The sequence below is a fragment of the Ursus americanus genome, chromosome X (assembly GCF_024610735.1).
Source record: "Ursus americanus isolate L20-20 chromosome X, mUrsAme1.1.p, whole genome shotgun sequence".
Taxonomy (NCBI): domain Eukaryota; kingdom Metazoa; phylum Chordata; class Mammalia; order Carnivora; family Ursidae; genus Ursus; species Ursus americanus.
This window is the reverse complement of record NC_142164.1, coordinates 3948416-4085788: the sequence shown is the minus strand read 5'-3', so window position 1 is coordinate 4085788 and position 137373 is coordinate 3948416. Positions and strand designations below refer to the sequence as shown.

General features: G+C 45.4%; 1 protein-coding gene and 1 non-coding gene across 4 annotated transcripts; one reads left to right on the top strand and one right to left on the bottom strand.

Moving 5' to 3' along the window:
- The first annotated feature begins 41068 nt into the window (after positions 1-41068).
- Positions 41069-135790, top strand: MTM1 (myotubularin 1). 3 transcript variants are annotated; one of them, XM_045805103.2, is made up of 15 exons: positions 41069-41125; positions 64207-64279; positions 66504-66576; positions 68309-68403; positions 81284-81394; positions 85210-85311; positions 105460-105543; positions 107660-107809; positions 111769-111957; positions 115746-115931; positions 121980-122186; positions 123184-123276; positions 123850-123963; positions 127769-127945; positions 134328-135790. In XM_045805103.2, the coding sequence occupies exons 2-15, from the start codon at positions 64217-64219 to the stop codon at positions 134490-134492; spliced, it is 1809 nt and encodes a 602-aa protein (XP_045661059.1). In that variant the 5' UTR covers positions 41069-41125; positions 64207-64216; the 3' UTR covers positions 134493-135790. The 3 variants fall into 3 exon arrangements, with proteins under 3 accessions (XP_045661059.1, XP_045661058.1, XP_087716031.1); XM_045805102.2 differs by having other exon boundaries at positions 134325-135790; XM_087859905.1 differs by lacking the exon at positions 85210-85311 and having other exon boundaries at positions 134325-135790.
- On the bottom strand, positions 49317-49419 carry LOC123797316 (U6 spliceosomal RNA). The gene has a single exon (XR_006780925.1). It is a non-coding gene; the product is annotated as a U6 spliceosomal RNA (small nuclear RNA).
- Positions 135791-137373: the final 1583 nt, after the last annotated feature.

Below are 137373 nucleotides of genomic sequence, written 5' to 3'. Positions count from 1 at the left end.
TGTTGCCTTGCAAAGAGGCTTTCTGGGAGTTGAAAACAAGGGGATATGGACAGGTAGCAACAAGATGCAGAATTATGCTAAAGACTCGTGATCATTAGCATAATCCAACATTTCTTTGGCACTTTGCATGTGCCTGTGTGTCTTTGGCTTCTAAGGTCGATGACAAGACGCAACCCAGTATTAAGGGTATGAAAGCAAAAGGTTCTTGGGGCAAAGAGATGTGGAAATAAACACTGGTGGTTTTACATTGTGTTTTTTTGGCAAAACACAATTGCAATAGGTAAGTTTTTCTCTGTTCCATACCAATTTTCTCAATTTTCAGTGCCAAATAAATGTGTTTAAAAGACACTACCATTAAGGAGCGCCTGGGTGGCTCAGTCGTTAAGCATCTGCCTTTGGCTCAGGGCGTGATCCCAGCATTCTGGGATCGAGCCCCGCTTCAGGCTCCTCTGCTGGGAGCCTACTTCTTCCTCCCCCCCCCCCCCGCCCCCGCTTGTGTTCCCTCTCTTGCTGGCTGTCTCTCTCTCTGTCAAATAAATAAATAAAATCTTTAAATAAAAAAAAAAAAGACACTACCATTAAAATTCGGGTTTTGCTTTAAAAAGGTGTGCAGGAGACCCCCCCCCCCCATGCCCGATGCCCAGGGCAGTACAAGATCTCTCCCCTGCACCTCTGCCCATTCTGCCCGCCCCCCACCTTGCACAGGCTCCTCAATTTGCTTTTCTCTTTCTCTCTCTCTTTTTTTTTTAAGTAAACTCTACGCCCATCATGGGGCTCAATTTCATGACCCTAAGACCAAGACTCATGTGCTCCACGAAATGAGCCATCCAGGGCTCCGTTGCTTTTCAAATGATGGGAAGGAAAGTGGGCTTCACAGGACCTGGCCTCTAGCCTCCCTGAAATGGGGGGTGCCTGAAAAAGCCAGGCCAGGATCCCTGCTTGAAATTGGGGGAAGGAGGATTGTAAGGAGAACACACACACACACACACACACACACACACACACACGCACATGCACTGTGATATTTTCAAGGGAGTTCTTGCCACCTGCCACAATCTGGTCTACCCATCAGGAGGAAGACACCCAAAGGTGTTACCAGAGGTTGTCCCCGGGGCAGGGAGAACAGAGAATCCTGCTTTTTGCTGCTGTGGCTTCTGATATGAGGGAGCTCTGCCCCTAGCAGGTTAAGTTTGTCCCTGAGTCACCTAGCCCACACTTGAAAGGGGTTCAGCCTGAGACAGCACCGGGGCTGGAGATCCAGGCGCAGGTCTTTCCAAATCCCAGATTGCAGAAGGCTTTTCCTCCGGTCTCTCTGCCTATTTGGGCTCTAGCCCCCAGACCACCTCCATGTGCACAGGCCAGCTCCGTTTCTTTCCTTCCAACTGGATTTTCCTCCTTCTCTTTCCAGCCCCCTCCCCCAGTGTGGCCACAGGTGGAGGCTACTCCTTTGGAAGATCTGGAGCCTCATCATGGCCACCAAAGCATCTGCTGGTTGTCCATAAACGGAATTCTTCTGGTCATTAAATATGCAAGGTGTGGGGCATGGAGCCTTCATGAAAACGCAGCATCCTCATTCCTGTTCTCTGGATCGCTTTGCCTTTGGATTTGATAAATCAATCTCCTTGCAGTCAATAACATGGCCCACAGTAGCAAAAATGAGGAAATGTGTGGGCCTTTCACAGCGCCGCCCAGAACCTGGCCTCCTTCTGAGTGGCCGTGGCTGCAAAGCTCCTCTGGGGACAAAGGGAACAGGTTCGGCCTGCGAGCTGAAGTGGGAGGACTTGGCAAGAGTTCACGCCGGCCACAGTCAGAGACCTGGCTGCCCCAGGGCCTCATGGGACTTGGACATGGTCTGTGAGCCAAGGGGCAGCAAAGGGCAGCCATCAGCACTGGAACTCTGGCGCCAGGGCCCCTGGGTTCAAATCACGGCTCTACCACTTGTTAGTTGTGTGGCCTTGGGCAGTTCAGCAGACCACTTAGCCACTCTGTGCCTCAGTTTTCCCATCTGCCACATGAAGATAATAAAAGTACCTATACCCCCATAGGGCTGTTGTGCAGAGTAAAAGAACCAATAAGTCTCTCAAAGATTAAACATAGAGTTACCACGTGAGTGGTTGCCAGGGGCTGGTGTACATGGGGGATGATAGCTAAAGGTATGGGGTTTCTCTTCATGGTGATGAGAATACCCTGGAACTAACCGTGGAGATGGTGTGTGGATCTGTGACGAGACTAAAAGACTTTAAGTGAGTGAAATGTATGTTATATGAATTGTACCTCAACAAAACGTATTTTTAAGATTTTATTTATTTACTTGAGAGAGAGAGTATGAGCAGGGGGAGGGGCAGAGGGAGAGGGAGAGGGAGAAGCAGGCTCCCCGCTGAGCAGGGAGCCCAACACAGGGCTCTATCGCAGGACCCTGAGATCATGACCTGAGACGAAGGCAGACGCTTCACCGACTGAGCCACCTAGGCGTCCCTCAACAAAACTGTTTTTTAAAACACCAAAAATGTTACTTAAACTATTAATCAAAATAAAATAAACTGTCCTTTCCCACTGAATTATATTGAAAGATGTAGCATCAGCATCTGTGAAGCCTGGAGAACGGTGGTCAGGACCCCAGCTGCCCACCTCCCCACTGTCCTCGCTGCCTCCCAGGAGGGGCTTTGCATGCAGCCCAAGCACCTCACCACCCCCCACCCCCACCACTCCCAGGCACGGCCTGGCACTGGCTGGGCTGGGAGGATCAAGAGAGGAGAAGGTAGTGTGGGTCCAGGGTTGGGAAAACCTTTGGTACCTTTTCCAGAATCAAAAGCAAATTTACTGGGCACAGATCTACCTTGAACTCATTGCCTCTAGCAGCTAATAATATGAGCCCTGCTCCTAAGGCAATAGGCCCATCCTTTCTGGGTTCACCAAGTACCAAGCACTGCTGAAAATACCCCCTGCCTCCCATCTCCTCAGCTTTGGCCTTCCTGGTGCTTTTCCAACAGTCTGTGCCCACCATGCCCTGGGACAAGCCCCACCACCTGCCCTGTTCATGCTTTTTTCAAATGGAAGCTTGCTGGTTTCATTAGTTGCTTCTTTTTCTTCTCCAATGAGATGATCTGTGGCTGTAAAGACAAAATGTCCTTCCTTGGGCAAAATGTCACATAAAAAATTTATTCATGTGTTTTTCTCATTCACATTTCCTGTGGCTGATATTCTACCCACAATATTCCAATCACAGGAAGAACATAACAAGAAATATAACAAGAAAGATAGTTAGCTTTTGATATCCAAAATAGGATTTTTGTGCCCACGACTAGACAACGGTCTTGAAAGCCAGACTTTATCTACAAAGAAAAGATGTTTCTTCTAAATTCCTTTAGTTCCTCTGATGGTTGGTTTCCTCTGTCACCTTGGCTAAGCTGTAGTCCCCAGTTATTTCATCAAATGCTTATTTGGGTGTTGCTGTGAAGGTATTTGTTGCTGTAGTTAATACCTGCCATCAGTTGACTTGAAGTCAACGGGATTAGCCTCAATAACCAGGGTGGGCTTCAGCTGAAAGGCCTGAAGAGCCATGGCTAAGGGTTCCCTGAGGAAGCAGGAAGTCTGCCTCAAGGCTGCAGCAACAGCTACGGTTGACTTTCCAGCCTGCCAGCTTACCCTGCAAAGTTTGGACTTGCCTAGCCAGCCCCCCATCACATAAACCCATTCTTTATAATACACACACACAAACACACACACATCTTATATCCTATTGATTGTTTCTCTGGTTGGAGCCCCGACTAACGAGAGTGCCCATTATCATCATATCAAGAACCAAGCCCATATTATTACATGCTAGAGGGAGCAGAAACTCAGGCTGAGATGAAAAAGAGGTGAGAAGGGGCTTTGGGGGGCTCAGTCGGTTGGGCATCTGACTCTTGGTTTCTGCTCAGGTCATGATCTTGGGGTTGTGGGATCGAGCCCCGCGTTAAGCTCTGTGCTCAGCAAGGAGTCTGCTTGGGATTCTCTCTCTCCCTCTCCCTTTGCCTTTCCCCCCACCCCTGCTCTCTGCCTAAAATAAAAAAATAAATCTTGAAAAAAAGAAAGAAAGAAAGAAAAAAGAGGTGGAAAGTGCTCCCCTTACCCAGTCACTGCAGGCCAAAGGGATGGCAGGGAAACGAAAGCCAAGGGAGATGTAGGCATGCGGGTCTCATCTCTCTCCTCGGGACTAGCATACTACGAGGGTTTTATGTGCACTAGGAGCACGCTGGAAGGCGGCTCCTGGAAGCTGAAAGCAAAAGCCCAGCCCCACTCACTCTCTCTGAGAGCTTGGGAGGAGCCCACAGTAGTAAAGGTGCAAAAACCCAGAGGTAGTGAAGGTGGAGGGGGTGATACCTGGGCCTGCCTGAGATGCCATCTTGGAAAGCAGTGCAGGGAAGGGATACAGGATGCAGTTCCTGGGAAGGGCCCCCTCCCTGACCTGCAGATGGCCACCATCTTGCTGTGTCTTCATATGATGGAGAGAACTCTGGTGTCTCTTCCTCTCCTTATTAAGGCACCAGCCCTATCATATTAGGGTCCCACCCTTAAAACCTCATTTAACCTCTATCTATCTCTATCTCCATATACAGTCACATTGGGGGTTAGGGCTTCAACATATGAATTTGGGGGAACACAAACATTCAGTTCATAACAGCTCTTCCGTAATATCTGCCTACCATTGGGATAGTCCCAGCTTGTCAGCGTTCCTGTGGGAGGCTGCCCAGGTAGGACACAAAAACATGGTGTGGGGCCAGGGGGTGGGGGCGCCAAGTCCCAGCAGCCCAACTTGACCCGTTCTGTCAGATGCCTTTGCTCAAGGACACTGTTGTTGCACGGAAACAAAGCCTGTGTGCATGGCCAGGTTGATGTCTATTGGACTCGTGTTCTAACCCTAGCAGACAAATCCGACAGTGCCCCACACGCACGTACATGGTCACAATGCAGTGCGGGGAACACGCTCAGGAATGTCCGCCGAACACAAATGTCATCACCTCCCAAATCGTTCCTCAATGAAGCAAATCCTTCTTTCACCCGTGAAGTCAACCAGACCCCTCTGTGACACTTTCGGTGGCCAAATACTCCCATCCACCAAAAAGACTCATGTGCTAAGAAGCTATGACGAGGACAAGGGTCTGGGGCACTTGATGATGTGTTTCTGATTTGATTTCAAGGCCAACATTTTTTTTTTAAATGGAAGATCTCACCCAAAAATTCTGTGAGAGATTTTGTCTTTGGCCCAGAATACTTTTGCCTCTCAAGTTCCTTTTAATACCAAGCCTACTGGCTTGTTATGTTTTCTCGGTGAGCGTCTGGCAGCAGGCCGAGCATTTTTAATGGGTGCCTGGTGGGGTGGGACTAGAAAGCCTTGCCCCTCTGCCAGTGTCTTCAAGATCCTCAGAGCAGTTTGTTGTTGTTGTTGCTGCGGCGGCTGCTGTTCAATCATGGGAGGGTCCCAGTCCTGGCTCCTCTTAGTTCTGGGAAAGTGAGGGAAGGATCCCACAGAGCCTGACAAAGGCTGCCTCTCTTCAAACCTCTTGATGCACAGAGCTGAGCTGGAGTGAGCTAGGCTCCAGGTCCCAAGAGAGGGGCTCGTAGGTGCCAGGGACAAGCTGCCATGGGTTGGGGAGAGGAGAGAGGTAAAGCCTGGGAACCTGTCAGGGGCAGCTCACGGAACATTCCATAGTCTCTCAAACCCAGGCTGGAATAACCAGAAATGAGCAGGCGGCAAACTTCAGGGCCCCCCACCCCAATCATATGTTCCCAAACAATATCTTAACAGCAAAAGCGTTTTGGCTATTTCTTGATGTTTTGCATTTTTGTCAGGTGAACAGAGGCCACATCACACAGGAAGAAGGCTGGAGGCTCTGGGTTCGAACCACAGCTCCATCAGTTTTTGGCTGTGTGATCCTGGGCAACTTTAGTGACTCAAAGTTCCCCGGCTAGGAAGGGCCAATCCAAGAAACAAATGTTCAGAGTCAGTGCTCTTACCCATAACACTGCTTGTCAAGCAGTGATGTCTAGACATGCAATTATCTAAGTAGGCTTCACTGTAATAGTAACACTACATACCAGGCGAGCACACGGCACTGTCCAGTAACGTACTACATTCCCCGAGTACAGGTGTTTTTCTACTTCCCTAAACAACAATTTCACACTTTTTCCTCCCTCCCATCCGAAAGCAGAAACAATACCATACCTACCGAGGCCTCACATCTGTACCCACTCCCTGCCTCCCCTGATGTCAACACAGAAGGCATGGATGTCCCTGTGTCCTTCTGCATCTGTCCTGGCTCCCACAGCAGTCCCCTTTCACCGCCCTGGCATCCATGACTCCCTTCTCTGGAGCAACCTTTTTTTTTTTTTTAAGATTTTTAAATGTATTTTAGGGAGAGAGAGAGCACAAGTGGGCGGAGGGGCAGAGGGAGAAAGAGAAAGAATCTTCAGCAGATGCCCCACTGAGCATGGAGCCTGACGTGAGGCTTGATCTCATGAACCCTGAAATTGTGACCTGAGCCAAAACCAAGAGTCAGACGCTTAACCGATTGGACCACTCAGGTACCCCATTCTCTGGATCATTCTTGAGGTATCCCCCAACCCCAACTCGTTATCTCCCTGGAGCTATCCACCTCACTTCTTCACTTCCTTTCACAGCAAAACTCTTGAAAGAGTTATCTACACAGGCTATTACCATGTTTTATTCCCATCGCTTCCCCAGTTCGTGCCGGTGGGGTTTTCATCCTCATCGTGCCTCTATAACAGTTCTCATAAAAGTCACCAATGACCTACATCCAGTCCTCATCTTCTTTGATCTGTCAACAGCATTTGACCCTTTGCTGACTCCTCACCAACTCACTCTTTAATCATTTGATGCACCGGGGCTCAGCCCTCAGACTTCTCTTTCCTGTCCGCATCCCCCCACTAGATAGCATCAGCCAGTCGCACGACTATCCAAACATATCAACTCCAAACTCTCAAAATTCAGCAACCAAAAAAGCAAACAGCCCTATTCAAAAATGGGCAAAGTACTTAAACAGACATTCCTCCAAAGATATTCAAATGACCACTAAACACATGAAAACATGTTCAACAGAACTGATCATCAGGGAAACACAAATCAAAACTGCAATGAGGGGCGCCTGGGTGGCACAGTCGTTAAGCGTCTGCCTTCGGCTCAGGGCGTGATCCCAGAGTCCTGGAATCGAGCCCCACATCAGGCTCCTCCGCTGGGAGCCTGCTTCTTCCTCTCCCACTCCTCCTGCTTGTGTTCCCTCTCTCGCTGGCTGTCTGTCAAATAAATAAATAAAATCTTTTAAAAAAAACTGCAATGAAATACCACCTCACACCCATTCGAATGGCTACTATTTTTTAAATTTTTTTAAAAGATTTTATTTATTTATTCGACAGAGATAGAGACAGCCAGCGAGAGAGGGAACACAAGCAGGGGGAGTGGGAGAGGAAGAAGCAGGCTCCCAGTGGAGGAGCCTGATGTGGGGCTCGATCCCATAACGCCGGGATCACGCCCTGAGCCGAAGGCAGACGCTTAACCGCTGTGCCACCCAGGCGCTCCTACTATTTTTTTTAAAAGACAGAAAATAACAAGTGTTGGTGAGGATGTGGAGAAATCAGGATCTTGGGCGCTGTTGAGAAGGTAAATTGGTGCAGCTGCTGTGGAAAACGGAGTGGAGGGACCTCAAATAATTAAAAATAGAATTATGATGACTCAACAATTCAACTTCCATATATATATATATATATATCCCAAAGAATTGAAAGCGAAGTTCAAAAGACATTTGTATACACATGTTCAAAGCAGTATTCCTCACATTCGCTAAGACATGAAGGCAACCCAAGCGTCCATCCATGGCTGAAAGGACGAGCAACGGTCTTTCCAGATGATGCAATATGATGCAGCCTCAACAAGGAAGGAGATGCTGACACACGCCACCACACAGGTGGACCCTGAGGGCTTTCAGTGAAACAAGTCAATCATACAAAGACATGGTAGTGACGGTCGCACCACATTTTGAATGTATTTATGCCGCAGGACTCTACACTTACAAGTGGAGACGACGGTTCATTTTTTATCATATGTATTTTACCACAATAAAAAAAATTTTGGAAAAAATACCCATATCATCTCTACACTGACAACTCCTTAAATCTATGCATCCTCATCAAGGTCCCCTCCTGACTTTCATACCCGAATATCTGGCCATCACCTCAACCTCGCCTGCACGTCGAACAGGCACTTCAAAGCGAATCTGGCCAAACACATTGCCGATGGGCTGCTCCCAAGGCTTCGCCCCACCCCCAGTCTTCCTCAAGTCAATACCTGGCACTGCTCTTCTTCCCGTTACTCAAGGAGAAAATCCAGAGTCACCTAGGACGGCCCGGTAGTGTGGGGTGCCCACTAGAGATCTGTAGCGAGGAATCTCCTTCCTTTCCCTCATGCCCCACAATCCATTCATCAGCAAGTCCCTTATCAGTTCAATCTTTAAATCTCTCCCAAGCCTGTCCACCCCTGTCCGGCTCCGTGACTACCACCCTGGTCCAAACCACCATCACCTCCCCGGATTCTTGCAATAACCTTTGTAGGAGTTTCCTAGGGCTGCTATAAGAAATTACCACGAACTGGGCTTCCTGGGTGGCTCAGTCTGTTAAGTGTCTGCCTTGGGCTCAGGTCATGATCCCAGGGTCCTGGGATCGAGCCCTGTGTCAGGCTCCCTGCTCAGTGGAGAGCCTGCTTCCCCCTTTCCTCCAGTCTCACATATCTCTCGATATCTCTGTCTCTGTCTCTCTCAAATAAATAAATAAAATATTTTTTAAAAAAAGAAAAAAAGAAATTACCATAAACTGGGTAACTTGAAACAACGCAAATTTCTTCTCTCACAGTTTGAAGACCAAAAGTTCGAAATCAAGGTGTCTGCAGGGCTGCACTCCCTCCGAAGGCTCTAGGAGAGAATCCTTCTTTGCCTCTTCATACTTCTGGTGTCTCCAAAGTGTTCTTTGGCTTGTGGCCCCATGACTCCAGTCCCTGCCTCCCCCCACCCCATCTGCATGTGTCTTCTCAGCTTCTCTTGGCTCGTCAAGACACTTGTCTTCGGATTTAGGTCCACCAGGTAATCCAGGGTGGTCTTCATTTTAAGGGCCTCGGCTTAGTTACATCTGCAAGGATTCTTTTTTCCAATAAGGTCACATTCACAGGGACCGGGTGGACATATTGGGGGGGGGAATCACTACTTAACCCAGTACAACATCCAGACTGGTCTCCCTGCTTCGACTGCTGCCCACTCTCAGCCCCTTCTCCACAGTAATCGACGCGACCCTTCCTCGCCGCCACACTGCCCCGTGTTCATCATGCTGCAGCCGTGTGGCCTTCCTGTCTGTTCCTCAACTCACCAAGCTCCTCTCCACACGGGGTCTTGCAGCTGCTGGTCCCTCTGCCTAGAACGCTTCTCTATAGCCTCCCGTGGCTAGAATGTTCTCAGCATTCGGAACTCAGTTCACGTGTCCCCTTGTCGAAGCCATTCCTGTCGCGATCTGCTTCTCTGCCGCATCACAGCAAGCCGGTTCTCCATTCGGGATCCTATTTCCCCCCCCAGTTTATCCTTGTCCCCCTACTAGCATGTAAACTCCATGAGGGTGGAGGTTTGTGTCTGTGTCGCTCACTGGTGCCTCCCTTGGCACATAGAACAGTGTCTGGCACATACTAGGCGTGTAACCAATATTTGAAGGGGTGAATATATACGCAAGACCTTCATTCCTGAGTACGCCCAGCATTGACTTTCTGAGGTTGTCTCACTTTCGAAGAAACCGGGACACTTGAGGGCTGATTCACAAGATTTGGGACGGCTTAGAGTGCAGGCAGCTATGAGGGCAGTGGCCTCTCCTTTCCATCTCTGAGGGGCTCGCCTCATCCCCCCACTGTGGTGACTGGTGAAATCACACTAGCCTGTGTCTCCAACGTGCTCTGTGAACTTGGGCAGGTTCCTTTCCATCCCTGGGCATCAGTTTCCCCCCTACAGATGAAGAGGTTGAATCAAATCCTCGAATGCTTTCTAGGCCAACAGTCAGCTCAGCAGAGCGAATCTACTCTGGAGCCAGACCACATGGCTTCGAATCTAGCCACCGCCACTTACTAACTACGTTCTCTCAAAGCTGCTTCCTCTTCTGAGCCCTAGTGTACTTATCAGGAAAATGGACGTAATGAGAAGACCTGCCCTGGAGGGTGGCCGTGAGAAGTAGCTGGCCCGGTGCCTGACACGTGGTCGCTGCTCCCTGAGTATTCGCTACTAGCATCTTAGTATCACGAACCCCGGATTGTCCTTAAGTGCACAACGGGATCACTAAGAACACGGACAAACTTAAAACCTGCAGCCGCTGTGCTGGAGCGGCCGCCTCCCTCACCAAATCCTTCGAGAAGGGCCCGATCAGAATTGATTTCCTTTCTCCCCGCCAGGCCCGGGGACTGGCGAGCCCACCATGCACACCTGTCCTGAGGTCCAGGGGAATGTGGCTGCGAAGACAGGACTCTCCTTCTCAGCATCTGGGCACCTGGCAGGAGCCTGCATTCCCGGGGACGCTGTGCCTTGATACAGAATTGATTATTCTAATCATGGCACTTGGGTGTTCACACTGTGAGATGGAAACAGGTTTGAGCAGTGTGAAAGTGTGGCTGAAGGGCATTAAATAGGAGCGTGCTTTCCTGAGATGAGCGTAAACTTAATGTACGGCCAGCATGCAGAAATGGCAATCAGAGAAGCCCCGGGCTCCGGCTGACAGCCCGCGGCAAGCGAGGAGCCACTTTCCAGGGAAGGGCTCCACCTGGTCCCCCAAGTAATTGCTCTTCAAGATGCAATCTGGAGGCCTCCAGCAACCCCAGAAGCCTGGGCCGGAGCAACATCTCTCCCAGCCTAGAGAATGCTGGAAATTTCACGTAGGACGGGGAAAAGCGGTGAAGGTGCCGGTGGAAGACTAACTGGGAGCCACTAGGGACGGCCTGGGGCTCTGGGCCATGGACCAATGGGAATCCTCCCTGCATGGGAACTCCCAGGCCTCCCGTCTGGAAGGAAGGCTGGAATACCAAGATTAGGAGTCCAGAACAAATTGGGGGTTTAAATCGACCCTGGACTTGCTTGTGGTGGCAGTGGGCATGAGAAGCTTCCAGGCATCGGGAGACCAAGGCAGGCCCTGAGCCAAGATATCCTGGGAGGGCAGCACAGGGGTGATCACTCAAATCCCTCTCCTCATTTCCTCCGGAGGATGCCGAGAGAGACACTGCATCTCGTTCTCCTCAGCTGTTAGGGAGAATCGGGGGCAAAACGTGAGAAGCACCAGCATGTTGAGATAAAAGTTGGCCTTTGGCACCAGATGAACCTGAATTTCCATTTCACTTTTGTTACAGGTTGAATTCTGTCCCCCCCCCGAAATTTATATGTTGAAGTCCTGATCCCCAATTCCTCAGAATGTGACCTTACTTGGAAATGGGGCCGTCGTAAATGGAATTAGGTAAGCGAGGCTGAGGTCATCCTGGAGTGGGGTGGGCCCCTAATCCAATACGACCAGGTCCTTATAAGAAGGGGGCATTTGGACACAGACATGCACACGGGGAGAAAACCACGTGAAGACAAAGGTGCAGACGGAGGGATGCTTCTCTATAAGCCGAGGAATGCTGAAGATTGCCAGTGAAACACCAGACGTGGGGGCGCCTGGGGGGCTCAGTCGGTGAAGCATCTGCCTTCAGCTCAGGTCATGATCCCAGGGTCCTGGGATGGGGCCCCACGTCAGGTTCCTTGCTCAGCGGGGAGCCTGCTTCTCCCTCTCCCTCTGCTGCTCCCCCTGCGCCTGCACTCTCACACTCTCTGTGTGAAATAAATAAATAAAATCATAAAAAACAAACAAACACCAGATGTTAGGGCAGAGCCATTGAACTGCCGTACTGACCCCTCGATTTCCGACTTCTAGTCTGCAGAACTATGAGACAGTACATTCCTGTTCTTTACATTTGTGATATTTTGTCACCTCCTTCCCTAGCCAGACATCATCAACGAGGAGACCACTGGGACCTTGAGCAGGTGATGCGAATACTTGGGGACTAGGAACCCAGGCCCTGCTCAGACCCCTGTGTGGCCCAGGAACTGATGATCTCCCCAGACGGAGACCCGGCAGTGGGCCAAGGGAGCAGAGTGAGCTGTCAGGCTGAGTCAGTCTACCCCTTGGGGTCAAGGAGAGGCCAGAGAAGCTGAGGTAGGTGCTTCTCCAAGGGCGGGGGCAGTGAATCAGCACTCGGTGTGCAAGCTAGAGCCTTCCCTGGCCCTCAAGCGCCTGTCTCCTCTCCTCCCCAAAGCCACAGAGGCCCCTGTCTTCTCATGTAGCTGGCAGGAAGATGGCAGAAATTGTGGGGCTGAGTTGCCCAGCCCAGTGCCTGACCGAACAGACCCAACAGAGGCTCAGGAACACCCATGCCCCCACCCACCAGCAAGAGCAGCCGGCACCTCCAATCCACCCCCATCTCAGCAGTCGTCGGGTTCATGGCCCTGGGGAAGGGGTCTGAGCAGGGCCTGCTTCCCCACCTTAGTCTCTGGTCCTCATGCCAATCTCTAAGGCAGGCGTCACCATCCCCAAATATTAGAATTGCCTGCTCAAGGTCCCAGCAATCTTATCAACAGGGAAGTTCAGCTATGGAGGGAAGTGGGATGGGAATTCAAGTCCATCTAATGCCAAAGACCACTGCTTCCCCACTCCCCAATATGTTGGGTTTCTTGAGTTTTCCCACTGGGTCTTCCTAACCACTAAAAGAAATGATATGCAGCCCCTGAGGGTGGTCTGGGGGCACAGCCCAGGTACCTTAATGTTATAGGTATCAAAAATCCATAGGAAGGTTGCATTCAAGGGCATACTACACCCATGTTTGTTTAAATATGATAAAATGATATTTACATTGCTTACCAGTTAAAGGCATTATTAGCCCCCAATTTGAGGGTAAAATGGACTGGAGGGATCCCAGCCCTCCTGGAGCTGGTACCTATTCCTCCAGCCAGTCCCCTGCTGCCCCTGACCAGCCCTGTGTATGATCTCTGCCCCTGGGAGGGCTCAAGGCCTTGCATACCTCGGCCGGCAACAGCCCAGGTTCCTACGTGGCCCCAGTGCCTGGTGACAAGCTCTGCCTGCCACCACTTGAGATGCCGGGGTTGAGCCTAGGGGATCAGAGGCATTTGGTGGGATTTATATGGCTCATCTCTCCTGTCCTTGAAGATATTCTTGATAGAAGATTGCTAACTCACTCATCCTCGGGAGCATTCACTGTATGTCGGCTACTTGGCCAGGAGCTGGGGTGTAAGTGACAACAGGATATGGTCACAGGGCCTTGGGGGGAAAGGGCATGAGAGTACTGGATGGTAAGGATTTGGCCAAAGGAAGTTCAGGGGGCCAGTGAAACCGCAAGGGAGGAGGCCAAGCCTGGCCGGGGCAGGGGTGCAGGGGGAGACGTGACTCTTGGAGGAAGTGAGGCCTACGCCGAGGCATGAAAGACCCTGCCAGGAATCTGGGGAAGGAAGAGCATGCCAGGTGAAGCCGATGGCAGGTGCTCCCGCCGGTGCGCTGACCTTCTGACAATCAGAGAACCCACTGCCCTTTTCAGCCAAGGATCTCCAGTACCTCCGTGAGTGTTCTGGTGCTCCCAAGGCTGTCAGGCCTGGCGTCCTGGGATTAGCACCTGTGAGCACGTCAGCCCAGCTCTGCACCCATCCAGCTGCCCAGCTCGTCACAGCAGGGCCCCACTGGTCCGGGGGGGGGGGGATTCTGTGCGAAGAAGAGAGGGTGTGGCTGTCTCACTGGAGAGCAGTGTTCCCCCTAACTCCCCGCACCCATGCCCCTGGCAGGGGTAGGTGGCCATTATGGACCGACTGTTCCTGTCCTCCCCTGAAGGGTATGAGGAAGCAAGGCCTTTGGGAAGTGATTAGGATTAGGGGAGGTCATGAGGATGGAGCCTCATGAGTGGGATTAGTGCCCTTACAAGAGTCAGGAGAGAGCCCGCTTCCCCTCTGTCCTCCTCTGCGTAAGGATACCGTCTCCAGGCTGAAGAGGGTCCTCCCCAGAACTTGACCATGCTGCCACCCGGATCCTGGACTTACAGCTTCCAGAACTATAAGAAATAAGTTTCTGGGGTTTATAAGCCACCCAGCCTGGGGTATTTGTTACAGCAGCCCAGAAAGTCACTTGAGGCTAGAGGACATACATACGTGGGATTTTGCAGATCACATGCTCTCTTCCCCTCAGCCACCGTGACTGTGATTCCAAAGGATTTTAGGTTCATACTGGAGGGAGGGCTTCTGTGGCTGCCTGAACCAAGCCCCAAAGGGTTTACCCAGAGTGGCCCCAAGAGGGCCTCCCGGGCTTAGGACTGTCCAGCACAAGTGCCCACTCCATGACCACTTTGCTGAACGCACCAGCCTGGCAAAGGGGGGGGCGGTGACAGGAGACAGGCCCCATTTGCCCTCTCCCAGCAGTATCAGAGGTACCCCTGCAGAAAGCCTGGGAGTCGTGGGGCTGGGCCCCAGTCCTCTGTTGCACAGGAGTCTGGGGAGATGGGAATGCATGTGTCCCATGGCCCTCGGGCGGGGCGCTTCCCTAATCCAGCTCTCCTGACTTTGAATGATTGCAACTGCTCCGTGAGGGCGGCCTTCAGAGCCCAGCTCGGTGCTCAGTACACAGTAGGCGCCCGACAGATATTTGTCACATGACTAAACGGATTGCTGGCTGCATGGATGGGGGCAATCTGAGTGATAAAGAGTAGGTTGCACTCTGCCGCGCTCCTTGGGTGTAGGGAAGAGTACCTGGGCAGAGCACGGAGTGATCACCGGCTGCCAGACCGGGGCTGAGTACTTCCAGTGTGTGGGCTCATTCACTTTGCAGCAAATCGTGCAATGCTCGAAACAATCCTTTGAGACGAGGACTCTCCCTGCTCTCCCCCTCCTCGCTACAGACAAGACACTGGAGGCTTAGAGAGGCGACTCGCTCAGGGCACCAAGCTTCTGAGTGGCAGAGCTGAGATTTGAACCCAGGCTGGGTCTTGGAGTCTGCTGAGCAGGAGATGGGGAGCTGAGGAGGCAGGGCTCCTGCCCCCAATGCCCAGCCAGAGCGGTTCCATGATGATCCATCTTTCTACAGGGACCCTCCTGGGGTTTCCCTTGAGAGAGGCAGCCGCTGCGTTCGCCCCATACTGCACACCGACGCAGGCCTGGGCTAGCGAGCCTTCAGGCAGCACCCCAGGCCTGGAGCCATCTGGGGATCAGCGTGGTGATTCCTAGGTCACCGCGTGGCGGGTTGGAGATCAGTGCCTGGCGCTGAGAAACTGCAGGAATGGGCACAGTTAGTATGACCCTTGAATATTATTAATAAGCAGACAGAGGGCACCAGTGTGTGTGTCACATCCAGAGGGTGAGACAAGGACAGGCAGGAGAAAGAGGGGTGAAGTCAGTGGCTAGGAAAGGCCAGGGTGGGGGAGGCAGGATGGGCCAGACCTGGTGTTGGCCCAGCTACTTCAAGGAGCCGCAGACGGCCAGGCTCTGGTCAGCCAGGGCTCCCTGTGGCTGCAGCTCCTGGCTCCTGGGGGGAGGAGGGCGCTCAGCCTCGGGCACACCCTGCTTTGACTTCGGCCCACACAGCGGCACGTGCCCGTGGACAGCCTTCCCTCTCCTCTGCTCCAAGACTCCGAGTCCCACGCACGCCCCGCTCGGACACGGCCCACGTTCACTCACTCTTTCTCGTCTTCATTCAACAGATGGTGCAAAGCAGCGCCTGGGGCCACGGAGCACCCAAGACAAGCCTCTGCACCCCATCCTCCCAGAGCTGACGGTAAAAACACCTCAGTGACCACACAGTGACAGCAGTGCCGTGACAAAGGAGGCACAGGGCTGGGGTATCCCTGGATGGGGGGGGGCGGCTGGTGACATGTGCCGCTCCACGGCTCAGGGTGACAGTGAAGAGAGGCAGAAAAAATTGGCATGCTTGATGATATCACGAGGCCTGTCCCACCTTTGCACTTCCTGTTATGAGTTAATAACTTTCCTTATTGTTTCAAAATTTTTAAGTGGGTGTAAGGACATTGTAAGCTGAGGGGATGGACGAAGGCCAGGAAGCTGTGGTTGGAAGGCTCCACAGGGCTGAGTTGTTAGCAGTGTGACAGGGCCTGGGTGGCAAAAGCCAGGAGGCATCTTGCAGTCCACCGGGGGCAGCTCAAGGCAGACCGGGAACACACCCGCTCTGGCTTCGGTGATCCAGCCCGTTGTCCTCGGCTCCAGGCTATGTTTCCGTGTGACCAGCAAGCTCTCCCAGAGGCCAAGTCCCTCCCCGGCTCCTCTGGACTCCAGCACCTCCGGCTCACTGGAGGCCCCTCCGGGTGCCCTCCACTCCAGGCGCGTCGGCTCTGTCTGGAGCACTATCAAGCTTGAGTCTGGAAAAGAGGAGTGGGGGAAGAGTGTCCGGCCAGAGGTAGGGGAAGGGGCTAGAGCCCAGTTGAACCTGGGAATGACAGATGTTCCAAAATGCAGGCTAGGAAGCTTGCATTTGATCCAGAAGGCAATGGGGAGGCCCAGGAGAGTTTTAAGCAAGAGCTAAACTGTTCAGATCTGTACTTTACAAAGATCTCTCTGGCATCAGGAGGTATGATTGAAGGCTACGTTAATCAGTGTCTAAACTAGTCCCTTTGTGCTTCCAAACTAGATTCGCAGCAGTGTTCTAGATTCAGAGCAGACCTGGGCTGAGAGGGGCCGAACAGGTGGGCAGCTGCAACCCAGCCTTGGGACATCCCCGCTCGCGGCTGACCTGAAGACTGCGCTGGGCTCTGGCTTCTAATGAAGGCGACCTTGTGAGGTCTGCAGCGGCCTGTATACCCTGGGACCTGCCCTGGGAAGGGAAGGCAGCTCCTGAAAGCCTTATTGTTCTTCCTGAGGCTTTCTACAGGCTCCCTGCGCTTTGGGAAGCATTAGGGAGAAGCAGGGCCTGGCACAGCAGCGGCGCTCCTCTGAATACTTGCCCACTAGTCAAGACCATGCTTCTAGATAATTCCGCATGCTGTGGGCCCGGAGCAGAGATTGTTCTCGAAGTGACTTTGTTCACCCCGTAGCAGAGGCTGCCTTTTGCTATTCTCTTCTGTCAAATTGAGCATGGACCTTCCTACACCTTGTGTGCCACTCCCAGCAGTCCCTGGGGGTTACCCAGGTGTGAAAAGCCATAGGAGTCCCTAATCTCATATTTTCTGGACCCTGGCCCACAAGGGGTGCAAACAATACGAATTGATTTAGTTACCCTTCTCAAGAGTGAGAATATCAAGGGGAAGTTGGGGGAGCAGAACAGTGGGCTCACATGTGAAACTAAACTCTGAGGAGGACGTGCAGTCCTGAGACCTAAAGGGACATTAGGCAGAGAAGGCAGCTTTTTGTTTTTAAAAGAGAGGCGAAGTTTGCATGACACCAAATTAACCATTTAAGTGAACGATTCAGTGACATGGGGTACATTCAACAGTGCTGTACAACTAACATCTCTACCTATTTCCAGAACATTTCCACCACTCCAAAAGGAAACCCTCTACCCGTCAAGCCATTAGTGCCCCAACCCCTGGCAGCCTGTAATCTGCTTTCTGTCTCTGTGGGTTTGCCTATTCTTAATATTTCATATAAATGGAATCGTACAATACGTGGCTTTTGTATCTCATTCCTTTCACGTAGCATAATGCTTTCAAGGTTCATCGGCATTGGAGTACATATTAGTACTTCATTTTCTTTTTTATTTAGATACAACTGGCATATGGTGTCGTATTAGTTTTGGTCTACAATACAATGATTTGATACTTCATTCCTTTTTATAGTCGAATAATATCCCATTTTACAACAATGCCACATTCTATGCATCCATGCATTGATGGACATTTGGGTCGTTTCCCTCTTTTGGCTACTGTGAGAAATGGTGCTGTGAGCATTCAAACATCTGTTTTTAATTCTTTGGGGTAAAGACCCAGGAGTGGAATTGCTGGGTCACATGGTAACTCTGTGTGCTTAACGTTTGGAGAAACAGCTAGTGTTTTGCAAGGACTGCCTTTGGAAAAGCCCACTGAATGCCTATGCTTGTTGCTGTGCCCGGGAAGCAGAGCCTCCGCATCTGTGGGCAGTGTGGGACCAAGTGACCCAGGATCAGCTGCCTCTAGGCTCCAACTGTGCCCCCTCCTGGAGCATGGGAGAGTTGGGCCGGGCAAGTTAGAAGAAGCCCCAGCCCCACCAGCCCCTCCTTTCTATGCCATCTCCCTCCCCCAGCAGGTAGTACGAGGAGCGCCCGCCCACCCCCGTGGTGGCTCCTGGAGGAGAGTTACCAGGAGCTGCATCTGAAGAGGTTCGGTCCCCAGGCCTTTAACCCAGAGCCTGGTCTCCAAATCCCAAAGGGACAGCATGAAATGGGGAAGCCAGACTGGAAGGAGCTTCCCAAGGGGCTGCGGTGGGAGGAACTACAAAGGGGAGTGGCAGAGGGGCTGTCGGTCTGTGAGCCAGCGCTCCTGGCGCATGCCTTGGCCTTGCTTGCTCACCTCCCTCTAAGTTCCCACCTGAAGCAAGCGTCCTTGTCGTAAGCTGAGACCCTGTTTTGTTAGTCTAGATCCTATGGGGGCAGGACTACTGCTCTGAGCCCCAACCATGTAGCTGGGGTCCTTCCCTTTGCATGGTCCTGAGAGCCTCTTGCCCTCAGGGGCCAGGCCACATCCCAGGGCCATTGGGTCAGGACATATAACACACAGCTACTCCAGATCTTCTCCGTGCCAGGCCCTGGGCTATGAGCCAAGGATGCAGCAAGGACAAATTCACTCATGCATTGACTCGACCTCCAAGTATTGAGAACCTACCATGTGCCAAGGGTAAGTGCTCGATATAGCTAAGAACAGGCCAGACATGATCCCCTGGCCTCCTGGAGCCCACATTCAGGAAGGAAGGACAAGAAGAAATAAAAACAAATACCACAATGAGATACCACTCCACACCCACTAGGATGGCTATAATCACGATGACAAATGATGACGATCGTTGGGAAGGATGTGGAAAATAGCCCTTGCGCACTGCTGGTGGGAGCGTGAAAGGGTGTGGCCGCTATAGAAAATGGTCTGGCTATTTTTCAAAAAGGTAAACATAAGTCATTGTTTGATCCAGCAGTTGCCCTCCTAGGTATATAACCAAGAGAAATGAAAACATATGTTCACACAAAAACTTGAACATGCGTGTTTACAGCAGCATTATTCATAATAAAAAAAAAGGAAAACAACCCCAAAGTCCATCACCCAACGAATGAACAAATAAAATGTGGTCTGGCCACACAATGGAATCTCGTTCAGCCACAGAAAATGTTGAAACACGGACACCGTGCCACCGCACTGAGGAACGTCGACAACACGATGTGGAGTACAAGAAGCCACACACAGAAGGCCACGGATTGTAGGATTCCATTTGTCATGTCCGAAAGAGGCAAATCCAGAGAGATGGAAAGCTGACTAGTGGGTGCCAGGGGTTCAGGGGGTAACTGCTAATGGCTATGGGGTTTCCTCTTGGGCTGACGATAATATTTAGGAACCAGACAGAGATGATGGTCGTACAGCATTGTGAATGTACTAAATGCCACTGCACTGTACACTTTGAATTTCATCTCAATGAAAAACAAAGACATGATATGATTTCTGCAGTGATTAGTGCTGTGTAGACATCAAAAGAGAATAACCCGGTGGGGGTGGGTGTTAGCCAGGGAGGTCAATAAAGGCCTCTCTGAGGAGGTGACATTTAAGCTGAGACTTGAAAGTAATGAGCCTGTCGCACAAGAGCTGGGAGAAGACCACTCCAGGTGACAAGATGAAAAGGACTCGGACTCCTTCTTCACAGCCCAGTGGGGAAGACAGAGGCCGAGAGAGTGCCAGGCGCCGGGTGTCGTGGAACGCACAGGAGGGCACTGACCCTCTGTGTGAGCAGCCAAGGACGGGAGGAAAAGGTGGAAGCTATAAACACGGGAGCTATGATGCCACCCCACTCGGAAAGAGCATCACCTCCAGGTCCTCAATCACTGAGTGGCTGCTCCGCAGGTTGTCGATGGCGTCCATGGGGGGTCTTGGCCACTTGCTGGATCGCCGCAGGTCTGGGAGGGGAGAGCAGAGCAAGCCTTTTCAGGCCTGCCTTTTCCTCTGTTCTCCTGATGGCTGTGGGAGTGTCAGGTCCCGATGCAGAGGCCGGGCCTGAGTTTCATAACTTACAAGTATGGCACATGTATTTTTGTCAAGTAGCTAATCCGAACGCCCCATTCCTGCTCAGGCCTGGAGACGAAGAGCTCCATGCAGTAGTCCTTGGCCTGCACAGAAAGCGCTGTAAGCCCCTGACCTTCAGTGCATCCATACAGCCACCAGGCCCATGCCACGGAGAACAGGGAGCCCACACGTTGCCGGCCAAGCTTCGTAATTTGAATGTTGGTCAGCCTTTTGCTTTGAGGCAAAGAATATCCTCAGAAGTCTCTTTGCTTGCAACAAGCACACGCATGAAAACAGTGAGTCAATTCATCCTTTTGGTGATCTCTATCAAAAGAGACTCACCGAGGAGCACCTGGCTGGCTCAGTCAGTAGAGCATGCCACTCTGGATCTCGGGTTCATGAGTTTGAGCCCCAAGTTGGGAGTAGAATTTATTTAATTAAAAAAATATATATATAATATATTATGTTATTATATATATTATATTATATATTATTATATTAATGTATATTATATTATATTATTATATATTATATATATATATATTTTTTTTAAAGAGAATCACTGGGAAAGATCTCAAGGATCACCTCATCTATCGCCTTCCCCCCTAATTTAATGAATGAGGAAACTGAGGCCTGGAGCAGGGATTGAGCAAGCTGGTGGGCACAAGGGTCACACAGCAGGACGAAAGGGATGCGTTTAGGCAAGGGATTCAGAGAGAAGAGAGGCTGAACCATGGCCTCACCGCTCACCTGCTGTATGACCCCACACAAATCGTTTTCTCTGTCTGGGCCTCAGTTTAGCCTTCTGTAAAGTGGGAATAACATGGCCTCGCAGAGTTGTGAGGATTCAAGGTTGTGTCATGTAAAGGGCCCAAGGCTTCAGAGGTGTTCGGGAAATTGAACAACCCTTCCTTTTTTATATGTGTTCCTTACTCTACAGCTCAGACCACTCGATTAAGTGGCCTTTGTGCTTGGAGCTTCAGAAAAGCCCAGCAGAATAGGGACCTCTGGAGAGGCAAATGGCCACTGCATATCCCATCCCGAGTGTATGCCAAACGGGCCACAGGGGAGTGGGCACCAACCCCTGGAAGGAGCATTGCAGAGATAAATGAAAGGACCACTTGTCTACCAGTCAATATCCCTTTCAGAGTCCAGGCATGTTCCGGGTCAACATCAATAGAGCAAGGCAGAGAGCTGAAATTCACCGTTCTGTTTTCTTTTGAGTGACATGGAATGCTCTTTTTCTATGCAAAGAAAAACAGAACAACCCATGCCATTGTTCTGACATCAATTCAAAGTGCCTTCGGTGGGAGCTGTCCCCTCCCACTCCAACCCCCCCCCCCCAAGGCTGAGTCCCTTCCAAGCCCCAGCGGCTGGACAAACTCCAGCTAGGTTTGCCAGGGAAAATGCAGGGAGTCCAGTTACATGGGATTTTCAGATAAACAACAAATAATTTCCTAGTGTAAGTATGTCCTAAAGATTGTGCAGAACATACTTATACTACTACAAAACTATTTGTTGTTTATCTGACATTTAAGTTTAACTGGGCATCCTGTATTTTTATTTGCTAAAACTGGAAACCCTAGCGCCAGCCAAACCAGGCAAGAGTTTAGACCGGCGCCTGGCCACAAATCTAGGTCACTAGGCAAATTGCAGCAGGGGATGAAGCCTGCCTGAGCTCCAGCCCTGGCTGCCCAGACCTCCAGAAGCAGCCATCTTGTGGACGGCACTGAACTAGGGACACAGCCACACATGCTGGTTCCTGTCTGTGCCGGCTATGGAGGCCGCGGAAGGGAGTTCAGCTCCCAGGAAGGGAGTTCTCCGCACCCAGTTCAAAAAGCACTTGGTCTTAGAGGTGGGTACTTTTGGGGCCACTATGCCAGACTGGCCAGCCTCCCTCTCCCAGCCCCGGCAGCAGGATGCAAACTTGGCCCTGCCGGGTTTCGGAACCAGTCCTGGTCAGGCAAGGCATTGCGACAACAGATTTTCCTGGAGTGCCTACTCACACGAGGCTGTCTAGGAGGCTTCAGAGCTAGAGAGAGTGGGGAGCAAAGAGAATACAGTCCCTACCTCCAGGAGCCTGAAGACTGCCATATTCGGAGGACCACTTCGGCACTAGACACTTTATAGGAGACATTGCGTTCGGGCCCTGGAATAATCCTAGTGTTATTATGGTCATCCTATTTTATGGATACAGGTAAAGAGGCTCAAAGAAAAGCTAGGAAGTGGGGTGCCAGGATTTCGGCCCAGGTTTCTCAGACTCCAGGATACAGGACTGTGCCCAGAGGGTGGAACCACAATACAGTGTTCAGGGGACATCCTGGGGAGGGAGGGGTCCGTGGCCCCCCGTAGTAGAAGGCAGGGGGCTTCTAAATGAGGAGGCCCTTGATGCTGGCCTTGCAGAACTAGAGGACCTTGATGATGTGGTGGTCCATGGAAGTAGGGACCCAAGGCACACTCCCAGAGCAGAGAGTGTGAGGGCTCTGTGGGAAGACAGTGATGCTGGAAGGAGTGGACATTGAGATATGTTTTATCACGTTGCTCAGGCTTATGATGTCCTCCTAAAGTGATTATTTGGCTCAAGCTCACCCTCCCTTGGCAGGAGAGAACACAGCTTCCTCTTCCACCGCCCTGTTTTAAAAAGCCACACCGCACTGGAGAAAGGTCACAGGCCCTCAGATGGGGACCCCCAGGTGGGGAGGCATCCCCTGAGCGGCCAGTCCTCAGCCTCAGCAACCATGGCCAAGCTGCCTTCCCTCCTTCATCCTTCATTTGTTTCCTCAGCAACAAACACTGCCAAAGCACCCAGGAGGCGTGAGGTGTTCCGTGTGCGGTGAGAGGCGCAGCCCTCGCTGCGTTGGCAGTGAACCACGGCGGGGCGCCCTCACTAACCGTCCTATAGGGTTTGGGTACCTCTCCCTTGGGCCGTGCTTTCAGGGCCCCGCTAGGGGAGGCAGGTGAGGGGCCTGCAGCGGCTGCCCCCTGGCGCTCCCCCGATGGGCGGGGGCAGCAGGAGAGCAGGCCTGCTCCGCAGAGTCCCCCAGGCAGGCCGGCGTCTGAGGGGCCGCCTCCCGCCCCCGCCGCCCGGGGAGTGTCCTGTTCCCTCCGGCCTTGGCTCAAGGGGGAGTCCCCGCCGGCTTCCTGGCAGTCGCTACCGTGCCCGACCCACCCACGCAGCGGCGTCCCGGGCTGGGGCTCGTGCCAGGCGGGCAGGCCCGGGCGCTCGGCTGCGGCCCCCCACGCCCCTTCCCCGGCTCTGAGGGCTGGCAGCCGCCCCCGAGGCCCCGGGTCCCCGGGCCCCGCCGCCTCGCGATTGGCCCGGCGGGTCACGTGTTCGGCCGCCCCAGGGTCCCACCGCAGGCGCGGGGGCGCGAAGCCGCTTTTCACGCCCCGGCCCTCTCGGGGACGGGGACGGGTCGGGGCCCAGGGACGGGGCAGCTTCCCCAGCGCCGGGCCTTTCCCGCGGCACACGGCCCGGAACCCTCCCCCGAGCTCAGCCACTGCTCACTTCCCTCCTTTCCCCCAGCCGGCGCCCACAACCCTGCCGGGCTTCCTGCCGTGTGCACTCCTCTCCCTCTGAGCCCTTAGAAGCGGTCACTGGCACCCCAGCTCACTCCGTCCGTGGGAGACCAGGCCAGGCATCTGGGAAATGGTTGGGGAGGTGGGGCTCAGTCGCCGGGAACACAACTGCTGATTCAGGCAACAAGGGTTTAATGAGCACCTGCTGGGTGTTGGGCACCCATGCCAAGCCCTGAAGACAGAGTGGGGAGTGAAACAGGTAAGCTCTTGCCCTTAGGGACCAGCCGTTCTAGTGGATAAATCGAGACACACCAGGCCGTTTCTTGTCGCAAGTCTCCCGATGGTGATCAGAGGCATTTATCCAGGCGGGTGTTCCACCCTTAAGCCATTACTGACCTCACGCTGCCCTGAGGCCGGAATTCTGCTGGGCACCATAAGGAAGGGGAGAGAGTGGAGGAGCAAGAGCAAGATTAACCAGTCCTCAAGAAGCTCCAAGCCCAGGCGAGAATAACACGTGAAAACCCATAATTATACTGAAAGCCAGTAAGTGCTGTGCGGGAGGCCTGACTCTGTGCGCACAGAGGTCAAGGCAGTGGGAGCGGGCCAGCTTTCTGCAGAGAGCGAGAGCAGAGCCACTTACTGAGAAGGGTGGGAAAGCTCATACTTGCTCACTAATACCTGGGTCATCTCATTGCCCAGAGCAGGCCAGAGCCCGATTGGTGGCCCTGTGCTACCCCCATGGGGTGAGGGTCAGTGGGCTGCAGGGTGAGGGTAGGGGGATGGTAGGTTCAATAGGACGTCAGGTCACAGTTGAATTATGAGTAAGCAAACAAAATTATCATCTTTGGTATAAGTATGTTCCAAGGATTGCATGGGATATGCTTATTATACTCAAAATAATCATTGTGTACATGAAATTCAAATGTAACTAGGTGACCTGTATTTTTATTTTCTAAATCTGGGAACTTTGGGGAATGAGGTGTGGGATAGGCCCAAAGGGACCTTGTCTGGGAATGGGGGAGTTGATTAGAGTCCCCAGTCTGGTGCTCCCCTCAGTTGAATGTCTCCCCAGGGCCTTGGGGCACCGGAGCAAGTGTTGATGGGTGTCCAGCCTGTGGTTTGCTCCACCCTGCGTGATAAAGGAGAGGCAGCCTCCAGCAGGGGAAGGAAGGAATAGAGGAAGTAAGATGAGTACCACCCAAGGAATAAAGGCCTGAGGGTTAGATGCTTTCAGGACGAGTTCCAAAAGGGGCTCCAGACTCCCACGCCGGGCACCGTGCCCTGAGAACTCCAAGTGTGGAATTCATGATTCTCCCTGCGTGGGAAGGCACTGGCTGCCTGTCTGCTTCCCCCTGGGGGTGAATGATGAAGAAGGGAGGAAGCTGAAGGGTAGCGCTAGAGGGGGTAGGCTCTGGGTCCAGGGGGGAAGGAGACTGTGAACTGGTTTGAACTGGTTCTGCCCTGACAAGGAGCCGCAGCAGCATCTGAGGAAGCTGTCCCTCTTGACATCCTAAGCCCCTGCCCTTGGCTCATACTCTTGATTCCTGTGCCTCTTCTGGTCCCCTCTCCAAGGTTACCTTCGGAAGACCTGGCATGCTTCTCCTGGGAGCTCTCCCCTGGCCGGTTGCAGGGCAAACTAAACCCCTAAAAGACAGGTGCCAGGGCTTTTTCCCATATTGGGGCTCCTTGACTGAGGATCTACCAACTACATCTGATGAAGCATAGCTGTGACCACCACATACCCAGCCCGGCAGCTATCTAAGCCCAGAGAATCGCGGGAAATGGAGAAAGGGGATACGGGGTTAGTGGACACCGATGTTCTCTGGACACAGGTTATACAAGGCCCGACACACAAATATACATAGTCCACGTAATTTGGCCTAAAATAAAAATGCTAACCACAGTGCACAGGAAGAAATGGCAGACTAGCAGGGATTTTGTTTGCTTTTTCACAAATTCGAGGCATTCGGGGGGAAATTATTGGAAAGGTCCAGATCTCTCCTGAAGCAGGCACACCCCCAAGAATGGTTGAAGCAATCAGTGCCTTCTTTCTAGGTCCCATAAATTCACTACCGAAATTGGAGGCCTTGAGAAGCAGCCCATCAGTCTTAAAGGTGAACGTTAAAAAGACCAGGACCAGGGGCACCTGGGTGGCTCAGTCGGTTAAGCTCTGACTCTTGATTTCGGATCAGGTCATGATTTCAGGGCTCTGTGATCGACCCCAGGTAGGGCTCCCTGTTCGGTAGAGAGTCTACTTGTCTCCCTCTGCCCTTCCCTCTTCTCTCTCTCTCTCTTAAGTATTATTTATTTATTATCTTTTTTATAAAAGATTCTATTTATCTACCTGAGAGAGAGAGAGACAGAGAGGCAGGGAGAGAGAGAAAACACAAGCAGGGAGGAGGGGCAGAGGAGAGGGAGCAGACCCCCGCCCCAGCCGCTGAACAGGGAGCCTGACACACCCTGGGATCATGACCCAAGCTGAAGGCAGTCGCCCAACCGACCGAGCCACCCAGGTACCCCTTAAATAAATAAATCTTTTTTAAAAACCGTCAAGACCAAACAAGGCAGCCACTGAGTGCAGGTCGGTGGTGTGGCGGCTGCTGGAGCTTGTCCTCTGCAAAGCACATCTAGAAGTAAGATTGCAGCAGGGCAAAAGGTGGGTGCATGGGCGCCAGAGGTGATCAGCCCTGGGTTCAAATTGCTGTGTGCCCCTCATAGAGCCATGTGACCTTAGGAAGGTCCCCCAAACCTCTGTGAACTTCTGTTTCCTCATCTTTAAAATGGTTATAGTAATCATCCTAACCTTGCAGGGCAGTGGTGAAAATTTAGTATGATGACAGATGGGGAGATCGGTTCAGGGCTCAAGAAATGGACACTCTTGTCAGAATCAGAGCGAATAAATGACCCTCAGAGGGGAAGCAGTGGGAGTCGGGCTAGAGGCATTTTGCTCACACGGTTACCGCTCTTCACTCCTCGCACGTTGCTGAGGCAGATTTCTCAAAAGGAGTTTCCCAACAGTGGCTCCCCAGTTAGAACCACCCAGACCCATTTCCCATTGGCCTGTCGGCCGCCTTGAGGTAGAGGGTGCAGAAGGGATGGCGGGAATGGGGCTGCTTTGGCTCGTGTTCATCCACCAAGGTCGTGCTGGGCTGCTGGGCTGCTGGGCCGGGGTGTACAGAAGGCCGGAGATGCTGCTGAAATCACTGCGTGTGAGACATGTTTGCCTTGAGAGAGGAGGGGAGGGGGCAGAAACCATCCAGACTTGTCCCTCTACTCTTGTGGACACTTCTCCCCGTGGTGTTCTAGAGCTGCGGGACTCCAGCACTCGCGGCCAGCCCTTGCTGAGAAACCCAGGAAAAAGGACGAGGAAGTGAGAAAGCAGCCAGTTTCTCTGCTCAGGCAGGGCTGGTGCTAGAGTTTGTCCTGAGGTGTGTGGAAACTGCTGTGGTCTGTCCCTACTGTTCAGAGAGAAGGCTAAATAAAGGGTCTAGAAAGCCTTGATAGAAAGCCTTTCTAGAGCTGCCAGAAACTTCATGTCTCAATTCTAGAGGCTAGAAGTCCAAAATCAAAGTGATAGCAGGGTCATAGTGGCCCTGAGGGTTCCAGAGGAGGGTCCTCCCTCACCTCTTCTAGCTTCCAGTGGCCTCAGGCGCTCCCTGGCTTGTGGCCCCATCGCTCCGATCTCCGCCTCCATCTTCACATGGTCTTCCCTGTGTGTCTCTGGGTCCTCTCTGTTTCTTCTACAAATACCAGTCATTGTATGTAGGGCCCACCCTAAACCCAGGGGGATTGCATCTTAAGATCCTCAACTAATCACATCGGCCAAAACTCCATTTCCAAATAAGGTGACATTCTAAGCTTCTGGCTGGACGTGAATTTTGGGGAGACGTTATTCAACCCACTACACACTCCTAACTGAATTCTGCACCAATGTAGACATTTCAGAAATGATCTTTATTAGATATTATTTAGGAGGATGTTGTTCATTGAGCAAAATGTGCTTCAAAGTAGCTTCCAGGGGCGCCTGGGTGGCTCAGTCGGTTGAGCGTCTGCCTTCGGCTCAGGTCACGATCTTGGGGGTCCTGGGATCAAGCCCCACCTTGGGCTCCCTGCTCAGCGGGGAGTCTGCTTCTCCCTCTGCCTCTCCCTCTGCTCGTGCTCTCTTTCTCTCTCTCTCAAATGAATAAATAAAATATATTTTTTTAAAGTAGCTTCCATTGTCACCAAATTCCCCTCTGAAGGGATCACCACAGAAACACACCCTGTTCGCTGCTCTTGCCAGTCTCCAGAAAAGTCCCAGGTACAGAGTAGGTGCTGAATAAATATTTGCTGGATGAATGAATAGAATGAAATTCATTTAGTGGCCGAATGGACTTACCCTTTGGCTGAGAGAAGCTCGCTGTGGGCACAAAGTCGTAGGCTTTCCCAATTTCTTACAAAAAGAGTACGAAGCATTTTTCAGACAAATCTGACAAGTATAGAAACAGTCGGAGCTAAGACCCTCTGATCTGCCCTGCCCACCCTCTGCCAGTCCCCAGGGTACATCCTGGAGCAACAGGAGCCATGTGGAAACCCATATCGTAGGTCATAATCAGAGGCAAATGAAATTTTTCAGGGCCGGTGATAGATCATACATAGCACCGAGGCATTGACAACCACCCCTAAAGTTCACTCCGGAAAATTAAACAGCTTTTTATTCCACCCCACAAGCATTTACTGAGAGTCAGCCTACACTGTGTGTTCTAATAGAGAGTGCAATTGTTGTCTTGCAAGCCGGGTGGTGAAAATGGTTTGAGAGTGAGGAAATACCCTTTCTATTAAAGGGACCCCATTGTTTTCGGGATGCATATTTTGTTTTCTTTGATTTCCAAAAGGGAAGTGCAATACTAAAAAAGGTATTTTTGTAACTGCAAGGAGGAAAAAAAAGAGCCCAAAAAGCATTGTCCATGTCTAATTGGACTAAATTGAAGGGCTGGGCTGCCAGGGTTACTGTTTTGAAACAGATCATGCTGCGTGCCAGCTTACCAACTGGTAGTAATTCCCCATGACCTTCAGGATAGTCTAGACCCTCTAACGTGGCATTCTTTGGCAGCTGTCACCATCTTCTGCCTCACTGTGTAGGGCTGAATTGTGGCCTTCCAAAAGATGCTGAGGTCCTAAACCCCTGTGAATGTAACCTTATTGGAAATAGGGTCTTTTGAGATGATCGAGTTAAGACGAGGTCATTAGGGTGGACCCTAATCCCATATGACTGGTGTCCTCATTAAAAAAGGGACATTTAAACGCAGAGACAGGAACATAGGGAGAACAGCATGTGAAGATCCCAGTTCTGCTGTCACAAGCGACGGAACTATCAGAAGCTAGTAGGGGGGCCCAGAACAGTTCACTCCCTAGGACCTTGAGAGGGAGCATGGGACTGCCAACAACCTGATCTCAGACTTCTGGTCTCCCAAACTGTGAGAGGAGAAATTTCTGTTGCTTAAGCAATTCAGCGTGTTGTACTTTGTAACGAGGAGCCCGGCAGCCAGAGGGAAGGAATGCACTCACCTTCCATCCTGATCCCTCCCGCCACCCCCATCCCACACTCCAATGGCTCTGTTCCCTAAATGCTCCCTGCACGCTGGGCGTCCTGTGCTTTGGCTAGGGGGAGTCCTGCGTCTGGCTTTACCAGGCACAGTCCAGCTTCTGCTTGCTGTCCCAGCGTAACAATGAATAGCGCCCCCTTTCACAGGTATCCTGGTGTGGACCGTGCATTCCGTGGTCACCCTAGCATCTGTCTGTGCTAACTCCAGCCTCGAGTGATCCTCCTCACCTTTTCTACCCGGTAAACTTCTACTTCTTGATCAAAGCCCAGCCCAAACATCCCTGCCTCTGTGAAACATACCCCACCTCCGCCAAGATTTCATCACTTCGTCCCCTGGGTTCCCAAGGGAGTTTATACATTTCCGGACCACAGTACTCGTTACTACATCATGGCAGCTCAGATGTGATCTTCTCAGGGATGCCTCCCCGACACCCTGACTGACCCAGTGCCCCAGTCACTGCTGTCGGTGTCCTGGACGCTCCTGCCTTCATGGCTTGTAGTCTGGATTGTGATGAGCTATTTGGGGGAGTTCATACCCATTACAGTAACCTATTACTTGCTCCTAACCTGTGACGCAGGAACCATGTCTGTGTCCTGGCACACAATTTGAATGAAAACACACGTTCCTTTAAGTGCTTGTCGTCTTGTAAAGCTATCAATTCTTGCCTCTCTCGACTGTATGCTCATCTTCTCTGTCGCCCCTTAGCACCTCACATTGTGTTTAGAACATCAGAGGTGCTCAATGCCTGTTTATTGAGAGAGTGTTTAATTTAATTTAGGAACATAACTCAGTGGCTGCACAATACTATGAGTCAAAAAAGTATTCTTGAATACTATTTGCTTCCCTCCTTGAAGGGATACCACATGATACTAGGGTCTTTCTGGACAACAAACGCAACTGGGATGACGACCCGTCTTAGAGTGACTGTTCCACTGGGAAAGAGAAATGATATTGCTACAGCATACTGTTCAGCATAGCTGCAATGTGACAGAAGATGTGGGAAATGGCCCATTTCAATCTCTGATCCAGATGATTTCAGGGGAGAGCTGTTGTAGAAATGCACAACAAATAAGTACTCACGTGTATTCAGTCATTGAGAATTTAGAAAAAGTTTTTCTTTATATGAGCTATACCAACACCTTTATGAACTAGCTAGGGCAGGGAAAGAAGCTCTGGAAGCTGCCTTTATTTAAAAGGGTCAAATAGCATGTCTTCAAAGTCACACCAGTGACTGTCCAGGAGGGAGCTCTGTAGTTGGAAACTGAGATTGTGTGTTCATCTCTGCCACCTACCAGTGCAGTGACCTTGAGCTCCCCACAGCCTCCCTGAGCCTCGGTTTTCTCATCTGTAAATGAGGGAGGATCACTTTATTCATTTGTCTTCAAAGGTCGTTATGTAGACCAGGTAACAACAGGAATGGTTGGAGAACTTGAAAGCACTGGATATACTAGGGGCCTTCCAAGATGGGTCTTCCCAATAAACCCAGAGAAAAGAGAAAGAAAGAAGGATGGTACTAGCATTAAGATAGACATGTGAATCAATGGAATAGAATTGAAAGCCCAGAAATAAACACACACATATGGTCATTGGTTTTCAACAAGTGGGTGGGAAAAGAACAGTCCTTTCAACAAATAGTACTGCAACAACTGGATACCCGCAAGCAAAAGTATGAAGTTGAACCCCTATCTCACACCATACACAAAAATTACCTCAAAGTGGACTACAGACCTCCATGCAAGAGCTAAAACTATAAAACTCTTGGAAGAAAACAGTGGTAAATCTTCATGGCCTTGGATTTGACAACTGTTTCTTCAATATGGCACCAAGAGCACAAGTAACAAAAGAAAAAAATAGATAAATTAGATTTCATTAAAGTGAAAAACATTTGTGTTTCAACAGAAACCATCTGAAAAGTGAAAATACAATCCACAGAACGGGAGAAAATTTTTGCAAATCATATCTCTATAGTGGGCTCAAATCCAAAATACATAAAGAATTCTTACAACTCGTCAATAGAAAGACACATAACTCAGTTTTCAAAAATGAGCAAAAGATCCAAATAGACATTTCTCCAAAGACAATATGCAAATGGCCAGTGAGCTAATGAAAATATGGTCACTGGCATTAGTCATCAGGAAGTACAAATCAAAGCGATCAAATGAGGTACCACTTCGTAACCACTAGGATGGAGAGAATAAAAAGGACGATTAACAACTGTTGGTGAAGGTGTGGAGCCATTGGAAGCCTCACACACTGCTGGTGGGAACGTAAAATGGTGTGGCCACTTTGGGAAACGGTCTGGCAGTTCTTCCAAATGCCAAACATAGGGTTACCATATGATCCAGCAACTCTACTGGTATATAGCCAAGAAAAATGAAAACATGAGTCCACACAAAAACTTGTACATGAGTGGGGCACCTGGGTGGCACAGTGGTTAAGCATCTGCCTTCGGCTCAGGGCATGATCCTGGCGTTATGGGATCGAGCCCCACATCAGGCTCCTCCCCAGGAGCCTGCTTCTTCCTCTCCCACTCCTCCTGCTTGTGTTCCCTCTCTCGCTGGCTGTCTCTATCTCTGTCGAATAAATGAATAAAATCTTTTAAAAAAAAAACTTGTACACGAGTGTTCATAGAAACATTTTTCATTCTTATAATGAAGTACTGATTCATGGTATAACATGGATGAACCTTGAAACATGATGTTAGGTGGAAGAAGCCAGACACAAAATGCCACATATCGTAGGATTTCACTTAGATGAATGTCCAGAATAGGCAAATCTATAGAGAAAGAAAGTGTATTGGTAGTTGCCCTGGGATTGTCAGGAGGTAGAAATGGGGAATGGCTGCTCGTGGGTATGGGGTTTCTCTGGGGAGTGGTGAAATATTCTGGATTTAGATAGTGGTGGTGGTTGTACAGCTCTGTGAATATGCTTAAAAAACCAACATTGACTTGTACACTTTACATGGGTGAATTTTATTATGTACACACTATCTCAAAAAAGCTGTTAGAGAGAGAGAGCACAGGCAATATTCGTGTTGGGGGGGCAGCGGTGAAGGGGGTGAAGGGGGAGAAGGTCCAGGATTGGGGAGGAGGAGCTTAGCCTAAGCGGGCTTCCCCATGCAGCGCTGAGACCAGGGCTTTCCTGGAGCTCCATTAGCAGTCTGAAAAGCTGCCAACCCTGTCGCTCCCAGGCACTTCGGCTTTGTTCCCATGAGCCCCACGGAGGAGGAAGGGCAGGTGAGGGGTCTGCAGCTGTCACTAGAAACACTGCCCCTAGAAACATCAAGTATTTTACTCCCTCGGGGCCTGACAGAGGCAGGGGTTAGGGGTTGGAGAAGTGGCTGAGGCTCCATCCGGAAGACTCAGAAGATGAACAGGCCTCTTTGGGTGGGTGTACACGCCTTCTATCGGAGGATGACTTCTTTGAAGTGATCCCTGGAAGCTATAACTGGAAAGGGAGCACCTTCCTTCGACTCTTCCTGGGGCACATTTGGAAAGAGCTCCCCCCAACTCCCCACCTTGGATGGATGTGATCCTTAGGAGGTGGTTCCTTTTTTTTTTTTTAAAGCTTTTTTATTTATTTATTTGAGAGAGAGCATGAGCAGGGGGGAGGAGCAGAAGGACAAGGAGAAGCAGACTCCCCACTGAGCAGGGAGCCTGACACGGGGCTCACTCCCAGGACCCCAAGATCATGACCTGAGCCAAAGGCAGATGCATTACCGACTGAACCCCCCACGTACCCCTAGGAGGCAGTTTCTGGGGCAATTCCATTGCATCCTGCTCCCCTGCACACCCCAGCCCTTTCCCTGATGTTTTCTTCTGAGTGGAGAGGAGGGGTTTGGGAAGGCACTCTGGGAAAGGGCCCTCCGCAACAACTCCCATGAGTTTTTGGCAGTGGTACAAAGAAGAGGTGGTAGTGGTTACCGTGGAAAGGACCCATGTTGCTTCCCTCATTTTTCTGGGACTTGGGCGATTGCTTACTTCTGGCTCCCCGGGGGAGGCTTTGTTTCCAGAGTGGGACACAAGACCTTCTGTCCTAGGTGGAGGCTGACTCCTTGCAGGGTACAATCACATCTGAGATGAAATATGGAGTCTAGGTTTTTGGTCCTCTTAATTTAGACTGTTGTAGAGGCTTAATTAATCTTTTTAAACAATTGTGATAAAATACACATAACCAAATTTACCATCTTAACCAGTTTTGAGTTCACTAGTGTTAAGTACATTGACATTGTTGTATGACTAATCTCCAAAATTCTTTTCATCTTGAAAAACTGAAACTCTGTCCCCATTAAACAAGTTCCCATCCCATTCCCTCCAGCCTGTGGCAACCGCCATTCTTCTGTCTCCATGAATTTGACTAGTCTAGGTGCCTCGTATAAGTGGAATCATACAATACTTGTCCTTTTGTGGCTGGTTTCTTTCACTGAGCATAATGTCCTCCAGATTCACCCATGTGGTAGCATGTGTCAAAATTTCCTTCCTTTATAAGGCTGAATAACATTCCATTGTATGGATAGACCACACTTGGTTTAGCCATTCACCCATTGATCGACACTGGAGTAGCTTCCATCTTTTGGCTACTGTGAACGATGCTGCTATGAACATGTGTGTGCGAATACCTCTTTGCAACTCTGTTTTCAATTCCTTTGGGTACATACCCAGAAGTGGACTTGCTGGATCATATAGTCATTCTATGTTTATTTTTTGAGGAACCACCATACTGTTTTCCACAGTGGCTGTCTACTGTATTTATTTATTTATTTTAGAGAGAGAGTGAGCGGGAGGGGCAGAGGGAGAGGGAGAGAATCTCCAGCAGACTCCATGCTGAGCAAGGAGCCGGATGCAGGGCTCAATGCGGAGCTCAATCTTAGAGCCCTGAGATCACGACCCTTAGATCACAACCTGAGCAGAAACCGGGAGTGGAGCACTTAAACGAACTGTGCCACTGAGACGCCCCCTTTGGTAGTTTTTTAAATTGGGTTATTTGATTTTTTGTTACTGAGTTGTGGGAGTTCTTTATACATTCTGGATATTAATCCCTCATCAGATATGTGATTTGCAAATATTCTCTCCCATTCCACAGGTTGCCTTTTCACTTTGTTGGTTGTGTCCCTTGGTGCACGGAAGTTTTTAATTTGGATGTAGTCTAATTATCTCTTTTTACATTTGTTACCTGAGCTTTTGGTGTCATAACCAGTAAATCATTGCTAAATCTGATGTCAAGAAGCTTTTCCCCAGTGTTTTCCTAAGAGTTTCACAGTTTTGGGGCGCCTGGGTGGCACAGTGGTTAAGCATCTGCCTTCAGCTCAGGGCGTGATCCCGGCGATCTGGGATCGAGTCCCACATCAGGCTCCTCCGCTGGCTGGGAGCCTGCTTCTTCCTCTCCCGCTCCCCCTGCTTGTGTTCCCTCTCTCGCTGGCTGTCTCTGTCAAATAAATAAATAAAATCTTTAAAAAAAAAAAAGAGTTTCACAGTTTTAGCACTTACATTTAGGTCTTTAGTCCATTTTGAGTTAATTGTTTGTATATGATGTCAGGTAAGCATCCACCTTTACCCCTTTGCATGCGGATATCCAGTTTTCCCAATACCATTTATTGAAAAGACTGTCCTATCTCTTTCTCTATTGAATGGTCTTGGTGTCCTTATCAAAAGTCATTTGACCATATATGTAAGGGTTTATTCCTGGGGTCTCTATTTTGAACCATTGACCTATATGTTCTCTTTATACCAGTACCACACAGTTTTGCTTACTATGGCTATGTAATATGTTTTGAAATCAGGAACTGTGACACCTCCAGCGTTTTTCTTCTTTTCAAGATTGTTTTAGCTATTTGAGGTCCCTAGAGATGCCATATACCTTTTAGGATGGATTTTTCTATTTCTGCAATACAAACACCATTGGGGTTTTGATAGAGATTGTAACAAATCTTTGGATCTCTTTGGGTAGTATTGATATTTTAACAATATTACATCTTTGAGTCAATGAACATGGGATGTCTTTTGATCTATTTGTGTCTTCAGTTGTTTTCAGCAATGTTTTGTAGTTTTCAGTGTACAAATCTTTCATCTCCTTGGTTAAGTTTAATCCTAAGTACTTTATTCTTTTTGATTAATTAATCTAAATAACAAAATGTCATTCATGCTCAACAAATATTTGCTGACATTCCGGTTTTTTCCTCTTTCATTTCACCCTTTCTCATATATTCTCTTTCAATTTTAATGTTGGGCCTTCAAATCGTTCAGAGTTTGCATAGTAGCATACTACTCACCTCAACATGAATCAGGCAGCCCCCTCAAAGTCAAAGATAAAGCTCTTTTTAAAAATCTATTTTGAGTAAAACACACTCGAACGTATCATGAAACAGTTCCTCATAGGGCTTCCTTCCTCAAAAATTTTTTTAGTGTAAGAAACTGAGATTTAAAAAAACCCCTCATAATTGGAGAGAGAGGGTGGGCATCTGGTGAGCTGGTCTCGCTTCTGAGTTGCTTTGGTTTGATTTGTGATATGACCGGAATCTGGGGCAATTTTCTCACCAGGCTGCTTGTAGAGTAGACCTCAAAGCCATCCCTAAACACCCTACATTTATCTAGTAATGAGGGAGACAAACAAGACTGGCCCTTGGAAACACTGTGATGTCATAACAATAATCTCCGCATGTCTGGTCCCTGTGTCCAAGAGGCCCTGGGACCAAAAACAAAACAAAACAAAACAAAAAAAACCCTGTGTTTCTCTCTGTGTGTGTTTTCATGTCCCGCTACTTGGCTGGAACTTCCCCCCCAGCACCTGGGAAAATAGACCCTGCTGACCAGCGGGACCTCTCCAAGGAGGCCCCAAACTCAACACGGAGCTCTATGAGAAAGTAGAAGGCAAACACCAGCAAGAAGCAATAGCGCTCTCATCTGCACGTGAACAGAGTCCGGCTTGACCCCTTGGTGTTCTGGAGCCCCTCCGTGTTTGTGCTTATAGGTCACTGGCAGTTCCCAGAGAGAAGATGGCGGAAACTTCTGGTTTCTAGAGTCTACAAGTGTCACGCTCCCTCTGTCCAGACTCGGCTCCCAGGTAAGCACTCCCTGTCTCACCCCCATGGGGCTTGGCCACCATCTTCTCCTGGTGGAGCTTTTCCCTAGCCCCAGCCTTGTAGCACACCCTTGGTATGTAGAGGGCAAGCTTCACCACCTTCTCCCCTTCAAAACCCTGGGCCTCTTAAAAACAACCAACCAGGGGCGCCTGGGTTTAAGCATCTGCCTTCGGCTCAGGTCATGATTCCAGGGTCCTGGGATCGAGCCCCACATCAGGCTCCCTGCTCAGTGGGAAGCCTGCTTCTCCCTCTCCCACTCCCCTGCTTGTGTTCCCTCTCTCGCTGTGTCTCTCTGTCAAATCAATAAAAAAATCTTAAAAGAAAAAAACCCAACCAACCAACCACACACAAACAAATTGACAATTCTGGGCAGTCTCCAGAAACTTACCTGAGGCTACTCACTCTCCTGCCCACACCCCTCTAAACCTCAGCTTTATCGAAGTATAACCTATCCACAGTGAAATTCACTCATTTCATGTTAAGAATTTAATGAGTTTGAGCAGTTGTATACAGTCACGTAATCACCATCACAAAGTATAGAACATTCCCCTCACCCCTAACACTTCCCTCTTGCCCCTTTGCGGTCAATCCCCTTCCCACATCTCTGGTTCTAGCCAACCACAAATCTGCTTTCTATCACTATAGTTTTGCCTTTTTCCAAATGTAATATAAATGGAATCATAGGGTATGTAGTATTTTGTGTATTTTTATTTCATTCAACATAAGATTTTAGGGGTTTATTCATGTTGTAGCATGTATCAATAGTTCTTCCTTTGTATTGCTCAGTAGTATTCCATTGTATGCACCTATCATTGTTTAACTGTTCATCAGTTGATGGGAATTTGAATTGTTTATCTTTTTTACTACTATTTTAAAATGCTGCTATCAATATTTGCATACAAGTCTTTTCATGAACATATGTTGCCATGACTCTTGGATAAATAGCTAGGCATGGTATTTCTGGGTCCTGTGTACTTTTAACTTTATAAGTCACTGCCAAACTGTTTTCCAAAGTGGCTGCATCACTCTGCTCAGGCTACTTTTTAAATAAAGAGTGGGGGAAGAAGAGGGAAAGAAAGAAAGAAAGAAAGAAAGAAAGAAAGAAAGAAAGAAAGAAAGGGAAAGAGAAAGAAAAAGAAAAAAAAAGAAAAAGAAAAAAAAGAAAAAGAAAAAGAGTGGGGATGAGGAGGAGGGAGGTGGAACCACCTACAATAATCTTATAAAGTAAATACTAATATCCCCATTTCCCAGATAAGGAAATTGAGGTTTAGAGAGATGTACTTTCCCAAAGTCACACACCTAACAAGCAAATAGAAGAGCAGGGATGCCCAGGGGTTAGCTCTGCCCTCTCCCACGTCTCTTCCCATCAGCCAACCTGGCAGGTGAGGAACACTGTTGCCTTGATATTCTAGACACCACCTTCACCTCGGTCCTTACTATGCTAGGACACAGCGACTGTGAGAAGTGGCATTTGACTTCTTTTTTCAGAGGCAGCAGCTAATGATTAGCAGTAACTTTCCCAAGGCCAACAGCATCCTCCTTATAAGGATGTCCCTTCCCCTCCTCCACCCTGGGCTCAGTGTAATGAACCTGGTAGAACAAGGTGGTTGCAGTCCCCAGCCTGCAACAGGAGTGGGGACTGGGAGGGTAGAGCACCAGCACTGGGCCCATGTGTGAGGACGCTAAGGGAGAGAAGCAGGAAACAGAACTTTGCCTTTCTCAGGCCTGCTTCTCACCCAGGAGGCTGGGAGGGGGGGCAAGGGTACACCTGGCCAGGCCATGGATGTAGATCCCTTCTGGTCCTGCCTGCTCCACTTGCCCGAACTTGGGAGAACAGGATGGAGCCCCAGGGGACAGGAGGCACCTCCAGCCTGTGCCTTAGTCAAAGCTGGAGGACCTCGGGGGAGGGAAATGGGTGCAGAATGTCCCACCCAGAAAGGTTATCGAAGAGGCAGCATTATGTCACAGCTATTGCTGCTCCCTCCCTATTGTCCTGGAGCCAGCCATCTCCCCACAGGTCCCCTTGCATCTGGTGTGTGTGTGTGTGTGTACGTGCCCGTGTGTGTGTGCATGCCCGTGTGTGTGTGTGTGTGTGTGTGTGTGTGTGTGTGTAAAATGCAGGGAAGCCTGAAGAACCCCCCAACACACATACACAGACACTCACACACGTACTTGGAACTATGAGATGCAGCTCCACCCTGAGAGAGGGCAGGACTTGGTGCAGAATACAGCTAGCTGAGCGGTGCAGTCGGTCAAGATGGGTAGTAAGGAGGGCACGTATTGCATGGTGCACTGGGTGTTATATGCAACTAACGAATCATCGAACTTTACATCGGAAACTGGGGATGTACTGTATGGTGACTAACATAATATAATAAAAAAACATCTAAAAAAAAAGTGGCTGAATCTTGATTTCAGCTCAGGTCACGAGGATCTCAGGGTCCTAGGATCAGTCCTCGCATTGGGCTGTGCACTCAGTGCAGAGTCTGCTGGAGATTCTCTTTCCCTCTCCCTCTGCCTCTCCTGCTTGTGTTCTCTCTCTCAAATAAATAAATATTTTTTTCAAAAGTGGGGATAAGCGCCTGGGTGGCTCAGTCAGTTAAGCGTCCAACTCTTGATTTCAACTCAGGTCATGGTCTCAGGGTTGTGGGATTGAGCCCCACTTCGGGTTCTGCGCTCTGCAGGAAGTATACTTGAGAGTCTCTCTCTCCCCCTGCCCCTCCCCCTGCTTGCATGTGCACACGCTCCTTCTCTCTAAAAAAAAAAAAAACAGCAACCTCACGCACGGCAAGGTGGTCACTCCCTCATAGTGCTCAATGTTTACGGTTTTCAAAGTGCTTTCAGCTCTTCCTTCATTTGATTCTTGCGCCTACACTGTGAGGCAGGGGTCACTGCCTGCGTTCCACAGGCCAGAGACTGGTCTTCTCTACCAGGCCTTTCTGCCTGAGCTGTGCCCTTCAGAGCTGGACCTGGGCTAACCTCCTTGGGATGAGGAGTGTCCCTGCTCTGTAACCCCCATCCCCTGGTTGAGCAGAGAGCTTCAGCCTCATCCTTGAATACAGTGCCTACTGTATGCAAGGTCTCCCCCACAAATTGCTACCCTCTCTCAGTCCACACTTTCCCCTCTCCTTCTGCTTCAAGAGTCACAGGTTATTCAGTAGCCCACCAGGGAGCCGCTCTGGCTCGCAATGCATGCAATCAAGAAGCATTTACTGAGCACTTTCTGCAATTCAGTACAAATGCGAATGTAATTCAAAGGAGTTCAGTCTGGGGAGGGGAGTTGGCAGGCTGACATGTAAGCAAATGACAACATCAGTGCGATGAGATGGGCTCTGCGAGGGCTAATTCTTCCTGGCCCAGGAACAAGTTCTATTCTGCTGCCCTTCCAGGAGTTTGGCCAATCCAGGAGAAAGAAACAGCGAGTGCAAAAGGCTGGAAAGAACATGGTGCATCCAGAGAATAGAAAGAAGTTCTCTGTGATTAGACCAGAATTTGGGGCAAGGAGAGAGAAGAGGTATATTGGGAGAGTAGGTGGGTTGGAGTCTGAAGGGCCTTGTTACTCATCTAAGAAGTCTGGACTCTGCAGTAGGTTTAGTGTGTGTGTGTATGTGTGTGTGTAGTGTGTATACATATAGTGATATATGATTGTGTATAAATACATATGAATACACACACTGATATCAGGTAAAACAATGGTTTTTAGATGCTGGAGTACTAACAAATATAAGAGAAAAAAAGATGTTAAAGTGCTCCTATTTACCATCACTTTCTTGAACTGCTTATATATATTTTTTACATATATATATATATAATTATTAGGCAGCACAAGGAATATTACACCTATTCTTCTATGTGTCACATTAAGCTTGTTTTATTTGATTACACATGGAATTCTCTTCCTGAAGTTGTCTTCCTTGTGTTTTTTTTTTCCTTTTCCTTTCTTTTTACTGTTAATGGTTGCCTGTCCCAAACCTCAAAAAAGCAGAAGGAACTTCGTCCTGAAATGTTTCCTTTCACTGAGTCTCAAGAGAGTTCTTGGAAAGATGCTGGCACAGCATGAAGTACACCTCAGCTCTTCATTCGGTTTGTGAATTGTAGATTCTGTGCCAGAGTCAGTGAAATTTCCTTTTTTTCTCCCTTATAGTATCTCAACTTCGCGCAGCCCGCTCTATGTACGCAATAACAGCTCCATTTAGTGACATCCGGTAAAATTTTATCTAGAGAAGTTTTCCCTCTGGATTTCCCCTTTATTGGAGAAAAACAGTGGGACACCGAGGAGTCCTGGGACTACGCTTCCCAGCGGCCTCTGTCCGGCTCCTACTCCAACTTCCCTCACAGGGGCGGCTCCTAGCATCTGGGCCCTGCCCACTGGCATCGTAATTTAGAACTACAACTTCCAGATGCCTCCACGCGCCGGACCTTTCAAAGAGGGCTTCCCAGCAGCCTCCCGGGTGAGGAACCCCGCCCCTCGGGGCGGCAGCCGAGGCTTTCCCGGCGCCTTCCGCCCGCCTCACCCATGTCACGTGACGCACTCTCGCCAATCGGCGCGCGGAGGAGGGCGGCAGGCGGTGGCCAGAGGCGGGGAGCCCGCAGGGGGCGGGCCCTGCAGGGGGCGGAGCGGGGCCCGGGAGCCGAGCAGCCTGGCAACGGCGGTGGCGCCGGGAGCCCGAGGTGGGTGAGAGCTCGCCGCTGGCCTGGCTCTGAGCCGGGCGCTGTGGGGATCTGTGGTGGGGGGGCCGGGAGGAGGAAGTTGGGACTCCCCGGGCCGACGGGTCTGGCGGGTCCTCGCAGCACCCGCGGGTGTAGTGGGGGGGGGGGGTTCGCCCGAGCGCCTCGCTGTCCCTGCCGGCCAGGGCTGAGTGAGGCCGGGGAGCCGCAGGCAGGTGCCTCCGGCTTCCTCATGTTCTCCCCGCCCAAGGTCCCGGGCCGGCTACGGGCGAAGGTCGGGACGGGGATCGGGGCCGAGGGGGCAACTCTGGGGGCGTCGCGGCCGCTTCCCGGACTTTGCTTCCCAGTCCTGGGGCGGCGGGCAGGCTGGGCAGCCGTCCTGCCTCCCCGGCGACGCGCCGCGGCTGGTCCTCGTCTTGGCCCTCCACTTGGGGTGGGTGCCCACCGCATCCCCTGTGGGTCCTGCGGAGCGGCCGCAGCCTGGCTCTGGCCAGGAAGCCCCATGGGGTCTCTCTAACAGAGTTTCGGTGTCACGCACGGGAGGTTTATCTGCTTTTGCAACAGTTGAGAGGAGATCTGAGAGGGAACGGTTAGTTCCCTGATACGCAGTCGGAAGTGTGCACAGGCACGAGCAAGCGCCCTTTGCCGGGTTGCCTCCCTTAACTGTCTTTTGCTGCGCTCAGGAAGTGAAAACTAATTTTAGTTTTTGCCTAAGCAAATATGAGATGAATCTGCTGCAAAGATTATATTATGGGCTTTATAGACACATACTAAGTATAAGGTGGAATGAATTATGACTGGTTTTTAAATAGACATAAAGACATTCACGATGAAATAATGGCATATTAGAATTGACTGGGACCTTGAAGTTCATAGTAGGTCGTTTCCAGGATGGGGAAACTGAGGCCCAGAGAGTGTAACACTGTATAATATTATAATAATATGACCCAGGACTTGGGGCAACCTAATGGCAAAGCTAATCATCACAACTCTGGTCTCTCGGGGAGTATCTTGGCCTCTGTCTAACTCGGGTACTTTTTTTTTTTTTTTTATCACAGCTTAGTTTTGTTCCTTGTAAAGTATCCACCATAAAGCCTTGAGATTGAGCCAGTGATTTTGCTATAGTTCAAACCATTTTGAATTTCCTTCAAAACCAGTTTACCAGCCAAATAAGACAATTAGGCGTGTTAATTTTTAGACACATTTTGCTTTCATCCAACAAATAATTTGGGCATGATCACTTATTACTTCCCATATTTGACTCAATGACTTTTTGTTGTTTCACAAAACCAAATCTATCCTTGAGAGATTCTACACCACGGAGTAGATTCAAACCAGTGAAAGTAGAGAAGATCCACTGGGGCTTTTAGATTCTAGTTATTAAGCGCTGTTAAACAATTGGGTCTCCTTACCTTAAAGTTCTGAATTATATTTATCAAGTTGTCAGTGGCTTCTTTTACCCATTAAACCCAGAATAGGGTGTGTGCGATGTCCCAAGCACCGAGAAGACAGCAGACAGCATCACAGACTAAGTCCCTGCCTTACAGAACTTATGTGTGGGGAAGCAGACAAAAAAATAAGCAATGATATATTTTCTAGTGGAGATGAGTACTATGTAGAAAAATAGAGCTCTGAAATTCTATGATGTCAGTAAAACAGGCTGGCATGTTTGAGAGTGACTTGGGAATTAACATTGAATTGTTAGTTTTAGAGTGTCAGCTGCTGCTCCATTAAAGCAAATAACAAAATCCAAAAGTAAATCTGTCTAAATCAAAGAGATTCTATGGAGCTGTCATTTCTCTGGCGATTGCCTCTTGGATCATAAATTCATCCCAGCCTCATTATTACTTGCATTTTTTTCTCTTACATGCAAACAGTAAGTGCTTTCAAACACCTAGGGAGGTGGTCTTCCAGCCGCTCCCTGTCTCAGTAGTTCCCTTGCTCTAGCTACAGAAGGCTCTGCTGAGGTCAGTATTCCTTGTTGATTTCATGCCAGTGTCTGCCTGCCTCAGGCTACCTTACACAGGGATTTCTCTTCCTGGACTCTGGTTTGTACTGAGAACCTACCATCTGAAACCATCATCAATCTTTGGGTTGTGTGGTTTGTAAAGAAACGAGTTCATTTTGATGTTAGCTGTAGCTTAAAGAAGCATTCAACTTCTTAAAAACTAAAGTGCTAGTAAAATCGTATGCATGATGGCTTACTATACAAGTTCATCTGTTTAGTACCTTTTCGGTTCTCTCATATTCTGTATGTTCAATGGCCTCAAAGCAAATTTTTTTCATTTTTACAGGTTCTGAAAAATGACTAAAGTTACTAAAAAAAACTCAAATATTCTTTGTTCCAAAATGAAAGGAGGATTAACAAAATGTAGTTACTTTAAAAACCACTGAAAGAACATGTGGTTCTTGCTCTTATTGAGGGCTCCAAAATCAAGAGAAAAGCAGAGGCTCTTCAAGGCTTAGTAGGCGACATTTTGAACTGGTCGCCAAAGGATTTCAAAGGCCAGAGTTTCTTGTTATTTCTAAAGTTTTTTTAATTTTATAGAAGAATAAGAGGTTGCTTTCATTATTCTTTAGTAATTTCCCTTCCCTGCATCTGACCTCTTTGAAGTTCTGCTTTCTTTATTTTCTAGTTTCTCAGTTCATTATTCTTTTTTGGCAGATGGGGGAGGGACAGGGGCTGCCATTTGCCTGTAAGGTATTGACTCTGGACTTGAATCCTGGCTCTAATATTACCTGTGTGACTTCGGGTGAGTTACTTACCCCTGTGCCTCAGTATCCTTACCTGTAAAATGAAAATAATAATACGAATAGTACCCACCTCAAAGGGTTGTTGGCCAGACTGAATGATAATCTATGTCAAGTGCTTGGAATAGTATCTTGCACATAGTAGGCACTCAAGAAAAGTTAGCTGTTACTGACTCGAACTACATGGAACTCCCTTGTTTGCTTTTAAAGATTATTTGAGAGAGAGCCACGCGAGCGTGCAAATGAGGGGAGGGGCAGAGGGAGAGAGGGAATCCTGGGCAGACTCCCTGCTGAGCATGGAGCCTGACAAGGGGCTGATCCCAGGACCCTGAAATCGTGACCTGAGCTAAAATCAAGAGTCTGACGCTTCGCCAACTGAGTCACCCGGGGGACCCCTTTGTTTGCTTTTAAAGAAAAAGAAATGATTCTAGACATGTCCTAATACACTTTTGGACATCTAGTAAGCGTGATTTTTTTCTAGCCATTTCTCTGCATTTCATGGCTGACTCAAGCTGTTTTAGTTTCAGGTGACATTGGCAGCAGTGTCCACAGTTCCTGCAGGGTTAAGTTCCCTTTACTATTTGGACTCAGAAATTATTTGAGGCCATATTTTGTTTTTTCTACAAACATGACTAGAGCAAAAAAGCCCTTCCAGTTCCTTTGCTTTGAAAGCAGGAGGGTACCAGGAGACCCAGTCGGAGTTAGTCAAGTGAGATCCAGTTGCCATCCTGTAGTTGGAGGACAGTTTTTCATGTTAAATGTTTACAATGTGTTTTTCCACTTGAGCATCTAGACAATCTCGTCCTTTTCTTTTTAAGAATGCAGCGAACACCTCTTTAGAACACTGGCATCATGCACCAGCGCTTTCTTTCTGTTTCTATCTGAGGAACAAGGAATGGTAAAGGAGCCCTTTGTCTGTGTGAGGTGGCCAAAAGATTCCTGAGTTTGGATTCCGGAAGCCAGGTTCAAGTCCTATTTCTGCCCCTTCTTAACTCTGTGACATTGGATAAGTCGTTTTACCTCACTGCTGCTGCCTCTTCCATTTCTAAGACAGAGCAGTGAGCCCCACCAAGCTCCCAGAGCTTTCCAGAGAATCAAATGTACATCAGTACCCTTTTGTAGGCTGTGCAGCATTATTATTATTGCATTCATGTATTATATAGGCTGTCGATATTTGGTGAACTGGTGTAAGAGAGCAGGGTCCTTCCTGTTCTTGGTCGCCCTCCCCCATAACTGTAGGTGCAGCCTCTCTGCCTTGCTTTCCCTCTTCTGCCACCATCGAAGTATGCAAGTGTTTGATTGCCTCTCTTAAATGGACCTCAAGCCATTGGTACTTACGAGCTTCGATTTTATTGATTCCTAAAATGGTAGTGCTGTATGACCAACAGTCACAGGGCAATAGCAAGACAATCTCTGCACCAGGGAATATTGCCTGCCTTTTTCTGAAGTGTTTCAGAATGAAAATCTTTCCTTTTTCAAATCAACACCTTACGTTAGCTCCTCAGTGCAGCTTGAGGCGCTCTCACTTAGGGGCTTCGGATTGGGAGAAATGCAGGGCCTGATCGCTCTCCAGGTCTATGCTGCCTTTCGTGCTCCAACACAGCCGAGGCAGAGTGCTCTTTTCTTGTTATTTGAAGTTGTTTCTCAGTATCTTGAAATGACTCCATAAGTAGCTCTTGGAAATGTTGCGTACTCGTGTTTATCCAGTACTGCTGCGCCTCCTCTCTTTGTCTTGATATGGAATACCTGCATATTTCAGTATTACTTGTTTCATCTTCCAAGCTTGTGCAGAAGGGGGCTGAGGTTGGAGACGTTTTTTCCTGGGCAGGTGAAACCTAACATGGCCCTCCACACACAGTAGACATTTAGTAAATGCTCTTTGACTTGAACTAGACAAGGAGGGGATAGTTCAGAGTTGTTTGGTGTGTCCATTTCATCAAATTCGGTTGTATGTACAGAGACCATATCCCCAGACTGCAAGATGAAATGGAGCTCGTGCTCAGTCTTCCTTGTTGTGGTCAATTAGCAAATGAGTAAGAAAGTTCTTTGAGTCCAGTGATGGGAGATGTCTCACATGTTGCATTCCCAACCTCTGGATTTTTGGACTATTGTCATGAGCAGTTTTAGAATAGGTTCATTTTTGCTTTGCTTGTTGGTATGTTTGGGGGTGGGAAGGGGTAAGGGAAGTTGAAGGGTAATAATTGAAAGTAAAAATAAAAGTAACTTGTTTGTAACTCATTCTGTTCTTATTCCCTTGCCTACAGACCTTGACAACACAGTGATGTCCTCTCTTTAGCTTGTGACAATTGTTATATGTTGCTATCATGTCCTTGGGGTTTCCGTGAGAAGGAAGCATTGTTTCCCAGAGCCTCTTAAAATGGAGCAGGCTGCTATGTTACGGCGCCATGCTTTCCCCTTCAAGGGAGCTCTTGAGGCAGAGGTGATCATAAAGGCTATTCATGGCATCAGATGGTGGCGCTGGAAATGCCCTCGTCTGACCCTTAGATTCCTTTACAGCCCTGAGATGACTTATGTGGGGACTCAGGAGAACAGGGACTGTGCTGTCAGGGTTTGTTTCAGCAGTCCTGAAATTGACTCGAGCTGTTTTGCTAAAAGGAGAAATGTACCTGCTGGCCAGTGACCCCCCAGCCATGGCTTGTCAGTAGTACTGGTGGGTCACAGTGAGAAGGAAGATCCGCACTTGGTTTCAGGGAGACCCGAGGAGGACACTGCCCTCGGTGCTAGTCACGTGGCGGGCAGGATATGCGAAACCTCAGTGGACGTTCCGTTTTGAGCTTTCTGGTTCTGAAGTGTTCCTTGCCCACCCTGATGGTTCCACATCTGAGAAAGAAGGGGAGTCCCTAGATGGAGGGCAATTGGAGCTGGCCCTCACCTCTTTGAAGTTCTTGACGTGAGGCAGAACAAACTGAGTTTTTAAAGTTGAGGCTGAGTGCGACCCCGCTGGCCGTTTCCTTTCTTTGCTGTTATCAACTCTGACATGAGATGATCATTTCTCCAGAGGTCCCCATCACTTCTACGCCACAGAACAGTTTTTCCTTGTTGCTAATTGTCCTGATGCTCCTGTTCTTCCTCAACTCCTGGGAGCTTAGGAGAAATGCAGAATTTGAGGCCCCTCAGATCTACCCAGCCAAGACTCTGCATTTTAATGACACCCCTAGGTGATCTGTATGTAAATTAAGGTTTGAAAAGACTGGTTAAATAGTAGTTCACATCCTGGCTTCCCCAGGATCCTTTGAGACCTTGTGGTCCATTAGAAAGATAATTCGAGCCACATGTATAATCCATGTTCCTAGTAGCCGGGTTAAAAAAGAAACAGATGAAGCCAATTTTTATAATATATTTAACCTAGTATATTCAAAATATTATCATTTCAACATTCAATCAGTATAATTATTAGTGAGAGGTATCCCCTCCCCTTTTTTGTATGAAGTTGTCAACATCTGGCACGTACTTCACATTTACAGCGTCCCTCAAGTTGGACCAGCTGTATTTCAGGTGTTCAGGGGCTACGTGGACTAGCGGCCCCTGTGTTGGACAGTGCAGCTTTGAGAGATACACCCTGGCCTTGACTTGCTGATGATGTCATCAGATTTGCTGTCAGTGCCTGAAGAGCAGCTAGAGCCGGGGTCGCCTCAGTAATAACTTGCATTAACGATCTGTGTAACCTGTGGCAAACCCTTTGCCCGTTGTAATTATGTACATTCCATTTGAATCCTCACAACATCCCCACTTTATTGAAGACCGTTCTTTCCTCCGTTCTAGTTTGGTAAGCAGTATGAAGAATTCCCCAGTGGCATATGTGTGAAATGCAGGCTTTTTTCTTGGGGATATCTTCAAAGAACTCAAGGATCGCGCCCTTCTTCTCTGGCTCACCCAAGAGCGTGCGGAGCCCCTAAATAGAAGTTTCCATGTGCAGGAAAACTGCAGCTCAGTGGTTTGACACGCTGGCTGCTCTTTAGAATCACCTGGGAGCTTTAAAGACCTGCTGCCCAGGCCCCACCCACTGACGTTCAGATGTACTTAATCCTGGGGGAGATCAAACATGTGCATTTTGTGCGGTGCTCCGCCTGCCGCTCAGCTCCAGAGCAGCTGCTTATAGGAGCGTGTCTCCAGCCTGGGTGCGCTGAGAACCACGCGCGCTTTGGGTCCAAATGCAGATTCTGACTCAGTGGGTCTGGCTTCAGTTACAGCGAGCTCCCAGGTGATGCCGATGCTGCACCTGCGTGGCTCTGTTGCTGGCACCTTGACTTTGGGTAGCCAGCCGCCTCAGGATCACCTGGGGGCGTTTCCCAAATGACAGGTTCCCTGGTGGCAAGCCTGGAGTTTCTGATTGGGGGTTTGGGGTGGGGCCCCGGAGCTGTAATTGAGAAAGCAGCATGTTTTCCGTATTACACCACGAAGTACTAGGTTTACTTTAGGTTTTGTGTAGGCACACTTCTAGTGCATATTTGTTTTGGTCTGAGTGGATGTTGAATGGTTTTTTTCCCCTCTTGGAACCTGTTAAGCTGATGGCGTATTGTAAGGGATTTTCTAATATGACGTTGTAGCATTAACCAGGTTTGCCTGCTGGCATGAAACCAGCGTGTTTCTTACCGCTGGACTTGATTGGTAGTATTTTCTTCAGGGTTTTTACATCTGTATTTGAGAGTGAGATTTGGCTTTCCTGTGCTGTCTTCGCCTAGTATCGGTTTGCTAGCCTTGTAAAGTGAGTGAGAGTATTCCCTTTTTCTGGTCTCTGAAAGTTCCTATACGATTGGAATTACCTCAATTCTTGAATGTTTGGTGGGACTTGCCCCTAGAGCCACCTGGGCCTGGTGTATTTGGTGTGGGAAGATTTTCAACTACCAGTTAATATCTGCCATTTCTGAGGTTACGACTGTCTTTTCATTCTTTTTATTTTTTTAAGATTTATTTATTTCGGGGGGTGGGGAGAGAGAAGGAGAGAAGGGGAGAAGGAGCGGGAGGGGCAGAGGGAGAGAGTTCCCCAAGTGGACTCTGGTGAGCCAGACACAGGGCTCAATCCCGCCACCCCAAAGTCAGGACCCAAGCCGAAACCAAGAGTCGGACGCTTAACTGACTGTGCCACCCAGGTGCCCCTGTCTTTTCATTTTTAAATCTTCGTATTGTTTGTGCCTTTCTTTTTTCCTTAGTCTTACCAGAGGTTTGTCAGTTGTGTTTACGCAGTATGATGCTTGTCAGTATGTGGAAATGAATGAACATAATTATATTCTCCAGTTTCTTTTTGATTAATTTTTAATGAGTAAAAGCTTTATATAATTTTAAAGTCAAATTTACATCAGGGTGTATTTCGAAAAGCCTTACTTGCATCCCTGCCTCTTACTAGGCATTCTATGCCCGCCCCCCCCATCCCCGTCCCAGGTAATCAACATTATTAGGTTTTAGTTTCTCCTTCTTCTTCCTTTTTAATATGGACTGCTTCACAAATCCATGTGTCATCCTTGCGCAGGGGCCATGCTAATCTTCTCTGTATCGTTCCAATTTTAGTATATGTGCTGCCAAAGCAAGCTGTCTTCTGTTTCTTCTGTGCGTGTGTGCATGCGCACGCACACACACACACACACACACATTTGCATTTCCCCCCTTACACCAAAAAAGAATATTACATACACTATTGAGCCTCTTTTTTTTTTCCACTTAAAATATATCCTGGAAATCACTCTTCATTTTCTTCTCTCTTTGGATTTATTTTGTGGTTTGGATCTTTCAAAACATTAGAATTATTATTATTTAGTCTCAGTATAGTCTCATTTCTATTGTGATTATTTCATTCACCTGTGGGTTTAGAAGTATATTTTTAAATTTACAAATACATTTTCTAGGTATTTTTAGAACTGATTTCTAACTTCACTGCATTATGGTTAGAGACTGTGGTCTGAATACCAGTAGTTCTTTGAGATGTGTTGAGGGTAGGTTTTATAGTGTTTTGTGGCTGGCTTCTTTCACTTAGCATGATGCTTTTCAAATTCATCCATGTCGTCTCACAGATCCACAGTTGGTGACCTTCTGTTGTTGAGTAGTGTTCCATAGTGATTTGTTTATTCACTAGTTCATGAACATTTGAGTTGACTGAGTTTTTGGCCATGGTGAATAAAGCTGCTATGAATATTTGCTTACTGGTCTTTGTGTGAACTTGTGTTTTCATTTGTGTAAATACTTAGGCGCGGCATCACTGGGCAGTATGCTTAGTGTATGTTTAACTTCACAAGAAACGGTCAAACTGTTTTCCAAAGTACTTGTACCAATTTGCATTCCCACTGGCAAAATAAAGTATGAGAGTTCTGCTTGGGCCCATATCCTCAGCAACTCTTGTTATTGTCTGTCTGGTGAAATTGTAGCCATTCTAGTGGGTGTGTAATGGTAGCTCACTGTGACTTTAATCTGCATGTTCCTAATGACTAGTGATGGGCAGTGAGTATGTCTTCTTGGGCTTATTGGCCGTTTGTATATCTTCTTTGGTGAAGCATCTGCTCAAATCTTTTGCCTGTTTCTTATTGGACTGCCTGTCTTATTAAATTATGAGTTCTTTGTATATTTTGATTATAAGACCTTTATGAGATCTATGATTGGCGAGTACTTTCTCCCAAGCTACAGCTTACCCTTTCATTTTCTTAATTGTGCCTTTGAAGGAGCAAGGTTTTTAATTTTGATGAAGTCAGGTTTATCATTTTTTTCCTCTTAAGGTATATGCTTTTTGTGTTCTAAGAAATCTTTGCCTAACCTAAGTTCACAAAGATTTTCCCCTGTGTCTCCCTCTAGGACTTTTGTAGTTTTAGCACTTACGTTTAGATCTCTTATGTCCCCCCCACCCCAGGTTCAGACCCTGTAAAATCCCCTTCACTTGAGTTTACAGCCTTGTGAGACCTTGAGGAGTGGATCCAGCTAAGCTGTGCTAACTCCTGACCCCTGACCCATGGAAACTGCATGATAATTAATGTGTGTTGTTTACAACTACTAAGCTTGTTATGCAGCAATATAAAACTAATATTTTTTTAAAAAAATTTATTTATTTGAGAGACAGAGAGCAAGCACATGCAAACAGTGCGGGGGGGAGGTGCAGAAGGAGATGGAGGGAGAGAATCCCACGTAAACTGCACGCTGTGTGGAGTCTGACATGGGGCTCAGTCTCTCAACTCTGAGATTATGACCTGAACAAAAATTGAGAGTCAGATGCTTAACCGACTGAGCCACCCGGGTGCCCCAAAACTAATACTTCTATACTTCATTTCAACTTGATTTTGTATATTGTGTGAAGTAAGGGTCAATATTCACATATTTTTCTGTATGGTAATCAAATTGTTCCAGCATCATTGGTGGAAGACTATCCTTTCCCACTGAATTACCTTGGTACCTTTGTTGGAAATCAATTGACTGTTGCTAGGACCTCCAAAAGATGGGTCTAATCCTGAAGCTAATCTTTGGCAATTCCTTTGGACACTTTTCTAACTATTATGGCAAGCTGCCTGTTGGGCAGACTAACTAGTTCTGCCAGTATCGCACTGTCTTGACTATTGAGGCATTTTTAGTTAAGTCTGGAAATTGGATAGTGGAAGTACTCCAGCTTTTTTTTTTTCCCCTTCAAGGTTGTTTTGGCTATTCTTGTTCCTTTGCCCTTCCATATAAATTTTGGGATCGTCTTGTCAATTTCTGCAACAAAGCCCATTGGGATTTGATAGGGATGGCATCGAATCTCCAGATCAATATTGACATCATACCAATATTGAGTCTTCTGATCCTTGAGCGGGATATATATTTCCATGTATTTAGGTCTTCAGTTTCTCTCAGCAGTGTTTTATAGTTGTCCATGCATGGTTCTAGTACACATTTTGTTAAATGTATCCCTAAAGATTTCATCTTTTTTTAAAGATTTTATTTATTTGACAGAGAGTGAGACAGCCAGCTAGAGAGGGAACACAAGCAGGGGGAGTGGGAGAGGAGGAAGTAGGCTCCCATCAGAGGAGCCTGATGTGGGGCTTGATCCCAGAATGCTGGGATCACACCCTGAGCCGAAGGCAGACACTTGACGACTGAGCCACCCAGGCGCCCCAATAAAGATTTCATTTTTTATATTATGTAGATGATTTTTTACACTATCATGTCCATTTTTTCATTGCTAGCAATGCAAATATCATTTATTTTTATGTTGACCTGCATATTCTGCAACCTTCTTAAATTTACTTACCAGTTCTGGTAGTTCTTATACAGTATTCTTGGGATTTTTTGCATACGTGATCATGTTGTCTGCAGATATGATTTTACTTCTTCCCAGTATGTTATGGCTTTTATTCCTTACCTTATTAAGCTTGCTAGGATCTCTAAGAGCCATGGAATGAAAGCACTAAGAATAACCACCCTTGCCTTGTTCCCACACTTAATGGGAAAGCATTCCATCTTTCATCATTAAGTATGATGTTAGCTATAGGTTTTTCATAGGTACTCTTGACTATTCCTAGCTTGCTGAGGTTTTTTTTTTTTTTATCATGATTAGATGTTGAATTATGTTTGTAGAAGCCATGTCTCAGTTACAAGGAAGATAGTATACGTCATGAATAGCCTTGTCAACTACTCACCACATTACTGTCCATTACCAACCACCACTGTCCAGCTTTTCCTCCTGGTGTTGACAACAGAATTGCCATCTGGAGCATAGGAATTTTTTAAAATTCTTCTGTGGAGCAGCATATATTGCTCCTTCAAAAGCCATGGAAATTCTCTGTCAGATACATATATGTCATTGTTACAGTACTGGCATTTCTTCATCTTCTCTTTGCTATCCTTCTGACACTCGATTTGGTTCCTCTTCATCTCCTTGACTTTTTTATTTCTGCCTTTTTCCTTAGATTATTTTCTCACATCTATGAAAACCTTCTCCCTGCTAATAGTGCCAACTTTTAGCAGTGTGTGTGTTAATGTGTTCGGTCCTTCACCTTCCTGTATAGCTTGGGTAGTTGACCACTGTATTTATGCCTGACTGCCCTACTCTGGATCACTGCATGTCATTCTGTTTCTGAATCTACAAGGTGTCTAATGAAGCCCATCTTTGGAGACTCCTTTGGACACTTCTCTTAACTATTATGGCAAATTGCCTGTTGGGCAGGCTAGCTAGTCCTCCTGCTGATCTCTGCTAACCCTCAAGGTCAGCCTGCTCTTGTAAATTAGGACTAATAAAGATGTATCATGCTCAGCATTTGCAACAGTTGGCCACATTCAAAAATTTCACTTGCTGCTTTTTCCTTCTGGCCCATGTAGAGAAGGGACAGGAAACTCCAAAACTATCCAGCCCATTTCTGGAACTCTTTGGAATTGCCTTCAGGCACCTTTTAAAAAATATCCTCAGTGGTATTAAATCTTTGAGTGAGGACTGGGCATTTGGTTTGAGGCCAAAATAATTTTGAGGCTCATCTGTTAAATGGAGTGGGCACCCATGCTGTGGGAAGCATTATTTTTCACTGAAAAACTGAGATATGGTAAATTCATGAGATGATGTCTTATGTAGCTCTAAACTCTAAAGGCAGTTTCAAGAGAAGAACTGGAAGAATACTTGGAATAGTAATGGGGCGTCTAGGTGGCTCATTTGGTCAATCATCTGCTTTGGCTCAGGTTATGATCTCAGGATCCTGGGATCGAGTCCTATGTCGAGTCCCGAGTCGGGCTCGCTGTTCAGCCGGGAGCCTGCTTCTCCCTCTTCCTCTGCCCCTCCCCCCACTCACGCTCTTTTGCACATGTTCTCCCAAATAAATAAAATCTTTTAAAAAATACTCTGAATGGTAGCAGTGTTACTGGAATTAGCGCATACAAACAAAAGAGACTGCTTTGAAGAGCTCCAGCTACGTATGCTCTGCTAGGCGTTTTAACAAAGGTGTCCTTACATCACAGTTGTACCTCATGGGGTCTTTATTTGATTTTTGTCCACTAATAATGAAGGTTTTCCATCTTTTTGATATACTTTGAAACACTCTTACATGACACAAAGTAAGATCGCAGTGGGCAAACAAGAAGGAATGTACTGGTTCAGTGCCTCCCAGACATGGACGTGGGGAGAAGAGGCACTATTTGTTAACTTGTCTGTAAAATGGAGGCTAGAGTTCCTGTTTGTGACCAGCCGATTTTATCACATAGAGATGGAATTCCAAAAAAACCTTTTGTATTCAGCTGTGTAAGCATAAGACATTCGTCATGTCTCATTTGATCATGTACTAGAGAACCAGAGCCACAAATACCTGTTAGTGGGCAAGAGGGTCAGACTGACTGGGTTTGAATTCTCACTTGGACAGTTCTTGGTAGACATGTTCTTTAACCTTCCTGTTCCCTGGGGTTGTGTATTTTGATATGAAGATAGTAATAGTAGTTGCCTTAAAAGGTTGTTGGGGGGATCGAATGTGTTCATCTGTGCTTAGAACAATGCCTGGCACATAGTAGGGGGTCAGTAAATGGAAGCCATGATCATTATCCACGAGCCGATGTTCTGTTTTGCCTTTTAACTGTGTAGTATCACCTGTGTGATTGGCTTTATTACTGTTTAATTTCTACTTAGTCGTTGTCTTTATTGCTATTTCACTTATATTTATTCATCTCCCCAACTTAATTGCTAGCTCCTTGAAGATCTATCTCAGTTACTTTTTAGAACTTCCTACTGTGGTCCAGAGTAGTTGCCCAGTATATATTTCTTAACTAATTTTGGACCTCTTTGGAAATAATTACATATGCCGAGCAAGGAGTGTCTCAGAAATAGTTGGTCTGGTGTCATTTCATTATTTCTTCTCAGAAGCTATATTAATATTTTAGTGCTGGTTAATTTAATAGGTATTTAGTGAATCCTTATAGATGGATTGACAGACTAAATTGTTCTGAATGTAACCATATGTTGACGTGACCGTTTTATAGATTGTCAATTTCTGTAGCTAATCTCTTGCCTGTTATCTGTTGGATTGCATCCCCCAAAAGATATGTTGCTAGGCCTAGCCCCGAGGATTTCATAATGGGACCTTACTTTGAAATAGGGTCGTTGTAGATACAACTAGTTGAGATCATACTGGAGTCGGGTGGACCCTTAATCCGATATGACTGATGTCCTTATAAGAGAGAAGACCATGTGAAGACACAGACATATGGGGACAACTCTATGTGACAGAGATCAGAGTGATGCAGCTATAAGCCAAGGAATGCCAAGGACTGCTGGTCACCACCAGGAGCTAGGAAGAAGCAAGGAAGGGCCCTCCCCTAGTGCCTTCAGAGGAGCCTAGCCTTGCAGATACCTTGATTTCAGGCTCATAGCCACCAGAACTTGAGAGAAGAAATTTCTCTTGTAAGCTTTCTGGTTTGTGGTGCTTTGTTCGAGTAGCCCCAGGAAACTCAGAGACTGCCATCCATTATTTTGCCTTTTCCCCCCTTGCTGCTCGAATTAGAGTGTTGATAACCCTGAGATTTCATCTCAAGTGGTTGGTTTGCCTGTATTTTCATCCATTGTCCATCTTCTCCATATAATTAAAAAATATATTTACAGCAGATCAGACAAAGGTGCTGGGAAATCTGACACAAAAATACCATTGCAGTTCTCCTGCAACTGTGCCAGAAGTGGGAGACATTTATAAGATGTTTGTAGCAGAACAGTTTGTAATACGATACCTGGAACCAGTTCGGAAGACATGGTGTGGAACAACAGACTTCTATGCAGCAGTGAAAATGTTTGGAACACAGCTCTGCACGCCTATATACATGGCTCTCCCAGCCGTGCCTTGTGAGCGAAGCAACAGGCAGAGGAATGTGGAATGATTCCATTTATGTGTAAAAGGCCAAAACCACACAAAAGGAACATTATTTAGGGATATTTACATTTATGAAAAATGACACAGATATGGAAAGGAGTTATAAATACAAAAATCAGCCCTAGGGAGGGAGGTTGGGGTACCTTTAATAGCTGAAGACCAACGTCTCCAAAGTCATGAAAGTTTGTGAGGGTGATCCTGTATTCATTGATTCATAGACTGAGCACCCAGGTTGCTGCACGCTGGTGCCACAAGGTGAAAAAGCCCTTGTCCTTAGGAAGCACAGATCGAACAGCACAAAGTGTCAGTGGATGAGGACAGTACAGCATGAGAAGTGAAATATTAGAAATCTGTACAATGTACGGAGAAGCAAGGTGCATGTGTGTGCGCGTGCGCGCATCCATGCACATGCGTGCCCATGGGGAAGTCAGGTAAAGCTTCCTATATCTTGAAGCAAGTAAATAAGGACCCAGTGCCAATAAAGCTCCTGCTCCTCCTCCAGTAAAAGTGCCTGGAGGAACTGGTCTGAGTGGAAGGGTATCATCTCCGGCCTTTCATTTTCTCCCTATTTTTCTAGAAACTGTACATCTGTTCTTCAGTTCCTTTCCATTCCTCCCCCTTCACCACTGATTCCAGTTGGAGGAATCTTTGTCAGGAACGCCAGTCTGAGAAGGTCCTTGGAGAGTAAGGAGATGTTCTGGACTGGCACCTTCATAACGACTATAGTTGCGACTGTTTCCATATGTTTACTCTTTCCTTCAACAACTACTATCTTAACTTTTGCTTAAGAAAGTACTTTTCACTTACAAATTTAAAATGGACCTTTTGCAGTAGTTTCTCACAGGGAAAAATAGTTCAGTAAACTGCAGTTTTATCATGGAGCACATTAGCTGGGTTCATGAGTTTTGAAATTGGCAGGTGGATGGGGAACTTGATCTTGTTCCTATTTTAAAACTTTGTTTACTGGCAGGTATTTGACAGTTACAAAATCCATTGGTGGATTTAATCATTTGTTTAAATGTATGTGATATTACTAGGTAGCCTTTGTACATTAAAAAAGTTAACTTGACGGTAGTTGACTTTTCTAAGAGTTTCTTTAGCATACCGATTTCAATTCAGGAAGCATTTCAAAAGTTACCTTGGTTCCATGGCCACCACTCAGGCTGTGGAAGCCAATCAGCTGTCTTGATGATGTGCCATTTGTCATGAGGGAAACCAAGTAATAGGGTGAGTGGATCAGTTCAAATCCATCACTAACCACTGGAAAAAATGATTCAAAAAACATTCTACACTCCATCTGAATTGTATTGCTTTTAGTCAGGGGTCTTTGCAACATTTAATGAAGTAGAAGTAAGTGTGTTGTGATCTTTAAAATGAATAGTAGGGGGCGCCTGGGTGGCTCAGTCAGTTAAATGGTTAAGTGTCTGACTCTTGGTTTCAGCTCAGGTCATGATCTCAGTATCGTGAGATCGGGCCCCATGGTGAGCCCTGTTTCAGGCTCGGTGCAGAGTCAGCTTGTCCTTCTTCCTGCCCCTCTGCCCCTTTCCCTGCTCATGCTCTATTGCTCCCTCTCTCTCTGTCTCAAATAAATAAAATCTTAAAAAAATGAATAGTAAATATCAAACTGATAGAAAAAGTGAGTTTCTAAGTGAAATACTGTTTAACATTTTATAATTTCCCAAGAAGAATCATCAAAATGAAGCCCCTTTAGCCCTGAGATTTGATGTGGCTGAGACAAATTGAGAAGCTGTGATGCCTATGTGTGGCATGTGTGTATTTGAACAATAAGCCACTCGCCTTGACAGGTGGGTACTGTTGTGGGATAAACACAGATTTACTCTGAGAAACCTCTAGCATATTTCTAGATCTTTGAGCCAAAACAGAAGGTAATGAGGTGAGGTCCTCATGTTAGGGATCCTGTGGAAAGTTTCCCTGGGCTAGGAGTTGAGTGTTCTGTTTTTCTTTTTTTTTAATGGAAGTTGGCATGCTTTAAGGATAAACTACTTTAAGGCTATTCAGAGCCTTGCCAAGATCAGGTGGATTATCTTAGAAAGTGTGTATGCAGAATGGTTAAGCAGTGTTAGACATCATATATTTTATGGAAAATCCAGCCAAGTGTATTAGTACCAGTTTGAGGAATGACTCAGAGTTCATCAAACATCCCTTGTAGAAGGAGGAGAGTTGGTATTTGAGTGCCTCTGTGTTATAGTATCATGCCCATTTCACAGACCAGGAACTGTAGTTTGTCCAGTGGTACATAACTGTTATTACTAATCAAGTGACAATGTTGGGATTTGAAACACAAACTGGTCTGAATACAAAATCCCTTTCTTTTTTCAACCATATCACACAGTTTTGCAGCTGGTCATAGTGCATTTTTATGAGGTATAAGCTACAAATTGGGGGATGGCTAATAGCTTATATTTTAGTTTAAAAGGACACGATTGTTACTTTGGGCAAAGAAAGTTCATTTGGAAATCATTTAATAGTTTAAGGCAGAGAGTGACAGCCTGTCTTTGTAAATAAAATCTTACTGGAATACAGGCACACCCCTTCATTTCCGTATTGCCTTTTACTGTTTATTTATTTTTTTGGTAAGCTCAACGCCCAACGTGGGTCTTGAACTCATGCCCTCGAGATCAAGAGTCGCATGCTCTACTGACTGAGCCAGTGAGGTGACTCTGCCTTTTGCTGTTTCAATGCTACAACACAGAGTTTAGGAGCTGTAACAAAGTCCATATGGCCCACAAAGCCTAAAATATTTACTATCTGTCCCTTTACAGAAAAAGTTTGCCAACCCCTGTGCAAAGGAAGATGTATAAAAATGAAATGAACTCCTAGTTTTACAGAGCATCGTTTGTTTTCATTATGGGTTGAGCACATACGGAACTTGAATTGATAGTGTACCTGGTCTCAAAATGGCTGGGATATGAACATTTCTCTTTTATGCAGAGTGGTTTCTCAAGGCATCCTTTTCATTTTCTTGCCTTCTGGGTGGTCTGTAGTCAAAGCAACTTTAATGCAAAAATCAGAATAAGTTAATTTAGTAAATTCTGTGTGTACAGGCCCTCCAGGTACCTAAGGGAACGCTCGAATACTTCTCATTGGGGGGTGACACTCCCCCTAAAGGCCAAATTGGAAATGGGGGGATGTTTTGTTTTTAGTGTGATGTATTGAAAAATATATTATTTAAAAAAAATTTTTAGGGGTGCTTGGGTGGCTCAGTTGGTTGAGCTTCTGACTCTTGGTTTCGGCTCACGTCATGGTCTCAAGGTCCTGGGATCGAGCCCCAAGTCTGCTTGTATCCCTCTCTCTGCCATTCCCCCTGCTCACATGCACCCCCACTCTCTTTCTCTCTCTCAAATAAATAAATCTTTAAAAAAATAATTTTTTAAAAGAAAAATGCATTATTTTATTATAAATCACTGTCCTTTTGTTTCTCCTTTATACTGGAATTTAGGCACTATATTGATTATTTTTTGAAATTGTGTTTAGGTTGATAATATCTATGATTTTCATTTCAGGAGAGCAAAGGGGGCTTTCTGGGAATTTTCTCTAACGAAGGGAGCATTGGGTCTAGTGGTATTGAGTAGCACTGTCCTAAGTATTTGGCCTTTTTTCCCCCCAGTCTTCCAAGTAAAGAGAGCACCTTCAGAAAGATTTGTAATTCTGGACCTAGAGGCTGCTTACTTACGCACAACTTCTTGCTCACTGGCAGGCTTTAGAAGTGGGTTTTCTGACTGGGTAGAAAGGGAGCCTCCGGAGAAAGACTGTCTTTAAACTTCATTTACACGTCAACAGAGAGTAAGAAAGCACGCTGAGTAAAATCCAAACAGAAGGCCTGCATACCTTTTACCACTGTTTGTACAGGGAAAGTTTGCATAGACCACTAATTGAGGGCCATTGATCTCCAGTCAGGTGGCCATGGGAACTAGAGCTTCCCTTGGAGTTTAGATTTTGCTTACAAAGGCCCTATGAGGTGGAAGTCAAAACTCTTCTCTAATTCTACTGTTCTTAGATTTATATAAGGGTGAAAATGGCCCACATTTGTTTGAAAGTGTTTATGGTTCTGTCTGCTGCAGGTGTTTTGTGGAATTCCGTTTTTCATATACAACAGAGAGGGGAACAGCTTCTTAGTTTGGAAACACGGTATGGTGGCAGAGGTTTCTGTACCTGAATTTGGAAGGTCTGTTTCCCGGGAAAAGTCTATAGTGGGGGCCAGTAGCTCTCCAGTTCTTTGTGGTGCAAATTGCTTCAAAGCTGCCACTCCCCCGCCCAGAGCATCCTGCTTTGAGCATCTTGATTAGCCAAGGAATTGTTCTGCCATTTTCGTACGCTTGCAGGACTTTCTGGCTTAAACGAAATATTGGGTGAACAACGGTTCAGTTCTTTGGTCAACTTTTTATTGCCCGGTCCATTTATTCATTTAACCGATACTTACAAAGTACCTGCTGGGTGCCAGGCACTGTCACAGATGCCGGCTGTAACTGCAGCAGTCGGCACAACAGCCCAGAATCCCCATCTGCTGGGGGTTTGTATTCTGCTGGGGAGAGGCAGCCAGTAACAGCAGATTATCCGAAGGGTGGTAAGTGCTAGGGAGAAGAGACGGACAGAGGAATGCCGAGAAAGAAGGGTGGAGGGTGGGAGACAGAACAGGGAAGAGGTGAGGAGGCCAGCATAGGAAGGGCAAAGAGAGTGACACCATGAGACCTTTGAGTTTAGTTGTCTTGAATGTAAAGTGAGATCCAATTAAGGCCCTGTTGTGACTTTCACATTTGATTTACTATATAACGCCACCTTTATGTAGCTTTATTTGAAGGAGTTTGGGGCCCCCAGTGATTGTTTGCCTAGATGAGTCGAGTTTTCTTAACAACTTATTAGTCCAAAACTCCTTTTCTGCTGGGATTGGCACCAGTCACATCCAACCTGGTTTCTTCAAAATAGAGACACTTGGAAACACTTTTCCCTAGGGGGAAAGGACACTACGGTGTTAGTGCAGAGGCCTAAGCTAGAGCTGACCCTGCCATTGACTTGCACCAGGCCTTTTCACACATCCTCTAGGCTCTTCTGGTCATCTTCTCTGTCATAGAGAGAGGATTGGGCTGAAAGCATGACCAAAGTTTTTTTCAGGATCGAAGATGAGAGATACTTGCCTTTTGTTAGATTCCTGTAGAGCTTTTGTGTGTGTGTGTGTAGATAGATATAAATAGATACAGGAATTAAGTTTCAATTTCACTTTAAAGCTAGGGTAGCCCAAATTCGATGTTTTTTTTAATAAAAAGGATGAAAATTCGATCTTTAGGGGTCCTGGGCAAAATATAACCTAAAGGGTATTTTCATGTACTTTTTACAGAGAAACTTTATAACTAGGTCACCGTTGGTCCTGGCATTACCCTCTGCTAGTTAACTTTCTAGCTAGTATTTATAGGGTCAGGACTAATTTGTAGAATAATTTGTTACGATGTCAGCATTCAATAAGTATCCTTTCATAATTGAAAAAAAATGCCAATAATTTGTTAATGTATATACCAGAACCCTGTTCTGAGCCTGTCCTATGTATTAGTTTATTCATTTTGCCCATCTGTGCTGCAACAACGCAGAGATAGTAGCAGCCGAAGGCCTGAATAGGGGGAAGGTTGAATCACCCGCCCAAGGTCAAATAGTGAGTTGCAGAGTCAGGATTTGAATGGAGTTGGCTTTAACATCTGTGCTTTCCAACATCACACTGTTCCAGCTTCTGTGCATTTCAGGGATCAATTGAAACCATTCAACAGAGAGGTTCACCTATGACATTTTAAAGCGAGCCTCTTGGAACTGACCCATGTTACTTGGACCCTTGGATTTCTCAGATTTGTGCTTGATCCAACTTTTAATAATAGCAGTTTCTGGTGTAACTCTAAAAACTCAGGACTTTAGATCTGTTACAGTTGACCCTTGAACAAAGACTGCGTATTACAGTTGAGCCTTGAACAACATGGGGGTTAGGGGCATCAGCCCCCCACGCAGTTGAAAATACACATGTAAGTGCGTAAACATTTGATAAGCACATGTTTTGTATGTTGTCTATGTTACATACTGTATTCTTACAATAAAAGTGAGCTAGAGAAAAATGTTATTGAGGGGGTCATAAGAGAAAATACATTTACAGTACTCTATTATAAAAAAAAATTGTGTGTAAGTGTACCCACGCAGTTCAAGCCTGTGTTGTTTAAGGGTGAACTGTATATGATTCCTTATATAAAATGTCCAGAATGGGCAGATCTATAGAGATAGAAAGCAGATTTGTGGTCACTTAGGGGCAGCAGGAATGGGGAGTGATCTGTGACTAATGGGTACAGAGTTTCTCTCTGGGGTGCTGAGAACGTTCTAAAGCTGATGGTGGTGATGGCTGCACAACTCTGGGTACGCTAAAAACCATTAAATCGTACACTTGAAAAGGGTAACTTGTGTAGCTAGTTGTTATATCTTGTTAGGTAGTTAGAAATAAGGGGGACATGAAGGCTTTCCTGTGTTATATTTAGTTCATTTTCAATTGAAGTTTTTTATTTTATTGTAAAGGTTTTATTTATTTATTTGAGAGAGAGAGAGAGAGGAGAGGGAGAGGGACAAGCAGACTCCACACTCAGCGCGGAGCCCGATATAGGGCTGGATCTCACGACTCTGAGATCAAGACCTGAGCCGAAATCCAGAGTGGGATGCTCAACTGACTGAGCCACCCAAGGTGCCCCTAAATTGAAGTTTTTTAAAATGAGGATTGAAGAAAATAAGAAGACTCCTTTTTCTTTTATGACTTACAAACATGAACAGGAAAGTGAAGACTGAATGGACCATATAACCCAGCATCTTAAATTTCTTATATTGACTTGACAGTAGTAATTTAACATTATTTGAAAACATTGACTTATATTATGAAAATGTTTTAAATACTACAGTATCTGATTATTAAAAAGTAACTTTATATCTGTTACTGAAGAAAATCTCCCAAGTATATAATCTTGTTTAGTGCTTGGAATAATTTCAGGGCAGAAACATCTGACTTGCTCTCACTAGTCTGTCTCATCCATTCTGCTGTCTCCGAGAATAGTTAAGTTATTTTGCTTGAATTTGAACTTGAGGTTAGAGAGGTCTTTTGAAGCTATTTTTTCTAAGCTTTTATCTGAATTTCACTCATTTTCAAATTATTCATTAAGCTTTCCAAAAGGTTATTTCTAATTTTAGGTTGTGGTACCTCTTAATAGTTGCAGGTTTAAGTTTATAAAGAAGCATTTTATTTTGCCATAATTTTTAATTTTTAAGCCTCAGGGTTAGCACCCTAGGTCCCTTGTTTTAGGATTTGCTGAACCAGTGTACAAGCTCACCCCCTCATGAAGTTTCACAGTATTGTGCATCTTCTACATAATCATTCATTGACCAAATAGTTGTAAGTGCCAGCTGTGTGCCAGGATGCAGCCATGACCCAGATGGGTGCCCAGCCTTGCCTTTGGTGAGCTCAACTCTGCTGGGGGAAGCCTGGCAGTCCTAATCTTGTAAGAATGTCCTCACGTAGCCACCCTTGCCTCGTTACCCTGGTGGTTACCCTTACTGCATCCTTGTCACCTCTCTTGGGCCTTACTTATGGATGGTGACCGGCACTGTGCAGCTATCAGATCTCTAGGTTTTGTGCCAAGGTGTGTTAATATTCGCCATTCCAGATTTTGCATGTTTGCTTTTTTTTAATGAGCCTGGCAAAAAGATCCCATAAGTATCCACAGTCACCTAGTTGATGTGGTTCACCTCGCAATGACTTCATATGGATCTCTTTGTGTCATTAAGTTTGAGAAATAAAATAACTAAAGCATCACTTAGTTTTCTGTTGTTGCAATAGTCTTCGCAAGTCTAAATCCCTGCCTTAAAATATTGTGTATGTTCTGAATACGATGCTTTCATTTATGCCCGAATTGTGATGAATATGCATTATTTAAATGAAGTATAAACTTTCCCTGGAAAATACTGATCAAATCAAATCTTGCTAATTTGATTTCCATCAAATCCATGCCACTTTAAATTGCCTCAATTTGGAGAAGACTGAATTCTTAAAGACGAAAAGAGTGTGAGTTCAATTGTCTATCCTTTTTACCAATCTGCTTGGCTGCTTCTAAATTATCTTTTAAAAATTAAGAAGTGTGGAAATTTGAGGCCTGGTGCACAATTACTAACAGTGTATTTTTGAGATGACAACTTGAATGCTGTGAATAACCATTCTGGGAGTATGTGTAGTGTCTCCCACTGAGCTCGCCCAACTACACTTAGCTGCCCTTTTCTGTTCTTGCCCAGTTCCCTGTACCTTTGCTGGAGCTCTTTCACGTGACCTGTGCTGTGTGCTGTGGTTAGTCCCTTGTGTGTCTCGTCCCACCGGAGACTACTACGGAAATGGGGCCTGTCAAGTGTAGTACTGTTTGTTCTCAGTTGCAATATTTAAATCTCAGATGCCACATTGTTGGAAATTGCATACAAATTCCGCCGATATTGAATGTTGTCTTTTTTTGCTAGAGTTTCCAGTATGGCTTCTGCACCAACTTCTAAATATAATTCACACTCCTTGGAGAATGAGTCTATTAAGAGGGTGAGTTTTCAGAATTAATTCTTTTCTCATATTTGCATATTAGGTGGTCATTTCAGGCTTATTGAATTATTAATTTCATTATTCACATAATGTACATTCCTCAATATATGTGCTTTTTTAAATTATCCTACCTTGTTCTAGAAAAGACAGAATGCCATATATGTGTTAAGTAAGTTTTGCATTTGTAAATCCTTTCACATAACTTCATTTTTGAGAACCTCTGTTTTGTGAACTGCTGCCGGACATTATATTTAAGATACTAGGCAATCTCTGGGCCTTGAAAGCTTTCTGAAGGAAATATTGGAAGGCCAAGGCCCACTGAGCAGGCTCTCACACCTTCCTAAATATTGGCCTTATTTTCTAGTTATGATGATAAAATAGTTGTATGAGCAAAATAAATACAGTGTTAAGAAAAAATTGTTCAAAGTATCGAGGAGAAAATTGTGTAATGAGAGGGCGATTTTGAAACATATATTGAAAGGAAGGGGTGAATTTAAAATAAGCTTTATTCATGGCCCTTTGAAGCCTTGGATACATTTAACAATTATCCACCAGAAAGGTTCATTTACACTCCCACCAGCAGTGTACAGGGATGCCTAAGCAATCAGAAGGGAGCCAACTAGTGTCTTTTAATTTGTAGCTCCCTGAGTACTAATGAGGGTGACCTTTTTAAAAAAAAATAGTGTTTGTTGTCCATTTGTATCTCTTTTTTGAAGTGGCTGTTCGCGTCCTTTACCTGTTTGCTTTTTGGGGTGTTTGATAGTTTTCTATTGATTCATAAATGTTCTTTACATATTATGATAATTAACTTTTTATAATATACATTACAGATCTTTTTCCTAGCTTATCACTGGCCTTTTAATTATATTTGTGGCATTTTGATTTTGAAACACAGGTTTAAATTTTTTATGTGATCACATCTATCAGTCTTTTATATTTCATATTTTCTGCTTCGGGTGTCATGTTTACAAGGACCTTTTTCATCCCGAAGGTTTTATAAGTTTTTATTGTATTTTGGTATCGTTGTGGTACAAGGATCAATTCTAAACGTTAGAGTTACTTCATGAAGCTAATTGTAAGTCCTTGTGGAATATGACTCTAATATAAAGTATATCCAGTGTTAATCCCATGTTATCCTGTGTTAGTCAACATCTGTTTCCCCAATTTTGTGGTTGAATTGTACTTTCTTCTCCTGACCTGGAGCTGTGGTCCTTAAAAGTACACTGAGTATTACATTTGCTCATTGTACTTGTTTCTAGTTAGTGAGGGCCAGCGTTAGAGGATGCTGATGGTTTCTTTCTAGTCTTATCATTTATGTAAGTTGTGTGGTTTTGCTTCCCATGGGGGGAAGACATTCCTGGCTGGCAACAGTTCATCTTGCCCTCCTAGTTAAAGTGCTGAGCTTGCAAGCACTAAAACATTGAAAATTGGCTAGAAATTTTCATTTTGTGCCTGAATAAAAATGAAACCGTTAAAAATCCAGCAGAGCACCCAACTTTGACAGCTTATATCTTACTTAAATACACAATTCGAGTTCTCTTATTGCATAATACTTTACATTTGTGTAGCCCTTGATAATTCACAAAAGTGTGCTTGTGCATTTTGTTTCACTTAATAATTTGCACAAAAACCCTCTGTGGGAAGTATATACTAACTTTACACATGAAATGATTGCCCTCCTAGTTAAAATGCTTGCCTGCCTTTCCTCTTATATAGTGACCTATGTGAGGAAGGATCTCAGTAAAATAAGAAACCTGATGTGTAAGAAGTAATTTTCTAACATTATAGGAAGATTCTGTAAGTACTGTTGTTCAGTTAAGGCCCCATTGAAATGAAGTTTTCATTTCTGCTCTTAACATAAGATGACTAAATATTTAATATGAAAAAAAGCTGCCAAAGTATGCGCGTGTCTATAGAATGTGCTTAATACTGACTTTTTATCACTTTCCTGAACACTGTTCACTGTAAAGTGCCTGGAAGGGGTATTTAAAAATTAATATTGAAAAGTGTGCTAATGTTATTTACAGACCAAAAGTTAACACAGCTAATGAATATTGATGCTAAGTTGTATTTTTTGGTCATTTGTGCCACTTTTCTGTAATGGTAAATATCACTCCAATTTTTTTCTTTTCAAAGTATGTATCTGGTTGGTTGTGTTCCAGGTTGCTTAAAAACCTGTGCAAATGTAATGTCATTCCTTCTGATGCCCCTGTTTTGTTTCCAGACTTCTAGGGATGGAGTTAATCGGGACCTCGGTGAGGCTGTTCCTCGACTTCCGGGAGAAACTCGCATCACTGGTAAGGGTCCTGTGAAGTTAGGATTTGCATAACTTGATGAGAGTCAGCAGGATCAGGTGGCTTCAATCCCTCTTTCTCTTTAGAACTCATATTTACATATATAGGCTAGCTTTGTTTAAAAGTGTTAACATAAGGAGAATTCTGCTTTAGATTCTTGATCAGAGTTCTTTGAGGAGTTTCATGCTGACCAGGATAGTGATATTTTTCCCTCTGTACCCAAGACTGAGAATTATTTTAGAAAAAAAAAAAAGTGGATTCTCTCTTGAACGACCCTTATTGGAGCTCTAAGCTCTCATGGTTTGAGGTTATAAGAACAAAATAATATGAAGGTTTTCCAGCCTAGGCTGTGTGCCTTAAAGTGATCAACCTAAAGACTCAACGTCTAAGTAGTCTTTTCCTTGAAATATAGGAGACAATATTGGTTTAAAATATCTTTCATTTGTCCAATAACTGGAGTTAGTATATTGATGCAGTATTTTGATTGTTGACTTATCTTTTTTATGACAAATTCATATTAAGAGGAAGGGATCTACTTTGCAAGGACCAGATCATTCTGGCTAAAAATACAGAAGCATCTGACAGCTTCTAAGCCAAATGCGGATGTTGTAGACTTTCACATTTTATATTAGGGCCGACACCCTTGCCTCAGATTACCATGTATTTGGTGATGATAGAGTTAGCATTGTTTCAGGGAACCTTTTGGTTTGTTAACTAAGGTCTGGGTTCTTTAGCTTCAATGGCTAAAACATGGTATAAGACACAGTGCCTTTGTGAATTAGTTAGCCATGCCCCATGAGAAACTCTTCCACATCCACGGACTTGCACATGATGCTGGTCTTGAAAACCAGTGGCATGCATCCGTCCCCATTTCTGAATAAGAGCGCAGAGGATAGCTTACTTCGGGTGGCGTTCACATACAAATTTTGGTGCTCTGCGTCAGCGTCAGAAGCTTTACTGAGGTAGTCCTGTATTGAATTAGTATGAAGTAGCCTTACTGGGTATTTTTCATTTAGCGCCCAAGGAGAAAGGGATTTCAAAATTGTTAAAAAGAATTAAAAGCCGTTAACACATTCAAGGACATCCTTGAAAGATAACAGAAAGATCTTTTTATGATAATAAATTAAGTCTCCTGATTTAGTCTCTCCTTATGTTTGAGTCTACTAAAGATGTACTATTCTCTTGGCCATCTGTTTTCTATCCCTTAAGTGATCGAAATGAATCTAGCTAAAAACTCTTCTCTGGACTATTAGAAAGAATAGACTAGGAATATTTCTACCACTGACGTTCGTTTATTTAAAACATCATGATATTTGCGTGATTAGAGGTTGGCAAACCTCAACCCTATCTGGCGGTTAGTCCATGAGACTGTCCTGCCTGAACGGCCATCCTCTGGTTGGAGTAGCTCTGTAGTTACCTTACAACCCCCTGGCGGTAGTGGCAGCAGTCCCCGCCTTCACTTCTGCTCTCCAGCTGTTACCACCTTGCCCCAGGTGGTGCCAGCATGTTGGTCAAGCTCAGGGAAGCATTGCCAGTGCCTGGAGGTGACCTGTGGCCCCACTTGACCTGGCACAGTAATGTAGAAACATGGCCAGTGCCCGCTTTTCGACCTTTCCGGGGATCTTTTTTTACTGTAGTTATTCTTAGCTACATAGTTGATATTAAATGAGTGCCATTTGTTGTGTATCTTGGTATATATTTCCATTATTTTAGGGTACTTTTTTTATCTTAATAGACAAAGAAGTTATTTACATATGTCCTTTCAATGGCCCCATTAAGGGAAGAGTTTACATCACAAATTATCGTCTTTATTTAAGAAGTTTGGAAACGGTAAGTAGAATCTAAGACCATAAAGATGACCCTAACTGTTAAAGATAATGCTAAACTGTCTCTTCTACCTGGCAACATTGCCTGTGGGTCAGATTAACATGGGGAATGTATTTGCTTCTTGGCTCTTAATTTTTGGCTTATGCAAAGCTCATTTACCACTAACACCTGCGTATGTAGGAATAGTGTGGATTTAAAAAGTAAGAAGTTTTAGCCCTCAGAACATTGGGGAGGGGTTGGTAACTGGACCCATTTGCTAGTTTGGAAAAGCACAGATGAGAACCACTTGGGTGCTTAACAGACACCACAGACGCCCTAGATGACGGTGCCACAGTGTCCAGGCCTGCAGTCCACATACGGTTGTAGGGTTTAAGGCTTCACGGAGGAGGATGCTGATGCGAATCCCTTGTTAAGGCCATCACTCTAGAACTTCCAGGCGGTCAAATACAAAGTACTGGATAGTGGTTTAGCACTAGGATGCCTATGGTATGGCTTAGTGCCATTCTACCTTTTCATTCCATGGCCACGAAATGTGTGCCATAGAATTTCAGGGAATGTGCCACTGATGGAGCAATGAGATGGAGACGAGGTGTTCCAGACGTGAAGGGATGAGTGAAGAGCTGCCGTGGCTGTTGCTGAAGGACCTACAGTAGATACAGTAGGTCGCCGTTGTCCAGGCCAGCCTGAAAGGGCAACTGTATTTGAGGGATGGACCAAGGGGGGATGGATAGGTCCAGGGTACGTGGAAGAGTAGCCCAACAGCACTTTATATATAGGAGATGTTGAGACTGTTGGGGGAATCTAGCTTTTGTGTCATTGCTTTTACCCTGTAATTTCTTTAGGACTGTGTTACTGACACCTTGTCTTGATTTAATCAAGGCATATGACTAAGAGACATGGGCTGAACGGTGGCGGTACACCTAGATGGAATTATAGACTGTGGCTTAAAGCCTCGATGGCAACCAGGAAGGGTGGTCATGAATGTGTTGCTGTGCAGGGCCCCTCGTCTGCAGTGTTTCTAATGCAATGCAGTTGAACCCGCAGGAAACATGCATGTCCAGTATGTGAAAGACCGCAAAGAAGTCAGTGTGCTAGACTACACAGTTGCGATTTGAAACTATCTTAATGGACTAGGATATTGGAGTGAAACTAATGATACAACATTTCATGTAGATAACATTTACTTTATACAAACCTGTTGTACCAACAAAGGGTGGAGGAGGTCTGTCTTAATAGGGGCTCAAGCTTATTTGATCCAGTAATTGGGCATGACTGATGACAAAGTTAATAAACCTGTAGGCTAAACTAACAAAAGTATAATATAATGGCTAACAAAATGAGACTGTAGTCCCATCTGAAGTGTCGTGTTCAAATCCAGGTGCCACATTTTAAGAGGGACATTGGCAAATTAGCGAGGGTTCAGACAGAGGGAACCAGGCTTGTGAAGGGGCTGCAGTATGAGCGATGATTGAAACAAGTGTTGATGTTTCATCTGAGGAAAAGAAGACGGAAGGGAGGCATGACAGAGCTACCTTCTGTGGAGCAGGGATCAGACTCATTCAGTATGGCTCCCAGGGGTCAGATTGGGACAGATTGAGAGATTTTATGCTAATATATGCAAGAGTCGTCAAAAATGAGAATTAAAGCAAGTGTTACAGTGCCTTTCCCCTCTGAGACTCTTGGCTTGTTGGCCGGCCATGCATGCCCGGTTCCATTTTATACTGTCACTGATGATGAGCTGGGGAAATGTTGAAAACTATGGTGCCATGACAAGATTGTACGAGCTCAACTACATAAAGCAAGCAAAAACTGTCTGTAGAAAAGAGGCCGGAAGGAAATAACAGCGAGCGTGTTAGTACTTGGGAGAGCTGGAGAGTGGACTTGTGCTCTGTTTTCTCCCCTCCACTTGGAATGAGCACGTGGGACTTTTGCAATTAATTGGGGGAGCACTTGGCAAGATTTAGCTGGTTTTTATATGGCATTGTAGAAGGTGGGGATTAGCACCGAATGGGTGTCCAAAAGGCCCATTTGACACCGACTACTAACTTGTTTCTTCTTCCACTGTTTTACATAAACATTTTGACCAATCGGCTATAACATTTAGTCCAAGTATAAAAGCAAGAAGCTAATGGCAGAAAACATCCTATAAAGCAAGCTATGTAAGTGGTTATGCAGAAGCCTCAAAACATAGTCACCATAGTGTTTCTTAAAGTCCTAAATAAGAACATCAGTTGTGGATTCCACTGCAAACTGTGTGTTTGACAAAGAGCTGTCCTCTCACTGGCATTTTGAAGTGGACGCCTGTTTGTTTCAGGTAGGTAAACACTGCAGTGGGAGCACGGTCTTACTCGGGAGTCTGCAGTCCCACTTCGTTGAGGTGTCAAGGGCAAGGTTTCCTACCCGCCCCATTCCTCAGGACAGTGGAAGCACAGTGGTTGTTTCCTTAGATTGTCACTGTGGCCCTCCTTCGTGGTCATCCCCCCTCTACTCTGCCCTGCATGCTGCCTCCAGAGTGATCCTCCTTAGAACTAGGCCGGCCAGCTTACTTCTCCAGTCTAAAACTCTGATTGGCTCCCTGTGGCCCACAGAGTAAAATCCACTCTCATTGACGTGGCATAAAAATTCTTGTGATTCTCTTGCTTTGACTCAGGCCACTACTGCCCATGCTGTTGTAAGACCACCTTCCCTTCTCCCAACATGCGAGGCCCCTCCATTCCTCCACATGGATGCATTGCACGTGCTGTTCTCACTGTACCTGGATGCTCCCTTCAGAAGCGGCTGTTTGTCTTTCAGAACCCACCTCAACAATCCTGCCCTCTTCGGAGCCTCCTCCAGCTTCCTGTAAAGGAGCCCCTCCCTCTTCACGTCCCCATAGCCTTTTCCCATGCCTCTCTGTTAGCGTTTACTGCTCATGAGCCCCCCCACACACTGGCCAACACGCCATTTCCTTTCTATGCTTGTTTATTACTCCTGAGCACTTGCCTCCGCCTCCTATTTTATATATTTCACTGCTTCGTCTTGTTCCTTGGCTGTCTGTCCCTCCCTCGCCCCTGTGTCCCCTCAGTGCTGAGGGCAGAGCCTAGCACATTAAAGATGTTCGGTCGGGCTGTGCTGAACGAAGGAACTCAGGTCTTATTTATTTGCTGCTGTATGTCTGTGGCCTTTACTAATGCCGAGTCCTTTTGGTCCTCTGTGCCTAGCTAGCACAGTGTCCCGTAGACAGTAGGCACTCAGTAAAAACATATTCTGTGAGTGAACTCGGGAGGGAACAAGCTTCATCGCTGTGGTTTGACTGCAGCGTGGATCTCACTAAATCATGGCATCTCAAATACCAACGTTGCTTCTGGAGTTTGGAAAGCTCATAGCCCCCTTTTGACCTTGAGGGTGCTCAGGAATTTGGCTTGGGGTCCATCTTGTGACCACAGCCGGGGCACTTTAGGCATGTAGTACTCTGTAGTCTGTAGACTGCCGGGGGAAGACTGCTTCAGCTTCCTTTCCAAAACACTTTGGGTTCAGCTGCTATAGTGGGTGAGAAAGGCAAAGTAACCCTTTGTTCATTCATGTGCTCATAAGTTTATTCTGGAACCTTCAGCAAGCAGCACAGTGAATAACACCGAGCTTGGTGAATGACACAGAGGCGAGTAATTGGGGTGTAATATGACGAAGCCTGCAGTGGTTGCATAACGCTGTGAGGTTACGAGGGAGACGGTGATTAACTGAGTGATGAGTCATAGCGTGCTTTGTAGAGGAGGTGATATTTGAACCGAGTCTTGAAGAATGGTAACAATTTCCTGGACAGGAGGGAAGAGAGGGAGGAGCGTATCAGGTAGAGAGTTTCCCTCTCACTTGTGTGATGATACGGAGAAGACTACATACTGTGGAAACATCTGAGTGGTCTGTTGGAGCTGGAGCACAGGCTGGAGGGGGAGTGGGGTGGCAGGAGATGAAGCTGGAAGAAGAGTCCGCCCCAAGAGTCTCGCAAGTCACAGGTCAGCAGCACACACCTTACGGGGAGAATCACGTGGAGGATGTGGGTTTCAGGAAGGGACGTCCAGTTGCAGTGTGTCTGATGGATTAGGAAGGGAGACTGGAAGCAGGGAGAGCGATGGAAAAGTTAGTTGTCCAGGTGGGCAGCCAGGGCCTCACACAGTTGTCGTTGCACCAGGAGGAGAGAAGAGCGCAGAAGGTTTAGGAGCATGGGGTGGCCGTTTGGAGGCGGGAGTTGGAGGAAGGACTCAAGTCGAGAATGATGGCTGTGACCCTTTGCCTTTGAAATGGACCTCACGGGAGAAGGAACACGTCGGAGATGAGCCCCCGGGGATTCTCGGAACATGTGGACTTAATAACCATACAGCCACTGAGTGGAGATGTCTCTGAAGCATTTGGAAACGTGACTCTGAAGCTCGTGAAGTGGTTAGCACGTCAGAGTTAGTGAAAGCCGCATACATCCGCACGATTACCTGAGAAGAAGATGTGACAAGGAGATGTGCGCTGAGGGGCACGAACATTCTCCTGGGGCGGGGGTTGGGGGGGAGGCCCAGTGCCAGCTGAGAAGAGAAAGCAGGGGCGGTCAGAGCAATAGAAAATCTGAGCAAAGGCTTTGGTGGAAGTCGGTAGAAGAGAAAAGACTCAGAAAAGAAGGGGGCAGACCACGGGCAGAATGCTGCAAGGCTCAGCAGGATAAAGAATGAGCAGAGGCCACAGAGGGTGGTCATTAGGTCACTGGGAGCTCCAGTGGGAACCCATTCTGTGGAGACGTCAGTGTCAGTCTGATTGGTCTCTCGCTCCTCCTTCCACCTCCCAGGCGCCTGCACGCTTCTCTCTAGTCCTGCTCCTCCCAGGGCTTCCTCTGCTCCCCGGCTGCAGTCCCTTCTGACAGGATAATGCTGCATGCTGGCCGCGCTCCTTCCCACACGCTCTCGCCCCTCTGGCCACAACTGACAGGCAGAGCCATCCCCTAGTCACTCCTGGACTTTCTTTGGTTTTGAGGGCTGCCTTTCTTCTGGCCCCTTTCTCATTTTTTAAAAAAGATTTATTTATTTTTGAGAGAGAGAGCGAGAGAGAGAGAGAGAGAGAGAAAGAGGAAGGGTGGGAGGGAGGGAGAGAAGGGGCAGAAAGAGAGAATCCCCAGACTCTGCACATGGCATGGAGCCCGATGCAGGACTCGATCCCACGACCCATGAGATCACGACCTGAGCTGAGTGAGACCAAGAGTCCGACACCCAACCCACTGAGCCACCCAGGTGCCTTCCCCTTTTCTCATTTCTTACTGCCTGCTCAAGACCCCTGGGCTTTTTGCCTCCCATCCCAGATGCGTGGGCCAAAGTGGGAGTCTTCAGCTCTTTCTCCCTCCCCAGTCCCTTCCTCTGGTTTTCTTGCTTCTCGGGTGGTGCTGCTTGTCTTCCAGCAGCCCTGGGATCCCTGCCTCTGTCCTCCCTTCTCCACAGTGTTCACGTGTGCCCCACCCTAGTCCGAGTTCTTGTCCTGGGCCATCACAGGAGCCACACATTGGCCTCCATGCCTGCAGCCTCTCACCACTCCCTTCTCTCTGGCTCCTGAAGCCCTCTTAATAGTTGTGCCATCTCCATGCTCAGAAACTCTCCGTGGCTCCTTTCCTCCCTCATTTCCTTTGCCTTAGCCAGGGAGTTCGGGGCATGGCACCTTCCCACCTCTTTCCTGTGTGCCCACTCCATGCTCCGGCTCAGGTGCCCTACTCACTGACCCCTAATGAAGCCCTGTGCTTTCTCCTCTGGACCTTCCTTCAGGCCGTTATTTTTCACCTAGAGCATACATCCGTCCCCACCCCATTTGAAAAATTATTTTGAAATATATAAGATAGGAAGTTTATAAAAAATAACCTAAACATCTGTGGATCCCCCACCCAGCTGAAGAAACGCCATCTCCCCTTCGACCCAGAGGTAATCCCGTGTGAAAGTTGGTATTTCTCGCTTCTGGTCACTCCACACAGCCCTGAGCTGGAATGGACTGTGACAGGTGTGTGGTAGCTAGAGGAATGGAGGCATTTAGGCCTTCCGACTGAGTGATGCTGATGAGATGAGAAACGTGTTGTGCACGCACCTTTCATTTTCTGACAGTCAGAAACAGTATGTTCTTCCTGGATTCAATTCAAGGAGATCTCTCTCTAAAACATAGGAATATAATGATTCCCTTGTTCAAGCAGAATATTACCCAAAGATGCTTTTTTTTTAAAGAATTTTTATTTATTTATTTGATGGAGAGAGAGACAGGCAGCGAGAGAGGGAACACAAGCAGGGGGAGTGGGAGAGGAAGAAGCAGGCTCTCAGCAGAGGAGCCTGATGTGGGGCTCGATCCCGGAACGCCAGGATCACGCCCTGAGCCACCCAGGCGCCCCCCCAAAGATGCTTTAATGCCATTTAAGACCCTCTGTAAAGATGGAACACACATTCATCTGTAGTTGGTAAAGGTATTTCTTTGAGGGACTAGAAAAATGAGGTCTGTTTACTTAGCCTTTCAATGGCTTACCAGGGTACAGACAGGGCTTGGAGAATTGAGATGGGTGGATGGCTTATGTGTCAGTCAGACTCTGTCTCTCAAATACTCGGTTCTGAAATGAGCTTTGAGCAGATGCCAGGTGTTATGCCACCTAGCAGCTGGGCATCTAACAAGTGTGGCAGTGCTTAGCTTCCATGATCTCTGTCATTGGCAACTGGAGCTGTAAGCTTTGAACACCGCCCTCTCCCATTATGGACATCCAGAGCCAGACCTGTGTTCTTTCCCAGAGGGAAGGCCCACCAAGTTCATTACAAGGATGACCGACAAGGATTCCTGTAGTATTTTTCTTTTCGTGAAAATACAATGGAGACTTTTTGAGATTGTCCTTCTTTAGGTTCTTCAGTCTAGCAGATTTAGCACCTCTTTTCACTTCAAGGGAGCCGAAATAATGCTGAGAAGACTATAGTAAAACATCCTTATGTGTCTAAGTAGAACTTCAGTGGGAACATAGGATCCGTACTATAGGTATTCTGTTAAACTTCAGTCTTGAATCATCTCCTTATATTGCGGCTGCAAAATGAGTGCTGTTTTCAGGTGAAAACAATGTCCGCTGACACCTTCCTTTGCCCCCTATTGCCATGTTGTTCCCAATTTGTCAACCCCCAAACTTGAGAGTCTGTGGGCAACTGGGCCTGCTGTGCAAGTCACATAGATTTAATCCATTAGTTCCCTTACAAGTGCAGGCTTTCAGACCTCAGGGTCTACTCCTGCTTGGGCAATTCTTTTTAATCTTCTCCTTCCATCCCCCACTGCATCACTGGCCAATCCTCCATGTTCCTCAGCCGACTTCCTGTCTTGCTCTGCTGACCAGTTAAAAGCCTTCCTCCCTGAGCTCTCAAAAACCACCCCCCTCACTACCTTCTGCTGTCTGTTTTCACCCATGCTCTCCTCCTCCTCTCATCTGAGAGGAAGGGAATGGTTGCCTTTTTTCCAAAACAAAATTCCTCTACTTGAGCCTTTTCTCCTTTCCTCTTTTACTTCCTTTAGAGCCTTCATGCCCTTTTGGCCATTCTGTGTCTTCCATCTGTGTTTTCCATTGGCCCACAGACCTGCTCAAGTCTCTGTGTCTTAGATCCCTGCTACCCGACCCCCCCTGCCGATAGTACCATCCTCTTTCTTCCCTTTCTTCCCCCAGACTTCTTCATTTCATTCTTTATCCATTGACCATTTGAGAGGCTGTTTTGTGTCAAGCAGTGTGCCAGGCATTCAGGTCTAATGGTGTGCACAGCAGACACAGTCTCTCCCTCATGAAGCTTTCGTTCTGATGGGACCTCCAGACATCGATCAGATAATCACACCGGGTATACAACAGCAAGTTGTGCCGAGCGCGAGTAGCCCAGGAGCGAGTAGTACAGGAGTGCAGCTGTTTGAGGAGCCTGGGAAATTGTCCTGAGAAAATGATGTTTGACCCCTGGTCTGAAGAATGAATAGGAATTACCTAGATGCTTGGCAGGGCCTTGGTGGGGAGAATCAGCTGAGAGAATGGCAAGAGGCACTGAGACCAAGGGGAACATGAAAGGACTCGCCGTGGCTGGGTTGGGGGCAGGGAGAACAGTGAGGAATGGGCAGGAGGGTGGGGGTGGGGCCAGATGACCAAGGCCTTGTAGACCCTGTTAAGGATGGAGGTGTTTGGAGTTGAGCAGCGAGAAGCTTTGGACATGATTTAAGCAAAGGAATGACAGCATCAGATTGATTTTTGTTAGTGATCACCTATGCTGCGGTGTGGAGGGCAGACTCGGAGGGGAGCAGCAGTCCATGTTCCAGTGGTCCAGAAAAGTTGGAGAGGGGTTGACAGGTTCAAGGTTGATTTAAGAGGTAAATGTGGGAGATTGGATGAGGGATAACAGAGAAGCGGATGTCAAGGATGACTCCTAGGTTTCCAGCTTTTGTAACTGGGCAGATGGAGCACCAGCCACTGAGACAGGAAGATGAAATTTGGAGAGAGAAACATCATGTGGTTAGTTCTGGACATTTTGAGTTTGATTGGCCTTTGGAATCTCTCCCAGTTCTGTAATTCCAGCTGCCTCCTGGTTATCTGGACTTGATTAATTTATCATAGCCTCCAAGCTGGTATATCTCAAAGTGACAATGTTAATCATTCTCCAAAACCCCTTTCTGTGTTCTTCACATCTCTTGGTGGGATTCCATCTCTTGTCTGGGCCTAAGCCTCAGTCATTGCCAGTGCTTCCCCTATGGTCATTGTCTCCTTCTTTTGCTTCCCACCTAGCTCACTCCACTCTCGGGTTCTCCTACCTTCTCAACTTGCCCTAAATCATTAGCTTCCGGGTTCCAAGGAATGGGTGTAGTCCCTTCCTTGCTACTGCACAGCACTCAGTACTGCCAAAGGAGTCGTCAAAGAGCACCGGTCTGTCTTTATGCTCCTCTTCTCGAAACACATTCCATAGATCCCAGTCACCCTGATCCAAGCCCTGGGGTGATCCCTGGGGAATTTCTTTGCCACCCTCTCGTAAACCTGATCCCCACTTGTTTTTTGTTTTGTTTAGTTTTTTATAAAGTCCTCATACTTCCCCACACGTGTAGCTGATGTCACTGTTGGCTTGTTTTGGGGAAGGTAAATCTGCAACTGCTATTACCCCATCCTGTAAGGATCATCTTTAACACTGCCATTGCCACAGAACCTTCATGAGACCCAGTCAATAGGAATTATTCTGCCCTCCTCTGACCTCTCATCCCATTAGTCTGGACATGGGTTTTGTTTTGTTTTGATGGCTCTTGGTCCTTGCAACCTGGCATCGTGGCTCATTGGGTACATGTGTCCTATCACCCATCAGTGCAGCACTTGCATCTTATTTATGTCTGTGGTTCCTAGCATCCAGGACGGGTTTTGCTGCTCAGTATACACTCAAGAGAGAGATGGTAAATGAATGCGTCTTTTTTAGATTGTTCTGTTTACTTCTCAAGTATTTTAAATCCTTAGAGGTACAGAATTTTGAGTTAGAATGGACCTTTGAGAATTCTTAAATATTTAATGCTATTTAGATAGTAACAACTCAGGTTTCTACAGAGTTAAGCTAATTTTCCTATTTCTGGATCTTCCAGTTTGGCCTGCTGGGTCATCTGATCTTGAACCTGTCGTTCAGGGAGAACATGGAAGTATCCTCATTAAACTGGGCGCCTATGGTCAGGAACTGGCTGGTTCTCAGTTGTCCCATTTTCTGTTTTATGTTGGGTCAGGGTAATCAAAGCTATAGAATTTCCTCTATACAAGGACAAAGAACAGTAAGAGCTCATCTTTTCTGTTTACATTCTTGCTACCATGTTGATCTTAGAGTATCAGACTTTTAGTGTCCAATCTATGTGTTTTTAGGTGTAAGTTTGACATTTAGGAATACACTTGGACACTCCTAAATCTCAGTCCAGACAGAACAGGTTGCCTGATGGTATGTTTTTAATAACTAGATTGTGCTGAGAAGTAAATACATTATAATATTCAGCTGTGTATGTACACAGTTACAGAGTAGTGTCTTTTTTTTCTCTAGACATTTGGATTGCAGTCACGTGGTGACGTGTCTCACCCCATGGCAACAACTAAAAAATGCCTCCTCATGGGTACAAAGAAAAAGACCTGTAGCTGCTTTTGCAAGAGTGTGCTGATCCAGTACATTTGTAGAGCACAGTTATGTCTTCCAAACACTAAGATAGTCTCTGGGATAGTAATAATGAGTTCCATTGTTTTCTAGCTACCATGTGACAGGCACCATGCCAGGTGCTTAAGTCCATGATCTTTAATCATCCCCACTTTACAGGTAAATGTGGCTGAGAGGTACAGTAACTTGCGAAAGTTATCTGGCTAATAAATGTCAAAACTCCATTTGAACCAATTTTGTCCGGCGTAAGAGCTTGCACTCTTTTCTCTATACCGTGGTAACTGAGCTCTTACGCTTTCTTTAACTTTTTATTTTGAAATAATTATGAATGATCAAGAACTTGGAAAAGAGTGCCCTACCTGGGGCGCCTGGGTGGCTCAGTTGTTAAGCGTCTGCCTTCGGCTCAGGGCGTGATCCCGGCGTTCTGGGATCGAGCCCCACATTGGGCTCCCTGCACCACTGGGAGCCTGCTTCTTCCTCTCCCACTCCCCCTGCCTGTGTTCCCTCTCTCGCTGGCTGTCTCTGTCTCTGTCAAATAAATAAATAAAATCTTTAAAAAAAAAAGACCCCAAAAAACTCACAAAAAGGAGAAACTCATTTTGAGTTTGATTGGCCTTTGGAATCTTGTTCCCTCTCTCACTGGCTGTCTCTCTGTCAAATAAATAAATAAAACCTTTAAAAAAAAGTGCATTACCTAGCTTCTCTAGTAACTATTCGGCTTGATCATCAAAACCAGGAAATTTATGGCACCGTACAGTTAACTAAGACTCTGACTGTACTTCAACTTTGCCACTGTTTCATGCACTCATTTTTTCGTAGGTTTCTGCATATAATTCTATGATGTTTGATCCCATGTACAAAGTCATGGAATCACACACTAGCAATCAAATCTGCAACTGTTGCTGCCCCTTTATAATCACACCCTCCTTCCCTGGACCCCCTGGCAACCATTTCTCTCTTCTCCATCTCTATAATTTTGTCACTTCAAAAAAATGTCATACATGAACTCATACAGTACGTGATCTTTTGAAATTGGCCTTATCTACTACTCAGCATGATGTCTTTAAGAGCCTTCCACATCGTGGTGTGCATCTGTAGTTCGTTGGGTGTTTTTTTTTTTGTAGCTGAGCAGTATTCCATGGCATGAATGTAGCCCATTCTTACACTTTTTGACTTTCTAGAATACCCATGAGCTGTGTTTCTAGTATAAAGAAATGCTTAGTTTTTGTATTGTACAAAGGAGATGGATTTCAAGTAAAACTTAAACTTTATTTGTATCCCCTAAATGGAACATCTTCTAAAGAACAAAACTTCAATAAGCACCTTTAAAATATTTTCTTTATTATCAAACTAATCACAGCACTTAAGAAAATATTGGATTTGACAAATTTCTGTAGGCCTCCCTATCTTTGTCGACGTGAATATATATCTTACATTACTGTAGTCAATGTATTTTGTATGCTGCTTTTTTCCACTTCAGCTTATTTTTCCATGTACTGTAATTATTGTCGGAGCTGCATGCTTAGTCCTTCAAGTTGACTAACGGTCATTTTCTCCACCCTGATGTCCCCCTCTGGCTCCATTGAGCATCTTCACATAACTGTTCATCCTGTTGTGCAGTAGCTGTAAGATAAGCTCTTAAGAGTGCAGTTATGGAGTCAAAGGGGTAGGACCATGTGTCTGACTCTTTTGATGTGTGCTCCCAGACCTCGGCCCAAATCTCAACCCTGCCCCATATTTACTAAGCAAGTTACCGAAGCTTTCAAAAGCCTTGATTGCCACGTCAGGAAATGGGAATACTACACCAATATCCGGAATGGTTGGGAGGATAAAATTGGAAAAATGAGGTGTGCAGAGCCCCCGTTGCAGCAGCTGGCACAGACAACTTACTCCATGTGTGGTAGCTGCCGGCAGCTGGTGGTGACTGTGGTGTGATACCACGAATGTGATTCTGGCTTGCCAGCACTTGTACAGACCCCTTGCACCCAGCATTGGATAAGGAATGATGGAGAGGGATCGCTCTACATCCAGGCCCTTCTCCTGTGGGAGATGAACCCAGGCCTCAGCTAGGTGCTACTTTCAGATGTTGGGTTTCTGCTGTCGGGACTCTAGACCTGTGCATTTCTGGCAGACGGGTTAAAGCAAGCGATGCAGCCCAGTGTGAATCGAGTGTTGTAGAACTGCAGAGGAGGGAGTGGTCAGTTCTGTTCTGTCTAATTAGGAAGTGGAGCTTTGTTAGAGGCGATGTTTGCTGAGCCAGGGCTTACATGGGGTGTATTTTGTATGCTGCTTTTGGGGAAACATCTGGTAGGTGGGGAAACCTAGATCATCCTGGGCAAAGGGAACACCATGGACAAAGCACAGAGGTCTGATTGTAGACAGTGCTTGAGGAATGGTGAAGGCTTTCACTTAGTTCGGAGTGCAGAACAGTGTGGGAGAAAAGCCTGCAGACACCAGCTGCAAGTGACACCACGGGGCCCTCGAATTGTGTCCCTAGGAGTTTAGTCTTCATTCTGTAGGCACCGCAGAATGGCAAATGTTTGGAGATGCATTTTGGTTGCATAACTGGCTATTGTAATGCTTGCTCTTTTATGTGTGGTCTGTATCATATTTTTGTTCATAGAAAGTGACAAAAAGGGCCAACGTAAAAGTGCCCTAAAGCATATGGTTTTTTAAAAATGTTTTTGGTGTTTTAATGACACTGACAGAAATATTGACTTCTGCATTTTTGTCCATTACAGGATTCTGCTCTAATACTTGATGTTCCTCTGGGCGTGATCTCCAGAATTGAAAAAATGGGAGGCGCGACAAGTAGAGGAGAAAATTCCTATGGTCTAGATATTACTTGTAAAGTAAGAGATTCAGTACTTTCTTATGTGAAAAAAGATACATTAGTGTTGAATGATGAGTAACAATTAATGGGGGGGTTAAAAAAAAAGAATTGAACACCCTGGTTCATCTAAGGCCCGAAAATGGTTCTTCCCTCATGATCAGGCTTCCAAAACCTCCTGGGGACATAGTTCCTCTTACAGAGACCTGCGAGGATTCAGACCTGTCCTTCTGTCAGCTTGACCGGATAGGAAGAAAACTTATGGATAGAATTTTCACACTTTTTAGATTTTGCCTGAGTCTGCTCCTGGTGTCCCTTTATGTCATGTGTTACCAGCTAGACATCTTCACACAGTGAAAGGAAAGAGAAATTTAAGAGATTTTACCCTGTGAACCTTTCTAACTTTTGCTTAGTTTTCAGAGGTCACACTTGGCTTTGGCCTGGTGGGGGGGCAGAGATTTAACGATAATAACATTTGTACTCAGCTGTAATAGTAACTGTTTGTTGAGCACCTGTGTCGGAGCAGACACATGCTAGGCGCTTTGTGTTCAGTCCTCAGGGTAACCCTCTGAGATGGACGGTCATGTCTCCATTTTATCATTACGAAGCCTTAAGCCTAAGAAGAGTTAGGTCACTGAGCTAAGATTGTCCAACGAATGGCAAAGTTGGGATCCAAATACAGTGAGATGATCATTTTGCAGACAACAGGATAAACCTTCTGGCAAGAAAACTTCCTTTCTAGGTATTAAGTGTCAGACAGTTATAATCCAAACAGAATAATAATAGAATAGAATAACATCCAATCCCAGAAAGAGCTCGAAGGGGTTTGAAGGTCATCTGTTCCAGTGGTTCCCATGGCTAGATCTGGGAGATGTGACCTTTGGTCAGGCACTGTGATTTCTTAAAGCTAGTCTCCTATAATTTTGTTTTGATTATGAATATGGTATGTTTGTTTTATTGCCTCTAGTTTACAAAAGATGAAGACTAACTAGTACGTTCTATCACAGACCAAGGGATTGTGTGGTCGTTAGGCCTGAACTGAAATTCTCCATCACTGCCCACCTTGGCTTCTTCTGATTTTTGTTTTAATCCAAGCTACCTTAAATGCCCTATTTATGATCCCAGCTACTGTCTTCACTCTGGGGCCCAGAAATACAGGGATTTACTTTTAAGGAAGTGTTTTTGCATTTTGCATAAAAGGATCCATGGGAGTAGAGCGTTATATTGCAGTACTCAAGGGAAAATGGGGGTGCTAATATTGACGACTTTGAAAGCGACTTTCATTCTAATAGAATTTTTTAAAAGTCCTATTTGTCACCTTGTCAATAGGAAGAATTTGTATTTAAATATTAGTCCCCCCAAAGTTAATAAGATAAAGCACATTCTTACCTTTTGACTGTTTATTATAAAAACAAGGGGCTTTGGGACAACTCACCAGGCATCACTCGCAAATGTTACACATACCTTTATTTCTTGGAATTAGTGTTGAGCACCAAGACGACGGCCTAGAACAGTGTTGTAGCTCAGCCTGTTCATTCCGTTATCTCCCTGGGAACTGCAGTGTCACGAGAATCAAGTCCCATGTTCTCAGGAACAGACCTGAAGGTGCTAGAAAGGGAACTGCTGTGGCGGGGTGGAGGTGGACTCTGCCGGCTCGCAGAGGTCGGCCGCAGCTGGAGTCAAGAGCCCTAATACAGCTGTTGCTCTAGGGAGACGGGTCGTTCTCAGCCCTACAGCTTTGGTCCTGCCAGCTGTGCACACGGGGATTTCTGCTTGCTGGCAGCATCTTTCGCCTGGGGGAATGTCAGTCCCGGAGGACATTGTCTAGCAGCAGAGGAGAAGGTAGCTCTGAATATGTGAATTTTTACCGCCAGGCACCCCACCAGCCCTTGCTGACAACTTGGAGCCTTAAAAAAAAAAAAAGACGAAGCCAAACCTTAACCACCTCGAAACCTGCTCTTCCATGTCTAACCCCTGTTTACTCGCTTTAAGGACTATGGTATTTTGAGGTCGGCAGCGATGGGTGTTGTTTCTCTAGAGATGCGTTATAGAAATGATGTTTCCATATATCAGCCCTTTGGTACTGTTGCAACGGGGGTGTGTTTACTCGGACTCGTTTCTTATAGCGAGGCTGGGTGCATTGTCATGTGACCCACTTGTCAGACAGGCCGAGGGGGGCTGTGAGGCTCTTCTGCCACAAGGCTTTTCTCAGGGACCCTGCCCTGACGAGTCAGCCCCTAAGGAGACCAGGTGGAACTTACCACTTCGGATATGCTCGTATTTCTGTTGCAGATTTGGTGAGCTGCCGCCTGTGAGTCATTTGCCTTTTCCATTTCAATTTTCTTGTTGGCAAGATGAGGTAGTAATTCTTTCTGTCCTTTAATTACATCTGAATCAGATGGCAATAAGAAGTTGCTTGAATCCCTTGTGCTTTGGCACATAGAAAGTAGTTGTTGGAATCACTGATGGATCAGAATAAATGGTTATCTAGAAATGGTCTAAATTCTGGCCAAGTGGTTAAGAACAATGATGTTACGAAGTTATCAGCTGACACCAGGCTGTTAGGAGGAAAATTCTGCACAGGTCTTTGAGCCCCACAGATCCTCGGCTATCCAACACTGTGCTCGTGGCTCAGTTGTAAGCCCTTTTGAGGCATGTCATCTCATTGAAATTATTATTCCCTTTGATTTGACTACTGCTTTGCATCATGAGCCAACAACTAATATCCCAGTTTCCCTGGAATATGTTGTGAATTGGTTTTTGGATTTTATTCAGTTCTGTGCTTTTAAAAATGAAAGCACAGAATTCTAGAGCTGGCAAGGCCCAGTAGATACCATCTGTACAGAGAGTGAGCAGTCCTGGGTCACTCCGTAGAGGCCTTTGGGTCTAGTTCTTTATACCGCCTCTGCTGCCAGTGGCATTCTGGGATGTCCCGTATACAGCAAGGCCTTTGCTAGTCCTCCATGCCAAAGACTTAGGAAGCTTTAAATGCACTCCTGAGATACCAAATGAAAAGCAGTTTGAAAAAATGTAAAGATCATGACATCCAAGAGGCCAGGGACCAGCTTAGCTCTCTCCTTCCTGAAGTCTCCCACGGGGCTCGTTTTTCTGAATTGAATTGGTGTTTTGAGTGCTCAGCCACTCGGTCACAGCACCGTGACTGATTTAGGAGACAACCTAAACAGCTCTAGCTTTGAAAGTAAGACAGAATGTTATATGTTTGATAGGTAATACAACTTGATATTTCAGGGAGATTTTTTGGTGGTCTATGTAGAATACTGTGCAAGTCAACTTGATGGGAAGAATATGTTCCTTTACTTGTATGAGAGCTTAAAGTGCCAATCATTTCCTGATTTGTTAGAATGAGACTTGAAAGTAGCATGAGGGAGAGGGAGGGGGCTTCCGTATTTTCATGACATGTTTGACAATTTTGAGCTCACATGTGATAGTAGGTACACATTTGAGAAGTTCTGTGAATAAAATACTCTTTTATAGGGAAAGCAGCGCACACACCAGTTGAAGTAGAGAGACACCGTGGATGGTGTGCGAGGCAAGGGTTGGTTTTTCCGGCTATAAAACGATGTTAGCTCTGTCCTCTCTTTAACACTAGTTGCTTTGTCTTTACGTTCGTGACTACGATGGGAATATTTTGAGGTGTTCTTAAACTGGATATCTCAAAATGTCACACAAAACAGTGATTTTCTTAATAATCTAGATTAACTGCCCTTTCAGGTAAGTGAATCTTCCACTCCTTTAGTTGAAGAGATTTTTTGCTAAGGAATGTCACTTTATTTGAAGACTGAACTGTCAAATTTCTCTGCTCCCCCCCCCCACCAGGACATGAGAAACCTGAGGTTCGCGCTGAAACAGGAAGGCCACAGCAGAAGGGATATGTTTGAGATCCTCACAAGATACGCCTTTCCCTTGGCCCACAGTCTGGTAAATTCCAGGGTTCTTCCCAGCGCCGGGAGGTTCTCCGGTGTCTCCCCTTTCATTTACTCTCTGCACCAGCTTCCCGGTGTGCCGTGTGTGCCAGGGTGTTTATTAAAGGGGATTGAAGCATTCCCAGGAGGAGCAGGCCTCTCCTCTGCCGGTCTGTGTGGGATGGCCCGCGCCCGGTGACTGAAGCATCACCCAGCGTAGTCTGTGCTCTCCCTCCCCCAGTGTGCCCCTGGCCTTGGCTCATCCTCTTTAAAGGCATGAGGCAGTGAGGCGGACTGTGGCACCTTCCTTTTGCCACCAGGCCTTGCTGGCATCCTCTCTCCCCTCTCCCTCTGCTCTGCTCAGCTCTAAACAGACTTAGAGGCAAGCACATGCTAAAGGGAGAGCAAGGAAATAATTCTTTAAAATATATATATATATATATATGCCTTTACTTTGAGTCTAGAACGAGTGTGGCACTGTGTGGACAGAAGGGGATGAAAGAGAACATTTGTAATGTAGCCCTTCTCCCTGAGGCTGTCTTTTAGGTTTTTTGGCAATAAGGGCCTGAGTTTTTTTTTCTGGTGAGACAAGGTTTCTCTCTTCCCACATTTCATCAAGAGTTGTTCCGGGCAAAGGAAATTCATGGTTGATGGAAGGGACAATTATACAAAGACTGGAGGTCTAGAAAGATTTATGAAGTACTCCTCATGAGTCATATGTTGATTACAGATGCAGATGTAATGCTTAAAACGAATGTAATGATAGAGAGTTGAACACATTTTCAGCCTTTTCTCAGTTTTTGATTAAATGTGTGATGTAAAACCTATTTCAGTACTAAACAATTTCTTTAACGATTAGGGCAAAGAGAGTTTTATGAGAACACATCTTTGGAATATTTATGAAAGTGAGAATGTAAGTCTAATCCACGAAAATTCAGTTAGGGAACGTGTTCTATCTTGGGCTTTGTGTATCTGGCCCCGGATTATCAGAAATTTGAAGAATGGCTCACACAACAGGTTTGAGGGAGCAGAGGCCCCAGTCCATCTCCTGTAAGATCCCCTTTCTCTGACATCTTTTCTCTCTTTTAGGGTTTACACCCCTAAAAAGTCAAGTATTAGTCCAGCTTTCTCCTAAACTACTGGCCCATTTCTCGCCTCCATCCAAACTTCTGGAAAGAACATTCTAGTCTGGTCTCGTCTCCAGTTTATTCATTCCTCCAACCCTTTTCAGTATCTGGCTTTACTGTAGGTACCTTCTGGAACTGAGGCTCTCTTACTGGGCAAATCTAGTGGCTCACTTCAGTCTTCATTCTGTTTGCTCTTCCTCCAGCATTCAACGGTTTGGAGTACCCCATGCTAGTAAGTCCTGGTTTCTGTGTTATTCTGGCACCTTGACTGTCCTTCCCTGTCTCCACTGCCCCTGTCTTTTCCTTCATGGACCATGTCTGTTGGTGGTCCCCTTTCAGCCACCTTCTCATGTTACTCACTTTGCCTTGATGGTTTCATTTCATCCCATTGCATAATCTGTCATTACCATATGGGTGATTTCGAAATCTAGCCCTGACACTGGCATCCAGTGAATGTAAGCAGCCTAACACTCAAACATCTTCCTCTGGGAGCCCTTGAGCATCACAGGCTTGCTGTCTCCTCCAACCTCTTCGCAGCTCACCAGTCCTGCTCTGCAGCCTACATGCCCCTCAATGAGGAAGATCCCCAGTTGCTCAGGTTTGAGAACTTGAAGTCAAGTATCTCATTCTCCCCATGCCTTGCCTCCCAGAGCTACATATTTTTTAATAATATTTTTTTATTATATTATGTTAGTCACCATACAGTACATCCCCAGCTCTTGATGTGAAGTTCCATGATTCACCACTTGCATATAACACCCAGTGCACCATGCAATCAATACGTGCCCTCCACCGGTCTATCCCATTCCCCCACCCCCTGAAGCCCTCAGTATAGTCTCTCATGGTTCATTCCCCCTTCTGATTACCCCCCCTTCATTCTTCCCTTTCTTCTCCTACTGATCTTCCTACTTCTTATGTTCCATAAATGAGTGAAACCATATGATAATTGTCTTTCTCTGCTTGACTTATTTCACTTAGCATTATCTCCTTCAGTCCCGTCCATGTTGCAGCAAATGTTGAGAAATCGTTCTTTTTGATGGCTGAGTAATAGCTACACCGGTTCCAAATCCTGTAGGTTCTACTTACTGGTGACTCTCACATATTTCTTCCCGTTTCTACTTGTGCTTCCTATCTTAAGCCATGCTTCCCAACTGGTTTTTCTTCTTTCAGTTTCTCTCCTTCCAATTTATTCTACACAGTGCTGCCAGTGGTTTTTTAATTGAACTACAATCATGTCACTGTGTCCCACTCTCCACAAAAACAAAAACAAACACAAACTCAAGGGCTTCCCATGGCTTATACCCTACATTCCAAGCACATAGAACTGTCCTGTGCTCCTCCGATATACATAGAACTTTCAGAGCAGATTCTTTGGTTTTTCTATCCCCTTTACTTGCAGGCTTCTTGTCTCTTTAAAGCCCATCCACCACCTTGCTCAGCCCTAGGTCCTTTTATATACCATCTGTGTTCCCCTCCCCGGCCCCCTGTAGGGTTTGTCTTGCCTCTCACTTGTTAGACTTTGCAGGTCCCTCTATTAGAGCACTTACCTCAGTCTGCCTTATGTAATAATTATGTAGGAATTGCCTGCCTCCTGCTATACTATGGGCTTATCAAGGCGGGGAGCCGCCATTATTTCTCTCTCTCACCTCACCGTAATGACTTCTGCTTGGGAGTTGTATAACGATGGCTTTTTTATTGAACTCAGGTTTAGTAGGAAGTGAAGGAAAAATCCATTTTATGGAAACATATGGGAAGAATTTCTGGATGTTGTGCATTTAGCACCAGAGCCTAGGATTCTGGGTTGCTGTCATTGGAGTAGTCCACAGAGGAGTTGCTTTCTTGTCTGTGGTACTTGGCCTTAGTTTTTGTACCTGCGCTAGAAATCCCTACTCTTTCTTGGGAAGTCAGTAAAGTGACAAACTTTAGAAAAAGTGTCAGCCGGATTGCTTATGCAAAGTTTTGGAAAATTATATTCCCTAAGTTTTAACTACTGAAGTCATCTTTAAAAAAAAAAAAGTTAAACTAGTCACTGAAACAATACAAGATACAGATAAAAAGAGATCAGCTTTTGCCATGGCTTTTGGAATATCTGTTCCTGCTATTCCAGTCAACATGTACAACTGTCTTGTAAATCAAATTCATTTCGGGGTACCAGGTTGGGTGGTGTTGGGGAGCTGGGAGGGCAGATGAGGAGGAATACGGGATGAAGGAATGATACCTAGTCCCATTTGGGGATGTGACAGAGTGATAGGATACATGTGTCTGGCCCCGAAATGGACCAGTTACCTTCAGTGCTGTAAGAGAAATGCAGAGGAAATCCACTGGGGATTCACAGGAAGAAGAGAACACATCCAACCTACATGGAAAAGCCTGCATGAAATTTGATAGTCGTTTGGGTTGAACCTCGAAGGATGGTTATCATTTCCGGTGGAAGAAGTGGAGTTTCAGGCAGAGGCAAGACTCTGACCCTCGACACAGCAGAAGGAAAGCTGGAAGCATTGCAAAGTGTTTACGAGGGTAGCCGGGTGCTGTTTGGTTGAAGCGTGGGGAAGAGGAGCTGGGCTCATGTGGTGGAAGGCTTTGATAGGGAAGGAGCTAATACCTGGGGAAGTAGTGGAGACCTACGGAAGGTTTCGAAATAAGTGACAGAACTGAATACAAGGTTATGAAGACTAGACAGGAGCAGAGAGCTCCTGGAGCCTGGAGCCTGGGAGGGGGAGTCAGAGGGCCAGGTGAGAGGTCCACAGCATCTGAACTAGGACCCGGCAGTGCAGGTGGCCAGGCGGGGTGGGGGATGACAAGCTTGGGCAGCAGTTTGGTGAGAGAGGACAGCGAGGAAGGCTGAATCATCTTCCCTCTGGGGTTTGCGGCTTGAGTGATGACGAGGGTGGGACACCGTTGACAGAGCAGGAAAGTCAGAAAAGGGTTTTGTTTGAGGAAACAGGTGGAAGACAGGGCAAGGAGGGAGGGATAGGGAGTTCTGTTTTGTTCGTGTGGCTGTTAGCATTGTTTTGGCTTTTTGGCTGAATTGACAGCAGCGATTTCAGGTCTGCTCCTCAGAAAAGGGTCTAGAGATGTAGGTTTGAAATCATGGTTCTTAATCTGTTTGGAGCTATGGATTCCTTTGTTGATATGATACAAATTATAGTTTCTCATCCCCGGAAGAGTGCACTTACATGCAAAACTTTACATAACATTTTAGGGTTTCAGTCCCTCTGAAGCTTATCTATGGGTCCCAGGTTGGTTAAGTAACCCTGGTGTATAATAGAGAAGTCTAAACAAAACCAGTTCGCTTGGAAGCTGAGAAAGGTGAATGAATGTATTTGTGGGAGGTGAGAGGAGCCTTGCTTGTGGGAGGTGAGAGGGGAGAAAGGATCTTTCTGAAGCAGGATTCTGGGGAAGGCAGAGGGGGATGGGGTTAAGCCCAGTTTGTAGGGCAGTTTTGGAAAGGAGAAGGGACAATTATTCCTCTGAGACAGGAGGGAAAGAAAAGTTTTCAAACTGCCACAGTGGGGAACGCAAGAGTGTGCCAGAAAGGGATTTCCTGGAAGCCTAATCTAAGCCTGATTGCGCTGAACAATACAAAGGGCCCTGCTTGAGAAATATCACTTTGTTAGTATTATTGAAACTGTTAAACCAGCTGCAGATTATCTCAGTGATTTTTTTTTTTTAATTGTAAGCATTTGAGGTCAGAAGTAAGCTTGCTGTTGTATCCATGAAATGGTATCTGAAGGCCAGGAGAGCTGGGTTCTAACTCCAGCCGTAGGGTGAATGGTGTACAAGTTGGCTTTTTGCTCTCAGACCACCCCTTTGGCTCTGTCTGGCCTCCTTCCCCATTAGCATTTTCACCACTCAGTGTCTTCAAGTCGGGACTCAAGCTTTGAATTGAACTTGAGCAGTTTAGCTACAGAGTCAGCCCCACCTGTTCATTTGATTGTTTCCATATTATGTCAGTCCAGTCAGGCTTAGACATTGTTCCCTTAACATTTTCTACTTCAGCCTAAGTGTTTATTTTCTTGCTGTATTTTGTTTTGCCTTATAAACACTAGAAACTGTACCAATTTCACCAGCTACCTTATGACTCAACGCTACTTCAAGGTAAATGATACATCTTTATAAGAGATGTGACAACGTTGGGGCGCCTGGGTGACTCATCAGTGGGTTAAGCATCTGATTCTTGGTTTTGGCTCAGGTCCTGATGTCAGGGTCCTGGGATTGAGTCCCACATCGGGCTCTGCACTCAGTGGGGAGTCTGCTAGAGATTCTCTCTCTGCCTTTCCCTCTGCCCCACCCTGCCCCCGCCTCAGAAAAAAATAAATCTTGAAAAAAAGAAATGTGACAATGCTTCTGACATAATTTTTTAAATGCAAGAACAAAAATTGTGTAAATCTGAACAGAGCCTGATAGTGCTACCGAAGTGAGTAATTAATTGTTGGGGTGGTTCGTTCAATGCCAGAGGTCTTCTTTCATTGATTTCCTTTATTGTTGGCTCATTTTTCACTCAGCTGGGATAACCAGAGAGAATATAAATTTTAGATGAGTGTTTCACTGTTAATCCCACCGTATTATTGAGTCATGAAATCCATTTACTAGGTCACAATGAGCATTTTTAAATGGACTAGAAGAGAGAATATTAAGAGCATAATACATACCACGGGTACGTATGGTTTTGTTAGATATTTGTTTCAGAGGTGTGTATGCGTGCGCGCGCACGTGTGTGTGTGTGTACAGGATGGTGGTCATGGTGCAAAGTGTATGGCTTTCTGTTAATCATAATCTAGAAAGTTTGAAAAACAATCGTTCAGATAATGGTAGAATATGTAGGATAAAATGGGCTTTGTGTCGATTTAGGCATCAGTAAAGGCACTGACATCTGTCTTTACAGCTATAGGCATGCATGGACTTTCCTGAAGTGTGTTTAAGTGAAGGGCTAGAGTTTTGACAAAAGTCATGGAGTGGAGCCTCACACAGGGAAGTGGAGAGCTGGAAGGAGTGGAGACCGGGGTGCAGTTGCCAGGCTCATGGCAGCCATGGATGAGGGAGAGCCAGAGAGACGACTTATTTCCAGAGCCTTGCTGGTGTGTGCTCACGAGCACATGCTAGGCAGTCCAGCGGCCTGTGTCTGAATCTGGCTCAGTCGCTTACCTGCTTGGTTACTTTGGCAGCCACATAATATTTATGTGCTTCAGTGTTCTCATCTGTAATGGGGATAATAACCATCTCTGCCCCATAGAGTTTTTGTGAGGATTAAACGTAAACTGTTTACAAGTGCCTGGCACACAGTAAGTGCCCGTTGAATGTCAGCTGTGCAGTCGTGCACCATTTTCCCAGCAGGTGCAAAGAAGAAGGATGATTGCCCCAACACACTTCCCCCCCGAATATTAATTAAGTAATTGTGATAATATGTGAGACACTTTAAGCCCCTTAAAAGAAAGACGCTATGTGGATAAGGTTGCTATCCTTATTAACAATCCATTGGTTGTACTTGGATAGAGGATTAGTTGAAAGTCTTAAATTTCAGTCCAGAAAGCATCTGAACTAGAAATGTGAAATAGGGGCAGCAGTGATCGTCTTCAGAAAAGGTTTTCCCATTGTTTTTTCTGTCCACGCAGGCCTCCCGCTTCCAGGGTAGTGTGGCTCATTCAGGTGTGTGTGTCTCTGCGCTCTGTACTTTCCTGTGCCATTCTGGGTTAAGCTCTTGGGCGTTGCAGTGTGTTCTGCCTCTTGTTACTCTGTGACCGTGTTAGCACTCATGTAGTTGCAAAGGTTTTTGGTGTGTTGTTTGCTTTGGTAAACTTGACCTCCGTGTGGATGGTAGGAATAGGCACAGGAGAGAAGACTGCTGGCTGTGCTTTTGAGAGAGTGAAACAGCTGGGCTTCAGGGCCTTTTCTGTGGAGACCAACAGCCTTCCACGGACTGAAGGCGTGACGCTTCCTACCGTGGGCAGCCCAGGGCAGCGAGGTGTTAGAAACGGCCGCACCTTTCAGGAGAGGGCCCGGCTGCCTTTGCTTCTCAGAGTCTTTGCCGCTTGCTTCTTTTTGCCTAGCTTTGGTGAACCACATCAAACCGTGTCCATACAGCTTAAGCACTGTGTCATTTCTACCTTGTGTCCACTCTGGCTCAAGTCCAATTGTACTTGCTTGTAAAAATGATTGCATAAAAATTACCAAAGCGGGTGATGGGGGCGCACATCTTTTTCAATCGCTCAAATGAGAGGTGTAAATGATCCTGTGAATAGGCAATTAACAACAAGGGTACTTTTCCCTGGGCCTTCATTTTTCAGTCCAGAATTGGGGAAATTTTTATAAATTGCTTTGAGGTTTTAAAAATCTCAGACTGAAATTTAGTGGACTCTTACTTCCTAGGCTGACCACAGAATAGATAAAAGCAGACAGCTCATTTTCAGAAGCAAACTGAGGGCTTCAGAGGGGAGGGGGGTGGGGGAATGGGATAGGCTGGTGATGGGTAGTAAGGAGAGCACGTATTGCATGGTGCACTGGGTGTTACACGCAACTAATGAATCATCGAACTTTACATCAAAAACCAGGGATGTACTGTATGGTGACTAACATAATATAATAAAAAATATTATTATTAAAAAATTTAATTTAATTTAAAAAATAAAAAAAGAAGGCAGTTGAAATGAGAAGCAGTACTGTGCATACACGCACACGTGTAACACGCACACACAGCGCACACACAGACACACACCTGCTTTTCAGCCTAGATGTGGCTTTAGGACTGAAGCAGGTCTCAGTTCTCTGTCTTCTCTTTGGCTAGGACTCTTTTTTCCTTGGATAAGCAGTAAATGTGACCAACTGAGGGTCTCATCACGCTTCCTGCCGCCTCTAGGACTTGGCCTTTGGTCTCTTTCACTCTCTGTCTTCTCCCTGCTGCCCATCTCCTGGAACCGTGCTCCCTGCAGGACTTGCCCCGCGTGGCCATCCGTGTTCAGAATCCCAGTGTTCACTGCCTGCCGGCACGTGCTCAGCAGCCGCTCCCTTCAGAGCTCATCCCACTTCTCGCCCTCCCACGCCAGGGGAGCTATTCTTTTGAATGTGATTCAAGACACTGCGAGTGCTCAAGCCACCTCTCCTTAAATGTTTTTAAACTACTGAGTAGCCAGCCACGAGAGGATGTTTGTAAACCACATGTGAAGCATGAGGAAGTCTGATACCTGGAGCGCCCCTCTGGCTCCCGGGGTGTCGTGCTTTGACTTCCACCACGGCGCTCTCCATCCGGGCCTGCTCTGCTGAGTTCTTCCTTGCCGGCTCGTGGTGCCTCATTTCCCAGGATGTTTTTGATTCCTACTTCTGAACTGTTCCTCGGAGCTTTATGGGAATACTCGGAGGCAGTTTGACGTTTCCTTCTGCCTGGCATCTTAGGGCACTCTCGGTGTGGGTCATTGACAAATTAGATTCCCTGTTTGATGTTTTCTGGACCATCCAAGTTTTATGAGTTTGGGCTACACGTTGTTTCAGAGCTGCCTTGTGGCTACAAATTCCTGGTGGGGGACAGCACTAGAGACTTTTTTTTCTCCCTCGATCAACACCGATAATCTGGACAGGTAACCTCCTTGGAGTCTTGGGGGGTTACTTCCTGTTTATCCTTACCCTGAGGTTGTAGCACTTGGGAGGCCAACCTCTACTGAAGGCGGTTTCCAGTCTGATACCCGTCGTGGCATCTTGGGTGGGCCTGGGCCTTTATGTCCTCTGTTTCCTGTACCCCAAAAGGCCGTGAAAATCAATTCTGTGAGGGCCCTGAGGTAAAAGCCAGCACTTTCCTCTTGCTCTCTGCATTCCCGTTTGTGGTTAGTGTTTAGCTTCTGAGTTTTTATTCCTCCCTAGCTAGCTCAGTAGAGCATTTTGAAAGAGGTGTCTGTTTTGTCCAGCATTTGTCGATTTTCAGCAGAAGGCTCAGTTAGGGCATCTATACCAGACGCCTCGCCCTGTAGCTTCTGAGATCTGAAGCGCCTGGTCCTCCACCTCTCTAGCTTCTTTTCAGGTTCCTCTGCTTCCTTCTGCTGTCTAAGTGTGGGTCCTCTAGAAAAGTCCATTCTTCCCCTCCTTCTTGTTCTGTACCATCCCCTCAGCAGCCTCTCTCCCTCTCCTGTCTTCCGGCGTTGCCTGTCTGACCTGACTTCCAGATCCAAAGCTTCCTGTTTCCCTTTAGCTGCACTGTAACTTCAGCTGACACCTGAATGTTCCTTTAAAATAATCTCTCCTCTTTCCCTTAAACCTGCTCCTCTGTGCTCCCAGTTTCTTGTGGTATCTTCTTTTCCTCCAAAATCAAGGCCACCGTTGGAAGATTTCCCTTTTCCTGAACATTTACTGAATCCAGGGTTTTCCTCTCTTCTTTTCTGAAGTGGTGGAATAGTACTTAGACTGGTTTTCCTGCTTCCTTTCTGTCTCCTGCCCAGTCCACCCCTGCACGTCTTCTCCCTGGGACTCAGCTCTCATTCCCCCACCCCCGAAATGTCAGCAGTTCCTCCCTCTCTGTCAGCAGAAATGCAGACTCCAGTCTCCCCCACTTTTGTGGCCTCACCTCTCAGCTGTCTCCACTTTTTTCGACCCCCTCCTGCACTCTGTCCGTGTTTGCTGATGGCCTCGTATTCGCTGAGTTTGGCTACCATTTGTGCCTTTTTGTCGTCATAGTTATTATCATGTCCAAGGTCGTCTTATCCTTCCAGGCCCATCTCTCTAGAAGTAACCTAGGCATTCTCTGGAGCCCCAAGTGCTTTATCTGTGCTCTCCTCTTTACGTGATCAATAGTTGTGCCCTCTTTGTCGCTGTCCTTTGGAGAATTTCTGACCCCTTAAAGACAGTGCCTGTGTCTTACTCATCTTTTTCTCTACTTAATACCTTGTTCATGGTAGGCCCTTGGTAAATGTTTGTTGAATTAGTATATTAGGGTCAGTAGAGTGAATGAATTAAGAACAAGCATCAACCAAGTCATCAGTAAGAATATTCTGTTTAGGAAGGGCATTTATTCTACAAGCACTACTTTAAATTTTGAAAATAGCTAATATATGTCCATAATTGAAAATTCGGAAAGTATAGAAGGTACTGTTACGGACCCAATGTTTGTGTCCTCCCAGAATCCTATGCTGAAGCTCGAACCCCCCAGTGTGATGGTATTTGGAGATGGGGCTTTTGAGAGGTGATTAGATTAATTTTTTTATAATAATTTTTTTATTATATTATGTTAGTCACCATACAGTACATCCCTGGTTTTTGATGTAAAGTTCAATGATTCATTAGTTGCGTATAACACCCAGTGCACCATGCAATACGTGCCCTCCTTACTACCCATCACCAGCCTATCCCATTCCCCCACCCCCCTCCCCTCTGAAGCCCTCAGTTTGTTTCTCAGAGTCCATAGTCTCTCGTGTTAAGAGGGTGGAGTCCCAGGATGGGATTACTGGCCTTAGAGGTAAAGAAAGGGACCCAAATTTATGCTTTCTACCACGTGACGTACAGCAAGCAGGCTGCCCTCTGTAAACCAGGAAGTGGGTCTCACCGGAACCTGGCCATGCTGGCTCCTTGACCTTAGACTTTGCAGCCTCCAGAATTGTGAGAAGTAAATGTTCATTGTGGTGACTCGTTATACTGTCTGGAACTAATTAAGACAGGTATGTTGTAAAAATATCCTGCTCCAAGCACCCTTCGCCAATCCCATTCCCTTCCTTACAGACAACCCGTGTTTTCAGTCTGTTACTGTCCACCCAGTGATAGTTTAAGCCTGTTCATCAGCATGTTAGTCGTATATGCCTCCTTTGACCCTAGCGGGAGTAAGCCGTATGTGCTCTTCCATACCTTACTTTTACATTTACCACTAGATATCGCCTGATGAGTGGGCTTCTTTACCCTATTTATGACCGTGCAGTACTCTGTTGACCGTACCATGCTTTCTTCAATCCTCTATTGATAGATACTGAGATCATTTCCAGTCATTTGCTGTTACATAAACTGCAGTGGATAGCCTTGTACATACATCATTTTGTGGGTGCTCGTGTATGTTGTAGGATAATTTCTTAGAAGTAGAATTATTGCTATTAACAGATATCCCTAAAAGAAGATGTACTGGCTTTCACTCCAATATGCAGTGTGTCAGAGTGCCTGTTTCCAGACATCCGCTCCAACTCTGTTTCCTATGGCTGCTGTGACACATGACCACAAACTTGGTGGCAAAACAGGAGTCTGTCATCTTACAGCTCTGGAGATCAAAAGTCCAAAATGGGTCTCACTGGACTAACGTCAGGGGGTGTGTGGTGCTGCGTGTCCTCTGGGGGATCTAGGGGAGAGTCCGTCCCTTGCATTTTCCATCTTCTAGAGGCACCCACATTCCTTGGCTCACAGCCTCTTCCTCCATCTGCAGAGCCAAAGCGGTGGTTGAGTCCTTTGAATTACTCTGACTTTATCCCATCGTCACTCTCCTTCTCTGATTCCGATTCTTCTGCTTCCTTCCACATCTCAGGACCCTTATGATGACATTGGCACTCCTGGGAAGTCCAGGGTACTCTTCTTGTCTTAAAGTCAGGTGATTAGAAATCTTAATTCCATTGGCAACCTAATTCCTTTTTCTCACGTTTGGTAATATGACACAGGTCACAGGGAGTAGGACGTTGACATCTTTGGGTGACTGTTCTGCCAACTGCACCAATCCAGGATGCTTTCTGATTTTTTGATCTTCACTAATCTAATAGGTGAAAATGTAGCTTTATATTTTTATCTTGTATTTATCCTATTTGACTGGAATTAAATATCTTTTGGTTTGAGCTGTTTGTATTTCTATTGATTCTCTGTGGCTTCTGCCTCTATTTCCTTTGGGATTTTGGTCTTTTTCTTGTTAATTGTAGGAGTTCTTTATGTAATAGCTACACTCGTAATATGAGTTGCAAATACTTTCCCCATATGTCTTTTGACTATAGTGGCTTTTGCCATGGGAATTTTTTAAAATCTTTGTATTTATCAATTTTTTGGCGATGCGGGTCCCTAAGTTCAATAATTCATTAAGAGAATTCAGAAGACTTAACATATAGTCGTCCTCACAAGTGTGATTTATTATAGCAAAAAGTACAGAGGAAAAGCAGCAAAAGGAAAAGGTCTGTGGGATAAAGTCTGGGAGGAAACCAGACACAAACTTGCAGAGTTTTCTCCCAGTGGAGTCACACAGGAGACACCTAATTCCTATAGCAACAAGTTGAGACAACACATGGAAAATGCTACCAACCAGGGAAGCTCAGCACCCAGAGTTTTAATTGGAGGCTGGTTGTGAGGCACCCTCTGCCTAGCATGTACCCAAATCACCACCTCTCAGAAGGAAAGCAGGAGTTAAGCATAAACCACATTTATACAGTTGAGGCACCGTAAACTCCTCTTATCAGTTAGGGAGCAATGGGAACTCTCCCGAGAACCCAGGTTCCCAGAATCCAGCTGAGGGCCAACCTCACAAGCAGACCTCTCTAAGGAGAGCAGCCAGGCCTGCTAGGTTAAACTCTTGTCTGCAGAGTTTTCTTTTATAGCTTCTGGGTTTTATATCCCTGTTAGGGATGTCTTCCCTACTCAGAGTTATAGAAGAATTGTCCCTAGGATATTCCTTTAAAACTTCAGTTTCTTTTTTTAAATGTAAATATTTCATCAATTTGGAATTTATTCAGAGTTACCATGTAAGATATGGATCCAAATCTTTCTTCCACTGTTGTTGCAACACCCACCATTTGTTGACTAATCCACTCATTTGAAATACCACCTTTATCACGCACTTAGTTCTTCTTCTTCGTGTTTGAATTCTGAATGTTTCTTTCCTTGCATTAATCACTCTTCAGGTACCACTAATGTTCTTTTAACCATTGAGGCTTTATAAAATGAAAGGTCTGATAGGGCAGGCCTCTCCTCCTTCCTCCTGTTTTTCATCCCTTTCCTCCCTGTTTTTGCTCTCCAGGCAATGCCTGCCTGCCTTATGACTAGACGTGGGGAGCTGGGGCTCTTGCCCACTTGTCTGGGAGGACAGACAAATGCATACAATACAGATGCATGTGTACAGGATATCAGGGGAGCAGGAAGTAAGGGGCTTGGTGTCAAGGACATTGTCTTACAGGAGGTGAATCCTGGAAGATGAGTAGGAGTGGTAACCAGGCAGAAATGGCCATGGCCAAGTGCAGGAATGGTATGTGCAAATGTGAAGGGGCTGGACGCGGGCTGGACCCACACGTGAGTTGGTGTACATGTGGGGGTAGTGGTGAGAGATGGTGCTGGAGGGGAAGGCTGGGCCCCAAAGCTCGCAGAGCCTATTGTGCCCCACCAAGAAATTCCACTTTATACCTGAACGGGAGGGGAGCCATTCAAGGGATTGAAGCAGGAAAGCGACATTAGATTTTGATTTCAAAAAGATTGCTTGGGCTGCAACATGCGGACTGGATGGAGCAGGGCAGGAGTTTATTTCTGGGAATGTTTGTTACTCACCCAGGTGCATAATGATGAGTGCTTAAATTGGGGCAATGGAGAGGATAGGAGAGAATGGATTTAAGGAAGATCTAGAAGATCAATAGAATCTGTCAATTGTGTGAGTGTAGTTATGATGGGAGATGGCATGATAGGGAAGAACCCAGGCTGGATAAGCTGGTGGACAGTGGCACCAGTGGTCGAGATGGGGAGTATAGGAGGGGAGTTAAGAAGAGGCAGCGACTTCCATCTCAGAGCTGCAGAGCTGCAAGTGTCTGTAGGACAACCAGACATAGACCTCTATGAGGCAGGCGGCCGCATAGACCTAGAGCTCTGGCCCGGGGAGAGGTTTATTTGATGGGCCCAGATGTGATCATTGGCATTTTCATTGATGCACCCAAAATTGCCAGGAGAGACAGTTACAGTGAGAGGAGGTGTGGTACATTAACCCTGAGAAATGTCACCTTAAATGATTATGAATTTGAACAAGTAAGAAAGAAGGCACTTTTTCCAAATGGTTTCAGCTGACATTTCAAATGTACTTTTGGGGTTTTCTCCTCCTGAACAAGTGAATATGTACATTTATATATGAAAGTGATGGCAACCCAAAAATATGAAGCCACGTGGTGGAAAGAGGACTAGGAGAATTGTTTAAGCCAACGGAAGTATAAATGGTTATAATTTATGTGCTAGCTACTTTTGACCTATGAGGCTTTTGTCAAACTTTTGGATTAAATTACTTTTGGTGCAATTTCATGAAAGATGTTACTTTGAACTATAAGCTTTGCCAAGTTTCAGTACCTCCTGTGGTTCTTTCTCAAAATTTTTGGTTTTTTTCCCCCCAACTTCAATGAAAGCATTTTTCCCCCTTATCCTGAAAGGTCTTGTTTCTTAGGTGTAACCTAAAAGATGAAAATGAGGTGATTTTACATTGCCACACCCTTAAACGGTAGATGGAAGCTTTTAAAAAGGCAGGTGTCTTCAACTTCAGAAGTCAAATAGAAAAAAATGCCCACTTAAATTCCTGTTCAAACACTGCAAAATTCCATCAGGAAAGAAGGAGCGAGTGAACAGTCCCCCAGATGTTTAGTGCTAGGTATTCAGAGTTAGTTTGTTTACTTCCTAAAAAGTGTCTGCCCTTCCTGAACTTGGGTGCACGCATGGCGGCAGCATCATTGGAAAGCACCATTAAATCTACGTAGCTTATCAGTTCATTCCCCTGGATACTATGAAAATAGTTTTCTTCTGTAACTGCCTCCCTTTTGAATGATATTTAATTTTTACAAATCTGACTCTCCAACATCCAGTTCTGAGACACAACATGACAAGTTTTTGAGGGAAGAGGCTGTCCGTGAGGGGCTTCATGAAATCTAGAAACTTTAATTCATGGACAGACAGCTCTCCCACCTCAAAGAAGGAAACTGATGAGTTGCTCAACATTTCTAGAGCCTATTAAAGAGCAGTGAATGCAATCGAGGTGTTTCAAGCGAGTTGCTGTGTCTTCACATAGGTGCCATTTAAAATAATGGCTAATTAAATAAAATCTGAAACCTGTTGTCCTTTCAGATTTTTTGTAGGAAAATTTAAATGACAAGTTACATTCTTTGTCAGAGCTGTTTTTATCCCTAGTGTGAAATCAGAGATTTTCATCTCAACTTTGTCCTTTAACATTTTTCAAATGTTACATTGTGCTATTTTTAATCCTGGAAAAAATGCACGATTGCTTTTTTTTTTTTAAGCCTCCGTGCATGGTATCTCTTGACTAGTAGGAATCTGAATTGGTGAAATGCCCAAATACTAATATAGAGCCAAATAAAGGAAGACCTGCTCACTTGAAGCCAGGGTGAGCATGTAAGAGTGTCCTTTCATGGTGTTGATACCGTACTGTAGCTATGCAAGGTGCTCACACTGGGGAGGCCGAGTGAAGGGTGCATGAGACTTCCCTGTACATTTTTGTAACTTCTTGTGAATCTCTAAGTATTTCAAAATTACTTTTTTAAAAAGTGAAGCAGCCCCCCAGATGGTCGGCACACACAGAAGCCTTGGGCTCTATTCCTGAGCGTGGTCGTGTACGGCACGTGGCCCTTCAGGATCAGGGCGACCATCCCCCCATCCCCACCCCACCCCACCCCCGGAAGGTCTGGCTCCACGGGGGCTGAGGTGGGGCCCAGGCACCCACTGGCACCCCCGGAGAGCACCCCGGGCACCCGCCCCCTCCGCCCCACCCCGACCCTGAGGCAGAGCCCGGCCGAGGGACCAGAGGCCTCAGCAGGAAGAGAGCCGTGGAGGGCCTCCCGAAGCCCCCATCGGGCACAACCCCTCTGGGCTCGGAGGCTCTGCGGAGCCGGGGCTCCGGGCGGACGCACTCCTGACGCGTGGTCCCCAGGCCGTGAAGTCCAGTCACTGCCGGGACCCGGGCATGTAACCAACTCGATTATTACCCAGCTCACTTGCCCGACTCCCCGCTCCATCCTCAGAAAGGAAAGTTCTCTCCGTGGCACTTTGGTTTCCCAAAGAGAGGCTCCCAAGCGACCCAAAGAGAGTTAGGAATCACTGGAAATGTCAACCCGCTAATGAAGTCCTAAAAGACTCAAAGCCTTAAAAAATGTATTGTCTGTAAGAGAAAATAAATGACAGCTAAAAATCTCAAGGCATGTAACCTGTTAACTTTAGGTTTTAACAGCTTTCACACAGAAGATTTTTAATAGTTTTCAGACAGGAACTTAAGACTTGTCACAAGTCACCACTTGTAGGGAATTTTGTACTTTGTAATAATGAGGTACAGATGAAGGGTTTTGTTGCCTTGCTTTAATGCTTAGTAAGTTTTTTTGTAATAATCCACCTTTATGTTACCCTGTTGAGAGCTTGTATTTTAAAACTCTTGCTTCATTATCTTACCTGAATCTTTAAGAGGAAAAAAAAAAGTAAAAATTAAAATATCTGGGATATAAGTCCAGGTACATCCAACTTTAGAAAACATCCGCGTCGGTTCCAGTGGAGCCAAGTATCAACAACTTCATGGTCGCGTTGTCTTTTTCTTTAAAAACTAAGAAGTAATGCTTTTTAAAAAGTATTTTTTTCTTGGGGCACCTGGGTGGCACGGTCGATTAAGCATCCGACTCTTGGTTTCGGCTCAGGTCATGATCTCAGGGTTGTGGATCGAGCCCCGTGTTGGGCTCCGTGCTCAGTGCAGAGTCTGCTTAAGACTCTCTTTTCCTCTCCTTCTCCCCTCCCTTGCTCATTCTCTCCCTCTCCCTCTCTCTCAAGTACATAAATAAAATATTAAATATATATACATATATATTTTTCTTGTAATTGTAAGCTAATTTATTTGGATGGTTAAAATATTGGTTTAAACACCTGGTCTTTTTTACCTTAAGCTCCAATTCAGTATTAGGTATGCTCCTGTGTATTTCGTGACCAGGACTATCTGGCTGTTGGGTGATTCATAAACTTTTCTGAAATATCTGAGCTCCAAGTCCAGCTCTTAACCCGGATGCTGTTTCCATCATAGATTTCTCAGAGGCATGTTTCAGAGGTAAAGGATGCCAGTTCATGACTCATCCTGTATATCTGGATGTCACTTAGAATGTGCAGTGATGTTTCTGAATGATTTCGTGAGAAAGGCCACCTGAGATGTTGCCACCATGAGGACATTGTCCCCATTCTCCTATTAATGACAATTTTTTATATTACCGGTATTCAGAGTTCCCTTAAAGCAAACATATTAAAGAAATTATGGAGATAATTTTGTTTTGGGCTATATAACTTTCATCTTGTGATAATAATTTTGTAAACTTACACTTATCAGTAATTTTAATATAAGATACAAGAGAATATTTGGAGCAAGAAAGGAGTTGCTTTATTATTCGTGACTAAGAAATAGTTACATTAAAAATGCTGCTGGCAAGTCAAAGGACACTGATAGCATTAACACACATGACGATTTTTCTGGAGAGAAAGCTTTATCTGGACTTTGAGTTAGTAATTTTATTCTTTGTTTTTCAAAGTCCACCGTATTCACTTGAGCTCCATGGGAAAGGTGCAGATAACTAAAAACAAAGAAACAAAACGAATGAAAACAAAAACAAAATGTGGAGGTGAGGAACTAATTTCAAGAAAGCAGCTTATAGGTCTTCTAAAGGGAATGACAGGCCTATGTCTGAGACCACCTGCCATCTACACGTATGTCAGCAGCCTAGTGTCCAGCAGAATTGAGTATTTACCTGTGCCAGCTACTGGTCAGTATAATAGCCAGGACTCAGATGTCACCAAGAGATGCTTTGACATGTGCTACAGACTCTGTTTAGGGGTAAAGAAGTACACCGTACATTTTAGTGTTGTTTCCATCAACAGTTCCCCCTGTCTTTGAGTTAAACCTCAGTTAACAGAAATCATTTGTCTCCCCCAGGAATGTACAGGAATAATTAAGTATTGCTGTGGATTCCATGTCAGTCCAAAGCCTCAACAAATTGCTTAGCTAGATCAGTATCATGTGGTCAGTGTGCTACCCGCTGTAGAATACACAGCATTTGGGCCTACCGCTGCCCGAACTGAGACCTGCTGAGGGTGCCCTGTGCTTTAGAAAGTTCAAGAAGGCAGTCCGGGGAGCAGTCTCTTGATCAGTTTTTACCTTAAACCTCTTGCTTTTTGAGTACATAAAACTGATGCTGTCAAGCAAGGCTTTTCTGGAAATGGTCTGTAGTATAGGGGAGGGGAGCTGGCATGCACAGTCGGAGGACAACAATAGAGGAAAACGGGGGATGGGGAAGATACCTAAAGGAAAAAGTGCCCAAACCTGGTGCTTCCAGGGAACGTGGGTGTACAGGGGCTGTATAGGCTTGACATTTTCACTGGGGCAACAAGTATGTATTCTGCCTACTATGGACCAGATACCGTTCCAGTTATGGGGGATACAGGATGTGACCAAAGCAGGTGTCTGTCTTTATGGAGCCCATTTTCTAGGGGAGGGAACAGTAGGAGTCCAATAGTAAACAAACAAGTAAACATATAATCTGTCAGATGGTCATAAGTAATAGGGGGAAATAAAATGGAAAGGAGAATGGGGGTGCTGTTCTGGGGTGGGGAGCATGTAGTTTTTCTGTAGGGTGTCAGAATAAGTCTCACTGATTAAGGTTCCATTTGGGCAGAGATGTGAAAGAAGTAAAGGGGAAAGCCATGAAGAAAAAGGATTCCAGACAGCTGGACGGCAGGTGGAAAGGCCCCTGATGTTGGTATGTTCTTGGTGCTTTGGGGAAACAGCACTGGAGGCCAGTGTGGCTGGAGTGGAGTGAGCAGTGGGAGAGCAGAGGCCTGGTAGGGGCTATGGCTAGAGGGTGGACAGCTGCATGTAGGCCACGGACAGACTTCCTCTTTGACTCCATGTGAGATGGAAAGCTACAGGAGGATTTGGGCCAGGGGAATGAGTTGAGCTGACTTAGGTTGTGACACTTAGAGGTAAAGAGGACAGTAGGGGAGGGGCACCTGGGTGGCTCAGCCGTTAAGTGTCTGCCTTTGGCTCAGGTCATGGTCCCAGGGTCCTGGGATCGAGTCCCGCATCGGGCTCCCTGCTCGGCGGGAAGCCTCCTTCTCCCTCTCACACTCCCCTTGCTTGTGTTCCCTCTCTCGCTGTCTCTGTCTGTGAAACAAATAAAATCTTTTTTTTTTAAAGAGGAAAGTAGGGGACCAGTTGGGAGGTTATAATAATGTTGCAAGTGGGAGATGGTTGAGCCTTAGACCAGGGTGGTGACAGTGAGTTGATGAGGATAACACCAAGGTTTTGGGCTCGTCTAGAAGGATGAAGCTGCCGTCTACAAAAATGGGGAGGCTGTGGGGAGCAGGGTGGGAGGCGTTCAAGGGTTTGGCTTTGGATGTGTTAACTTCGGAGTCCTCCAGATGCTTCTGGAGGCAGGCTGGAGTTGTGGATCAGTCACTTGGACAGCCAAGTGTGCAGATCCAAGTCGGGGCTGGAGAGCCCTAGATACTTAGGAGTCACTAGAGTACAGATGGTATTTGAAGCTGTGAAATTCATCAGTATCACCTCCAGAGTGAGCACAGAGAGAGAAGAAAGGTCTGGGTCCTGTCATTTCACAGAGATAAGGGCATTGATTCAGAATTCACAGAGAACAGTTAATTAAGAGTTTTCCTGATGTCCTGTCCCTTTTTAAATAGATAAACATGTCATTGTTCCCCTTTGAGACAGTCGTCTGTTTAATAGTTATTCCTGAATTTCCTTTTTTTTTTTAAAGTGGCTTTTACCTGATCAGTTGCTAATACTGTTCAAAATGGATAGGTGTGTTTTGGTCTGGAAATCTAATGTTCGTGGAACATCATTTAAAGAAGAACAAATTAAAAGAAATGTTTGTAACCGTAGAAAATTGAGGTCTCAGAAGTAATGATTACTTAAGCTAGAAGGTAGCAATAAGTCTAGTCTGCTTTTTCCACTCTTACTCCTTTTTGAAAGTCTCTCTTCGGTTTGTGATTTTGTGGTAGACAAACCTGGTGGGTGAAAACGTGGAGCACGTAGTATTAGTAGACTATTAGTTCTGTCACGCGGAGCTTTAAATTCTTTTTTTCCCTTTTGCCTTTTCTAGCCCATATTTGCATTTCTAAATGAAGAAAAGTTTAACGTGGATGGGTGGATGGTTTATAATCCAGTCGAAGAATACAGAAGGCAGGTAAGTCATGCGATGAATTGCAAACATGCCAGGTGACAATATTTTGTTGGTCATGCTCTTAGAGCATCAGTGAAATCCTTCCTAAGTCTCACTTAAATGGCAGTTATAGCTTATTTTATCTATTACTCTGTAATTTATGAGCTCATTCCATAGCCATATGATATGTTGTTCATGAAACGAATCAAATATTTGGAGTCTAGAAGAGTTAAACTTCTGTACCATACTATTTAGGAGTTCATGTCACTATATATTCATGTGTCTGGGAGCTTAACTCTCACTGACAGCTAGATTCAGGTTATATTTATTTTGGCTTGCAGATTGAAATGAATTAGAACGGTTTCCATGTAATGATGACTTTTCCAAGAAAGCTTTGATGAATGTATATCAGCATTGCTTGTACTGCTCTCTTCTGTAAACTTCACCCACGTGCACGTTTATGTGCTGTAATGAAGGCAAGAGGCTTGGTACAGTGTTGCTGTTCAGGAACAAAGGTCTCTTGTGGCATTTTGTGAAGAAAAGCCTGTGCGTTTTATGTACAAGAGCCACAATCAGACCTCTGGTTTAACCAAATCTGTAGGCCAGCTAGGAGTTATGTGATGGAGTTTTTCATAGTTCTCATCCTACACAGCTCTTAAAATAATTGGGAACTTTTGTCGAGTGATCTTTGAGAATCAGATCAAGCCCGATTGCCTTATATGAAAAGGCAGTGAATGTAAAGTAAAATCTTAGAACCCTAGACTTGAGAAGAACCTTCTAGCCACCACCTCCACTACCAAGCACCCACACTGATTTTTTTTTTTGTCTTGACCAGTGGTGTGCATATTTGTAAGCAGATTTGATGCTCAGGAGTGTGGGTGCAGGAGTTTAAATCACATGTATGAGGTAGTATGTCCTATGCTTCTGGAAGTTAGCTTTAGACTGTGGAGTTTTCAAAGGCTATATATACCTCTCATTTTAATGGCCTCTGTTCTGGGTCAGTTATGGAGGCAGAAGAAAGAGCATTAAAACATTTTGCATGTTTTGGAGACCTCTGTAACGTTATGTATTTAAATACCTGTACCTTAGTTTTGGAGTGTTACTGACAATATTAAGACTTATTTTTTAGATCGGTGTTTCTAGCTTGAAACAAGACAGTTCCTGTTTAATATTGCATGCATATATGAACTGTTGAAAGGTATCTTGTTCTAGACTGCCGTTATATTTCATCTTTTCTTCTTATAACTTTCTCATGGGACTTATAACTCTAATTGGATTCAGCATCAGACTCACCTGTTTGGTCCGTGGTCTATAGGACCAGGCCTAAGGAAAAGGTACAATGTCTGTCCCCAAAGCAAGCACCCACATAGCTCACCTTTGTGTGTGTATTTGTGTATTTGTGAGTATGGGGAGAGAATATTCCACCACCTCTGAATCTTGTCCATACTAGATATGGTTTGTGGGTAGATGACAGGATGGGAGGTGTACTCCATGTCTCCCTGTCACATAGCAGTGTGCTTAGAATGCAGATGACTGTATTTCTCATACAACCTATAGAGCGATCGCCAATCCCAAACCACTTGATTGAAAAAAACTTTTAGGAGGTGGCGAAATGAACCTCCCCAGAGGGGTTTTTCTCTATTTCCCCTCTGTGACTTTCTTCATAAACTTAACCTCTTTCTACTTTGGAGCAGACTGAAGCATTCACTCTGTTTTGAGTAGGGAGAGGAAGTTGCCCGATCTCTTTTCTACCCTCAGTTAGACACAGGGTGAAATTACATGATGAACTTTTCTTTGGGGTGGGGGTGGGGCACACAGGTGGGGGATGAACTTGGGTTTATCTTTATTGTACATGTAGTAAGAAATAATTTGACGTGAAATAAAGGAAGCTCTCAAATTCAAGAGAATTTGTATTCACCAATGATATTTTAAAATTATGGGAACCTCCAGTGTTTTGTCTTGTGTTCTTATGTTGTCTGGATTACGGATTTGGCTCCCTTTAGTATAAATTGGTAGACCGCCACTACCCTGTGGTCAAAGAGGCATGTGCAGATTCTGCTAGAAAGAAGAAAGGAGACCCAAGGCCAAATCCAGAGATGATGTCGTGCAATACTGACTTGGACTTCCTTTTCTCCTGCAGGGCTTGCCCAATCACCACTGGAGAATAACTTTTATCAATAAGTGCTATGAACTCTGTGACACTTACCCTGCTCTCTTGGTGGTTCCATATCGTGCTTCAGATGACGATCTCAGGAGAGTTGCAACTTTTAGATCCAGAAATCGAATTCCAGTGAGTACTACAGTTAATGTTTTCCTCATAGATTGCCTTTTATCCCATAAAATAGTAGTCAAGTCAGAGAAACACTCTTGGAATTTCAATCCACCATGTAATTTTTAATCCACCATGTCGTCTGCATGCAAAGTACTATGCCAACTGGGAAAAGAAGTAAGACAGCACCCGTCTTCCAGAGCTCACAGTCAAGGTCAGAAAATGAGCGTAAACTAATTCTCATACGAGAGAGGGTCTAAGTAATGCATATGTCAACCAAGTGCTCGCTGGAAGGAAAGAAGGCAAGACAGGGGTTTTATGGTTTTTACCTTTGTAGTACCATACCTGACATGTGACAGGCCCTCCGTGAGCGTCGGCTGAATCATACTGGAAACGACACGCTGCCTATCTTCTGTTATAGAGCACATGAGTGCCGGCTTTAGTTGGTCTAGCTCATCCTCATGATATTCGCAAGCTGCCTGAATACAGTTGGCAAACTGGAGCCAAGTGCAGATTATTCCAGACACTGTAGTTACGGTATCATTGGACCTAGTTCACAAAGTTCTGTTTGGCTCTTAAATATTTATGTATGAGTCATACCGTCTACTTTGTGTGCATAAATTTTATTGACTAAAAATTTAGAGAATTTTTTCCCCTCTTAATTTTCAGGGCATGTCATAATAAGTACATTGTTTTGTTTTGGTTTTTCTAAATAACAGATTTTGGAAAAACAGGATTGAAGAAATTAAGATTTAATGTCACCTTGCCTTTAACTCCAAGTCTAGACATTTTTTGTCCTTAAAAGGACATTTGTGTGAAACTTTTGTATAATGTCAACATAATAGGAATCACAACTTTTAAAATTCTCTCGCTTCTCTAATTGTGTCTGTTCATATGTTAATGATCTATATCGTACTTGAACATATGTTCTTTAGCTCATTTTGCTAGAATACAGTGCCAACGAGGCTAGAGTTACAAGTGTACTTACTCCTCTTCTGCTCCGTTGTGACATACTTTTCTGTGCCATAGCCACAGACTCCACCCCTGCCTTGGCCAGCTGTCTCGAGCACAGGAGAACTAGGCTAGGGTAGTGTGATCGATTGTGTTTACGCCTTCGCTCAGTTGAACATCTACCATGTCAAGCGTGTGTGTGTGAGTGTGTGTATGTGAATTTCTTGGGATTTGGGGCAGGAGAGGAGATGAAACAACTGTGCCCAGTCCATTGTGCTCAGCTGCCATTTGGACCTACTAGTCTCCACTATCCTGAGTGGACGAGAGTCTGCCATAGAGCCAATAGAATGCTTAACTTCTTACTTATTTAGCCATTTTATTGATCCTTCTTTCTTCATAATGGCCCCCAATCTGCCTTTATTTTTCCTAATAAAATGAAGGCTAAGCTCTCCATCATGTCTGTATCTTTATAGATTACCATGCTTAAGAATATTTAATAGTAGATAATGTTCTCTTTCTGATATACCTTCTAACCACCTGACTCTTGACTATACCCCAGAAAATGTATTTGCTTTTAATGTGAAATCATTAATATTTGATATTCAGTTCTTTTTTAAAAGCCCATATAAAAATACAAAAAGAATTGATGCAAAAGCACTCTCGTTATTGTGTGCATAAATAGGACATGAACAATTATAAGATATCATTGAATAACGAAATGATCCACATGCATCAGTGTTCCCAGTAACGCATACATGTGTTCTCATATACATTCCTGTGTTCTCAGACAGGTTTGTCTTAAAGTTATAGAAGTCCTTAACATGTAAGTAATACATAGTTATTTTAGACATTTTACAAAATGCTGGTAAGCAAAAAGGAGTCTGCCACCTAGTGAGAACCACAGGTAACATTTTGGTCTATGTCCTTCCAGACTTCCTTCTATGCAAACATATTTTTATTTGAAAAAAATGAAATTATTCTGTAATTTGTGCCTCAGTACGCTTTCTCTGCATAGTATCCTCTTGGAAAGAACTTTACACGCTGGGGAGTGTGCGCACCATTGTGTATCATATCCGTTTTCTGTTGTGAGACATCTGGGTTCCTTTTAATCTTTCACTGTTATAAACAGTGCTGCAATCAACATCTTTTGGCGGCTAAATATGTGCATATGTCCTTAACTGTCTATGGCTTCTAGAAACTAACCTTAATTGGAACAACCTAATATAGTACCATATACTTTGAAAGCATTCATGGTAGTTGGTATTGTGGAGTGACCATTCTTTATACCTGTGAGCCAAACAGCAACATCCTTTTAAAGAAGGTGGTCGAGATCCCAAAAGAAAAAGAAAGGAAGAAGCAAAACAGCTTACAAGAGTAGCATTTCTTAATGGCGTGGTGATTCCAGCCTTAAATCTCCCAGGCAGAGAAAAGAGGGGTGCAGGGAGGGAGGGCACTGGTAGTGGCACACGGCAGTTTCTTGCCTAGGACCTGATTTAAATTTAAAGTTGGTGCAGGTGTTTATCAAATAATGAGCCTCTTGTATGTGTAGAAGTCTGCTCTTTTAAAAGTGATCTTATATCAAATCAACATGTTGTACAGCTTAAACTTACACAGTGTTGTAGATCATTTATATCTCAATGAACCTGAGAAATTAAAAATATATACATACGTGCATTAAAAGGGATCTCCAGTCTCTTATCTGTCTTGAAGCAAGGGCCATAGGAGGCAGGTGGGGCTGGTGTCACCTCCACGTTGTTGGTTAGAAAATGGAGGTCCAGGAGAGCCAGTGCTTGTCCCAGGGCTTCCCAGGTCTGAGCCTTTGGATTCTTAGGGGCCACGGTGTTGTTTTATGTGTCTCTGGCATGGCGCAAAGACTCAGTGAATGAGTATTGATTCACGCCATCGTATAATCTTTTCTCACTAACCTGTTGTCACTATTATGCACATAAGTTTTTATGAACATCAGTGCTTATCATTTATCATCATGGAGGGGGTGACTTCAGAGATGACAGTGCATTTGGCCTTGTACTAAGTGAGCTTCTTCGGTTCTTGTATCTGCTTTTCACAGTTTTCCATATCTGACTTCACAGGCCACCTGGCCTGTCCCTGGAATGTACTTTACATGTGTTCTTCGATCACCCTCCCAGCGGGGCCATGGAGTCATATTCCCCCCCATTTGATGAAGGAGGAGAGGGGAGGGACAGAGGCTGTGAGCTCCGTGCCCAGATTACAGCCACGGCAGAGATGTTCCTCCCCCAGAGCCCACACTATTGCCCACCACGCTCACCTCCTGGCTCCCCCTTTTTTTTTTTTAACAGCTTTGAGAGCTAATTTGCCTACCAAACAATTCACCCACTTAAAGTGGATAGTTCTACAGTTTTTATTGTATTACAGGTGTTGTTTCTCCTGCACCGTGAGCTTGGAAACCAGGTAGCCCCCGTGCTAGGCTTGTGTGCAAAGCGCAGCTCTCCAAGCTTCATTGTGGGAACTCTGGCAGCTCTGCAGTCATCCTGAGAGCTTTTTTTTCCCCTTGCTTCCCTTGGGTTTTTCTCCCCACTGTGTGATATTCTAGAATTAAGACTGTTGGGGAGATGATCTTTAGAAGTGAGTTGGTATAGAAACACATTGTAACAGCGGTGATTTCTTTTACGTCTCACTTCTTGCTAAAGCTCGTTTCTGTCTGAGAAATCCGGGGCAGGCTACAGAACTGAAGTAGTATCAGAAGCTTTTTATTTCCTTTAAGTGATAGAGCTTTTTTTTTTTTAGGTAAGCATTTAACCTCTACGAGATGTGGTCCTAATTAAAAAAAGACTAGTAAAACAATTGGTTATTCTAGTTGTCTCTGAATAGTCATCATTAAATGTGTGTTGCTAGGCACACACCGTGAAATCACAGGTGAGCAAGTATTCCATTTTAGCCAAATCAGACTCACTTCATCATGAGTGTTAGTGCTTTATTTTTTTTATATTTCTAATGGTCTTGAGATTTGTTTTTTTCTCGATAGCTTAAAGTTTCTGAACTCATCATAGGTGCTGTCATGGATTCATCCAGAAAATAAGACGGTCATCGTGCGTTGCAGTCAGCCCCTTGTTGGTATGAGTGGTAAACGGAATAAAGATGATGAGAAGTATCTCGATGTTATCAGGGAGACCAACAGACAAATTTCTAAACTCACAATCTATGATGCAAGACCCAATGTAAATGCAGTGGCCAACAAGGTGAGTATATTTAGTGACACTTGTCTTGACACTTGGCTTGTCTTATGTGTGGCGTGCCATGCTTCACGTAAATGTTTTTGCATGGTGTGTCAACACACGGGCTTACATTAATAGTTCAACTTAGTTGAAGTGGGAAAAAACTTGTTTGCTGAGGTAGGAAGTCGTTTTAATCACAAAATTGGTCTTGAAAGTAATGAGAATAACCTTTAGGTGAATTAGGTGAGTATAGAACTGTAATGAACTTCAATTTTGGCGGAAGCTGGAGTCTCTTTGCAGCCCTTTAAGCTATTCTTGAACCCTCTTGATGTACACAGTGCTGAAGCATCTACGAGGAGTACGTTGTGCGGCGCCAGAATTGTTAAAATCCTCAATCTGTAGCTTTATCCAGATGGTCTCTTCACTCTCCTTATGAGTGGGTCTTCTAATTTATAGAAGATAATTCAATAAGTGAGTAGATCTCTGTACATGGATTTTAGAGTCACGCGCACACCATGTTATTGTTTTCAAAGAAAATCCGTCTCCGTTGTCTTCCTGGCCTTCTTAAGCAGAGTATGCCGAGTGCCCCCAAGTGGATCGGGGTCATCACTGTGAACATCGGTGACTGGATAGCGTTGCTTTCAGAAGCTTCCATGGTATAAGGTCGTTTGCCTGTACACTGGACAGCCCCGGATTATTATGCTTTTTACATTCGACTTCTCCTTTTTGTTTCGTTTCTTGCTCTCCCATTACTGCCAGCTGCCACTTGCAAGTGCTCGCAGTGGGCCTGCCCTGAGGTGCTCACCACTGTTCAGCCTTTCAGATTTCCTGTTTCTCATCAGCTGTAGGCTTCAATTTCATCATCGTGAATACTTTGCTTATCCCGAGGTCACTTTTCTGGCATCTTCAATTATTCATAGCACAAGACAAGAACCTGAAAGCCCAACAAGTCCTCAAGTAGCACAGAGAGATGCAGCAGCTTCCTAAATGGAAGAGTGTGTAAAAACGGCGTCGTTTCCGGCTCTGCTCACAATTATTTGCACACGGATCATGCGTCTTACACATTCACATCTGTGGAGTCCGCTCTGCTCCCCGTGTGCTCTTGGGCCAGCTCTCTGTCATTGCAGTTGATTTTTGTTTCAGTAATGGAGATGATTTGAAATTATACGTAAAACAATCAGGAAGTGTTGTCGATGAGTAAATTAGGAAGTAGAAGTAAAGCATTTAGGAAATTAAGTCTAAAGATGAATATCTTCTTGCATTATTTGTAATGTTAGATATTTCTGTTCCATCCCTCATATATATATTTTAGAGTTGAAAACGTGTATAAAACGCAATATTTGCATGTATATATTTAGCCTGAAATAGATAAGATGTAACATTAAAATGAGGTATTTAGAAAGATTATTTTAAAATACGAAAATGTATAAAATGATTACCTTCATCATATAACTTTAAAGCTTATTGTGAGAGCAGTAGAATCTTTTTTTTTCCCTCCAGCTTCCCAGCCATAGATTTATTGAATGCCTTTTTAACACTCAGGAAATATGCCTGTGTTACTAGTGCTCTTAGGAATGAAGGGAAGGAAAAAATTAAGGGAAAAAACCTAGGCTTTAAAGATCTCTGCAGCATTCTTTAAAAACCAAGCTCCCGTTCCCTCCTCCCTCAGCTGTCTCTCCCCTAGTCATCTATATCCATAGCAACAGGCCCTTGAACCTTTATGTCGTTGTACTAGATAATCAGGGTTGTTCCTTTTTGTTGAAGAGAAGGAAACTGAAAAGACTTCAAAACTAAGCAGAGATGGAGAATTTGAACTTTTGGGAACTTAATCTGTGCTTGGCTAATTGATTTTTACCCTTCTGACTTGTGTTCTCTTTAGACTTGATCGTTCCTCCCTTGCGGATATTTAGAAATTTACACCCCCCCCCAGGTAATAAGCAACATTACACCATTGTAGAGTAAACAGACAAAACCCAGGCATAGATAAGCCCTAGCACCAGGCGACTTCAATTTTGCAGCAGTCCACTGTTATGAGTTAAAGTGGAGCTGCATTAATGTCTGTCTTTGCTTTGGCAAGGAGCAATAAGTATGTTTTGCTTTTTATTTTTCTGCATACTATCTTCAATTATTTACGAAAGAAACTCCAGCATTGAGAATGTCTTTGAAAATCACTGTAACTATTTAAAACCCACACCGGGTAAAGAAGCAGGTCATCCATGGGAGGGTGACTTGTCATTGCATCGGAGGCTTTCAGCTCTGGCAAAACTTAGGCTTGCTATTTGCTCCCAGGCCTTGTGCCTGGAGTTTATGGAAGTGACTGCCAGGTGGACAAGAACACCTCTGTCGGCCTCTGATCAGAGCCACCAGGTGTTTATACCCTGAGGCACGGATAACCAAGAAGAGGAAAATAGGGCTCATCTGTTTATTCATTAGCTAATAACTTTTTACAAAACAGCAAGGTTGAATGTGTATTGTCTACTTAATGCTGTTTGTGACAAGCTTTAAAAATATATTTTTAAATAAAACCTATTTTCTTACCTGGAGTCTGTGAAGACCAAGACCTTTGGCTTGTACATAGGTCTTTAGGTTTGAAATTCAGGTGGTTACGTTACTTCTATCTCGCAGGAAACCTGTGTGACTAACCCTGGAAAAAAACCATAGGATGCATTGGCCCTTCTGTTCTGAGTTACAGGTTAGGTATTCTTTCTATTATAATAAATAAGAAAAGAGGCAAAATGTAGCAACAGCACATTTGTCCAATGTCTTCCCCTTCCATTTCAGCTTGGAGAAGTTGCTTTCTTGGCAAGTCTCTGAATTACTTAACTTTTTCTTAAAGGGCCAGAGGCCACATGTTCCATGGCATTTTAAAACATGAAGCAGAATGCCACCAGGTTCCTTCCATTCCATTTCTTTTGCTTTACATGGAAAATGGGTATCTTCACCCTGCCGGGAAGGGGAACTAATGCCTACCCTGGCAAGTTGCTCCTCGCCTTGTTAGATGATGACCAGCTTGTCTCCGCTTGAAACCTTTTGCTCTTTGAGGGCCTTCTCGGCACAGTGCAGCTCTTCATCCCTGGTGTTTGCATGGCATACAGGTGGTCATGGTACACTAGAAAAGGTCTGGGCCTTGAACTCAGGCACTTGGACTTCTGATGACTGTGTGACTTCGGGGAAAGTTAAATAGCATCTCTCCTAATTGACAAAATGGGGATAGGAATACCTATCTGGTGGCATTGCCGTAAAAATTAGATAAAATGATGTAAAGCAAGACATCACGGGGGCTCGCTAAGTGGCAGCTGGTGTTAGTATGACTCCTTTTAATCCTGTTTAGCCTACCCAGTGCTATCTCCTGTTCTGTAGGAGGGAACACTGAGGCTCAGAGAGGTTGAGTGCCTTGCCTCAAATCACAGAGCAAAGAGGGGCTGAAGCTGAGCGCTGTTAGAGTCAGTGCCGCTCCCCCCGCCCCTGCTGCCGAAGAGTGCTGCTACAAAATCGATAGAGGAAAAGGACCCTTGAGAACCGCTCTTGCCTTTCCAGACCCAGAAGAAGAGCTAGTAATTATGGAACATTTTCAAGTGATTTTTTTCTTGCAAATACAGATCCCCAGGAAATTACCAGCCGGCTGGTTTCTTTCGAGCTCAGAGTGACTGATGTTTTCGAAGCTCAGTGTTGGATGGGAAGTCAGGTCACGTCAATCAATGCATCCAAGCTGGAAGGTTTTAGGTTGAGGACCAATAACTTGAAATATTTGTGTGAGTTACTGATGAAATAGAAAACCCAACTGACTGTTTGTATGTCTTGCTGTTTCTCAGGCAACAGGAGGAGGATATGAAAGTGATGACGCATATCATAACGCCGAACTTTTCTTCTTAGACATCCATAACATTCATGTTATGCGGGAATCTTTAAAAAAAGTCAAAGACATTGTTTATCCTAATGTGGAAGAATCTCACTGGTTGTCCAGTTTGGAGTCTACTCATTGGTTAGAACATATCAAGGCAAGTATATTTTGAAAAAAAGATGTACGCATCTAAACAAGGAAGTCCTTTTTTAGTGGAACAGGAATCTTTTTTCATTCCTTCAATTTTAAAATTGAGCAGTGAGAGATGCGATATTTGTCGTATAGAGTTCTACATTTGACAGTTTTGTACCTCTTCATAATAGCTTCCCCTAGGTTAAAGATTTCACAGCATCACTCCAGAGCAGTTTGAGAGTTTGTAGAGATGTCAGTTTCCATCTTGTCAGTAGTAAGTAAGTTCGGTCTTTCATGCGGGTTTGTTTAGAAACAGCCAATTTATTATCCACTGTTACTGGGTATGACCCTCAAGGACCTAGGGACAGATTGTTTATATTGAAACTAATCTCAAATTGACTTACTTTCAAGAATGAACTTTGTGCTTCGATTATGTTCAATCCTTCATCTTGATGTTCAGTCCTTCATCTTGATAAAAGCATCAAAAACCTCCAGTCTTTAAAGTACTTGAAGCTATCTGAGGGAAGTAACACCTTTAGAAAGTACCGTTTTGTTGTGTAAACAAACAAAAAGCCTACTTTAAATAAGTGGAATAATAATATAAAGTGTTTTCTAGTCAAATTTTACTTTTAAATTTGATAGGAATCATATTTTTATTTGGCCTGTCTAACTTTCATTTTTTTCTTAATTTGTCACTCTCAAAAATGAATGGCAAAACCAATTAATTGTAACAGCTAAGGTAATGTGGGGTCCTGGATGGGATCCTGGATTAGAAAAAGGACACTGGGTAAAAACTAAGGAGACCTGAATAAAGTATGGACTCTATTAAAAATAAGTTAGTAAGTTTATTAATAATTTAATAACATGTCAGTATTGGTTCACAGGTTGTGGCAAATTCACCATATACCATCATGGAGTGTCTGTGATAGGAGAAACTGGGTCAAGTATATGCAGACTTTCTCTAGTACCTTTATAACTTTTCTCTAAATCTAAAACTACCCTAAAATAAAATGTTTATTTTTAGAAAGTATCGCACTCTTATAAGGCAAAGCATCGTGCTAGACCCTATGAATGGAAAAAGGTATGAGACGTACTTCCTGCCTTTAAGGAGGTTCGTACGGTTGAAGAGGTGACATGCACGTGTGACGAGAAAGCTAATGCTCCACGGTGCAGTGTGTGAAGTGCCAGCAAGACTTCATGGCAAGGGCAGTGGGAGGAACAGGGCCTTTGGGACTTGGTGGGGCTTGAAAGCAGAAGGCATGAGGAGACCCATTCTAGAGAATGAAGCAGTCTGGACAAAAGCCCAGGAACATGCCTGGGTGAGGCCTACTTGGGAAGCGTAGACTCCTACTCTGAGCTAGATAGGAGAGAGACTGGTCAGAAGTAGGTCTTCTTCAATGGCTCAGATATCTGAGGAAATTAGTCAAGGCCATCTGCGTGAGATGCAGTATGGAAGTTAGGACCTACAGAATATGGAAAATGCTATAAAAGGCCCCTGTAAATTTTTATAGGTTTGTCCAAAGAGAGGTAGATACAAAAGAAATGAAGGAAACTGTCAGTGTTCTCTGAGGAGGCCAGGTGTAACTGGGGAGCCCAGATGGATACGTTAACGACCTCTGACTCAGGGCTTCTCGGGCATAAGTCACATCGTGGTAGAAGACGGGAGTGGAGATATGGGTAGCCTTGAGCTGGACCTTGAAAATCGGGTGGGAATTGGAGGTGGGGGGCACATTTGGGCTGTGCTCCTTCTGGAAGCTCTAGGGGAGAATCTGTTCCTTGCCTTTTCCAGCTTCAGGTGGCTGCTAGCATTCCTGGGCTATGGCCACATCGCTTCAGTCTCTGCTTCTGTGATCCCATTGCCTTCTGTCTTTGAAGTCTCCCTCTGCTCCTTCTTACCAGAATACATGGGATGTAATTTAGGGCCCACTTGCGTAATCCAGGATAACACCTCCAACCCAAAGTCATTATCTTGATACTACCTGCAAAGTCTGTTACCATACAAGGCAGTATTCACAGATTTACAAGGGCTAGGACCTGAACATCTTTGGTTGACCCGTTATTCAGCCTCGCACACTCTTTTGCAGCCCCAGGACTGCTGATAGACACATGGCATGGCCACCACTAATCTGCATTCAGGCGAAATGGTCCCACCACTCTGTGCAAAACAGGGCAAGCTTTGCAAGCGAGGAGACCACCACTGCCTTGGCATATGTCCCGTATCCTCATTCTAGTCCATCAGCGGAGCCCCAACAGGGTAGAATGTCTCTGTGGTTTCTGGAGCTTACGTTTTCTTTCTGTCCTTTTCAGCACTCTGCCCTATAGCCCTTCCTGTTTGAAAGGGACCTGTTATTTTGTTTTTCTTAGAAGGCGGCTAGCCGGCAGCCAGCATTCGTTGAACCCATGCCCCGTGTCATCACTTTATGGGGATTCTTTCTTTTAGGCCAAGACAAGCTGTGGTGGGGATACCTTTTCTCCCCTTGCTTCAAAGAGAAAGGAACCACGGTTCTGTGACTGGCTCAGTGTGTGACATGTCAAAAGTGGTGGTAGGAGGTTTCAAACCCAGGCCTCAGGCCCTTGAGCCAGCGTGCCACATACTGCTCCCCCCGCCGCCAGTCACAAGTCCATCTGATTATTTAACAGTTTCCTGTGATGATTTTGAAAATCTGATTTCATTTCATTAGATAACTAGCAGCATTCCTGTCGAGAAGCAATGGTGGGATTCATACTTTATTGGAAAACATCTAGTATTTTGAAAGATAACAGGCTGAGACTGCAACCCTTTTTCGTGATAAGGGAAGTGTCTGGAGTGAAGTCGCCCTCTGTGCGACCAGCAGCTCGGCTTCCTGAAGTTGAATCCGTGTGATCTGCTGCGTTACCGTTGCTGCTCAACAGCCCTTTCTTCAGAAGTGCCTCAAATTAAAATTGTAAACAGAGTTTGAGGAGATACTTAAAATGCTTAAGGAGCGGAAGCTGCTCTAGTCAGTTTAAAAGCAACGACTTCTGTACGAATAATTGTAGTGGCGTCAGGCCCCCTCACCTGTCCTTCTCGGCACTACTTTGTCCACTTATCTGCAGTTACTGTTTATGTCAAAATAACGAAAGTACGTATCTTCAGAGGCGCCTGGCTGGCTCAGTCGGTGGAGTGTGTGACTCTTGATAGTGGGGTCATGAGTTCAAGCCCCACATTGGGCGTAGAGCTTACTTACAAAAAATAAGTAAATCAAGTTTCAAAACCTAACCAAAAGTACGTGTCTTTAAACTTCTCTATACCAGATCTTTCACTTAGTCTGACTTTGCCTCCAGTCCGTGAAAACAAGCATAATACGTGACTGTTGCAGAGCTGTTGGGTTTTGGGGAGCTCCAGAAATGGCTTCACGTACGTGAATGGCCGATGAGCACATGAAGAGATGGAGTCCTCATACACTGACAGTGGCAATGTGAAATGGTCCAACTACTTTTGGAAACAACTGAGCAGTTTCCTAAAAAGTTTAATAAACATACATTTACTGAATGATCCAACCATTTCACTCTTTGGTATTTACCCAAGAGAAATGAAAACTTAAGTCCCTACAAATCTTTGTGTGCAAAAGTTCACAGCAGCGTCATTCATGGTAACCAAATGCTAGAAATAACCAGTGTCGATCAGCGAAGGGGTGGATAATTAAATGGGACCTGTCCATACCATGGAATACGTCTTGGCTGTAAAAAGGAAGGACGTACCGATGCAGGCTACAACGTGCGTGCACCTTACAAGCGTGATGCTAAGTGAAAGAAGACCACCTATCAAATGATACCATTTAGAGGGCATTTCTGGAAAATGCAGAACTGTGGAGACAGAAAACAAATCAGTGGCTGCTGGGGCCTGAGGGTGGGAGCCGGGGTTGACCTCAGATGGCACACGAGACTTTTCGTGGGTGATGGAAGCGCTCTGCAGCTGGCTTGTGATGATGCCTGTGCGGCTGTATGTGTTTATGCAGTCTTATCAAACTGCACACTCCTGCTGGGTAAAGTCTCTGCGTCATAAGGGATAACTCCATAAATACCTAAATCATCCAAAAAGGACATCCTAGCAATAACTCTTTGTATACATACATTTAGTAGTATTTCTAAGTCTCAAAGGTTTACTAGAAGGCCATCAATTTATCTTGACCTGAGTATTCTATTTACGAGCCATAGAAGAGTTCATATTTTGTCAATTTAAAGGCTAGAATGCTAAGTGAAATAAGTCAAGCAGAGAAAGACAATTATCATATGGTTTCACTCATTTACGGAACATAAGAAGTAGGAAGATCGGTAGGAGAAGAAAGGGAAGAATGAAGGGGGGGTAATCAGAAGGGGGAATGAAGCATGAGAGACTATGGACTCTGGGAAACAAACTGAGGGCTTCAGAGGGGAGGGGGGTGGGGGATTGGGATAGGCCGGTGATGGGTAGTAAGGAGGGCACGTATTGCATGGTGCACTGGGTGTTATACGCAAGTAACGAATCATGGAACTTTACATCAGAAACCAGGGATGTACTGTATGGTGACTAACATAATATAATAAAAAATATTATAAAAAAAAGAGTTGTCTTAAACTTAGAGTGAGTCTGGATATATGAATTTGCCTGTTCATACTGAAATGACTGTATCTCACCAGTGAGGTGGATTTTATCTCACTCGTAAAATTCAAAGAGCCACTTCACAATTCCCAGTATGTGAACATCTTTACTATGTTCAATGGCAAAAGGAGATTACAGTAACAAAATATTGGACTGTCATAACTGATAAATAATAAAGTGCTTGTAAAATATGTATTGATATGCCTATTATATGGAATGTACTCAATAAAGAGTAGTTGGTAAAAAAAATAATAAAGGCTAGAAGGTGATTTCCATTATATCAGGCCTTTAAGATCTAGACTGGATCTTTTGGGCCAGTGATTTTTCTAAAATGATCACTGCTATGGGTTGAATTGAATTCCCTCCCCCCAAATTTCATGTACTGAAACCCTTACCCCCCCAGTACCTCAGAGTGTGACCTTTTTAGAACTAAGGACTCTGAGAAACAAACTGAGGGCTTCAGAGGGGAGGGGGGCGGGGGAATGGGATAGGCTGGTGATGGGTAGTAAGGAGGGCACATATTGTATGGTGCACTGGGTGTTATACGCAACTAATGAATCATGGAACTTTACATCAAAAACCAGGGATGTACTGTATGGTGACTAATATAATATAATAAAAAATATTATTATAGGGGCGCCTGGGTGGCACAGCGGTTAAGCGTCTGCCTTCGGCTCAGGGCGTGATCCCGGCATTATGGGATCGAGCCCCACATCAGGCTCCTCTGCTATGAGCCTGCTTCTTCCTCTCCCACTCCCCCTGCTTGTGTTCCCTCTCTCGCTGGCTGTCTCTATCTCTGTCGAATAAATAAATAAAATCTTTAAAAAAAATATTATTATAATTAAGAAAAAAAGAACTAAGGTCCTTGCAGATGCGATGAGTTAAGATGAGGTCATACTGGAGTAGGGTGGGCCCCTAATCCAGTAAGACTGGTGTCCTTATGCAAAGGGGAAATTTGGACACAGAGACACAGGCACAGAGAAAACACCATGTGAAGACTGGAATTTTGCTGCCACAAGTCAGGGAACTTTACCAGAAGCTATGAGAATTTCTGGAACAGGTCCTTCCCTAGAGCCTTCAGAGGGAGCCTGGCCCTGCCCCCACGTTGGTCTTGGACTTTTAGCAAGACAATACATTCCTGTTGGTAAAGCCACAGGCTGTGGTAGTTGGCTATGACAGCCCGCAGTACCTTAACGTAATCACATGCACGAAAATGAATTTGAAATGCAGTTCGGCTTTGTGTGCATTGTTGTTTTTTTTTTTTTAAATAACTATTCTCACTGGAACGGCATTGCCCCAGAGGAAGACCAGCAGGCCCCACAGCTCCTGCTGTTCCATTTGCAGAAGTCTTTCTGTTACAGACAGTAGCAGTTTTTGAAAACATGACCTTTTCTGGGGTTAAAAACGATCCTTGCAAATTTCAGCTGTATTTTCCAGCTACCTACTAATCAATCGCACATTTTTCTTTGCCAGCTTGTTTTGACGGGAGCCATTCAAGTAGCAGACAAAGTTTCTTCAGGGAAGAGCTCGGTGCTCGTGCACTGCAGCGACGGGTGGGACAGGACCGCCCAGCTGACGTCCCTGGCCATGCTGATGCTGGACAGTTACTATCGGAGCATCGAGGGGTTTGAAATATTGGTTCAAAAAGAATGGATAAGTTTTGGACACAAATTTGCATCCGTAAGTGAACAATAAAGCCTACTTCTTAAATGTCACATCACTGCCATTTGAAATTGAAAGACTAGTTGTTAAGCTATATATTTGCTTTTGAAAAGAAAATCTGAGGAGTCAGATGAAAAGTGTGTGCAATTCCTTGGGGGTAGTGAAAGTTGTTCTAGGAGACAGGTTTATCCATCTGCACTATTTACAGTTTGACTTGAAAGTCCTACCAGGAGCCTGCGTAGAAATGTTTAAATTGAAATTGTGTGAAAGAAGGAAGATAGGATGACCATTCTTTCTCAGCTGCTATTATAGCCATTAGAGCCAGATACACTTCACAGAGGTGCTAGACTCTTAGTCGGGCCTTTATGATGATGATGATGATGATGATGATTCTCTGAGGCACATTTTGAAAATTAAGAGAACCTATTAAAATTTATATTTCCAGGTCTTGTTTCCAGATATCCTTTGAAAAAGCCTTAAAAAAAAAAGATTGATTATTTATTTGAGAGAGAGAACACACACAAGCACAAGCAGGGGGAGGGCCAGAGGGAGGAAAGCATAACATTTCCAAGCAGAAAGAATCATTGTTAATAAAAATAAATGGTGAGGCTTTTGTCTTATTTGTCAGAGAGAAGGAACTTCACTTACTAATAACCAAACCGTTTTGGATATGATTTCAAGGCTTCGGACTTGAGGGTTGGTCCCTTAGCTAACCTAACTACAGGCCGAGCTGGCCCGGTCTACCTGCAGCTGCTGGTAGAAATAGCTGTGAATGCGATGATGCTTTGCCGCTTGGATTGGGATGTTATAGATGCTTATACTTGATTTCCATTATTTCAGAACCTTTGCACATTTCTATATTGCCAAGGAAAAACATACACCATTTACTATCTGAGAAACTTGGCATTTGGAAAGCGGATTGATAGGTTGTATTGTCACATTTTGTAGGTTATATGTGCTTTCTCAGTTTTGTACCCATAAATGAAAACAAATCGTCTTCATCCATTCATTTCAGAGAATAGGTCATGGTGATAAAAACCATGCCGACGCTGACCGATCTCCTATTTTTCTCCAGTTTATTGATTGTGTGTGGCAGATGTCAAAACAGGTAAGGGATATGTACAAGATAAAACTACATTTGACTTCACGTTTAAGTATATTGATCTAATGCGCGGGATTTGCCTCATAGTATACAGGGCAGAGATAGAGACGAAACGAGTCTGGCCCTATGTAAGTCATTGTTGGAGCTGGGCGATGGGTACATGGGGCTTACAGTTTTATTCTCGCTACTATTTATGCGTGCGATTTTTAAAAATGCAATATTTAACTGTATCCTCTCTCCTCATGGAATTGACATTTCCAAGTTGTCTTCTCCGTTCCCTCTGTGTACATAAAGGCATGTGTACATAAGACACCGTCAGTGATGAAACTACCCTGTACCCTGCTCAGGAGAACCCAGAAAATCAGCTTGTTTTCCTTTGATTCCTTTGCCTGACACTCCTTCAAACTCCTCTGTCCTGTGCTGAGCACCAGGAAATGAGCTGTAGGGCGTGAGCAGATGGCAGCCTCTGCTGGCCTTCCTGAAAGCCTACAAGGTGGCCTCATGTATGCACCTCTTTTCAGTCTATAAAAGATCAGTCCCAAGTTTTCGTGCTTTGTTGGCGTGTTTGTTTTTGTCTAGTTCCCTACAGCTTTTGAATTCAACGAACGATTTTTGATTACAATTTTGGATCATCTGTATAGTTGCCGGTTTGGTACTTTCTTATACAACTGTGAATCTGTTCGAGAAAAACAGGTGAGTGGAAATGCTAATCTTTTTAGTTAAATGTGACTAGTCTTCCCATGAAATAAAAAAAAAATATATAGCTTGGTTTATGGGAAATGCAGAGGGTTTATTGAGTGTCTGCTATTTACTGCAGGGGTAAGACATTGACTTTGCCTTCAGAGAGTAGGAATGACTTTAAAGGTATATAAGGTCTCCTTCCCAAAACACCGTAAAAATGTCAGGAAAGGGCATTGTTTTAAAGGCATAAACCTACGAGAACAGGGAAGATGAGAAAGGAGACATAGCAACCAAATTTTGGAAGCTGAAAACTTTGTAGATAACTTAGCTTGAGAGACAGAATCTCAGACCAGCAGCAAGGAAGCCAAGAAGCAGCGCACTTGGCATCACATAGAGCCCCAGATGACTCGGGTTCTGGGGTGAAGGGGGAAAGATAAGACAACCTGAAGTTCTGTTTGGAATAAGCAGTTAGCTCCCCAGACCCTGTCCCCTCTTCTCTGGAGCTGAGGACTCTGACAGAGGTTTCTTCTCAAGAGAACACAAGAGTGGCTCTCCGGGCTGGGGACCTGAGTATCATCAGAAGGTGAGGTGAATGGACAGGAGCTGGCTGTGAGGGCCCCAGCTCACTTTCCCTACTGACTCCCAGCGTTCTGGCAGCAGGTCCTTATGTTCTGCGTGGGAGCACGGAGGAACCTTCTCTGTTGGTGAGGTTTGGGGGAGAAGACGGAGCCCTTATACGCTGCTGGCGGGGATGTAGAGTGGCGTGGCTGCTGTGGAAAACTGTCTGGCGGTTCCTCACAAAGCTAAGCAGAGAGTTGTCCGATGACCCAGCAGTTCCACTCCTAGGCACATACCCAAGGAAAATGAAAACAGGAGTTAAAACAAAAACTCACACACAGGTGTTCAAAGAGCTAGAAGGTGGCAACAACCCCGGGTCCATCTGCTAATGGCAGAATAAACAGAATGCAGCCCAGCCATATGCTGGACTATTATTCAGCCGTAAAAAGGAAGGAAGTTGGGACCCATGCTACAGCGTGGACAAACCTTGAAAACATGCTCAGCGAGGGGAGCCAGACACAAAAGCTCACAGATGGCATGATTCCATTTCTAGGAAATGTCCAGAATAACAAGGCCATTAGGACAGAAAGCAGAGGAGTGTTTGCCGGGGGCTGGAGGGAGGGGAGATGCAGAATGCCTGCTTAGTGGGTATGAGGTTTCCATTTGGGGTGCCGAAGATCTCTCGTAACTTGAGAGAGGTGGTGGTGGCAGAACTGAATTGTAGACTTTTTAAAATGATGAATTTTATGGTACGTGAACCCCACCTCAATTTAAAAAAATCATCCCTGGGGAAACTGACTAGCCTAAGAGGAAGGACCAAAAGATACCAACACCCAGGGTTCCCCTCACGGTGACGAGCCTCATGGTCCCAGAGCTTCCAGTCGGCTCTTCAGTGCTCCACTCTGGAGGAAGAAAAGCAGCTTGGAGAAAATGGTTACCAGGTAGGGAGGGGAGAGACACAGACAGGCAGCTAGCATCAAATATCCCAAGAAAGATAAGAAAATGTTGGTACCGTGAAATAATAACAGGATATTGCTTGGAAAGAATATGTAGAGATCAGGGAACAGCTTGAAATGAAAAGAAGTTAAAAACTCAGAAGAAGAGTTGGAAGATGAAGTGGAAATCTCCCAGAAAGAGTGCTAAAGACAGGTAGACGATGGAAAGAAGATCAGAAAACTAGAAGACCACTCCCAGAATCCAGTATCCACATAATAGGGCTTCTTGAAAGAGAAAATGGGGAGACCCTAGAGCAGGAAATCACTGAAATAATTTGAGAATATTTCTTAGAATTGAAGTACATAAGTTTCCACACTGAAAGGCCTGCCAAGTGCTCAAGCATGGTGGACAAAAATACGCCCATCTTTGTGGAGTTTCAGAACACCAGGGACAAAGAAAAGATCCTTCAAGCTTTCAGAGAGAAAAGGAATGGGTCATTTGCAAAGAAACAGAACAAGAAGGCAAAATTCTTCAATAGCAGTATCGGAAGTTGGAAGTCAGTAGAGCATTGCCTTCAGAATTTTAAAGGAAAATAGTTTCAACCTGGAATTCTCTAGCCACCAAACTGTCAACCAGATGTTTAGGTAAACCAAAGATATTCTCAGATATGCATGGCCTCAAGAGTTCCCTCCCACACCAAACCCTTTCTCTGGAAGCTATTGGAGGTTTGGCTCCATGCAAACAAGAAAGAAGACTGGAATTCAGGAAGCAGCAGCTGCAGCTCAGAGAGAGACAACAGGGATGCTCGGGTGAAACAGAAAGGAGATCAGAGATGCGGGCCGGGCACGAGGTGCAGGGGCAAGCAGTGTGGCTTGCTTTCCTCTGAGGAGGAACTGGGAGTGCTGGAGGTGCTGAGTATCTTGACACAAGTTTGAGATGTTGGAGGAAGAGTTGGGGGTTGAATTAATGATAAATGCCAAGAAAAGTTAGCACACAGAATAAACAGTTGTTAAATCAAGGGAAGACAACAAAATTCATGTGGAAGAAGAAATCACTGAAAGGGACTGCAGGACCTGCCTGAGAGTAGCATTTGTTTCATCATAGGGATCCAAACAGTAAATGTCAGTCTCATGAAAGCTCTGCTTCATGCTGGGAGTACGAGGCAGGAGAGAGAGAGAGAGAGAGAGAGTGCCCATAGCTGCAGAGCCCCCTGAGTAGTAAAGAAAGCATATTATTCAGAGACGTGGAGGTTAAGTACCAGATAGTCAAATAAATCAGTTTAAAATATCAAACACAGTTGCTTGTGGGGAGGTGAGAGAGAGCTGTTGTTTTTTTCATTTCAAACCTGGTCAGGTTATTTGACTTTTTAAACTATGTGCATGTATAAAAATAAAAGCAAGCCTGCAAATGAACACAACACAGTGTAGCTTGTGGCATCGGAAAGGTACAAATGAATGAAGTTTTAAGTGGATTCCAAGGAAGACAAATTTATGCTGCCATATTTCTTGTTCACATTAGTGAAATATTATGTTAGAGACGTTTCTTCAGTCACTCATTTCAAGCTGTTCTTTTTAGCTTCCAGTTTTAGCTTATTGGTCCTTTCTTATTGAAATCATTACCGGGAGGTATTTCAAAGTCTGCCTTCGGTAATTTTCATAATTGTACCTTTTATTTCCCAAGCTTTGGGGTTTTTTCTAGTTTATGCCCAAAATTGTTTTAAAAAAAACTTCTCTAATAAACAATGAAAATGTGAATATCTGTATGAGATGATGGACACCAAATGAGAAAGTAAAGATACAGTGAAGTCACTTATTCAGGTGTTTTCAAATATCTGCACGTTAGTATGATAGAGATTGAACATCTGGATGGTTGGCTAAAAAACTTTATATCTAGATACTACTGTCAAGCAGGCACAGGTTAAGATTTTACAGTTCTAACAAATACAAAAATGAAGAAAGCTGACGGGATCTTATGATAATTTTTCTTTCTGCTGAATTACAAAGAGCATGCTGCCCGTCTGTTCATCGGTGTTTTACCTAGCCAGGAATAGTCATCCTAGGTCAGTGAATTGCATTTAATGGTGCAGCGTCCTGCACCTCTGTCTTCTGGCAGAAGTAGCGGCTCTCGAGCTAGGCCATTACCCATGCAAATATCAGTAAGTGGCAGCTGAGCACTCACTGGCCCATGAGGCTTTTTGAGCTATTATGGGGATAATGTAAATGTGTGATTCAAGTTGAGGCTCAACTGTATTGCTATGGGCTGAAAAATGATTTGTGTACTTGTGTGTTTTTACTTAGGCTTTCTACTTTCTCTTTCTCCATAGAAAGTTACAGAACGAACGGTATCTTTATGGTCACTGATAAACAGTAATAAGGACAAATTCAAAAATCCCTTCTATACTAAAGAAATCAATCGAGTTTTATATCCAGTTGCCAGTATGCGTCACTTGGAACTTTGGGTGAATTACTACATTAGATGGAACCCCAGAATCAAGCAACAAGTAAGTGAAGTGACATTGTTAAAAGGCAGTGATGCCTATTGATTATGACTTCTGGATTTAGATAATGTTACTCGGTAGTGGGTTTTTTTTTTAAATATTATGAGGGGGGAAATGGACTAAAAAAAATCAAACTTGCTTTCAAATGCAACTTAAATTAAAAATGTCTTTAATTACTAAGCCACTTATTTTGATTGGTGTTAAGCTTATATTCTTATAAATAATGTAATTTTTTTTTACTAAAATGTAAACTGATTGGAAGCTCTGGAAAATTTTTGAGTTTTGATTGCCAAGGATTTCCTTCAATTAGTGGACATTGTTACACATAATAAGAAAATTCTTTCCAGTGACTTAGACTTAGATGATCCTTCAAGGAAACAAAACATTTTCTTCTGTCTGCTTCAGGTGTATGTACAGGGTGAGCTAACATCAGGGTGCATTTCACTGAGGATCTTTACTTCTAAAATAAAGATAATTGATCTGTCAGTGGATAGTACATTCAGTTGGCCATTTATCAGTCAAAAAGGGAAACAATGATTTTTGAAGCAAAAGAGTCCACATTTTGTTGAAGTCACACTTGGGCTTTCCATTCTTCCACCCCCCACTCCATCCAAAATCAGAAGAGAAACGCAGCCTGTGTGTAAGGGCTCAGAAGTGTCTGCAGTTTGGGATTTAAGCACTATAAATATTCATTGCTCTTTTGTAAAGATTTGCGCATTTTCCTGTGGTTTGGACGGTGGACTACCTGCTCTCACAGGCAGGCCAGTCTTGCGTAAGTGCCAGCTTCAATCCTGCTAGAAATCGCGGGGCAACAGCAGGTCCCGGGCGCCGCAGTCTGTCTCTTAGATTGTTTACCCCACTCAGGCAGCTGGCTGCACGCCAGGCTGTGCCCTCTCTTCCCGTTGGGGAATGCCCGCTTCAAGCTGGCACTCTCGTTTCAAGGTCTCTGCTGCTCACATGAAAGACTTCTGCAATTCAGTAATGGTGGAAATTTGTAATCTCTCGGAAAGTGACAGATCCCAGGGCTTGAGAGCACTCCCTTGTTTACTTTGGGATTTAGGAAGCACAGTGAGGGAATTTATTTAGCAGTAGTTCTAGCCTTTGGAATATCAAGTAAAGAAGAAATGGGAATTTTGCCAGGGTTCCAACTGCTGTTACAGAGGACATGTTCCTTTTCTAATTAAAAAAAAAATTATATAGATGTGCAGTGTCTGCTATAAATTGATCCTTTTCTGTATTTATTGTGACTTTTTTTCTAAAAAACATTTGTAATTAGAAAGTATCGCCAATTTCTGTACAGATTCTCTAATCTCCCCTCGCCCATTTATACTTGAAAAAAATTCTTAAAATTCAAGGAATTTAGAGCAATTCATTTCTGAACGTATAAAGGTAATAACTGTGTGACAAGTCAAGTAGGAAGAAACATCATTAGAATAACTTACTACAGTGTATCTACCCCCTTATTTTTATAGAACTTAGCAAAAATGGAACTAGGCCAGATAGGAACACACATTTTTTTGATAGAGGTTTCTATTTTGAGACAGTAATTGGTCTGTATTATGATCTGTGAAATTTACTCAAAAAAGAAAGTAACTTACCCTTTCTCTATAGATTTTCTGAATGTGGAGGGTACTACACATGTCTTTGTATTTTCCAGGCTGTGGGGGTGGGGGGGCAGAGATTAAGAAGAGGTCATCTCTGGCCCCTGAAGCTCCCAGGCTAACAGGGGTGTCTAGGACCATAAGCTGGTGATGATAGTACTTGGGGAGAAATATCATAATGGAAGTGTGAATTAAATGCATTACATTTCCTTAAAGAACTCCTGTAGAACATTATTTCATACACAAATAGATTTAAATCTGATCACATAGGACTTTTTACATTAAAATGTAAACCTCAAGGGATATACTTAACCACTTAAAAGTTAAATTGTTCAATTGTGTGGCCCAGTTGGTATACAAACGATTACTGGGTCCCTGTCGCATTCACAGCACTGCAATATACTAGCAGCACTGAAAGATACAAAAGCAGATACAGCCTGTCCCTCTAATGAGCTCTGGCCTAGAAGGAGGAAGGGTTAGTGTGCTTTTTAAAAGCAAAAACCACCAACCGTTGCTGCGACATAAAAACTCAGCGGAGTTGATGGAAAGAGCAGTGCTTATTACATTTAAAGAGCTGTTGGGAAGCCAATTTGGTGCACGTATTAATATGAAGGAATTGCTCACGCCCAAAGTAGTCAGTGAGTCCTGTTACAAGGCTGAATGAGGCCTTGGGCGGTCAGGGAGCCACCACACTCCTGTAGCTGTTAAACAGGCTCGCACTGGCTAGCTCCCATCTTTGCACAGCGCTCGCCAAAGAATGAGGACAGGGACAGTCAGATAGGAACGGACTGACCTGTGTGGTGCTTAAGTCATCTCTGAGGGGAACTCCAAAAGGAATGTGACTCAAAACCGTTTGAAGGCCAAGGTACTTCCATAGCTAGCTCTGGCCCGAGTTGTGTGCTGTGCTGAGCACGCGCTCGACTTCACATTCGGTCCCAAGGGAGAGGCTGGGCTGTAGCGTTTGCAGCCACTTGACTTTAAACTTCATTTCCTGTGATTTTGCCTTTTGGACTCTTTCCTTGTATCCTCTAAATGGTTTGTGTTTGTCTATAGGCTAATGGCTTCTAGATATTTTGTACCCATCACTAGACTGAATTCTCTTTATTTTGAATCATTTTTCAGTCTACTCTCTTGAGATTTCTAATTATACAGCCTTGTCATCTACAAAAATGGTTTTTACCTCTGATTCCTTTTTCTTGTCTAATTGTCCTTGCTGGTACAATAACAAGCTGATTCTAATAGTCATCTGAAAAAAGGGAAATTTTAAAAATAGCCAGGACAATTTCGGAGGAGAACATCAAGGAAGAACTTGCCCCACTCTTTGCAAGGGTCAAGCCCAGAAGCAGACAGCTCATGCGGGGGTGGGGGAAGCCCCGGTAGGTGATGCATAGGGCAGAGGATGGACCGACAATAGTAAGCCATCCTCGCACAGCACATCAAAGTGGACATGTCTAAAATGGCCCCCAGAACCTGTTCCTCCTGCCCTCTTTCCCATTTTCGTTCTTGGCAACTCCATCGTAGTCACTCTGGCCAAAATCCGGGGAGCCCTCTTGACTCCCTATGCAGTCTGTCGGCAGAGCCTGCTGGACTCAGCCTTCAAAACCCACATGAGCCCAGATCCTTCATACCAGTCGTCCCGCTGCTGGCCTGGTACGGACCATGTGGTGCTGCCTAGCCTTCTAGCCAGACTCCTGACTTCCACCCTTCCTTCCTTCCTTCTGGTCTGTTCTCAACATGGTAGGCAGAGCGGTCCTTGTAAAGCACATCCCAGGTCCCACCGCCCCTCTGCTCAAAACTGTCCCGGTAGCCGCTCACCTCACCCGGCACCAAAGCCCAGGTCCCTGCAGTAGTTTCCAAGGCCTGATGCAGCGTCCCGCCAGTCCTACCCAGCTTACCCTGCTCTGTTTTCTTTCCAGAGTGTTCCTCACCTTTGAACACCCCCTGTAACTCAGACTTGTGGTATTCTTCGTTTGTCTGTCTCCCTCTGCTGGAAGGGAAATGCCATAAAAATGGGGATACAGGCCTCCTTTGTTCACTGATGGATCCCAAGTGCAGGGAACAGTGGCTGCCCTCAGCTGAATACACAGAGAAAAATGGACAAAAGACATTAGCAGGTTGTGCATAGCACCTACTGGGTGTCACGCACTCTACCAAGCGTTCCTGTTCTGTTTTTTCTTTTTTTAGATTTTATTTACTTGAGAGTACGAGAGAGAGAGAGAGCGAGCGTACAAGCAGGGAGGGCAGAAGGAGAAGGAGAAGCAGACTCCCCACTGAGCAGGGAGCCCAATGCGATGCGGGGCTTGATCCCAGGAAACCCTTAACCGACTGAGCCAGCCAGGTGCCCCCGAGCTTTCCTGTTCTAATGCTACATGTGCCTTTCTGAAAAACTTCACATTCTGCAGTCACAGTAAAGAAACAAGGCTTACAGGAAGAATAGGATTAGGAGGAAGGAGGAGACCTCTTTCGACCTGTGGACGTTTGTAACCAGAGCTCTAAAGAAAACACCGGCGTGAGCCCCGGGCCGGCTCAGTCAGTAGAGCATGCAACTCTTGGTCTCAGGGTTGTGAGTTCGAGCCCCACATTGGATGTAGAGGTGACTTAAAAATAAAATCTTAAAGAAAGAAAGAAAAAGAAACACCAGTGCCACTAGAAACATGGGCACTGTCACATGTCTGTGGCATTTTTACCCGGTGTCTGTCAACTACTCCTTGGCAGCCTGTGGTGGGTCGAATTGTGTCCCCCCAAAAGACATGTCCACTCTGAGCCCGGGAATGGGACCTTATTTGGGCAAGGGGCCTTTAGAGATGTTAGTAAGTTAAGGATCTGAAGATGCCATCCTCCTGGATTTGGAGTGGGCCCTACATTGCGTGACAGGTGTCCTTATAAGAGAAAATGAGAAAATGGAAGGAGATTTGAGCCACAGACACTTGTGGGGAGAAGGCCCTGTGAACACAGAGGAGGTGGGAGGGATGCCGCCACAGGCCAAGGAAGCCTGGAGCCCCCTGAGGCTGGAAGAGGCAAGGAGGGAGCCTCCCCTGGAGCTTCCAGAGAGAGCACAGCACTGCTGACGGCCTGATTTCAGGCTTCTGCCCTGCAGAGCTGTGAGAAAATACACTTCTGTTGTGTTAAGCACCCCCCCCCGTTTTGTGTTCATTTGTTACCGCAGCCCCAGGAAGCTCATACATGCTCTTAACCCCCAGGGCTCCTGCGTGCTCCTCGAGGCTCTGACAGCCCGCTGTCCTCCGCATTACGGATCCAGGACAGGGTGCGGCCTGCTTCCTCAGCGCATGGTCTCCTCAGCTTCCATGTTGGGGCTCCTGGTCTAACGTGGTGGAAAGCAGGATGGTTCCAGAAGCCACTAGCGCCGAAGGAATGCACTTCTGTAGACTTTTGGCCTTTTTCTTAATGTCTTCATACGCTTCTCAAGCTTTCTAGGAGCTTGCCTTTGATCACCTCAAAACACACTGATGAGGGAGTCTTCTGGGGGCTGTCCTATCGTGTGCCTTGGCCTGGGTGGGTGATTACATTAGTGTACATCTATGTAAAGGCTCACCGAGCTGAACATTTTGAGATTTGTACACATTCCTGTCTGTAATTTGTACATCAGTACAAAAGTTGAAAAAGTTCACATGCTGGGGAGAATCACATTCTGTTCTAGCATGACTCCTAACCTTTGTACTGCCCCGAGACCCCACGCAGCAATGAAGGCAATGGCAGTATAGCAGAACTGACTGCATTGGCGGACTTCACTCTCGCAACAACCCCGTGAGGTCCACCCTGGTTTTATTCCCACTGCGCTGGTAGGGAAATGGAGGCAGTCAGGTTAAGTCCTGGAGCTGGTGGGGAGCAGACCCGAGATTCCCCCCGAGGCTAGCGGGCCTCGGCACTGTGGCTCGCGGCTATGAGTTAGCATGCGCAATAGCACATGAAAAGGGCTGCCAGAGCAGAACAGCGCAAACTAAAGCTGCCATGAGATGCCACCTTATAGTCACCAGATAGGCCAAAAAAAAAATTACTCTTGTATCCCAAGCGCTGCTGAGGACGTGGAGCGACACGCATCGCTAGTGGGAATATAACATCATACCGCCCCTCAGAGAACAACTTGGCGGCATGTGATAAAGCTAAAGAGACCATACTGTCCTCCCCGGCAGCCCCCATCCCCACCCCCACCCCCAGGAAACTGCCTTCCAGAACCATGGGCATATGTGCACGAGGAGATGTGTCCCAGGACAGTGCAGCATGGCGCGTAGTGGCAGGAAGCACTGGACGTGCTCGGGTATCCGTCAGTGCGGGAGTGGAGAGATCAACTGTGCTTTAGTCATTCACTGGGATTCAACTGGGATGGAATTCAGAAACAGGGGTCAAAATGCCAGTCGATAAATACAGACTACCACCATTAATGTCAGCTTTCACAAGACAGACAATAGTAGTGTATTTTGTTTCCAGATACGTATAGGAAAAGTTATCATAAATCTGCACAGGAAAGGAGGCCACATGCCAGCTTGAGAAGAGTTGTTGCCTCTGGGAATGAAAGACGACAGTGGACCTGGGGCCGGGGGACACAGGAGACCAGAGCCGTGTCTGAGTTGATTAACCTTAAAAAGATGGAGAGGCATATGCGAGGCAAATGTGAGGCAGTGTGTACATGAGCTTATTTCTTGGTGGCGAAGAGCTGGGTGTTTTACCCTTTGTACTTTTCAGTCTTTTTGACGTCCGTGCATTAAAGGTCAGTACAAGGGTTTCCTGGGAAAGCCGTAACGCCCATTTGTGCTTCCTTCCAGCAGCCCAATCCAGTGGAGCAGCGGTACGTGGAGCTCTTGGCCTTGCGTGACGAATACATACAGCGGCTCGAGGAACTGCAGCTCGCCAGCTCAGCCAAGCTCTCCGATCCCTCACCTTCACCTTCCAGTCCTTCACAGATGATGCCCCACGTGCACACTCACTTCTGAGAGGGAAGCCCGGTGCCGCGTTAGAGCTCTGGATAAAGGAGATAGTTGACTTTCATTTGGGGCCTCTGTACAAAGTAGATTAAAATATTTGCCTCCGTGTAGAACTTGAACTAACATAATCTTAAACTCTTGAATATGTGCCTTCTAGAATACATATTACAAGAAAACTAGTGTCTACAGGGCAATCAGAAGAACGAGCCAAGATGGGGTTTTGGAAAATCCGGACACCTTTCAAGAACAGTTTTTGAAAGATAAAATTTAAATTGAATTTACCTCTTTCGAAATACTGTGTATACAATATGTATTTTGTGGGCTTAATTGGGATGACATTATTTTAAAGTTAAGTGAAAAAATATGTTTGTGAACTGGATTTTCTTTAGGCTGCTTCTGATAGTTGCTTTGGAGTAAAACGAGCCCAAGTGTGAAAGATGTTATTGCCAAAACCAAATCGAGCTCATCTTCTGAGGCATCATCCAAAAGCAAGGTGTTTAAATAATTGCCAAACTTTATGCCATCGTAAGGGGTGACTTAAAGAAAAATAGCTTGTGTAGATGAGTTTTTCATTATTTTGAAATTTTGCAATCTGAAGTGTTTTCCCCTAATTTTCAAGAGGAGCGTATTTTTATATTATACTGATGGGGCCCAAATAGGATTTGATTTTTTTTTTAACTTTTGGCCAGTTCTATTTTCTGAGTTCCTCCATGAGCTTGCCCAAAATTCTGACCCGTTTTCAGGTTGCGGAAAACCCCTTACATAGCACTGTGTGAGGACGTCGGGGGCGTTATGCTGCTTCGGTGAATGTTTTCGCAAACGTCGCTCTAGTCAGACCAGCTTCTCTGCCGAAGTGTAGGGTTCACCATCCTGGATGTATGAGCTGTTGCTAGAGCGTCGTTCTTTGAAATAAAAGCCGCAGATGTACATTTGTTGACCGTATTCTTGAAAGTATTGTATTTCAATTTACATGGTGTTGGATGCCCCTCCCCCCAATCGTGCATTAAATTGGTTCTACAAATTTTTACTTGAAATGTACCCGGCAGTTTGCTTTTTTCAGGTTTTTGGGGAGGGTTTTTTTTTTCATTTTTTTGTTTTGTATTTGTAGTAGTACTAGTGGTAAATGAAGTTTCAAGTGCAGTTCTATTTGACATCTGAACTAATTCACTTAGTTAAGTATATTTGTAAAAGTTAAGGCTAGAGTTAAAACAATTAATGTTTTACGGTGATTTGTAAAGGACTATTTATAGCTAATATGGTTTTGTTTTCAATGAATTAAGAGAGATTAAATATATCTTTGTAAATTATTTTATGTCATAGCTTAATTGGTCTACCAAATAAGACATCTTGAATACAGTAGTATCATGTATAAATTTTTTATGTATAAGAAATTTTATTAGACATTCTCTTGCTTTTTGTAAACTCTGTAAATATTTCATAAATTAACAAAGTGTCACTCCTTAAAAAGAAAAATGCTAATACTAATAGCTTAAAGGATTTTGTGAAATGTCGTGAAAAAGTTTTCATGACAATAATGACTAAAGACCTGCTGTAATAAATGTATTCACTAAAATAGCACTCTGTTTTCAGGGATGTACCTGTGTGTTGGGGGGGTAGGGGTATCTCTACTTCACATGCGCTTTGTCTCCCTAGCACCGTTGCAGGACTCTCCCAAAACTGCAACAATGTGGGACAGTTAAGTGTATTAATGGTGCCGATTTTAAGCCACAGCTGTCTTTCTTCCACGAAAGAGCCAGGGTACGTAGATGTGAGGCTTCAGACTGGGTGCGGAACACAGCGGCTGACGTTAAGGGAGGGTGAGACGTTGGCAGAAGTAAGCCAGACCTGGTGTCTCTTGTGGTAAGAATTCAAAATTGTTTTCAAATGGTACAACCAGTTGGAAATTATGTGCATTCTAAGAATGCTAAATAGTTCTAGCAGTAAACTAAAATTAACCATTTTTTGGAAATCTGAATAGGACTCTTAAAAGATGAAGTGTATCTTTGACAGCTTTGAGTATTTGAGATACTCTGCGAAGGTTCTTCCTCAGACATTGCTTGCTGAATCCTCACTGCAGCCTTGTGGGCTACCCGTTTTCCAGCCCAGCAGAGTGCCGCTTCTCCGAAGTCCCACAGCATCGGAACAATCGTGCGCGGGCATCACACCGAATTCTGGATCTCTCGAGTTCCCGGTGAATAGCCTTAGCTCTGCCGTCGGGAATGAAATAAAATCATCTCTCTTCCTGGGACAGCCCTTCAAATACTTTGGAATCATATATATTTTTGATAATATAATAGTTTTCCCTAAATATGGTCCTGGCACTTTCTGATCTACTTTTAATAATGCACAGAAGCTTATCCTTCTGCTTTTTTGGTAGGAATAAAACTCAAAACTCTCAAAATGAGCTGGCTGTAAGCTCCTCACCTGCAGCCCTCTCCGCCGAGTGTAGGCGTGTGGTGTCGGTCATTCGGGCAGCTGTTGGGGGCATTTGGGGCATTAGACGAAAGCGGGACTATATAAAAGGAATGTTGTTAAATATGGGAATTCTTCACACAGTATCTACACCTGTGACTGCAGGACGTGGCCATCAAAGCAGAAGCACAGGGGACCCCCAAAGCAAGTGAGAAATGTGTGCAATGTGCACCCCACAAACGAGGAGGACTAGTGCGTCTGCAGGAAGATACGGTTGGAATAGATTGCCGTTGAATTGTTGGAGGCTCACAGAATCACTCACTAAAAGCACGGTGCTGGGATACCGACACTTGAAGTGAGTCTACTCCTCCAACATCAATGGGTGGGCTTATAACTTCATTAAGGAATTGTTAGCAAAGTCTTCTGTATTAAATGTATTTGGAAGACGAAAGATCAGCAAAACGAAGGATGCTCATTT

Bases quoted from the DNA above. Each gene is read 5' to 3' on its own strand.
- MTM1 (XM_045805102.2), top strand. From the start codon at position 64,217: ATGGCTTCTGCACCAACTTCTAAATATAATTCACACTCCTTGGAGAAT. The intron at 68,404-81,283 runs GTAAGTAGAATC...TGTCCATTACAG, and splicing joins ATTTAAGAAGTTTGGAAACG to GATTCTGCTCTAATACTTGA. The intron at 122,187-123,183 runs GTAAGTGAACAA...CATTCATTTCAG, and splicing joins TTGGACACAAATTTGCATCC to AGAATAGGTCATGGTGATAA.